Source organism: Oncorhynchus nerka, linkage group LG21, assembly GCF_034236695.1.
Source record: "Oncorhynchus nerka isolate Pitt River linkage group LG21, Oner_Uvic_2.0, whole genome shotgun sequence".
Taxonomy (NCBI): Eukaryota; Metazoa; Chordata; class Actinopteri; order Salmoniformes; family Salmonidae; genus Oncorhynchus; species Oncorhynchus nerka.
Genome location: NC_088416.1, coordinates 29,462,648 through 29,601,547, shown reverse-complemented (window position 1 = coordinate 29,601,547; position 138,900 = coordinate 29,462,648). Strand labels below are relative to the sequence as shown.

General features: G+C 43.7%; 8 protein-coding genes across 14 annotated transcripts; 1 reads left to right on the top strand and 7 right to left on the bottom strand.

Moving 5' to 3' along the window:
- Positions 1-1,231: 1,231 nt before the first annotated feature.
- On the bottom strand, positions 1,232-3,848 carry LOC115110432 (DNA-directed RNA polymerases I, II, and III subunit RPABC2). Its single transcript, XM_029636086.2, has 5 exons — positions 3,694-3,848; positions 3,279-3,348; positions 2,860-2,990; positions 2,022-2,093; positions 1,232-1,908 (listed from the first exon to the last, which is right to left on the bottom strand). The coding sequence occupies exons 1-5, from the start codon at positions 3,711-3,713 to the stop codon at positions 1,818-1,820; spliced, it is 384 nt and encodes a 127-aa protein (XP_029491946.1). The 5' UTR covers positions 3,714-3,848; the 3' UTR covers positions 1,232-1,817.
- Positions 3,849-3,930: 82 nt separating this feature from the next.
- Positions 3,931-10,750, bottom strand: LOC115110430 (MICAL-like protein 1). 2 transcript variants are annotated; one of them, XM_029636083.2, is made up of 15 exons: positions 10,145-10,750; positions 9,300-9,348; positions 9,020-9,161; positions 8,849-8,907; positions 8,561-8,685; positions 7,906-8,453; positions 7,681-7,723; positions 6,443-7,589; positions 6,027-6,128; positions 5,806-5,932; positions 5,576-5,666; positions 5,380-5,453; positions 5,128-5,242; positions 4,976-5,019; positions 3,931-4,842 (listed from the first exon to the last, which is right to left on the bottom strand). In XM_029636083.2, the coding sequence occupies exons 1-15, from the start codon at positions 10,285-10,287 to the stop codon at positions 4,721-4,723; spliced, it is 2,931 nt and encodes a 976-aa protein (XP_029491943.1). In that variant the 5' UTR covers positions 10,288-10,750; the 3' UTR covers positions 3,931-4,720. The 2 variants fall into 2 exon arrangements, with proteins under 2 accessions (XP_029491943.1, XP_029491944.1); XM_029636084.2 differs by having other exon boundaries at positions 6,027-6,125; positions 10,145-10,749.
- A 105-nt stretch (positions 10,751-10,855) lies between these two features.
- Positions 10,856-17,834, top strand: LOC115110434 (ADP-ribosylation factor-binding protein GGA1-like). Of its 3 annotated transcripts, XM_065006545.1 has the most exons (18): positions 10,856-11,098; positions 11,683-11,767; positions 12,366-12,441; positions 12,580-12,678; positions 12,770-12,893; positions 13,008-13,108; positions 13,257-13,337; positions 14,620-14,757; positions 14,877-14,958; positions 15,067-15,180; positions 15,320-15,463; positions 15,558-15,631; positions 15,807-15,997; positions 16,283-16,488; positions 16,578-16,747; positions 16,832-16,942; positions 17,068-17,162; positions 17,220-17,834. In XM_065006545.1, the coding sequence occupies exons 1-18, from the start codon at positions 10,942-10,944 to the stop codon at positions 17,224-17,226; spliced, it is 2,055 nt and encodes a 684-aa protein (XP_064862617.1). In that variant the 5' UTR covers positions 10,856-10,941; the 3' UTR covers positions 17,227-17,834. The 3 variants fall into 3 exon arrangements, with proteins under 3 accessions (XP_064862617.1, XP_064862616.1, XP_064862618.1); XM_065006544.1 differs by having other exon boundaries at positions 17,068-17,834; XM_065006546.1 differs by having other exon boundaries at positions 11,024-11,088; positions 17,068-17,834.
- A 272-nt stretch (positions 17,835-18,106) lies between these two features.
- Positions 18,107-35,287, bottom strand: LOC115110431 (probable ATP-dependent RNA helicase DDX17). Its single transcript, XM_029636085.2, has 13 exons — positions 34,814-35,287; positions 32,222-32,378; positions 31,842-31,938; positions 31,524-31,657; positions 30,883-30,948; positions 30,609-30,750; positions 30,312-30,472; positions 23,832-24,004; positions 23,583-23,693; positions 23,375-23,436; positions 23,189-23,248; positions 19,857-20,084; positions 18,107-19,661 (listed from the first exon to the last, which is right to left on the bottom strand). Exons 1-13 carry the CDS (start codon positions 34,867-34,869, stop codon positions 19,192-19,194), a joined length of 1,917 nt encoding a protein of 638 aa, XP_029491945.1. The 5' UTR covers positions 34,870-35,287; the 3' UTR covers positions 18,107-19,191.
- Positions 35,288-43,962: 8,675 nt separating this feature from the next.
- LOC115110429 (transmembrane protein 184B) lies at positions 43,963-65,806 on the bottom strand. 2 transcript variants are annotated; one of them, XM_029636082.2, is made up of 9 exons: positions 65,364-65,806; positions 58,460-58,696; positions 55,945-56,110; positions 50,985-51,075; positions 50,699-50,774; positions 50,512-50,603; positions 49,976-50,145; positions 49,620-49,814; positions 43,963-48,281 (listed from the first exon to the last, which is right to left on the bottom strand). In XM_029636082.2, exons 2-9 carry the CDS (start codon positions 58,694-58,696, stop codon positions 48,055-48,057), a joined length of 1,254 nt encoding a protein of 417 aa, XP_029491942.1. In that variant the 5' UTR covers positions 65,364-65,806; the 3' UTR covers positions 43,963-48,054. The 2 variants fall into 2 exon arrangements, with proteins under 2 accessions (XP_029491942.1, XP_064862615.1); XM_065006543.1 differs by lacking the exons at positions 58,460-58,696; positions 65,364-65,806 and adding an exon at positions 58,120-58,196.
- Positions 65,807-68,208: 2,402 nt separating this feature from the next.
- Positions 68,209-76,886, bottom strand: LOC115110428 (casein kinase I). Its single transcript, XM_029636077.2, is given in 12 exon segments — positions 68,209-70,412; positions 70,538-70,604; positions 70,909-71,048; positions 71,470-71,659; positions 72,022-72,170; positions 72,337-72,507; positions 72,721-72,949; positions 73,343-73,479; positions 73,482-73,490; positions 73,795-73,905; positions 74,139-74,229; positions 76,676-76,886. Coding segments are annotated over 10 exon segments (1,245 nt in total). The 5' UTR covers positions 74,215-74,229; positions 76,676-76,886; the 3' UTR covers positions 68,209-70,412; positions 70,538-70,571.
- A 1,569-nt stretch (positions 76,887-78,455) lies between these two features.
- LOC115110427 (trinucleotide repeat-containing gene 6B protein-like) lies at positions 78,456-100,682 on the bottom strand. The gene is given in 23 exon segments (XM_029636076.2): positions 78,456-79,829; positions 79,832-80,199; positions 80,534-80,673; positions 80,978-81,048; positions 81,223-81,438; positions 81,572-81,664; positions 85,555-85,698; positions 85,821-85,988; positions 86,119-86,271; positions 86,589-86,784; positions 86,985-87,086; positions 87,290-87,439; positions 87,680-87,814; positions 88,065-88,220; positions 92,395-92,457; positions 92,585-92,769; positions 92,865-93,020; positions 93,107-94,306; positions 94,309-95,769; positions 95,913-96,272; positions 97,890-97,911; positions 98,188-98,275; positions 100,550-100,682. Coding segments are annotated over 22 exon segments (5,772 nt in total). The 5' UTR covers positions 98,245-98,275; positions 100,550-100,682; the 3' UTR covers positions 78,456-79,653.
- Positions 100,683-103,848: 3,166 nt separating this feature from the next.
- Positions 103,849-117,250, bottom strand: LOC115110882 (caspase recruitment domain-containing protein 10-like). 3 transcript variants are annotated; one of them, XM_065006541.1, is made up of 24 exons: positions 117,086-117,248; positions 114,405-114,647; positions 113,744-113,881; positions 113,472-113,658; positions 113,014-113,152; positions 112,637-112,822; positions 111,411-111,530; positions 111,098-111,223; positions 110,627-110,797; positions 110,336-110,434; positions 109,738-109,774; positions 109,041-109,078; positions 108,678-108,766; positions 108,433-108,479; positions 108,195-108,315; positions 107,869-108,046; positions 107,646-107,769; positions 107,223-107,463; positions 106,932-106,998; positions 106,744-106,846; positions 106,480-106,638; positions 106,192-106,304; positions 104,443-104,558; positions 103,849-104,297 (listed from the first exon to the last, which is right to left on the bottom strand). In XM_065006541.1, the coding sequence occupies exons 1-24, from the start codon at positions 117,090-117,092 to the stop codon at positions 104,090-104,092; spliced, it is 3,057 nt and encodes a 1,018-aa protein (XP_064862613.1). In that variant the 5' UTR covers positions 117,093-117,248; the 3' UTR covers positions 103,849-104,089. The 3 variants fall into 3 exon arrangements, 2 of the variants coding, with proteins under 2 accessions (XP_064862613.1, XP_064862614.1); XR_010460408.1 differs by lacking the exon at positions 103,849-104,297 and having other exon boundaries at positions 104,471-104,558; positions 106,192-106,348; positions 117,086-117,250; XM_065006542.1 differs by lacking the exons at positions 103,849-104,297; positions 104,443-104,558 and having other exon boundaries at positions 106,192-106,317; positions 117,086-117,250.
- Between the last annotated feature and the right edge of the window lie 21,650 nt (positions 117,251-138,900).

Sequence of the window (138,900 nt, the reverse complement as noted above, 5' to 3'; positions counted from 1 at the left end):
GACAGACATTATGCACGTACGCCATTATCAGAGTGGATCTACCCTAGCGATGCCCCCTTTTCTGTGGTTGAAGAAATGGTCATGTGAAGATCTTGGGTCCCATATGAAAGGAATGTCATGCCATCCTCAGGCAGGGAGTCTTCCAAATTCGTTGCGATCCAAAAAAACAAGCAAAAAGTTACCGCGAATGCCATTCCCCATTGTGGACCTGTTAAATCACACAAAATATAGCTAAGAAATACATGTGCTTTCCTATAAAAAGTGTGACAGGCCAGAAACTGCACGGCACTGGTTGACTAAGGCAGAGAAGATCTATTTTCTTCCTGCTTGACCTGGGCATATCCCTCATTCTCTTTCCAACAGCTTTCTTTCTTTCTACTCCTTCAGCCTGTAGGAGAATGTCAGCCCACTAAGGACTAGAGTAAAACTAGACTGGGGTGTCATGGCCCCTTACACCAAATCTGCTAATTGGGCAAGGGTCCCTCTTCAGCCCCCTCTCCCAACCTTGGCTAGTGCTCGTTGCCTCAGTAACAACCCATTTCCACTAAAACAATGAACTGACTGTGCTTGTCTGTTTGAGTGTATGTAGATAGCTCTCACCCTGTCACTTGTTTTATGTCAGTTTCAGTATCTGTCCATCATTGGGAGGTATGGGTACAACTTTCACAATAATATAAAAAAAAGAGCTGTTTGACTGTGGAACTCAAACGGGAGAAAATAAAACACGGACTCTGTTGTGAAAACATATCCATGTGATTTGGGGTGTTGGGTTGTATAGGTGTTTTATCTGTACTAAGTGTACAATTCAGAGGAACTAGGTGCAAGAGTTTTGTACGGTAGAGTAAAGGACACACAACTGATACAGTCAAATCCAGCGCAACACACATTCCTTCAGTCTATAATTATGCTTGGGTCATGTCAGTGTGACTCAGTACTTCAGCCAGCCTCCAAGAAAAACAAATGTTGAAATCTAAGAAATATGACACAGAGCTCTTAGAAATCTTAGTTCTTGGGAGGATTATTTAAAGACATTTTGCTCAGAGCATAGGTGAAACTGTTTCAGCAAGTTATTCACTCAAATTAATTTGTGAGTTGCACCATTTGTATACAGATGTTTTGCAATTAACTCTGCATGAAAAAAAAAAGCTCATATTTTTTGGCTCTAAACCTTATAAAAGTCACATGCATGCAAAAAGCCAATTGTGTTGGTAAAAAAAAAATTATACAAAAGTACTTTCTTACAAAACAATTTAATCACAACAATAAAACAAAGAGCTCTTCCACAGCAACTGCTCTTCCACCGTCATAAAACTATTCATAAACACAATTAAATTTTTACCTAACACATTGTAAATGTAGACATGAGTTACAGTTCTCCCTTGTGAAAGACAGCTGTAATAAAAGTACATAGCTTTTAGAAGCCCTACTTTCACTTCATAGATTGTATATGCTTCAATGCTTTCAAAATAAATGGCGATACAGTGGGAGGGGTCACATGTGGTACAGTGGGAGGGGCCTAAAATGTAAAAAGTCTTATTAATTGATGACTTCACTCTGCAGGTTGCCCGTAGAGCTGGTTGGCCCAGTGCAGGGGTAGGTAATGTTATAGCAAAGGACCAGTATGTATGCAGGCTTTTGTTCCAGCCACGCAGTACCACACAAGATTTGACTAATCAATTATACATAGTCTTAAATAGACCCTGATTAGTTGAATAAGGTGTGTTAATGCTTTGCTGGAACAAAAGTTTGCACTCACACCAGCCTAGTGGGTTGCGAGGTGGTCTGGCCCTGCCTCTGCCAGTCCGGTTTGGTCTGGCTCAGTCTGTGATGATGAGCTCGTCACAGCCCCAATCTTCATAACTGCCATCAGGAAGGTACCGCCGAATGATGATGGGGATCTTCCTGCACCTGTAACAGTCACAGAAAAAAAACACTCAATCATATACTGAGGAGTAACATGCACTCTCCAAGTATCACACTTCCACCATAAACTAGAAAAAAACAGATTAAGCATAGCTTACTTTAGCTCTTTCATGGCAATTTGCAGAGGGTCTGTCTCTCCCTCCAGCTCCACCATGACTGGGGCACACATGCTATATCACAGAGAAAGTTATGAATAGTGACAGAGACAACATGACAGATATCAGACTATTCATTCCTCCACATACTCAGCAGATTACCGGTCACCAACTAAACCAACAGTTGACACCTGAGGTAGAGAATTTGGCAAGAGCACAAAGTGAGTGGTACCTGTAGTAGTGGCAAAAATAAACATCTGTTGTAATATGCTGGGAACGCAGCATTCCCCTGGGAGAAAATGTATGTTCTGTGTCCACTGCTGCCATTTCTTCCCTTTGTTGTACATCTTGTCAGACATGCTGTAGGCACCAAGCTCCTTCAAACATTACGGTGTAATGTGATTCACGTTGGCTTTGGAATGTTTTGTTGTAATTCTTTACCAAAACAGCTAGCTTTATCTTCATATTTGATCGTTTAGAATGCAGTCAGTTGTCATGTGTATTATGGTTGTCTTTTTAGCTAGTTGAGTCCTAGTTTCTCTTTTTCTATGTTGATATTCACCTTTAGACAAATTATTGTCTTGAGTAAAGGCAAGACATGGGTGGACTCATACACATGCATTACAGCCATGTAGGCGATAAAGCGCATCTCTGTATCGTATTATAATTAACTTCCGAAAATCTCATTTGAGAAACCCATAGATGGTTACTAGCTCTCAGCTAAGAGGCTTGACATGGGCTCTTTTTAATAGACCATATTCACAGGGACTCAAGGGCAGAAAGACATTTCTGAAAAGATGTCTTTCCCTAGCGTATTGCAACACTGCTGAGGTGTACTCACGCTATCTGCAGGGCGCGTGTCCCCAGCACCCTGGCCCTTTCATATTTGGTCATGTATTGGGTTGTGATCCTCTTCTGGTTGGCCTGTGACCCCTCCCCTGCAGGCAGGATCTTCACATTCTCTTGGTCCTCCTAGTAACAGGTCAGGAAAACAAGAAACAGACAGAGAGAGCAGAGGAAGCAGGTGGGAGAATTTCTATAAATTGAGTTTGAATTGGTGATGAAATTGTTGAACATTGAATAGGTAATAGACAGTAATGGATTGATTGTAGTGAAATAAAAAGCATCAGACAAATATGACAGATCACAAGAGATTATTAAAACACTATAAATCTGTCCAGATACAATGAGGCTTACTATAGATAACGTTAAGAGTTAATACCTTGCTAACAAGTAAGAACAAATAGGTGGAAAACTCACATCTTCAACGTTTTCCAGGTCATCCAATCCCTCATCCTCTTCAGCGTCATCAAAGTCTCCATCATCAAAACTGCAGAGGTAACAAGAGGAGTAAAGTGTAAAGAATAATACACTAAAAGGTGAACAGTGGAGTGTGGAGGCAACGTGAGCTAACTTAGCCAGTTTTGTTGTTCTTAACCAATCTGTGTGTCGTATGTCTTTATAGTCTCTAAACGTGGGAACCTTTCATGTTCTCCAAGTGATTTCATGTTCTCACAGGAATTTCAATTTCTCCCAGTGAGAACATGAAAGGTCACAACGTTGAGCTAAAAATCACTGGGGGAACATGGAAGGTCCCTACCTCGAGTCTAAAAAGACATGCGACACACATGGTTGTACTTCATTTTTTTTAGGTAACAATATCCTATATACTTACTCTCCTTCGTTGTCGGACATGTTCCCTTACTTTAGTTTGGTAAAAAAAAACGAGTGTTTTCAAAAACAAAGATAGCGAACTTCAAAACGCTGTTAACAGCTAGATATAATCCGTTTAACCGACTTCCGGTTGCGTGGTGCGTCGATTTGATTGATAGACTAACAACTGCACCATAATATCTGGTTCCGCAAAGCGACTCAACACATGAACGAGATGCTTAAAAAAAATATATATATATATAGATAAAAAAATATAGTTAGGTTTATTTTTCCAAATGTATTATACTAACTAAACATGTATTTTTAGATCGTATAATGTAGTTTTGAGCATGATAAAATACCTATCATCAAGAAGTGGTTAATTCCCACATTGGTGAGACATAAATAACAAAGATCTGAATACAGTGTGAAAGACCTTGCCCAATAAATCAGAATGTACAGGCAATGGAAAGCATCGCCACAATCTGGAGTAGCAAATACCCTGATTAGCCTGTACAATTTAAAAAATATATACATTAGGCATGTGTATGAGGTACATTTAAAAAAAAAAAAAAACAGATTCATGACATTTAAAATCGAAACATTATCAAAAGATTATGATCATACAAATGCATTCTGTTCATACAAAGTACAATGTTTTATTAAATATAATTTAACAAAGTTGAACTGCAAAAATAAAAGTTTAAAGGAGTTATTTTTCATCCCATTAGTGAATGATTCTTTGCAACAATTCATTTTAGGCTGACTAAGGCTTTAAGGAATACAGGAGCAATCACATCTTGTACAAAAAGTGCAGTGTAATGGGGATAGTTTTTTTCACTTGGGAAGAAAATTCATATACTCTGCATCAGAGGCTTCTCTTAATTCTTATCCACTCTCATCCACAGTCCAAGAGTCTCCATCTCTTACCCGTAATCTTCATTCATTTCTTTGTACAATTATGAGACATTACATTGTGGCTCAATGTGTATTTGTTAACAAATATAGACCTATTTGTTCCTTCCTTACAGGGTGAGCCCGAGTCCAACTCAGTTCTTCTTTAGAGAGCCTTTGCTCTTAGAATCTTTATGACTCAGCATCTTCAGCATCTTCATGGGCTTGAACTTTGCTCTTAACGTCTTCAGGTCTTTCCCAGACTCTTTTCTTAAATCTGAGGAGGGAGAAATAGTGATACCATGATCAAATTCTGAGAAATGAAGGAGTCTGAGGTGTAGTATTGAGGGAATAGGAATGAACGAGAGTGTGAACAGACACGAGAAAACAGGAAAATTCTTTCCCCTCACCTTTCTTCTTGATCATGGAAAACAGAGCATCTTCTTCTTCTTCCCTGAAAAAGACAAACCATTGGTAGGTATGAGCAAGAGCATCATATCTGCTTTATGAAATTTGTCTGAATCAATGGCCCTTGGTATTCATCTATGAGTTTTTAATGCACCTTTGCCTGTCCTGATCCAAGCTGTTGATGATGTGGTTCCTCTGTTCAATGATGGTGACAAGCTCCTCCATCAACTGCTGGTCCCTATAACGGTCATCCTTACTCCACTTACACTCTGGGTGGATGATGATTGAGGAGGAGATGAGAGACAAACAATTAGATTAGTCAAATAACAACACGTAATAGCAGTCTGATAATTGCTGAGGAGTAGTAGATACTGGAGGGAGGGTCGTGTGAAGACTGGCCACTCACCTGGTTTGTTGAGGAGACATCTCAGTTCATATTCCACGTCTGCCTGTCTCTCCTCTAAATTCTGTTGCTTGGCCCTTGGAGTACACATACAAATACATCAGGTCCATATGTTGGGAATGATAAAATAAGCAGAGATAATAAAGGTGTTATGGAGGCGCTGTCTTGCTTTGATATCATTTCAGGTCAGTGCACTTACATGTATACCAGCTCTGCGTCTCTGCGCACAAGCATGTGTTTCTCATGTATTAGAGTGAACCAGTCCACCAACATGTCCTCCTCTTCCTGGTCTGAAACAAACAGGTGGACGACACTAGTCTGATCAATAACAATTAATCTCTCACAACAACAATTTATATGATAACTGGAATAATTATTTGGATGTTAATAATAAGCACACCACAGACACGTACAACTACAGACACTCACCATTCTGGCAGTCTCTCAAGCTTCTCTCCATCTCCACCCCTCTCAGCTCCAGCCTGTCCATTCGTTTCTCCAGCTCCCCCAGCTCCCCCTGCAGCTCCTCCACTGGGGCATAGTTGTCTGTCTGCACCTGAGGAGACATGCATGTGTACTAGGGGACTGTTCTGATTTGGAGAAAACACTGGATAATGGGTTAATTCCATTACACTGAGATATCCTCTCACCTTCCTCTTGATGAGGGGGAAGCCATGTCCAGGGGCAGGCTTGGATTTGGGGAACTCAGAGGGGGAGACTTTACGATTGAAAGGGTTCTCCTTGCACACCTGCTAAATTGGAGATTGAAGACATTTCTGTGAAATCCATAATTGTAATATTCAAGCACACACAGTCCAAGCAGCTATCTGGAGTAGGCTATAACCTACAGTATAGGGACGATGTTGTTATGCAGGAATCTTAGAAAAAGATGTTGTCTTTTATGTTAACATGTTGGAAAATAGTTTCAGTCTGAAACTCACTTAACCTGATATCTTTGTATAATACTTATGTGTTGTGTAATACAAGCCCATATGTTCTGTATTTTGGGCAGGTTGAGCTGTGACATAGATATCAGTGGAGACTAAAGAGCAGCATTATACTGTACCTTACTGTGAGAGGGGGTGGGCACCTGGCCAGAGTCCCTCACTTCAGACACACTAGGGAGCGATGGGGGTCTGAGCAGGGAGGGACTGGCTGCTGCTCCATTGGTTGACAAGGTTGGTGGGGTGTGACTTTGAGTACAGGTTAAACTAGTGGAGATTGCGGGCACAGACACACTTTTGGGCAAAGAGAGGCTCTGGGCTACATCTGATTTGCCAAGAGCACTTGGTGCTCCAGTCACACTGCATATGCTATCAGCTCCAGCTAAATTAGACACACTAAGTGAACCGCCAGAAGCTTCAGAAACACCATATGAACTAGCTCCTTCAGTTAAATTAGATATGTTAGGTGCACTAACTGCTCCAACTAAACCTCCGAACCCACTAGCTCCAGCTAGACCAGATACACCGTGTGAGCTGGCTACTTCAGCTAGATTAGATACATCAAGGGAACTAGCAGCCTCAGCCAAGTAAGATGAACTTGTGGTTTTAGCTTCAGTCAAATTAGACAAACCAAGTGAACTAGCTGCTTTGGACAAGTTGGTTGATTCTCCAACTCCAACATCTGTTAAATTACATACATCAAGTGCGCCAGCTGTTTCAGCCATGTTAGCTATCCCACCAACATCAGCTGACTCAGATATACCAATTGAACAAGGTTCTTCAGCTAAATTAGATACAGGAAGTGAGCATCCTGCTTCAGCTAAACTTTCTTTCTCTGGTGCATTAGCAATTTCAGGTAAATTTACTGCGTCATCCGCTCCAGCAATACTAGACTTGTCAACTTCTCTGGACGTGTCCTCTAAATGAGCTTGGCAATGTGAGCTGGCTGCTTCAGCTAACTGACTGGTACCACACCATGTCTGGCTGGTTACCATTGAGGGCTGTGCTTGGCCTTCAGCACCACTCATTGTGTTCTCTTCCCCAGTGTAATCATCATCAGCCTCCTCATCCTCAAACTCCCCAAAGGGGTTGGGAGGGGGTTCTCTCGCTCTGTACCAACTGCCTCTGAGGGAGGGTATAGAGCCTGAGCGTGGGGGCTTGGGCATACTAGGGGGTGGGGCAGGGGGAAGCTTTGGCCAGGGCCCTGGCTGGACAAGCTCCAGCCATGGTGGGTCTTTGGGTTTAGGGGGCCCACTGGGTTGGCCAAACCTGATGTCAAAAGTGAAATAAATAAATAGGCATTAATTGGACAATTCTACTCAAAGTTACATCATGTGTTATGTCTGATGAACAAACTTACCTGCGAGAAGGATTGGGTAAGGTTTTATTATCAACTGGGTAACCTGCAGAGAGAGGGAGATGGATAGTGAAACATGTAATGGATATGTTTGAAATGAGGAGAAGATGGGATGTCTACACAGAATTGAGTGCACTGAAATATTCTGATAACAAGGACATACTCTTCATACAGTCGTAAAGTGAGGTCAGAATCGAGAAGCTGGAGTCGGTAGTTAGTCTTACTCACCAGAAACAAGGGGGCTGTCCATGGTTTTAGGTGGACGGGTTCTAGGTGCAGGACGAGGAGGGGTGGAGTCTAACACCCGCCTGGGTGCAGGAACTGGCCGTTCAGGGCTTGCAGAAGCCGAATCGCTGTCTGGTGTTACAATGAGTGTTTTGGTTGTTTGAATGGGCCGTGTCCCTGCTTCTTCAAGCTTTCCCTCTTCTACAGTGGGCTTTGGAGGACGGGGTGGCATTGGCTTCTTGAGTGTGTCGTGCCTTGTCTTTCTCTCACCTCCCTCCGTCTCTGTCCCTCCTCTTCCAAAAATAACTGTCTCATCTGAGTCTGTTTTTCCAATAAAATCAGAGAGATCGGGGTTGTCTGTTAATCCACCCTGAGATAGTGTCACCTCCTGCTCATCAAATTTGGGCAGATTCTCTATTGATCCAGTTTGTTTACTGTAGTCAGGGTGGGCATTTTGACTGGCTGTCAAGTGGTGGGTGCAGACCAAGGAGCCAACTTCACTCCCCTCTTTGTAAGACCCTGGTAAGAGAGTGCTGCTGCACACACTGCATCTGAAAGAGAAACACAGGATGACATGAGAGGGACACAAATCCCAGATTATATTTCACTGTCTGCAGATAAGGATAAACTAGCGTTGCCTTCTGAGCAGTAGTGTTACCTGAAGCAGCTGCGGTGGTAGAGTTTCCCCTCAGTGAGATGTCTCTGCACCAGGTGGACGTGCTTCATGCAGGAGGCACAAGCGCTGCATGGCCTGCCACTGTTGGATGGCTCCTCTGTCCTTGACTGTTGAGCAGGGGAGGTCAGCCAATGGCAACAGTAAAGAGGAAGAAATGTGAGAATTTGGGAAGAAAGAGGAGATTGAGATAAATAACTTTGTGGACAGAGTTGAGATTAAGTAATAAAAAATTCAAATAAAAATGGCTTCATAACAACTTTATTACATTACCTTGGCAGGCTGCAAACCTCCAAGAGAGTCAGGTTGTGTCTGGGAGTGACTGGAGCACTCTGCGACATAGTAAAAATGAACACTTTGAATACACACACATTTGATAAACACAGGTGGAACCAACCATGTGCTGTTTTCCCAATTTGACTATGACACAATTTAGCCACACACCATGAGACTTCTTGTTGAAGCAGTGGTGGTAATGGGAGAGGTAAGTGATGACACTTAGCCGGTCTGGCACCTCTGTGGACACCATGTCCTTAGCATCCAGCAATGCAGGGATTCCCAGCTTTGACTGTGCAACCTCAAATGCCTGGTAGGAGAGGGGATCAATAATGAAATGCCAGACAGATAGGACAATATAAACAGATGTAGCGCAATGTATGAACATAAACATGCATTGAGACAGTTAGGCATGCTTGCAGGAAAAACATAATTATGTAAAACTCACCAGATGGTTGTTTTCATAAACGTTATCTTTGGAGAGGGAGTTGAAGTCTCTGGAGCAAAAGCAGAATAGTACTATGTGATACAAATGATGGGAATCAATATGTTTTGACCATGACCGTTTACAATCCAAGGAAACACCAAGTAATTGAGTCCCCTCAACTTGCTCAACAACCACATTATTCATTATCAGATTCAGCTGAGGTCTAGAATTTATGGAGTGATTGGTACCAGATAAAATGCTCTTAGTTTTAGAGATGTTCAGGACTAGTTTATTACTGGTCAACCATTCTAAAACTGACTGCAAATCTCTGTTCAGCGTTCCAGCGATTTCACTATCTGCGGTTGCTGACGCATGAAGGGTTCAATCATCCCCATACATAGACACACAGACTTTGTTTAATGCCAGTGACAGGTCATTAGTAAAAATAGAAAAAAGTAGAGGGCCAAGAGAGCTGCCCTGCGGCACACCACACTTTACATGTTTAACATTAGAGACGTTTCCATTAAAGAATGGAGTGGGGAGAGGAAAGGATAGAGGAAGATTAAGGAGAGTTAACTTGGAGCTTAGGCCATGCTGTGGTTCCGTGTATCAGGGCAGACAAATCCACTGTGACAGGATTCAGGTCCCTGCTACAGCCACAGATTAGTTTGCCAGCTGCTCTGGATCAGCCTAAGGACAGGCAGGAACTGAGTCCTATAGGCCTACTGTCAACAATGTACTCACATACAACACACTGACTGGGGCTGTGGGAGACTGGGTGCCAGTGTTGGCCCACAGTACTAAAGAGGATGGGGAAGCTCACAGGGGAGTTCACATTCTTATTCTAATTTATTTTATATACTTACATCAAATCAGGTCGGTGTTTGTGGATAATGGCACAAAACGCCAATCCATCTCTGAATGAAGAAGACATGTTCCTTATCTCCACATTGGGGTAATTTTCGCATTTTATGCGACACCATTCTTGTAAAGCTTTCAATGACCCCATGATAGAATTTCATTCTCCCATGTTAAATTGAGAAAGTCAACAACCACTTCAACTTCAACCTGTCAGATCCTGGATATTCAACCCTGTTTAGCACACTCACTAGCTACGTTAGCTCGTTGGCTATATTTTGTCGACCAAGTCCAACATTGTTTTTACTGAGAAAACCTATGAGACTTCACTGTAACTTGCTTCCAATGTGTTGTTCCCCAAAAGTCTCTAATCTCAGCGAAGTTGATCCTTGAAGTAGAAAATAGCGAGCAACGTCCACTTTCGCGGGTTGATTTGCTGTAAAATGTTGACACAACAATAAATCTCTTCACTCAGGTATTTTTTTCGTTCGAATCACTTTTGGGTTACATTTTCATAAATGTGTTACGTTGTTTAGCGATCTTCGCTTTCCGAGATAATGTACTACCCCGAAGAGTTGATCACACAGAATAAACACCAAAACAAACCCGTTACTGTACCACAGGGTAACTGTACTGACTACACACATGTACAGCAGTACACCTTTGTGCCGCTAGAGGGTAGGGAAAACTGGTAGAAATCTGAAACTGCTTGCACTGTCTGCACAGGTTTGCAATAAACAACTACAGTATGATCGAGAAGGTTCATTAGAAAGTATGATAACCTTTTTTCTGTGTTTTATATTCTATGCGACAGTGCCAGTTGCCATCATCCACCCATCACTGTCGGAGAGGTGAGAAGGGGAGCTCTCAAAGTTGTCCCTCGCGAGACACGTTCATGGTAAAGAGAATTCCGGTAGTGATGGCGGCGTCGCCTGACACGGACAGTTTGGAGGCACGTATCAGTAAGTCTTTTAAAAAGTTATTTAGGTTGTATAGAGAGCTATTGGAGCATGCGTCCTTGGAAAAATAACCGTGTTGCAGTTGACCGAGATGACAGTTTAAGCAAAATCAAGGTGCAAACTGAGAGGGACTGTAACGTTAGACCTCTCATAAACAGCAAGCTAGCCAGCTGTAAAGCTAACTACCTAGCCAGATAGATTCCCAGAACCATCTAGACTAGAGATAATGCAATATAACTCTTGCTAGATACGGGAACCAGCAAGCCACCTATCGTGAATTCATATCCTGCCAGTGACTATACGCTTAGCTATGTGACAGTGTGCTGTCAAATGCAGGAAGCCTAGCTCACTCGGTCAGTGGGAGAACTGGAGTTGGAGTCTTTTGCAAAGTCGTGTCCAAAGTACTGCTGGAAAGCTAAAGTACTTGCTATTATCTGTTTTTAAAACAGTTCTGCAACAGAGTTGATTGATGTTCATCTCCACGTTTGACAGTTCCCTGAAATAAACATGGATATGTGTCACTATCGAAAAATATTCTGATTAACCTTAATTTCCCCTTCCCCCAATTTCCTTAATTCTCCCATTAGACAAGGCCACAAACCCACTGAACAGAGACACAGATTGGGACAGCATCCAGGCCTTCTGTGACCAGCTCAACAATGATTTGGAGGGGTATGTCAGTGTCTCATAACATGTACACGTCTTAGCACTATGTTTTCACCTCTCAGGAGTAGCTGTACTGAGTACATGTTTGTTACTTAAAGCTGCAATATGGAACTTTTTGGGCTATCTCCAAATGCACATAGGAATGTGAGTTATAGGTCTGTCATTCTCATTGAAAGCAAGTCTAAGAAGTGGTAGATTTGTTCTGTGTGTGCTATTTCTATGCGTCCCATTCCTAAATTTCGTACTTTTGGTTTTGTACACCAGCTTCATACAATATACAATATTTGTAGTTCTTGAAAATATATTTCATAGATGTTTAGATGGTATAATGATTCTCTACACTATACATCGATTGTTTTGCCACTTAAACTGAAGTTAGGTTAACTTAGAATTTTTGCAACCAGGAAATGGCAGAGCGATTTCTTCATATTCCACCTTTAAGATTTCTGACACTGACCCTGTGCTGACATCTGTGTCAATCCCCCCCAAAATATGTGTTGTCTAGAGTAGAGGGAGAGGTAAAATTGCATGTCATACAATAGTCAATGGTAGATTGATGTGGCTGAAGTTGGCAGCAGATCTAACTCTTTATTTTCCATTTCAGACCCCAGCTGGCCACCAGGCTACTGGCTCACAAGATCCAATCACCTCAGGAGTGGGAGGCCATGCAGACACTCGTGGTGAGTTGAGTGATGGCAGTGTGTTGTAACAGGAATCTGAGCCAATCCAATTGACAGCCTTCTGTGTAGTGTGTGTGTGTCTACATTCATATTGAAGAAACTAATTGTGTGACTCACTTGTGATGTGTGTGCAACCAGCTGCTGGAGACGTGCATGAAGAGCTGTGGGGAAAGGTTCCACAGTGAGGTGGGCAAGTTTCGCTTCCTCAATGAGCTCATCAAAGTGGTCTCTCCAAAGGTAATGATTGTCTCTGTCTGTGCCTTTCACTGAGCAAGTCTGTTACAATTGGATAAGCTCTCACTCAGCATGCTCCTGCTCGCTCCCTCAGTACCTCGGCACCCGGGCTCCAGAGCCAGTGAAGAAGAAGGTGTTGGAGCTCATCTATAGTTGGACACTGGGGCTGCCTGACGAGGCAAAGATCGCTGATGCCTACCAGATGCTTAAAAAACAGGGTGAGCTGTATACTCACTCTATACTTAGTGACTGCAGTGTAGCTATGATGGTGATGGACGAACAGTTGTTGTTAATGTTGTGTTTACCTTGGTTTGTGTTGTTTTTTTAACCAGGCATTGTCAAACAGGACCCAGTTCTTCCAGCTGACAAACTCCTCCTGCTTCCACCTCCCAGACCAAAAAATGCCATATTTGAGGATGAGGAGAAGTCAAAGGTAAGGTTTTGTTAAACAAAAGAAATATATAACTTGTTTTTTTTCTCCAAATTCTGCATTACAAATGTGATTCACCATGCATTCTCCACTCCATTTACTACCCCTCCCCTTAACTTTAAATTCTTCCTCCTCCCTGGTGTCTTGGTAGACACTGACTCGCCTGTTGAACAGCACTCACCCTGAGGACCTGAAAGCAGCCAACAAACTGATCCAGGAAATGGTGCAGGAGGTACAGTCTCTTTTCTCAAGATCGCCTAAATGTATGAATAATGTAGACCTATAGGCTGTTTCCTTACAGTAATACGGAGATGTACATCACATCGCACAGTGTGAACTGTATTATCTGGTCTGTGTGTGTGTTAGTATGGAAGAGAAAGTGAATGCCCAAGTGCTTTAGTACTCTTCTAGTCATGTAAGGGGACTGAGTGAGAATGTGAATGCCCAAGTGCTTTAGTACTCTTCTAGTCATGTAAGGGGACTGAGTGAGAATGTGAATGCCCAAGTGCTTTAGTACTCTTCTAGTCATGTAAGGGGACTGAGTGAGAATGTGAATGCCCAAGTGCTTTAGTACTCTTCTAGTCATGTAAGGGGACTGAGTGAGAATGTGAATGCCCAAGTGCTTTAGTACTCTTCTAGTCATGTAAGGGGACTGAGTGAGAATGTGAATGCCCAAGTGCTTTAGTACTCTTCTAGTCATGTAAGGGGACTGAGTGAGAAAGTGAATGCCCAAGTGCTTTAGTACTCTTCTAGTCATGTAAGGGGACTGAGTGAGAATGTGAATGCCCAAGTGCTTTAGTACTCTTCTAGTCATGTAAGGGGACTGAGTGAGAAAGTGAATGCCCAAGTGCTTTAGTACTCTTCTAGTCATGTAAGGGGACTGAGTGAGAATGTGAATGCTTTAGTACTCTTCTAGTCATGTAAGGGGACTGAGTGAGAAAGTGAATGCCCAAGTGCTTTAGTACTCTTCTAGTCATGTAAGGGGACTGAGTGAGAATGTGAATGCCCAAGTGCTTTAGTACTCTTCTAGTCATGTAAGGGGACTGAGTGAGAAAGTGAATGCCCAAGTGCTTTAGTACTCTTCTAGTCATGTAAGGGGACTGAGTGAGAAGAATGTGAATGCCTAGTCATGTAAGGGGACTGAGTGAGAATGTGAATGCCCAAGTGCTTTAGTTCTAGTCATGTAAGGGGACTGAGTGAGTGAATGCCCAAGTGCTTTAGTACTCTTCTAGTCATGTAAGGGGACTGAGTGAGAAAGTGAATGCCCAAGTGCTTTAGTACTCTTCTAGTCATGTAAGGGGACTGAGTGAGAAAGTGAATGCCCAAGTGCTTTAGTACTCTTCTAGTCATGTAAGGGGACTGAGTGAGAATGTGGGAGCTCTGCCCTGAGGGGTGGTCTCCTTGTCAGAATCATTCAGTGCTTTCACGACTCCTTTAATTTAGGGACAAAGGATACTTTTTTTCCCCCTCCTCCCTCCCTGGTTTCTTCTTCCTGACCTGTGTGTGTGTCTCAGGACCAGAAGCGGGCAGAGAAGTTGTCCAAGCGTGTGAACGCCATCCAGGACGTGAATGAGAGTGTCAGCCTACTGACTCAGCTGCTGGAGGACTATGACCGGACCACCAACCCACAGAGCAATGCAGAGCTCATCCAGGTCTGTGGCACCTTTACACAAGCCAGAGACACCTCCCACAGTGCCATAACAGCATCACCTATATATGATGTATACAAAGCACTACATGCAGATACAGACATTTGATAGTGTGTGTTTAGGACTTGTACCAGCGCTGTGAGAAGATGAGACCCACATTGTTCAGACTGGCCAGTGATACAGAGGACAATGATGAGGCTCTGGGTGAGGTTTCAGACACTCCTCAATGTGTTTAAGTGTATGGTACACAGAGAGAGAAGAATATGTGGGTGACGATATACAGTATATTACAAGTGTGTGTGTGTTTGGCAGCGGAGATCCTCCAGGCCAACGACAGCCTGACTCAGGTCATCAACCTGTACAGGCAGCAGGTGAAGGGAGAGGTGGTGAACGGGAACAACTCAGCTAATACGCGAAGGCTCACAGGTGAGCAACAATGGGTCAATGACACATGCATCCATAGGGACGATAGCGTCACTTGACACAACCTTGGTAGGAAGGGGACTAGAGTATATGATTACATGCATGGGTTAAAAGATTTCCTCTGTACACTTATCTCTTCCAGGAAGTAGTGTGGCGCTACTTGATCTATCGGAATTGGACACGTCACCTCCTTCCTTCCCAGAATTCCCCACTCCAACAGACAGCCTAAATGCTCCCTCTCAGGAGATGGGCATCAGTCTTCTTGATGATGAGCTAATGTCACTGGGTAAGGGCAGACAGCATATTACATCAAGTCTTCCAGGACCTCTGCTACTTCCATGTTGTGTGTGTTAATTGTGGGTGACTGCTAATTTTCCCAGGTTTGAGTGAGGGGACCCACACCTCCAACCCGGCCTCTCAGCCTGAGGACTCTACCGCCTGGGACTCTTTCCAGGTGAGAACTGAGGACTTCACACAGTGAGACATGATGCATAATATTCCGTTAACACCAAATCCATTGAGTCACTTTTAGCTTGATAGATTACCATTACTTAGGCAGGTTCATGATTATACCTCAACAAGTGTATCGTCTCTGTGTCTTACACGTGGTGTCGCTTTCTTTGCAACAGTCTTCTGACAGTGTGGATATTACTGATATCCCAGCAGCGCCTAGTGTACTACTGAGTCCAGATCGGCTCCCCTACACCCAGCCTCTTTCTACTGGAGCCACGTCTGGAAGCTCAGCCTTAGATGAGTTGGATCTGCTGGGGAAGACACTGCTACAGCAGTCCCTACCTCCAGAGGGCCTGCAGGTCAAATGGTAACTAACCCTTCACTATGGGAGGGTTTTACACCGCAGGAGATGTTTGTGTCAAGTATCCGTGTTAGTCTGCCAGTTATGTTGCTTAGTACAGTATTGATGGACCACTGTGTTCGTTATGATTTGAAGTCACTTCAAGTGCTGTAGAAGCAAAACAATATATGAAGAAGTGAAACCATATATGAAGGATCATGAGGTGATGACCATGTCAACTTGTTATAACAACATGACAGACACTCCGCAACCTTGTTCAACCTTTTATGTAGTACCTTTATCTATTTTCAGGGACAAGCCTCCGTTCAAACCTACTCTACGAGATCTCCAGAACAAATCTGGAAGTAATCCAAGTCCTATCCCGGCCTTCTCCCCTGAGCACCCGGTGGCTCTCCAAGGTGATAGGTTGTTGGACACCTCTCCGGTTCACACAGTCATTCCCCCTATAGAAATGACCCTGACAGATGTTTTTGTGCCACTTGAGTCCATTAAGCCCAGTAAGTATCTATAATATTTGTATTATGTACTTGCTATGCTAATAGTGCATCACATTTGAACAGTGTTTTAAACTCTTTGTTGTAACCAGGCAGCCTGTTGCCTGTGACGGTGTTTGATAGCCACAGTTTGCGGGTGCTCTTCCACTTTGCACGTGACACTCCGCCCTCTCTTGCTGATGTGCTGGTGGTGATCATCTCCATGCTCTCCTCCGCCCCGGTTCCAGTCAGCAACATCCTCTTTCAGCTCTCTGTCCCTGACGTAAGACCTCTTCTCTCTTAATCTGCCTTTTTCACCTTCAGTTCCATTGTCAGTGTAGGGTTGACATCATGACCTCTGTTGTAGACAATGAGAGTGAAGCTACAGCCCCCATCAGGAACAGAGCTTCCAGCCTTCAACCCAATCCTCCCACCTGCTGCCATCACACAGGTCCTGCTGCTGGCCAACCCTCACAAGGTACTAGACTGTGTAGGCACTCATTGAAGGCCTGTTATATACCTCTGTGGCATCCCCTACATGAACATTTTCTTGTAATTATAAACTAATAGATTTCTGCAACCCTCAATTCTCTTCTTTTCCAGGAGAAGGTGCAGTTGCAATACAAGCTAACCTTCATGCTAGGAGAGGAAGACCATGATGAAAGAGGAGTTGTAGCCCAGTTTCCACCTTCAGACACATGGGGCAATCTGTAACATTCAACAGATTGACAAGATGTGGCATCTCACTCAGACACTGCATAAACCTTGTTTTTTAAAAATGCTTCTATTGATTGGCTAAGCAAGGTAATCTCAACTGGGTGTTCGCTTTATGATTTAATGTCCTCTGTGCAGCTTTACAGAACTTTATTTGTCTGCTTTCAAACGTACCTAGAACTATTGCACAGCAGACCGTGTGTCACAGCCATGTCTTGTTTTTAACAAATAGGACAAATTCTATGAATGAAGGACAACCTATTTGTTTACTTTCATGCTCCGGGAGACATGCAACGGACCCTTTGGGGAAGGCTCATTTTTTATCTTTCTCTCGTTCTTTTTATACAGCTGTAGACTATCCTGCTGAGGTTGTGTTTACCCCACCATGCTCCCAGGGTTTCTTACTGTGATAATGATAATGCATGGAGAATGGTTTGCCTGATATCCTTGTCATGTAGAATTAGACATTCTAAGTCCTATTTAAATCTGCCATTTGTGCCTATTTAAGGTTTGTTTTCACTATCATGTCCATTTGGATGGTTTGTCAGTTTTACCTGTTACTCTTTTGATCCATTGCATATGTCTACTCCTTGCTGCTTCATAGATGACCTGTTCCGGGAAGAAATCTGTTTTAAAGAAAGATGAATGTCTGTCAAGTTGTCTTGCTAAATCACTCTTTCCTCAAAGGCTTGAGTCTCCCAAGCACATTCCACCAGGCATCTCCAACACAACTCTGTAAATATTGGAACTTCTTATGTACATTTGCAAAGATAACATTATTGAAAATGTAAGTTATTTTTCTTGGTTTAAACTGTTGTCATTAAGATGTAGGAGTCTGACAAAACAAGCTCATTCACACAATGGTAGTTTTAGGAGCACCATCAATACCTCACCTAGTGGAGGACAGAAACAAAATGTTAAGACACACTTTAAACATTCAAAAGCTTTATTGAAACCTGAAACAAAACCAGACAGTAATGTGATTTTACAGGTTGGTCTTGTCTACATACTAGAATGATTCAACTACAGGTGGAAAGGACAGATAGGCACTAACCTATACATCTCTACACTAGGAAGAAACAAGCATGTGTAACAGGTTTAGAGTTCAATAGAGAAACAATATCCCAAGACCATGAAACTATTTTATTATATGCTCCATCTACCGAGGGGTTGAACGATCCCACAAAATAAACAATTAAAATGACTTAACCTACATAAGTGTATATAAAGGTTTGAATGAACAAACTAAAGTCGAATAACGACCTCATGACAGGAAATGTCTATCCATATTTCAAAACACTGTCCTGGAACTGATTTACTAATCACCTTTTTCAGAGAAATTCTAAATGGGAAAATATTCACTTATGAACAAAAAGCACATCTGAATGAGCTGAGAAAAGTTGTTGAGAAACGGTAGCACCTGCCTCGTACACTGAAAGGCAAAATAACACATTCATACACTGAAACGACTCATTCGAAGCTCGCTATACTAAGAAAGCCGGTTTGTACAATAATGAAATAACCTTTACGTTGGAGGACAATATGCTGAAAAGGTTAACTGTTGACAGCACTGGATATGTATTTTGTCGGAAAAGCAACATGAAACAAATTAGACGGCACTTCAATGAAAATGCTTTCATCACCTACAAATGTATAACTATTACATTTCAGCATATTCCACTTCAATTGTGGTCTAACTACTCAAATGACAATCTGCATTTGTACAGCTATTTTAATGCTTAAACAAATTCTTTCAAAGCACTGATGTCAAACTGCTTGTTAGTCAGGCAAGTTCATTATTGGAATGTTGAATGTCCACAACAAATTGTCTTGACTTTTTATTTTTAACGCTCACCAATCTAACAAAACACTTCTGGATTTATGTCAGCTAAGGCCAAGATTTCAAGCACAGTACTCCAGAATCTCAACCTGACAAGCTAAATCCTAACACAACTGACTTTTCTGGTTGATGTTGGGGATTGTATGCATGTGTGGTGAGGGCTAGCCCCAGCTTTACTTCCTTTGTGAGGTTGGAGGGGGTGGCGAAGCAAACTGGAAGGGCGAGTGCCCCATTAATCCCATCATGGGCTTGGCTGGGGTAAACTTCTGGGCCATGAGGGGCTGCGGCCCTGAGGGGGGTAGAGGGGGCTTACTGGACCTGCTGACTGAACCAAACTGCCCCGCTGACTGATCTTGCCCCCCATTGCTGCTCCCGGACTTGTACTGGCTGTAGGAGGAGCTGGAGCCATAGCTGCGGCTGTCCCTCCTGTCCCTGTAGGAAGAGGACGACCTGTCCCCGGCGCGGCTGCTCCCTCCATCTCGGCTGTCGCGGCTGAAGCTGCTGCTGCTCCCCGTGCCGCTGCTGCTCCCCCGGCTGTCCTTGCTGCCTACGGTGGGGCGCATGCGCCGGTTGCACTCATCCTGATACATCAGGTTGGGGTTGCTGGGGTTGGAGCCGTTGCCACGGAAACGTGACCTGCCTCCTGCATTCCAAAGAGAGAAGATGAAGTCAGTTATAAAATGCTGCAAATACCTGGACACACTGACACTTACTGTAAAAAACTAGCTTGTTCAACGTACAATGAAGAAACCTCAAGTCAACAGCCCACTGTCAATCACTTCAACAAAAATCTAGAGGGGCAACTCTTTCCCCCGAAGGCTCTCCCTCATTCTCTCACCTCCTCCACGGCCAGTGTTGACCAGTTGCAGCAGCTTGGGGTTTATGGCCTGCCGGGCCTCCTCTAGAACACGGATGAGCTCACGGGCCTGACGAAGGTTGCCCGGAGTGAAGAATGTGTAGGCTGTACCCTTGTTGGTGCTACGGGCCGTACGGCCGATACGGTGGATGTAGTCCTCAGAGGAGTTTGGGTAGTCATAATTGATGACAAATTTGACATCCTCCACATCTTGGGTTAGGAGTTGGGTAGGGAGGGTTAGTCAATGGGGAGGGAGAAGAGACAAGGACAAGTTAGGAAAAGCAGCATTGATTGATAGAAACATTTCACAACAATATGCCACCTGTGGAAAGGTCAGGGAGAGGAATGGAGAGGTCATTTATTCCTATTTTAAGATGTTTGCTTTGTGCACCAAGCAAAACTATACATGTACTTGGTACAGACAATACCCATAGACACAGATCTAACTCTGAAACCTCACTTACCTGTCTAGTGAACAATGTAATCGGTACATAATACAGAAACACTTAAATCCTACTTACCCCAACATAACTACAATACTGTCAATATTATTTGTTAACCAATACACTATGTTCCTCGAAAAATACAATGGGGTCCTCAGTATTCCAGTCACTATATATTTCAAATGCTTTTGGTCAAGCACTGAATATACCGCTTCTTCGTGACCAAAACGTTACAATAACAGCCAACCAATACCAGATAGACTAAATCATTACAAATAGGGTTTGAACATCCTCATTTTGAGTGGGGCTGAAACTCCAAATAAATAAATGGGGTACATCTGTATCCATTGACAAAACTGGCAAAGGGTAAGATTTCTTTAAAGGGTGGAATTTAACTCTTTTTTTAAAGTCTGTTTCTCATTACAGTTGACATAGGGCTCTGAAAACACTGCTGTGGGTTAAAAATGTCTCTTTCTTACGGACCGATGAGGTGGATGGGAACAGGGAAGGTGGGGTGAGGTACTTACCCTGTATTAGAGATGACTTACAAGGTTAGTGCCCTCTGTCCCCCCCGACCAGTCCTGGGAGGTCTGTAGGGGTAGGAGAGTGAGGAGGACAACATGGGTCCTCCCCCCTCCCATCACTCCTCCACACATCCCTCCTAACTGGAGTGGCAGAGCCAGAACCCAGGCTGGACTGGGTCTGACACCACACCCTTGCTCTGCCTCTTCATGTCATCAGGGGCATGAATAGGGGAAATTGGGCTACTGTTTCTGTACTGTTGGGTACTTCAATGTGACTTCAGGGGTCTAAATATGGACTTCCTGTAACTACCTGTATGGTAAGCATCCTCTCCTGTTTCTAGCGAATACCTGATATTTAAATCTAGTTTGGAGGATATTTTCTGGGGTTGTTGTTGAGATTATCCAAGGTCTTTGGTAGAAATCTGTTCAGAGGAGACAAATGGAAGAGACCCAGGGAAGTCCCCCGAGTCCTTCCCAGACTGACAGCGTGTCCAGGAGCCCAGGGGTTCAAGTGCAGTAACAAGAAACAGACACTGGGGTGGCGATGTGGAGGTTTTGGGGAGCTAAAATACTCAATATTAAGGGGCTTAGCCAGGGAAAATGAGCATTTGTAGAGGGGCGAATATAGAGATGTTGTCAGGACATGATTCTGACTGGGGTTTGCTGAGTGCAGGTAGAACGTTTCCATTTTTCTGAATCATTACTACAGGTCTGGGTTGTCTTTGCATGATGCACACAAAGAGTCATTTGATATTTGAAGTAAAGCGATGAAAGCATGAAAGATTTGGGAAGAAGGCCAAGGGATCACATGACCAAGGTCAGAATAAGCATAGGTTGAGGTAGAAAGAGAATGCATCTCTAAACAGTGGACTATGAACAGGTAAATGGACAGTGTAAAGTGTGATAGATTAAGGGGTGGGCAGAGAGAAGGCGGAATAGAGAGAGACAGTGGGGGGGGGGGGGGGGGGGGTATATAGAGAGGCTCCTTCAGGCCAGGACTCCTGCCAGCCAGGACCAGACATGACGCCTGCAGAGGGAGAGGCCGGCACAGCCAGTGGTGGGGGTGTCAGGCTGCATAGGGGGCTGCAGGGGCAGTTTAGAGGGGAGCCTCCAGCAAAGCAACCTTATGCTCGGCCTGCCATCTTTTACTGTCTTCTTGTAACGCACCACTGTATCTATTAACCTCTGGGGAAAGGATTTGTCTACATTTAAGACTAGCTATACTTGTATGCTAGAATTACTCGAAGAATGTTTCTGGCAAACTACTTGTCAATCAATTGATCTCCAATGATGCCAAGCCTCATTTAGTATCTTCAAAGATGTCTAACTAGGGCTTTTTGAAAACGCTCCATATTAGCAAAGGAAATGGAGAAATCCTCTGAAAACATTAAAGCTGTTTAGTGAAACAAACCTGCTTAGCATTGTGTATCTATATTAGTGTCATTTATGAAAGGAACTACATATGGCGCGTTACTGTTGCAGGCTGGTGGCATAGCTTGTGGGAGGCCGCCCCCCTCTTGGCCCTCTGAGCTGACCGCCCCGCCCCAGTTTAAAATTTGGAATCCCAGCAGAACCCTTCCTCCCCCCCCTCTGTCGTCCAGGCAGTCAGTTTGCTGGAAGGGGGAGAGTTTTTTTGAGGGCTCTGTTCTGGGTTTTCGGAGAGATGTCTGTGTCTGTGATTGATAAATCAGGCCTCCTCTCCCCTGTGTTTCTCTCCGCAACCCAGGCTCGATTAGTCATGCCTAGGTCCGGCTGCAGGCTCCAGTGGGCCTGTGCGCTTCTAGTGCCGGAAGAGAGACTTGGAAACAAAACAAAAACAAAATGAAAGAAAATAAATGAACACAGAAACAAAACAAAATTTGGTTATAAAAATTGATTGCATAAGGGGGTGCATCACTCTCCATACCCGTTATTTTAAGTTCATACTTCACACACACTGACAAAAGGTATCTCAAATTACTATATGTTTTTAGATCTACTGAATGGTTGGATTTTTCTAGCCCTGTTATTCAAGGGACCTGGCATTCCACAAAGAAAAATTAGTTCCAGAAATAAGGCATACTTCTTAAATACATACTCTGTATCTAAGAAGTACTACTGACAAGAAAGTCACACTTCATATTAAACAAAGTGGCAACAGTACTCACAGAAATCTGCTTCAATGTGTTTTGTGGAGGCCATTTCATGAATTCAATAAATCTATACATTTCTTGGGTTTCTTACATGCAATGAGGCTAGTATACTGTACATCTAAGCACAATTAGGTGTCCTACTCATTGAGGGAATATGTCTGTGTTTGTATTCATGCCGAGGGACTGTGCTTTTATTCTGAGCACACAGTACATACCCAAACCACGTGAGGCCACATCAGTAGCAATAAGAATAGGAGCCTTGCCACTACGGAACTCTATAGAAGGAGAGAGGAAATGCCAAGAGATCAGCTGAGGGACACAAAGGAAGGCGTCACGACAACAACCAATACCAATTAGCCCTATACTAGCCCATATAATGCACCTAATAAACCACGTCTTACCTGTCAGCACCCAGTCTCTCTCTGGCTGAGTCTTGTCACCATGGATACACATCGCTGGCCACCTGAGGAGTAAACCAACCTGTCAGCTTGATGATCAGAGAACTGGGAATTGTTATGAAGTAGTACAACCCCATGACCAGAAGTATTTTATATTCAATGGAATCAATTAATTACTCCCCGAGTGTGTGTGTTCCTTTCCCTCGCTCACCCATCACGTCTCATTCTGCGGGTCAGATCATCGCAGCGTTTCTTGGTCTCCACAAAGATGATGGTCTTGTTCTCCTTCTCAGCCATGATCTCCTCCATCAGCTGGAGCAGCCTGGGGAGAAGGAGCGCGAACATGTTAGCCAATGGAGAGTTAGTTACATCGGTCTACGACCAAGCCTCATCTACATCAACACAGTCCCATTCACTAACGCTAATGTTTCAGTGGAGTAGAGTGAAGTATTAGCCTCACTTGTTGTCCTTCTCACTCTCCGTGCACACGTCCACAATCTGCAGGATGTTGTGGTTGGCGCTCAGCTCCAGGGCTCCCACGTTGATCTGGACATAGTCCTTCAGGAAGTCCTCTGCTAGCTGCCGCACGTCCTTGGGCCAAGTGGCACTCCACATCAGGGTCTGTCTGTCAGGCTGGGATGAGAGCAGCATTAGAAACTCTTGATAAAAAACATAAGCACATTTTGCAGTAGCTAGCAGCAGTATCAGATGTTTTATTACAATATAGCAGCAGTTTGGGGATATAGACTAGGAACCACTAGCCAATTGGAATAAAGAATTTGTAGTAGTCCATCTACAGACATATACACGCAAAACATTAGGAACACCATCCTAATAATGAGTGGCAACCCCTTTTGCCCGCAGAACAGCCATAATTCATCAGGGCATGGACTACAAGGTGTCGAGACCGCTCCACAGGGACTCTACTGTGTTAAGTTGGTTGGATGTCCTTTGGGTGGTGGATCATTCTTGATAGACACGGGAAACAGTTGAGTGTGAAAAACTTAGTAGCGTTACAGTTCTTGACACACTCAAACCGGTGTGCCTGGCACCTACTACCATACCCCATTTAAAGGCACTTAAATATTTTGTCTTGCCCCTTGAACCTCTGAATGGTACACATACACAATCCATGTCACAATTGTCACAAGGCTTAAAAGTCCTTCTTAAACCTGTCGCCTCCCCTTCATCTACACTGATTATAGCGAATGACATCAATAAGGGGTCATAGACTGACCAGGTGAAAACTATGTAATGGAAAGAGCACAGTCCATCACTGTAAGATGTGATACTGAAATTGTACATGGTTATACTATGTAAAAGATAATGGTGCAACACTAATAAATCTAATATTATATTATAACAAATGCGCTTTCTCCCGCATTGGATACAGTCGATGTCCGCGGTTCTGAAACAATCTTCAGTGTGCTGTAGAATTGGCACCTTTCCTTATGTTGCTATGTGCATAATAGCAAGTTAACCAGCATATTGGGATTGAGAACAATGCGGCAGAGGCAGCAGCAGCAACGAGGAAACAGCCTTAAACTGATTGTCTAAGAAAATGGAGGAAACCCCAACTTAATTAGTTCTATAATCAATATCCTAACTGTTAAATGTGCCTGGCTTTATAAATCATCCGTACATAACTACAGAAATAAGACCGATCTTGCTTCTGTTGCCTGTTGGAATGTTTGTTTCATAGCCTAATGATTCCATGAGCACCAAGCCTCATGCAATGGCAACATGTCGGATAAAGCAATTTCCGATTAGTCTAAACAATAAATAAAACGCAATTTACGAATGCATGAAACTGTTTTTAGTCTGCTGTAATAAAGGCTTTATATATTTTTCCCCCGTTAGATCAGTTTCTGTTTACGCAGTTCCAAATGGTCAGAAAAGGTAATAATATTGTAATCTAACAGCAACTGTTATAATCAATTTATTGATGTGATTATGATAGGCTATAGGTCAGGCCCTATTGGTCACATGCATGCGATGCTTACATGTTTCACATAAACTTCTTAGGGGTCGGCGCCCCATCAACAGGACAGTTGTAAATCATGCAGCGCCTTGTGTCGCCATTGCAGATTTTAGAGAAAAACAACAAATGTCGGTACATATAAGTGTCTTATATCGGCTGAAAGCTTAAATTCTTGTTAATATAGTACAGTAGCTATTGTTTGAGGAGAGCTCCTAACAACAAAACACTTTTTTCACCGCGATAGGTTTGATAAATTCACCTCTGAAGGTGAAATGTGTACTTCCATTCTGAAATCTTGCTCTGGTTTATCATCCAAAGGGTCCCAGAGATAACATGAAGTGTAATTTTGTTAGATAAAATCCTTTTTCATATCCTAAAAAGGTCCATATAGCATGTATGATTGATTTTGTATTTCCACTAGTTTAATTTGCAAAGAAAAGGATCTGTGAAAATCTCATCCTAAACGTTGTTTCAACCAGTCAAATCACGTTAATATGTATTCCTCAGAGATCCTACAACATAACAAGACTTCACTATATTATTAGGGATGTAGTATATCCTATAGGACACCATATTTAGTCAGAGAGCGACACCTTCATGGCACGCCGATGACACGGGCGATCTTCACTTGAACGACTCTAACTTTGTCAAATAAGCACCAATCGGAGTCAAACAAAGCTAGCTAGATAGCCAATGAGCTGGGCTTTATGGGAGTACCATGTATCTGTCGTAAAATGTAGCTACAAACCTTGTACGACAGCATGCCTTCTCATTTTGGACAAAAATTATAAGAATATTCAGAGTTATGAAGTTATGAAAACTGGTTGTTTTGCAAATGTTGAACTTATAATATGGCTACTAATACTGGAAAAGCTATATCAAAGTCCAAGTATACAGATTTTACGATATTCTTGCAGAAAAATGTCATATGAAAGCAAATGTCTCCTTCACGATTGGCCCAAATGTACCTGGGTCACTTCACACTAAATGTCATGTAGTTTGCTCATACTTCAAGTTATCCTTCTGAAACTTTGCACATACACTGCTGTCATCTTGTGGACACCATCGGAATTACAACCAGAGTGATGGCTGGAAGTGCGACCTTTCTGTTGCATTTCAAAATGGTGGTAGATTTTTTCTTTGTATTTTCTTTTACCAGATCTATTGTGCTATATTCTCTTACATTCAATTCACATTTCTACAAACTTCAAGGTGTTTCCTTTCAAATGGTACCAAGAAAATGCATATCCTTGCTTCAGGGCCTGAGCTACAGACAGTTAGATTTGGGTATGTCATTTAGGCAAAAAAAAAAAAGAAAAAAAAAGGGGGCTATCCCTAAAAGAGGGTTGAGGGAATATTTTTCCTAAACAAATTAGGGATTTCGGTAACAGAACTTTCAGTCAGAAACTAAATTGCTGAAATTACATTACAGCATGGACAGCGCAATTAACACTTGCTGTGCTGTGGTGCCTTTTTGTTACATTAGGGAGGAGAGCGAGACAATGTGCGCCAGTCATGTGTCTTAATTATTTAATCAAACAGTTTACTTAAAGCATCAGCCAAGCTCAGTGCATACAGTGCCTTGCAAAAGTATTCATCCCCCTTGGCGTTTTTCCTATTTTGTTGCATTACAACCTGTAATTTAAATGGATTTTTATTTGGATTTCATGTAATGGACATACACAAAATAGTCCAAATTGGTGAAGTGAATTTAAAAAAATTACTTATTTCAAAAAATTCAAAAGAACACAAAACAGAAAAGTGGTTTGTGCATATGCATTCACCCCCTTTGCTATGAAGCCCCTAAATAAGATCTGGTGCAACCAATTACTTTCAGAAGTCACATAATTAGTTAAATAAAGCACACCTGTGGGCAATCTAAGTGTCACATGATCTCAGTATATATACACACCTGTTCTGAAAGTCTCCAGAGCCTACAACACCACTAAGCAAGCGGCGCCATGAAGACAAAGGAGCTCTCTAAACAGGTCAGGGACAAAGTTGTGGAGAAGTACAGATCAGGGTTGGGTTATAAAAAAATATCAGAAACTTTGAACATCCCACGGAGCACCATTAGATCCGTTATTTAAAAAATTTAAAGAATATGGCACCACAAGAGGGCCGCCCACCAAAACACACAGACCAGGCAAGGAGGGCATTAATCAGAGACAACAAAGAGACCAAAGATAACCCTGAAGGAGCTGCAAAGCTCCACAGCTGAGATTGGAGTATCTGTCCATAGGACAAGTTTAAGCAGTACACTCCACAGAGCTGGGCTTTACGGAAGAGTGGCTAGAAAAAAAAAATCTTAAAGAAAAAATAAGCAAACACGTTTGGAGTTCGCCAAAAGGCATGTGGGAGACTCCCCAAACATACGGAAGAAGGTACTCTGGTCAGTTGAGACTAAAATGTAGCTTTTTGGCCATCAAGGAAAACGCTATGTCTGGCGCAAATCTCATCACCACGAGAACACCATCCACACAGTGAAGCATGGTGGTGGCAGCATCATGCTGTGGGGAAGTTTTTCATCTGCAGGGACTGGGAAACTGGTCAGAATTGAAGGAATGACGGATGGCACTACATTTAGGGAAATTCTTGAGGGAAACCTGTTTCAGTCTTCCAGAGCTTTGAGACTGGGACGGAGGTTTACCTTCCAGCAGGACAATGACCCTAAGCATACTGCTAAAGCAACACTCAAGTGGTTTAAGGGGAAAATTTTAAATGTCTTGGAATGGCCTAGTCAAATGCCAGACCTCAATCCAATTGAGAATCTGTGGTATGACTTAAAGATAGCTATACACCAGTGGAACCCATCCAACTTGAAGGAGCTAGAGCAGTTTAGCCTTGAATGGGCAAAAATCCCAGTGGCTAGATGGCCAAATCCCAGTGGCCAAGCTTATAGAGACATAAGAGACTTGCAGCTGTAATTTCTGCAAAAGGTGGTTCTACACAAATTGACTCGGAATAGTTATGCACGCTCAAGTTCTGTTTTTTGGGGTCTTATTTCTTGTTTGTTTAACAATAAAACATATTTTGCATCTCCAAAGTGGTAGGCATGTTGTGTAAATCAAATTATACAAACCCCCCAAAAATCAATTTTAATTCCAGGTTGTAAGGCAACAAAATAGGAAAAATGCCAAGGGTGTGAATACTGTCGCAAGCCACTGTATGTAGTTGAGTTTATTCAAACACAGTGTGTGTATCTACACTGCTCAAAAAAATAAAGGGAACACTTAAACAACACAATGTAACTCCAAGTCAATCACACTTCTGTGAAATCAAACCGTCCACTTAGGAAGCAACACTGATTGACAATACATTTCACATGCTGTTGTGCAAATGGAATAGACAACAGGTGGAAATTATAGGCAATTAGCAAGACACCCCCAATAAAGGAGTGGTTCTGCAGGTGGGGACCACAGACCACTTCTCAGTTCCTATGCTTCCTGGCTGATGTTTTGGTCACTTTTGAATACTGGCGGTGCTTTCACTCTAGTGGTAGCATGAGACGGAGTCTATAACCCACACAAGTGGCTCAGGTAGTGCAGCTCATCCAGGATGGCACATCAATGCGAGCTGTGGCAAGAAGGTTTGCTGTGTCTGTCAGCGTAGTGTCCAGAGCATGGAGGTGCTACCAGGAGACAGGCCAGTACACCAGGAGACGTGGAGGAGGCCATAGGAAGGCAACAACCCAGCAGCAGGACCGCTACCTCCGCCTTTGTGCAAGGAGGAGCACTGCTAGAGCCCTGCAAAATGACCTCCAGCAGGCCACAAATGTGCATGTTTCTGCTCAAACGGTCAGAAACAGACTCCATGAGGGTGGTATGAGGGCCTGATGTCTACAGGTGGGGGTTGTGCTTACAGCCCAACACCGTGCAGGACGTTTTTCATTTGCCAGAGAACACCAAGATTGGCAAATTCGCCACTGGCGCCCTGTGCTCTTCACAGATGAAAGCAGGTTCACACTGAGCACATATGACAGACGTGACAGTCTGGAGACGCCGTGAAGAACGTTCTGCTGCCTGCAACATCCTCCAGCATGACCGGTTTGGCGGTGGGTCAGTCATGGTGTGGGGTGGCATTTCTTTGGGGGGCCGCACAGCGCTCCATGTGCTCGCCAGAGGTAGCCCGACTGCCATTATGTACCGAGATGAGATCCTCAGACCTCTTGTGAGACCAATGCTAGACCTCATGTGGCTGGAGTGTGTCAGCAGTTCCTGCAAGAGGAAGGCATTGATGCTATGGACCGCCCGTTCCCCAGACCTGAATCCAATTGAGCACATCTGGGACATCATGTCTCGTTCCATCCACCAACGCCACGTTGCACCACAGACTGTCCAGGAGTTGGCGGATGCTTTAGTCCAGGTCTGGGAGGAGATCCCTCAGGAGACCATCCGCCACCTCATCAGGAGCATTCCCAGGCGTTGTAGGGAGGTCATACAGGCACCTGGTGGCCACACACACTACTGAGCCTCATTTTGACTTGTTTTAAGGACATTACATCAAAGTCGGATCAGCCTGTAGTGTGGTTTTCCACTTTAATTTTGAGTGTGACTCCAAATCCAGACCTCCATGGGTTGATAAATTTGATTTCCATTGATAATTTGTGTGATTTTGTTGTCAGCACATTCAACTATGTAAAGAAAAAGTATTTAATAAGAATATTTCATTCATTCAGATCTAGGATGTGTTATTTTAGTGTTCCCTTTATTTTTTTGAGCAGTGTATATATGGAAAATTAAGTTAAAACATTTCGACCAATCGATTGGTCGAAGGAACATGACGACTCTCGGTCAATCAATATTTTTTTTGTAGTGAGGGACAGCCCTACTCGGTGTATATGGTCGTAGGCAGGCCTGAAATGCGTCAATGTGTAGCTAATGCATTGGAAAGAGGTGAGGTAATAACAGCTGTAAAATGAGGGTCACTTTGCTTGAGTGACTAGAGAACCCTGCTCACCCTAATCTGGTCAACAATCTTGCGGATCTGAGGCTCAAAGCCCATGTCCAGCATCCTGTCAGCCTCGTCCAGCACCAAGTAGGTGCAGCGCCGTAGGTTGGTCTTCCCTGCCTCCAGGAAGTCAATGAGACGACCCGGGGTGGCGATGCAGATCTCAACACCTGGGAGGGAGAAATAGAGCAGGGTAGATTTCTCTGGTTTAGACAGACATGCGCAATGGAAAAGAGTATGGATTTTCTTCAGCATATAGGTTATAGTGACTAGTGTGTAGGCCTTTTTCCAGAGGAGCCTCGTTACCTCTCTCCAGGTCACGGATCTGGGGTCCCTTGGGAGCTCCCCCGTAGACACAGGTGCTCTTGATGCGTGATGACTTGCCGTATTCATGCGCCACTTGCTGAACCTGCTGGGCCAGCTCTCGAGTTGGTGCCAGAACCAAACACTGCACAGAGACAGGACAGGGATAGAAAAAAACACTCCCTGAATATAATACATTTTGGAAGTGGCTGATATCCATACATCTGAACAATTATAGGAAACATGCTGTAAGATTCATCCAAAATGGATTACTTACGATTGGTCCGTCTCCTCTTTCTAGGTAGGGCTGGTGGTTAATGTGCACAATGGCAGGCAGGAGATACTGAGGAGATACAACACCAAGGGGATAAACGCCCCACATCAAGCAGGAGAGATTAATAATAGAAGGAAGTAGAGCCCGATCAATTCCACCATAACCAATATTCAATGAATAGGATGAAAAAAGGGACACTTGTGGACATTCTCATGATGTGCCATTACTGTCACAATGTAAGAAATCAACATTTGCAGCATATTTCTTAGACAATTACTCTTTTGGATGGCCATTTCTAAAAAGTCAGTATGGAAAATGTTCACATTAATTTGTCCACTGTAAAACAGTATATCTGCAGGTATATCATATTGGTACGTTTTGCCCCCTCAAAAAATCTTAATCGGTATCGGACCCCCAAAAACACATATCGGTCAGGCTCTAGAATGCAGACAAGATAACTGAGGATATTGTATGGCAGTCAACACAGGGGTATGTGTAAAAACGGGCAGAAAGAAATTTATAAAAATGTCTACCGATATGAACAGTGTGCATGCTGCTATTGTTCCTAAGTGTTGCTGTAACTTTTTGTTCATCCTGTTCTGTTAATGTGAATGTATGATGACGGAGCTACAGCTGCATCTCACCGATAAGGTTTTCCCAGAACCTGTCTGTGCGATGCCCACCATGTCCCTGCCACTCAGGGCCAGTGGGAAGCCTTGTGCCTGGATAGCTGTGGGCTCCTTAAAGTTCTGCTGCATCAGCACATCCATCACATACTCTGGGTGAAGTGGATAAGAACATCTTATAAGCATAACTAAATAACTATAAATTGCATTGGTTAACAAAACTAAGGTTCAGTTGTCCACATCACCAGCCAGAATAGATTTTTCCCCAGAGGTGAAAACGATATGCATACTCACAATGACGCCAGTTCAGTTGTACTGAAAAGATGTTGTACTTACGGGGAAAATGGGCCTGGGAGAAGCTACTGACAGGCTTCGGGCAGCCTGACCCCCTGATAGTGATCTCCTTCTTCCTGCGAAACTCCTCCAAGTCATACTGAAAGACAGAAAACAATATCTGTCCACCAATAGTGTCAAGGGTGGCACATCTGGCAACAACTGCAGAATAAGTCAATAAGAGTGTAGGGCAGTGCTGTTCAATCTTAGTGGAGACCAAGAGTGTGCAGACTGCCCAGCACAAATAAAACAGATTCACTAAAAATCAAACCCTTGATTAGTTGAATCAGATGTCATAGTTGGCCTTCTGGAATGTGCTGTAAGAAATGCACACACACACTTGTGGTTCTCCATGACTGAAGCACACTGGTGTGGGGAAATACCTGGCTCATGCGCTGAACATCTGGATGTTCATTGTAAAAGTTCTTCTCAAACTTTGGAAGCTCGTTTAGGTCCCATTTCTTCTTGCGCAAACGCTCCCCTGGGTTCCCAAACTTCTTGTTGGGAGGGGGACCTCTGCTAGACCCAAAACGAGGACTCCTAACAAGATGACAAGCACATAGATTAGTATTTGAATACCTCAAGCTAGACTCACTGTACACAACATTTGCCAAGGACTACATAGCAAGCTAGCTAAGTAGCTGGTCTTTATAGATTCTTTGTAGCTATCCATCTTTGGTTAGATATTCTTGTTAGCTAAAGTGAATAGAGATATAGCTATCTTGACTGGAAACACGATGTTGAATTGTAATTGAATTCTATGTCGGCCAAATATGTGTGTTTGGATCAGGAACGTTTCCACTCACAACCTCTACAAACCAGCATGTTGAATAGAATGACATTGAAACATAATCTACCGGTTACCACTGTTGGTCCATTTTACAGTGGGAATGCAAGACAATGGAAAGTATTCAGACCCCTTGATTTTGTTAAGTTACAGCCTTATTCTAAAATCAATCTACACACAATACCCCATAATGACAAAGAGAAAACTGTTTTTGAGAAATGTTTGCTAATTTAGACAACATAAAAAACAGAAATACCTTATTGATATAAGTATTTAGACCCTTTGCTATGAGACTCGAAACTGAGCTCAGGTCAAATCAAATCAAATGTTATTTGTAACATGCACCGAATACAACAGTTATTACAGACCTTACAGTTATTATTATAGACCTTACAGTGAAATTCTTACTTACAAGCCCTTAACCAACAATGCAGTTAAGAATACACCTAAACAAATTAAGAGATAGGAATAACCAATAATTAAAGAGCAGCAGTAAATAAAAATAGAGGACATATATACGGGGGTACTGGTACAGAGTCAACGCGCGGGGGCACCGGTGTCGAGGTAATTGAGGTAATAAGTACATTAGATTCCTGTGTGAATCTAAGTGTGCGTTCTCTAATTCTCTCTTTCTTTCTCTCTCTCGGAGGACCTGAGCCCTAGGACCATGCCCCAGGACTACCTGACATGATGACTCCTTGCTGTCCCCAGTCCACCTGGCCGTGCTGCTGCTCCAGTTTCAACTGTTCTGCCTTATTATTATTCGACCACCATGCTGGTCATTTATGAACACTTGAACATCTTGGCCATGTTCTGTTATAATCTCCACCCGGCACAGCCAGAAGAGGACTGGCCACCCCACATAGCCTGGTTCCTCTCTAGGTTTCTTCCTAGGTTTTGGCCTTTCTAGGGAGTTTTTACTAGCCACCGTGCTTCTACACCTGCATTGCTTGCTGTTTGGGGTTTTAGGCTGGGTTTCTGTACAGCACTTTGAGATATCAGCTGATGTACGAAGGGGTATATAAATCTATTTGATTTGATTTTGATTTGACAATGCATAGATAATAACAGAGTAGCAGCAGCGTAGAAGGGGGGGCAATGCAAATAGACTGGGTAGCCATTTGCATCCTGTTTCCATTGATCATCCTTGAGATGTTTCTACAACTTGATTGGAGTCCACCTGTGGTAAATTCAATTGATTGGACATGATCTCTAAAGGCACACACCTGTCTATATAAGGTCCCACAGTGCATGTCAGAGTAAAAAACAAAACAATCCATGAGGTTGAAGGAAATGTCCGTAGAGCGCTGAGACAGGATTGTGTCGAGGCACAGATCTGGGGAAGGGTACCAAAACATTCCTGCAGCATTGAAGGTCCCCAAGAACACAGTGGCCTCCATCATTCTTAAATGGAATAAGTTTGGAACCACCAAGACTGTTCCTAGAGCTGGGCGCCCAGGCCAGACTGAGCAATCGGGGAGAAGGGCCTTGGTCAGGAGGTGACCAAGAACTCAATGGTCATTGACAGAGCTCCAGAGTTCCTCTGTGGAGATGGGAGAACCTTCCAGAATGACAACCATCTCTGCAGCACTCCACCAATCAGGCCTTTATGGTAGAGTGGCTGGACAGAAGCCACTCTTCAGTAAAAGGCACATGACAGCCCGCTTAGTTTGCCAAAAGGCACCTAAAGGATGCAGACCATGAGAAACAGGATTCTCTGGTCTGATGAATCCAACATTGAACTCTTTGGCCTGAAGTCAAGCGTCGGGTCTGGATGAAACCCGGCACCATCCCTTCGGTGAAGCATGGTGGTGGCAGCATCCTTCTGCGGGAATGTTTTTCAGTGGCAGGGACTGGGACACTAGTCAGGATCAAGAGAAAGATGAACGGAGCAAAGTACAGAGAGATCCTTGATTTAAACCTGCTTAGGTGATAGAAATCTGAACGCACTGCCAACGCTTTGAAAAGTTAGCGTATGCTTTCTTGTGGATATTTTGTCGACTCTCACATTCCTACCTGCAAAAGAACCAACCGGTAAAGTAAGCTAAAATATAATTTCATTCAACATTCTGGCTTGCAGAGGTCGTATGAGGAAACTTTCCTGATTCAAAAGCTAATTTATGCCGACGTAGAAATCAATGCAATTTATCTTCGGGTTTCCAGGTAAATGGCGAACTGCCTGACTTACCCCCTGTCGCGACCACGGTCCCTGTCTCGATCTCCATACGATGAACCGCCCCTCATTTTAGAAACCACTTGACTTCTACCTAGCTAGTTAGTTGGCTAAATATATATATATATAATATATTTCTCCGCTGGAACAGGGGCAAGTTTTTGCAGGCAAGCCTTAAATTCTCGCGTTCAAAATGTCAAGCGATCAACGTTACTGTAACTCTAGCTAGTTAAGGCCCTTATTGTGTTAACATTAGCTGGCTAGCTATACAAAAATGTGAAACTGAGACATTTGTTTAAATATTATTGAACGAACGTGTATAAAGTGTTATTTTTGACAAATGAACAAGTATCTAGTTTTTGTTTTTACTACAAACCAACGCAAACAGGCGATAGCTAAACGTCTCGGAAACTGCAACCAAATATTTATATACGCTGCAGCGAGTGTTGTTGTTATTAGCTTGAGCTAGCTAGAGTTCTTCTTCTATGGTATTACGGCGGTCCACAAACAACGTTGGAGGTGCATGCCTGCACCTACTGGATGGGGGGAAAACTGATAAGCTTTAACGCAAAAATAATATGGAGAAGGGAAGGGTGAAAAAATATACTTATAATATTCAAATGTAAATAAAGCAAACTGTACTCCTTCAGTCTGATTCGAATGTATATTCAGATCCCTACAAAGGTTCAGTATATTCATTCAGTATTCCCTGTAACATTTAGGCTGTAAAGTCCTGGAGATCCAGAAATATGTTTGCCGAGGTCTAGTTTCTTCAAATTGTTTAAAACATTTTTTATTAGTTTGTCCAGTGCAATTTTTCACTTGCGCAATAAATGCAACAAAGTCCACCTTCTTCACTGTTAGTGTTTCGGGATCCTTCTCCTAAACTGCATTCACTGCAGGCTGTGGGGCATCCACTGCCATCTTATCTCCCCTCTCTCTTTCAGCTATTTTCACTGCCTCCACATAGGAGACCTCCTGGATAGCCCTGATCCTAGCTACTGCGACCTCCTTCATCCTTACAGGGCACTCCAGGAACTTGGGAACGTGATTCCCATCACAAATACAGCAATGTGCTTCATCTGACTCTTCAACTACAACATATTTATTCCTTCGACAAACACTTGTCATGTGTCCTTTTTTTCTGTAGATACAGTCTTGCCACATGTTTCACATACCCAAGTTTTACATGAGTCGGGAGAAACGCTTGATCAAAAGACAATAACAATAGGCTTTCCTTTCTTTCAATCTATCATTTGGGTCAGACGACGTGCATCTACCACTTCAGATGTCCTACTCGGAAAATCATAGCTTTCCACATCATACGTTGATAGTTTGTAGAGCCACATCGCTTCCTCCCTTTGTTGTTGTGACACACACAAAATCAACAACATACCACTTCTGGTCACGCTGACCGACTACACTTTTTCCAATACGTCCTTTACCATCTTTGAGACCACAAGCGGGTTACCCAAAAAACATCCTTGCTGGTGAAACGCACTCCGACAATAAATGTATCTTCATTTCCAACTAGCCCTTTTAGCTCCATTCTTCTTTCTCACCATTGTCCACCTATCATTCTCACCAACTCCACTCGCTTCAACAATATCAAACATTGCATCTGCTTCTGGCATTACACAACCTGCCACGACTAGGATAGATTGTAATTCATCCACCTTCGGTATTCCTCCACTCCACTCCGGGAGCCTTTGTCCTTCTCGTCCTCTCATTATAGGTAGCTAACATCGCCATTCCCTCAAGCCCTTGTCCTTGTTCTTCCAGCTCGCCATCCAGATCCATTGGAAACAAATTACCCCTCATTGACTCTGCTTCCCCTGTGCTAGCTAGAGTTCTTCTTTAAATTTGTATTGTATTGGTGGATCGCAACCAACTGAAAGGTAAATGCACCGCCATCTACAGTACTGGACTGTGAGGCCGGTCACGGTCTCCCTATTCATCCATTTCTCTTATCTAGTCCTGTGTTTCCGCCTACTGTTCTGGAATGTGAGTTCATTACACTTTGTGACACGAAAAGGGAAGAGAAATTTCCCTATTAACTAACCCTACTCCCATTTAAAACTTCTCCACTACTTGGCCCTATCTGATCCTACACTAGGCCGGCAGCCTGTGTGGACGGGACACTTCTGCAGTAAAATCTCGTACACTGAAGTACTTCTCTGCAGCTGCCACCACAACATCTATTTTCTGTGATTAACGCTAAGAAACCAACCGTACTGAAGCACGGTATTCCTATCACTATGTATTTCCCTCGGCCTACTCGCAGTGACTCTCTTAGGATCACTTGCCCTGATCCCTTTCTCTCCCCGGACACTTCTGATCTCCAGCACCATGTGTACCCTTACAGGTAACACACAGCTTTTTCCACCAATACACATTCCTTTGTTTCATGCCCTCCTGCACACTTTTCACATCTAGGAATCTCCATCCTACACACTGCTGCAATATGACCATTAGTTTTGCACCTAAAACACCATAATGGGTTTGGGAGAAAAGCTCTCACGGGATAACTGACATATCCTAACTTGACTTTGTCAGGTAAAGACACTGCTTTAAAACTCAGCAAGACAGACAATGTCTTCTCTGTTTCACCATGCTCTCCACTGGGGCTGCGTTGCACAAAACGGTGGCCATCGCAGACACCAGGAATCTTCCATTTCAGTTGATCCTCCTCAACACTTAAGGCCACCCCAGTTATCACTCTTTTCAACAGTGCCTTGCTCCGGAGGCAAAGCAAGTCGCCGTTCTTATCCCGAGGAGCGTGGTGCGGAACGCCCCATCCCTCTGGGCGGAAGACACACAATCATCACGAGTCCACTTCGAGTTACTCACCGATTTCAAGTCCCCAACCTCTTCTCCACCCAACTAGACACCACATATGGATCAGCCGGAAGGCAAGGATACATTCTCTCAAGATCTCACTTCCACTAGGCCAGAATACCCTTTACCATCATCGGACAAGGCTAGAACATGCCGGTCTTCACTGCACCTGCCACCGCAGGTAATTCATCCTCATTCTAGTCAGGTTCAATGTCTTAGCTACCAGAGTGTTTTTAGTTTTTATACTTGACGCCAATCTTCCTCACCACCCCGCTTCCCTCTCCACTTCCACATCTCCACACTCTTTCCTCTCCTTCATCTGCTGTAGTAGCAAACTGTTCAAATTATTCTTGTATCTTACACTCCATCCTGGGGTTTTTCTGAAGAGGACTATAGACTACAACATTTTGGGGTTTCATACGGGGGGTTTTCAACAACCTTCCTTGCTGGTGATCATACTAGACCAGCTCCATCTCTGCTTGATCTGCTGGGCACCTCCTTGGCCAGGGAGGTGACCAAGAACCCAATGACCATTCTGACATAACTAGTTCCTTCGCTAAGATAGGAGAACCTGTCAGACGGACAACTGTCTCTCCAGCACTTCACCAATCTGGACTTTATGGGAGAGTGGCCAGATGGAAGCCACTCCTGAGAAAATGGCAAATGACAGCATACCTAGAGTTTGCAAAAAGGTACGTGAAAGACTGACAGCATATGGAAAAAGATTCTGTGGTCTGATGAGACAAAACATTTACTTTTTGGTCTGAATGCAAAGCGGGGAGCCCAGCCAACAAAGAATTGCAGTAGTCTAGATGGGAGATTACATGATTCCTGGATTAGGACCTGCGCCGCTTCCTGTCTGAAGATAGGTCGTAGTCCACGGATGTTGTAGAGCATGAACCTGCAGGAGCGAGTCAATGTTTGCAGAGAATGACAGGGTGTTGTCCAGGGTCACGCCAATGTTCTTTGCACTCTGGGAGAGGGACATCGGGGAGTTGTCAACGTGATGGAGAGGTCTTGGAGTGGGCAGGCCTTCCCTGGGAGAAAGAGAAGCTCAGTTTTGTCGAGGTTGAAATCAACTGTAAAGTTAATTTACTTATTTTAAAAGATTGGCTTGCATGTTCTTGTTTGCTTGTACAAATAGTCAAATGCAGTGTTACAAGATGTTCTATTCTCAACCACAAGGGCATTGGACTGTACAAAATGCAATAGCCCTCTGCTATCTCTGCCATTCCTCATGCCCTGCCTTATTCCCCTCTTCATAATTTTCCCTTTAACCCTCATGACTCCAATCACAGCAGATTTAGCAAAATATGTACGCTCTTTTGCATCTCTACCCAACTCAACTGCTGTGTTTCCCATTAGTTTGGATATTGCATCTTTTGTCCTTCATCATATCCCTCCTGTTCCCCTTCCCATAGCCTACCTGATCATCCCTCTTAATAAATCTAGTTTCCCTTCCTTCTCTCCTTTCTGATACTCTTCTTATATCCCTCCATTTTACCCTCCTCTCCCTTCATAAACTCTTCCTTCTCCCCCATCTTAATTCCATGCCCTGCCTCGTTCCATCCTTTCCTCCATTCTTATACACCTCCCCCATCTCTTCTCTAGCTTTTGCATCTCTTTCTCCAGTGGAGCACAATTATTTTTTTGCTTTCTTTCATGCTGCTCTCTCTCTCCATATTCAGGTCTTTTTATTTAATTTTTCATGCATTTATTTTACAGGCAAACTTTTCTATTTCTCCTCTCTTTGTTTTCCTCATCAAACATCTGTTCTTTGAGCTCCTCTTCGAACTTTATTTTCTTCTCCTTCTCAGCATCTCTTAGCTTCAGTATCTCCTGTTCCCTCTTTTTGAATTCCGCCCCCCTTTTCTCTCTCTCTCTCTCTCTGATTTCTCTCACTTTACCTGCTTCTGAATGGTTTCTTTCAACTTAGCAATTTCTGCCTCCTTGTTTTTGTCTCAACTCCTTCTCTCTTTTTATATTTTCCTTCATCTCCTTCAGTATTCTCACTTGCTCCCTTAGGGCTGTTTGTACTTTATGGAACATCTTAATGGTATAGCAACTCCCTCCATTCACTTTCACCATGATGTTTATCTTACCCAGAAGCTCTGTGACCTGGGCGTGATGTCTATCATTGTTGTTAAGTAAATGGTACACTACATGACCAAAAGTATGTAGACACCTGCTTGTCGAAAATCTCATTCCAAAATCATGGGCATTAATATGGAGTTGGTCCCCCCTTTGCTGCTATAACATCCTCCACTCTTCTGGGAAGGCTTTCCACTAGATGTTGGAACATTGCTGGGCTTCCATTCAGCCACAAGAGCATTAGTGAGGTCGGGCACTGATGTTGGGCGATTAGGCCTGGCTCGCAGTCGGCATTCTAATTCATCCCAAAAGTGTTCGATGGAGTTGAGGTGAGGGCTCTGGAGCAGGCCAGTCAAATTCTTCCACACCGAACTCGACAAAGCATTTTTGTATGGATCTTGCTTTGTGTATGGGGGCATTGAAACTCCAGTTTCAACTGTTCTGCCTTACTATTATTCAACCATGCTGGTCATTTATGAACATTTGAACATCTTGGCCACGTTCTGTTATAATCTCCACCCGGCACAGCCAGAAGAGGACTGGCCACCCCACATATGCTCTCTCTAATTCTCTCTCTCTTTCTTTCTCTCTCTCTCGGAGGACCTGAGCCCTAGGACCGTGCCCCAGGACTACCTGACATGATGACTCCTTGCTGTCCCCAGTCCACCTGACTGTGCTGCTGCTCCAGTTTCAACTGTTCTGCCTTATTATTATTCGACCATGCTGGTCATTTATGAACATTTGAACATCTTGGTCATGTTCTGTTATAATCTCTACCCGGCACAGCCAGAAGAGGACTGGCCACCCCACATAGCCTGGTTCCTCTCTAGGTTTCTTCCTAGGTTTTGGCCTTTCTAGGGAGTTTTTCCTAGCCACCGTGCTTTTACACCTGCATTGTTTGCTGTTTGGGGTTTTAGGCTGGGTTTCTGTACAGCACTTTGAGATATCAGCTGATGTACGAAGGGCTATATAAATAAATTTGATTTGATTTGATTGTCATGCTGAAACAGGAAAGGGCCTTCCCCAAACTGTTGCCACAAAGTTGGAAGCACAGAATCGTCTAGAATGACAGTGTAGGCTGTAGCGTTAAGATGTCCCTTCACTTGAACTAAGGGGCCTAGCCCGAATATTCAAAACAGCCCCAGACCATTATTCCTCCTCCACCAAATTGTACAGTTGGCACTATGCATTCGGGCAGTTAGCGTTCTTCTGGCATCCGCCAAACCCAGATTGGTCTGTCGGACTGCCAGATGGTGAAGCGTGATTCATCACTCCAGAGAACGCGTTTCCACTGCTCCAGAGTCCAATGGCGGTGAACTTTAAACCCCTCCAGCTGACGTTTGGCATTGTGCATGGTGATGTTAGGAAATGTGATAAGATACAATGTTTACTACACATGCAGTTCATACTAGCTGAAGATTATGAGATAGCTGTGGCAGAAATATTGGTCATGTTATGTCTCTTTATGGAGCAAATTGTCAACTGAATTATAATAAGATGAGCCATGCAAGCTTATGACAAATCTTACAGTCCATTTGAACCACATCATAATGATACAATATGTTTAATGAAACGTTTGCCTCTTATACAGAATATACACAGCACTGTACTTTTTGACAAACTAAGTTGATAATGATAGCCTTCCTTCATAGACCCCAGATGCGCGCGACTTTTGACTGCAGTAAGAAATCCATCGCTATCTGTGCCCATTCAACATAAAAAAATTGTATTGCTCCTGAATAAAATACATTTTTTGGGGGTAGCAAAAGCTAGCCAAAAATACATTTTACTGTTTGAAGTTGACGTGTTTTTCAAGTATAATGCAGTTGATTTGCGATGAGGACGCACACAATATATTAAGCAGGACATTCATACGAGCCTTAAAATCCAATTATAATCCAAAAGTAGTGTGAAATGCACTCATAAGCAACTTGTAAATAGAGGCGTTTTTTTCTGCCGTTCTACAAGAACTTCGCCTTCTTTTGACACCAACTTGCACGCATCGCCCTCGTGCGGCAATGTTTGCAAACACATAAAGGGGTCTTTTGTTTGTGTGATCAAAATGTATCAGTGCTTGAAGCCCCGTATTTTGTGCTTGCCATTCCATATAGACATTTAAAATACTTACGAAAATATATAATGGATTAAAATGAATGTATTTCTTGACATCTATTTACCTGAGGTTTTGAGCGTCTCCTCCAGAGATCTGATGGTTCATCCTCATGTTCTCCATCTCTGTGTTACAGTAAAGTGATAGATGTTTTGGGATTTTTGGATTGTCTCCTGACTGCTCTCTTCAACATATTTTCTCTTGGCTCTCTGTTTGGTTTTGTGCTTCAACACAACCATAAAGTCATTGACCTTTGAACTCAGTATATTCTGGATAGTCTCTTTCTTTCTTTCGTCTTCATCAGTGAGTTGAGGCACTCCATACAGAGCAGGCAGCTCCACCAGAGTGACTATCTACCTTACCCTGTCTCTTCATACACACTGAGCAGGAGGTTCACTCTGGGCTGGACTTTGTCTGACCCAGTTGGCTGTGTAGAAGTCTTCCAAGCTCCTCTTTTCCCACACAGCACCAAGTTCACTATTGGAGACATTGGCAAGAGAAGATAATCAGATCATATTTCTAATTTACACGCTTCATTTGGATTACTTTACATGCTACTGAAACATAACTAAGGGTACCGAATAAATATTGCTCAGACAGTCTTAGAGATTGTAGGCCCTTTTTAATAAATTGTTGGTAACCCCTATTGAAGTAAATTTCCAGTGAGCGAATCTGCTGGGTTTGAATGGTAAACTTCTTCAGTTAGTTGCTCTCTAGAATGCAGATCTGGTTATGATAATACCAAAGACTTGTGCTGCAGTAAATGAGGTAATCTACATTGTGTTAAAGGCTTCTGAATGTACTGTATAAATACTTTAAAATGCATCTGTATAGCCTACTTACTGCTTGGAGGATCCAATTCCGTGCTTTTGGATTGCTTACGTCTTTTCAAAGTTCCCTCTGTTAACAAAAGGCATCAGTTAAATAAATCATTGTGTTAAAAAAAATACAATATGAACAATCAAGACACCATTGCTATCTGTGGAGGACAGCTCATAATAATGGCTAGAATGGAACAAATGGAATGTCATCAAACACATGGAAACCACGTATTTGATACTATTCTGCTCCAGCCGTTACCACGAGCCTGCCCTCCCCAATTAAGGTGCCACCAACCTCCTGGGATTGCTATGGCTGACTCATGCCTGATGTCCACTGCATATGAATGCATAATGTACAACTTCATCTATAAATAGCACTGCTCAGTCCTTTGGCCCAAAAGTCAGTAAATATTCCACTATCTAATTTTCTAAGTATTTTTCCAAGATTTGAATCAACACAGCAGGGGGGGGAGCACACGCAGGTCCACACACACGCAGTCGTGAAGAAGGATCGACAGCACCTCTTTCCCCTCAGGAGGTTAAAGTTTAGCATGGGCCCTCAAATCCTCAAAACGTTCTACAGCTGCTCCATTGAGAGCATCTTGACTGGCTGCATCACTGCTTGGTATGGCAAGCAGTGAACCGCTTCTATCCCCCAAGCCATAAGACTGCTAAATACCTAACAAAATGGCTGGTCAGACACAGATCTGAATTGACCATTGTATTTATTCAACATTTTGCACTGTCTCTATGCACACTCACGCGCCAACACACAGAACATGCACGCACTTTTATACTAACTCTCTTCATTTACGCTGCTGCTACTCTGTTTATCATACATACTGATGCCTAGTCACGGTATCCCTGTGCATACAATATCTACCTCTATCACTACAGTATCCCTGTATATTGTAAATATGGTATTGGCACTGACCCTGTATATAGTTTCTTACTTTCTCGTGTTCTTATTTCTATTTCTCATGTTTTTGTTCTACCCTGTTATATTTAGTACTACATTGATACTGATTACTGCATTGTTGGGTTTAGATCTGGCAAGAAAGGCATTTCACTGTACTTGTGCACATGACAACTTGGCGTCTAAACAGAACAACTATATTGCCTGGTAGCATCATACATCTCTGAACCAGAAGACTGTAACTTCTCTGTATAAGGAAGTGACCAGCTCCAAAAAGTGGTACTTTAAGCTTTTTATGCAGCCAACCTAAAAATGAACAAATGCAATATCAATCAATCCCACTGACTCTCCTCTCACTCAACACACACTAAATTACCAAATTAAAATATTCAATTTGATCTGTCTTTTTATTCTGCAGTTGTTTAAATGCCACAAAGACAAAACATTGCATCAGAATCTTTAAAGCAGAATAATACCAATATACAAATGAACACAAAAGTATGAAACAAAATATAAGGAATATGGAGCAAAGACGATACAGAAGTAAGCATTCTGTGCTTTATCATTAATTATACCCACCAATAAACATATTCCATTATCTAGTTCAACTTTATATACAATATCCTGTCTTTTCAGGAATAATATATTCATTTTAATCAAAAGACACAGCATAGGGCACATCATTAAAACAATCACTTAAGTGTATGTAGCCTATACTTAACATTCAAACCTATGAAATATACAGTACCAGTCAAGTTTGAACACACCTACTCATTCCAGGGTTTATCATTACTTTTTACTATTTTCTACATTGTGTAATAATAGCGTAGACATCAAAACTAATGAAATAACACATACGGAATCATGTAGTAACCAAAAAACTGTTAAACAAATCAAAATATAGCCACCCTTTGCCTTGACAGCTTTGCACACTCTTGGCATTCTCTCAACCAGCTTCATGAGGTAGTCACCTGGAATGCATTTCAATTAACAGGTGTGCCTTGTTAATTTGTAATTTTATTTCCTTCTTTAATGAGTTTGATCCAATCAGTTGTGTTGTGACAAGGTATGGGTGGTATACAGAATATGTTTGGTAAAATACCAAGTCCATATTATGGCAAGAATAGCTTGAATAAGCAAAGAGAAACGACAGTCCATCATTACTTTAAGACATGAAGGTCAGTCAATCCGGAAAATTTCAAGAACTTTGAAAGTTTCTTCAAGTGCAGTCGCAAAAACCTCTCATGAGAACTGCCACAGGAAAGGAAAACCAAGAGTTAACTCTGCTGTAGAAGATAAGTTCATTGGAGTTACCAGCCCAAATAAATGTTACAGACACATGAAAATCAACTGTTCAGAGGAGACTGTGTGAATTAGGACTTCATGGTCGATTTGTTGCAAAGAAACCACTACTAAAGGACACAAATAATAAGACTTGCTTGGGCCAAGAAACACGACATTAGACTGGTGGAAATCTGTACTTTGGCTCTGACTCCAAATTGGAGATTTTTTGGTTCCAACCGACGTGTCCTCGGATGGGGCCACAGTGTCTCCTGACCCCTCCTGCCTCAGCCTCCAGTATTTATGCTGCAGTAGTTTGTGTCGGGGGGCTAGGGTCAGTTTGTTATATCTGGAGTACTTCTCCTGTCCTATTCGGTGTCCTGTGTGAATTTAAGTGTGCTCTCTCTAATTCTCTCTCTCGGAGGACCATGCCTCAGGACTACCTGACATGATGACTCCTTGCTGTCCCCAGTCCACCTGGCCGTGCTGCTGCTCCAGTTTCAACTGTTCTGCCTTGTTATTATTTGACCATGCTGGTCATTTATGAACATTTGAACATCTTGGCCATGTTCTGTTATAATCTCCACCCGGCACAGCCAGAAGAGGACTGGCCACCCCACATAGCCTGGTTCCTCTCTAGGTTTCTTCCTAGGTTTTGGCCTTTCTAGGGAGTTTTTCCTAGCCACCGTGCTTCTACACCTGCATTGCTTGCTGTTTGGGGTTTTAGGCTGGGTTTCTGTACAGCACTTTGAGATATCAGCTGATGTACGAAGGGCTATAAAAATAAATTTGATTTTCATTTGTGAGACGCAGAGCAGGTGAATGGATTGATCTCCGTATGTGTGGTTCCAACCGTGACGCATGGAGAAGGTGTGGGGGTGCTTTGCTGGTGACACTGTCAGTGATTTATTTAGAATTCAAGGCACACTTAACCAGCATGGCTACCACAGCGATACGCCATCCCATCTGGTTTGCACTTAGTGGGACTATCACCCGACCTCAAACCAATTGAGATAGTTTGGGATGAGTTGGACCGCAAACTGAAGGAAAAGCAGCCAAGTGCTCAGCATATGTGGGAAATTCTTCAAGCATTCCAGGTGAAGCTGGTTGAGAGAATGCCAAGAGTGTGCAAAGCTGTCATCGAGGCAAAAGGTGGCTACTTTGAGAAATATAAAATATAAATGATGCATTCCAGGTGACTATCTCATGAAGCTGGTTGAGAGAATGCCAAGTGTGCAAAGCTGTCATGGCAAAGGGTGGCTATATTTTGATTTGTTAAACTTTTTTTTGGTAACTACATGATTCCATATGTGTTATTTCATAGTTTTGATGTCTTCACTATTATTCTACAATGTAGAAAATAGTACAAATAAAGAAAAACCCTGGAATGAGTAGGTGTCCAAACTTTTGACTGGTACTGTATTTATTGGACCCTGTAGACCAGGGTTTTTTATCACGAAGTGGACCCTGGGCATGTGAGAGGTGGGTCGCGAGTTATGAGAATACATCTACAATAACACACCATTTCTTCTTAATTTGGGTCGTTAGAGGAAGATTTGAGTCACAAGAGGACGGTAAAATGTCTAATTTGGGTTTCAAGATAAACGTTTAAGAACCCCCGCTGTAGAAAAACACTTCACTCAGGTATTCAAATATGGGTAGTGTTCCTATTTACATTTTTTGTAAAACTGCAGTTTTGGAGAAAAAAAAAAGTTTTTTGGGGGGGGTTTATGAGTAAAATGTTTCAAAATTATCTGTTTGTGTGTTGTCTTCAGCAAAAAAAACTCAAAGGAAGAAAATCAATGAGGAGGCTAGTGACACAGAGCAGCAACATAGCAACCCTAACAAGACAAGAAAACAGCCATGATGAAGAAAGCAGGTATATTCAGGCATAACTGATGTATATTAATGCTGAAGATAGCCAAGCCATGCCTATGTATTCAAAGAAACTATTTCTGCTCAACAGGCTCCTCCCAGAGGCTGGGCTGGAAATCTCTCTGCCTCTTGCCACCAGGGGGAAAAATGGCATGGTCCCCATATCCTTGACAACTTCACCGAGTTTCTAAATCCAGAGGTGCAACATTGAAGTCTTCCAGGAACACCTGCGAAACAGACCAGGCTGAGGTTTGAGATGAGAACAGTGAAATTAGTTGTTTATTTTCTCAATCTAAAGATACAACCCTAGATTTGAGCCAATGTCTTAAGTAGTTGAACATGTTATTTATTACTCCAACCTCGTGAAAGTGACAAACTGACAAGTTTTCATTTTTGTCCAAAAAACTATCAAAAGACATCCTTTAATTAGACGTTCTGCACATGCGCAGTTTGGCGCGATATGACCATTAGACCAACGTAATGGTAAAACATGCCTGATCTGTGCCACACATAATGCCCCAATTACAGGATTCTAATCCTGTCTGCTGCGGCCGGGTCCAGCTCTGCTAAGAAGCCCGTTCCTCTTTAATCTGAAATCCGCACCAAACCTGTCAACAGCTGTTCCCTCAATACGTTGTCAACAACAACCATAACATTCCGGGAGACACCCCAAATGACCCCCAATTATATTATCCTCACTGTACCTTCCTGTTCATGCCAACACACACACATCATATAATAATAACCTCCCTTCATAATAGATTTGTTTAAATGAGAAGAATACCATCAAGGTCAATAAACATCAAAATATACAGTGATTTCGGGATCCCTTAGTGTCTTATCCAAGTCACTCTGAAATCTAAATTAGAGAGGGTCCTGCTGACCAAGCGGGATCTCCCTCTATTTGGCAACATTTCAGCAAGAGGCAGAGCTGGCAGGAGGGTGAGGGGGATGCTGTATAATTGACAATATTTCAATGGTACTCATGTCAATGGCATGCAGGTTGGTGAGTGTTTTTCTGTGTGGTAGGCCTTTTGTAGTGTTAAAACACAGCCTGAAGACACCTGGGAATGGTCTATGCACGAGTGTGTGTATCTGTATTGATCCATATTGGCAGGGGTATGTGGCAATGGACCCCTATGTAGTAGGTTGCTTGTATTGTCAATATAGACTGAGGAATATGAGTACTATGTTCATGTACGCAATGAAGTGGATCAGCCAAAGGACTCAAGCCTGTCGATTTCATACGGCACTATAGTAGAGTCCATAAAGCCCCTCCCGTCTCCACCTCCCAGTAGTACCACCGGTCGGTGTGTAGGGGGGCTCAGAACTCATCGTCGGAGCTGAGCAGCAGGGTCTTCTCATTGTCGCGGGTGCTGAGGTTGCTGTGGCTGCGGGACACCGGCGCCCCTCCGCGCTGCTCAAGGGTGGACTGCTGTGTGTACTGCTGGTAGGCCGGGGAGAAGTTGTGGATGGCGTCTTGCACCATGTCTCCGGGGTTCATGGTCTCCTTCAGACTGCTGGAGATGCTCTTCATTGGGGCGCAGCGACCTGCCGGGAGAGGATGGAAATAAAAGGAGGATGAGGGATAATGGAAGGAACAGTGGAACCCTACAGTGAGCAACCTGAATGCCATGAGTAAACAAAGAGGGATAATGGAAGGAACAGTGGAACCCTACAGTGAACAAACCTGAATGCCATGAGTAAACAAAGAGGGATAATGGAAGGAAGAGTGGAACCCTACAGTGAACAAACCTGAATGCCATGAGTAAACAAAGAGGGATAATGGAAGGAAGAGTGGAACCCTACAGTGAACAAACCTGAATGCCATGAGTAAACAAAGAGGGATAATGGAAGGAAGAGTGGAACCCTACAGTGAACAACCTGAATGCCATGAGTAAACAAAGAGGGATAATGGAAGGAAGAGTGGAACCCTACAGTGAACAAACCTGAATGCCATGAGTAAACAAAGAGGGATAATGGAAGGAAGAGTGGAACCCTACAGTGAACAACCTGAATGCCATGAGTAAACAAAGAGGGATAATGGAAGGAAGAGTGGAACCCTACAGTGAACAACCTGAATGCCATGAGTAAACAAAGTGGAGGATCACATAATACTACTGAACCAAACAGACAGAAACAGCCAGTGGAGCTCCTACTGCATTGCAAGGGGAGAACTCATACACACCACAAAATAATACATTGATAAAAGCAGCACATACTGTACAATAATGGCAATACAGATGTATGACAGCACGGAGGAGGCTCAAAATAAATTGTTTGTACAAAATTAAGCTCTATATCTCAGAAACAGTTAAAAAAATAATAGAATAACAATATGAGCACATCACAGAAATGGAGTCAACCAGAAAGTACTGTGGCAGTGAGAAGCCAAACACAGCTGAGCTAGTGGTAGACCTACCGTACTGTCCAAAAATAGGAAAGGACCCTTATAGTGCAGCACAGAGAGAGACAGGTAAAGAGAGAGAGGGACATAAGAAAATATAAAAGGATGAATATTGAACAATAAAAAAAGAGAAGGGCGAGATAACAGAACAGGAGAATAATGAAGAGAGGGAAGATAAATGTGAGGAGAAAAAGGGATTCAACAAAATAAAAATTGAGTAAAAAACCAAGGGAGAGGAGAGAGAGGGAGAATAAAAGAGAGGATGAAACATTTAGAGACAGACAGAGCAAGTCAGTGGAACAAAGTAACTGAAATAGACTTGAAAAGCAACCATGGAGAACCAGTGTTCTGAATCCTCACTGAACACAGTTCCAGAAACATAAGCAATGGGACACACTAATATGCTAGTGATGACTTGATTTCTTTTTACTTAAACAGTTCTCTCTAAACTGCATGGATAGTTCCTCCCTCTGTATCCTTACCGTAGGAGTCCAGCCTCTTGTCCATGTAGACCTTGTAGGTGAAGGCGTGGCGCAGGGCCACAGCGGCAAAGAACATCTCAATGCAGATGATAAAGTTCTGGTAGCCGGCGGCGACCGTGCCCTCCCCAACTGACACTTCGGGAGAGTTGATTTTAGGGATGGCTCCACACTTCTCCAGGATGGCCAGCAGCATACCTTATCCCCCAGAGAGAAAGGGAGAGAGAAATCGAGGAAGGAGGATCAGAGTACTGTCAAATCACATTGTGTGTATTATCTGGAAGAGAGGGTCAGCACACTTGGATGCAGCATTATCTATGATACATTGCGTGTGTGTGTCGATCGAGACGTTTCCTTACCCTGCCAGAAAGAGAGGAAGATGACAGACTTGACCATGAGGAACTTGAGCATGGGGCTGTAGGGGACCAGCAGGTTGCGGGTGGCGAAGTAGAAGAGGAAGAGGGCGTAGAGAGACAGGCTGACAGAGAAGTTATAGATGATGGTCACATACAGGTACCCACTGGCCACACTGGAGAGAGAGAGAGAGGCACAGCCAGCCATCAGAACAGTGTCAACACATAGGAATGTCTTAGCACAGTCTTGTCTTAGAGATTAAGTAATATAATTCCTACTCTGAGATGCTTGACAACTACAACCCTGACATTTCGATGAAAACAGATTTACAGCCAGAATAGTGCAAATGTTAAAAACATCTGTGAGAACGAACAAATAACATTTAAACTGTTCATGCAGAAAAGTACAGACAAGTAAAGATATTATAGACAAACATGAATCCTCTGTGGCTTTTGAAACAATTAACTTTGAGGTCAACACAGGTTAAGCAAATACTCTGATATAGTATAGAGTAGAATGAATGTCCCATAGCCCTACGTACTTGAAGTCTCCATCTCTGTACTTCCCAAAGGCCTGCAGGATGACTGTGATCATGGCCATCAGAGGCTTCACCACACAGAACTGTAGAGTGGCCTGAGAGAGAGAGAATATGTAATGCTGTAACAACTCTGTGTTCATATGTAAGGGTTTCTCACAAATAATGTGTGAGAAGAAGGCTTTCACTATACCTGTTTGCAGAATCGGAGGAACCCAATGGAGTAAGTCCTTCCCCAGAGACAGCAGGTGCCGTACACACAGCTGGACCTGTAGACAGCCAAGACACAAGCATTTGGTAGTCTGTGATCTCAAGATCCAAATGGCATGAAGAGGTTCAAACCATACAATAAAGTATTGATACACATTACTATTCTGCAGTTGTGGGATGTTTGAATGACATTATTGGATTGTACATGAATTGTCTTTTAATTTTTTTTTATAAGAGAGGACAAAGAGTGATAATAGAGAGAGACTCACTCAATGGGCTTTCCTCTGATCTCAGCCATGATGGCGCTCTCCCCTCCAAGGTACTCATAACACAGGCTGAGGAAGTTGTAGATCACAAACGCTACAGAGGAAACACACAAAAACACATGTAAGCAGTGTCAGAGAGTTGAGAAAATATGGGGGTAGTTGCCTCTATGTAACTACAGCAGTCTTTCGGTTAAGCTTTCATATTCAAAAATCAATCTGTCTGTCTGTGTGTATTTGGTCTGTTTGGACTCTGGGCCTCCCCTTGAGAACCCAGAAACATTTACGAGAAAGAACACTAACACACACCGAAGTAAACATGTTCTATCTAGAGGCATTGGCCATGTTCCTCTCTACAGTATTAAGGCCTTGGTCCCTATTTCCCACGAGCAGAATGCTGATGTGCTGTGTCAGTGCATGGGCCAGTGCAGAAAGCAAAACAAGATGAGACAGTCATTGTCCCCAATGGCCTCTGGCTAAACCGCCCTCCATTCTAGCTTGGATCAACATCGCTCTGTCCCCCTGTGTGCACACAAAGCTACCCTCCCTCACTGTGTGTATGTGTGTGTGTGAGACAACGTGTTTTCCAGAGATGACCAAATATTGATATCCATCCAGCTGAATGTTTTAGTCCAAAACTATTCCGTTACCATCCGATTTAACAACACATGTACAGTACTGGTATAATCTAATACGCGCCTGTTTATTTGAATCCATTCATTAGCATAAATGATTTAGCTAAGAGATTTGAATGGTTCATAGAGATTTCAATTGATTTGGAAATTAAATAAATTGTTTCAAATTAACAGAGCAGTTATGGGTCCCGACTCCTTGGGACAGACGGGAGAGTTGAGAGAAAATCCTCTCATCAGTCTGAATCACTTCCAGTTCATCGGGGCAGAAGAGGCACTAGGACTTCTCTCTGTCTCTCCTTTGACTATGAACACTGTTATTGGTGTCATTGACTGGGAATGTGGTTTCAGCTGCTGTCCCAGGTGTTCAGGCCATGCTAATTTGAGGGTGTTGAAGCAACTACAGGACGAATCAATCCTGAAGCTTTGCTGCTCTTTCTCCTGTTCTGTCTCTTTTCTGGCATGGGAAACTCCAGCCATAAAGGACCCCTGCCTATTCCATTTGCTTTCCTTGTATATTGTATTTTCACACATAGCTGCATAGAGGTCTGAGCAGACAATAATAGGAATCCCAGTGGCATCCTTACAGTATTGACTCCTGCTATTTGAATGTTTGCAAGCATGCATGTATAAATACACAACATCTGTGTGTGTGTGTGTGTGTGTGTGTGTGAGAGTAACTTTGACAGCACTGGGGCCCTCTATATTAAGCAGTGTGGAGCCCTGGGGCCACAGCTGCTGTCCGTGCGGTGTGCTGGCAGGGAGAGTCCACTGTGTGCAGCCTGGCTGAGCTGTCCGCTCCCCTGCCGTCAATCCATGCGCTCCAAGCACTCACACACATCGTACAGTACACACACACACAGCATTCTCTCACACATCGTAGACTCAGAACTCTCTTTGACACAAGGTAGACAAAATGTGCAGCGCAAAGCACTCGTTCATGCATTGAGCACACCTTCGCACTGAGGTCCCCTTTTCCCCACAGACATAGGGTTGTACATTGTACGTACAATAGAGTTTGTCAGGAATAATTTGATGGCAGAGTCCGGTAAGCAAGTGGCACACCCGTCTGTATTATGTAACCACTGTAACAAAATGCTAATGACAATTTCTGTTGATGTTACTTCTGTTGAGATAAAGCCGGCTGATACAGAACAGCCAGACAATTTATCTGTTCATAAGTGAGTGGTTTCTAAAACTCTTCAAGGCTTCAGTCGTTTGCATACTGTTGCTAGGGAACAGGCTTCCCCTCCCCAGCAATCCCAGCAGGCCTTGGAAACAACAAGAGAACAAAGATGGCCACTCTTGTAAAGGCAGAGAGATCGCAAAGGCCATCTGTCACTAGGGACAGAACAGATTCCCACACACTCGATACTACGGACCAGGGGCTGGAACCGGTTCAGAGAACAGAACTAAAAACCGTAAAATAACTACATTATTCTAGGAACAAAATCAGAACCAGGAACGAAAGTGATCTATTCTTCTCCGGAACAGAACCATTACTTTAAAAGCATGGGGACCGGTTAATAACATTCCGGGCATTTCATTTTTAATATATTTTTTTTAATAAGTCCCACAAAACAAAGCGCCTATGCAAAGCCCTCCCTCTGTCAATCAGAAACTTCTTCCAGTGTCGTCCTGCTAGAGGTGTGCCGAGTAGTCGGACAAAACGAGTATAGTAACAGATATGGGCAATTTTTTTGGAAACGACTTGATCAGAGTATTTTTTGTAATTATCTTTCTCATGTCAGTCAAGTCAGATGCTACATGGTCTAAATAACTTAACTGGTCAGTTTGCCTGTGTGTAAAGAAAAGGATGGGCTGTACATTGATCCTGCTACTCTGATTGGATAGAGTGAAGCTGTATTTCTCTGTGCACTTGCTTCATAATTTCACCCGATCACTTTCACTTCTCTGTTTCGGTCTGATCATTCAGACTGCTGCTGCCTCCTGTTAGCCTGCTACTATGATAAATCAAATGGCAAATGCGTTTGGTATCAAGCTATCAATGTGCATAATATCTAACAAGCGGGGCGAGGGTAGGGAAAAAGATTAAACGGAGTCTTATATCTCCCTCTCTAACTTTAAGCATCAGCTGTCAGAGCAGCTTACCGATCACTGTACCTGTACACAACCAATCTGTAAATAGCACACCCAACTACCTCATCCCCATTTTGTTATTTATCTTGCTCTTTTGCAACCCAGTATCTCTATTTGCACATCATCATCTGCACATCTATCACTCCAGTGTTAATGCTAAATTGTAATTATTTCACCTATGGCCTATTTATTGCCTTACCTCCCTAATCTTCTGCATTTGCACACACTGTATATAGATTTTTCTATTGTGTTATTGACTGTACTTTTGTGTAACTTTGTTGTTTTTGTCGCACTGCTTTGCTTTATCTTGGCCAGGTCGCAGTTGTAAATGAGAACATGTTCTCAACTGGCTAACCTGGTTAAATAAATGTAAAATAAAAAATGCTGACGTGCATTCCGATTGATAGCAAACTTGTCTGCCCGCTACAAATTGAAGACACACAGGCACACCGCTCCTAATCTGAAACTTATTTGGTCTATAAACGTGCAGGGAGATAAGTAGATGTTGGCAAAATACCTAAGCATATTAAAACCTCTACGTTTTTCCCGATCACTAGTATCATCCGATCCGACTATCAACTGTCAATTTATGGATACAAATATGAGTATGGCCATGTCGGCACACACATACTGCCTGCCAGCTGAAGATGTTTGCCAGTGTGCATGTAGACAACTTGCCCCTCCCCTCCAAAGCATCGCTGTAGTCTACTGACGTTACAAGTGTGATTCAGAATTTTGGGAGAAAGATTTTTTAATTAGAGAAGAATGGATCAACTTTTTTTTTTAAACTTTAGTTAGGGATACTATAGTTATAAAATTTCACGTTGGATTTATTAACTACAAAAAGGTAAGACGTGTTTTTAATTCTGGTGCCGCTCAGTAGACACAAGCGTGTTAGCTAGCTCTAAGCCAACTCTGAAGTTCAAAGAAAAAAAAGTTCCTCCAGCCGCTCCTCCGTTGTTATAATTCTGTGGGTCTAATTCAGATAATGCATGTCATCACAAGATGCTCAGCGCTTCTAGCCAAGTCTCTACCCACCCACAGTTGCACCTCGTGTCCTACACTTGTCTTTTCCATCACGCATGTAAACAACTCACTGAGCTATAGCTTGCCAGTTCCATAGAAAGCTGCTCTATCCATACTGCATACTTGGTGAAGTAATTTAATGTAAAAAAAAAAAAATAATCTAAAAAGTTAGATGTAAAAAATATATATATATTATTCAGAGGTTTAAAAAGGAACAGAAAGGAACGATATAAACCTGTCATCTTTTGGGGTCAAACCGGTTAAGAACTTTATTTTGCAGGTCGAAAAAGTGGAACGGAACGGAAAAAAAACAATGGTTCTATTCAGAACAAAAGGATTGTGAAATTATTTTGTTTCCAACTCCTGCTACGGGACACAAAACAAGTGCACATGCAAAAACACAATCATTGAAAAAAATGTGTTGAGTACTTGTGCATCTCCGATGGAGTAGAACGTACGTGTGTGATATTGCTTTAAAAAACACAGAACATGTAGTAGCACAGCAGAAAGGTTTCGGCCTTACCAGTGTACTGAAAACAATGGAATGCACCTGTGCTTGGCGCAAATACATTCTTCCATTGCAACATCAAACCATAGACCAGCAGGATGAGCAACAGACCACAAACCATGTCGATCACAGCTCTATTTGAATGTATAAAGAACAAAAATATAAACACAACATGCAACAATTTCAAAGATTTTACTGAGTTACAGTTCATTTAAGGAAATCAGTCAACTGAACTAAATTAGGCCCTAATCTATGACTGTTGGTTACAGATACCTTTAAAACAATGGGCCTCAGGATCTCGTCACGGTGTCTCTGTACATTCAAATTGCCATCGATAAAATGCAATTGGGTTCGTTGTCCATAGCTTATGCCTGCCCATACCATAACACCCCCTCTGCCATGGAGCACTCTGTTTACATCAGCAAACCGCTCGCCCACACACATGTGGTCTGCGGTTGTGAGGCCGGTTGGACGTACTGCTAAATTCCCTAAAACAACGTGGGAGACGGCTTATGGTAGAGAAATGAACATTAAACTCTCTGGCAACGGCTGTCGTGGAAATTCCTCCAGTCACCATGCCAATTGCAAGCACAGTATCTCTTCTCTCTAAAACAAATGTACTTGTATGTATTTTATGTTTCTCAAGGCATTCTATTCAGGTAAGAGTCATACACCATTGACAGGGTGGGAAGGTTCTCACCTTCGTAGCAGTCGCGGACCGTGTCAAAGTAGACGTAGTACTCTTCGTTAGTGAAGAAGAGGAGGCTGAGCCACGAGTCAAAGGCGTAGATGGGAACGATGAAGAGGATGCGAACTATGTGCCTCTGCTCATTGGGAGAGCTGTAGTAGCGCAGGTGCATGTAAATCTGTCAAAGGGAGAAAGATTGGGAAAGATACATAGACAAGAAAGAGAAGTACAGAGTGAAGAGGGCATCATTTAATCTCAGCTCCTAAAGGACATGGCTAGATTATAATGTACTTCATTGTAGGAGAACAATTTAAAAACTATAAACGTGACAGTTAAATAGACAATGGATTGAAAGGAGGGTAATTGTGTTTGAATATTCAACAACTTCCTTCTCCCTGAGAGGGACCACAGCTCTGTCAACGTGAGCTAGCTAAAAATGGGCTAGCTGAAACAAGTGTCTCATGGAATCAATGTGTTTTCACTAGGGCTCAGTGACTGTGACTTTATGGTCCTGCCCACATCCTGGGGAGAGCAGTCGACATTGTGCGTGTGTGTGATGAGTGGAGCTGTGTTGTGTTTCCATTTGGATGAGCAGGCTCTGTCATCAGTACCTTTTGTCTAATTCATCCTGTCCTAGGTTCCCACTTACACAAAGCTACACCTATCACCTTTCCTGGCCTGGCCACACACACCTTTGGTAAAATAACAAACAGTAGGGCGCTCGCACACAGAGAGCACTGTACCCAGCTTTGTTGCTAGGCAACAGCCCCCGCTCTCTGATGTCACTGCAGAGCTAGGTACACCTGTTGTCAGAGCGACAGCTCATCTTTAACCCTTTGTGTGAGCAGCAACACACAATGGAGAGGAATCATTAACCTGGGCCTTTCAGTAGCTCCGAACCTAAAGGAGGTTAGTGGTCTGCAGGCAACATGACTACATATTTGAAGACATGCCACAGCTACTTTATCATGGCTGAACAGCCTGAGGTGTTCCAGAGTGCATAATCAACCTGGACTTGGCAGGCGTGAGGAATCTGAAGGGATGCCTTGATATGCATCTGCAGTTTCTATCTGCAATTTGATTTGTTCATACTGAGATTACTACTGTAGGCACTAGGCATCCATCTTATGCAGCAGTGAGACCACACTAACATATGATTTGAGAACACAGTTGAAGCATATGTTAGATGCAGCATGCAGGAGCGTGTGTGTGTTTGTGTATGTATTGGAGGTCGACCGATTATGATTTTTCAACGCCGATACCGATACTGATTATTGGAGGACCAAAAAAGCCGATACCGTTTAATCATCAGATTTAAAAATAAATGTATTTGTAATAATGACAATTACAACAATACTGAATGAACACTTATTTTAACTTAATATAATACATCAATAAAATCAATTTAGCCTCAAGTAGATAATGAAACATGTTCAATTTGGTTTAAATAATGCAAAAACAAAGTGTTGGAGAAGAACGTAAAAGTGCAATATGCGCTATGTAAGAAAGCTAACGTTTCAGTTCCTTGCTCAGAACATGAGAACATATGAAAGCTGGTGGAGTCTTCAATATTCCCAGGTAAGAAGTTTAAGGTTCTAGTTATTATAGGACTATTTCCCTCTATACCATTTGTATTTCATTAACCTTTGACTATTGGATGTTCTTATAGGCACTTTAGTATTGCCAGTGTAACAGTATAGCTTCCGTCCCTCTCCTCTCCCTGGGCTCGAACCAGCAACACAACGACAACAGCCACCACATCGAAGCAGAGTTACCCATGCAGAGCAAGGGAAACAACCACCCCAGGGCTCAGAGCGAGTGAAGTTTGAAACGCTATTAGCGCGCGCTAACTAGCCAGCCATTTCACTTCGGTCACACCAGCCTCATCTCGGGAGTTGATAGGTTTGAAGTCATATACAGCGCAATGCTTGAAGCACAACGAAGAGCTGCTGGCAAAACGCACGAAAGTGCTGTTTGAATGAATGTTTACGCGCCTGCTTCTGCCTACCACTGCTCAGTCAGATACTTAGATACTGGTATGCTCAGTCAGATTATATGCAACACAGGACACGCTAGATAATAGTAGTAATATCATCAACCATGTGTAGTTAACTAGTGATTATGATTGATTGTTTTATGATTGTTTTTTTATTATGAAGATACGTTTAATGCTAGCTATCAACTTACCTTGGCTTACTGCATTTGCGTAACAGGCAATCTCCTTGTGGAGTGCAACGAGAGAGAGGCAGGTCGTTATTGCGTTGGACTAGTTAACTGTAAGGTTGCAAGATTGGATCCCCGAGCTGACAAGGTGAAAATATGTTGTTCTGCCCCTGAACGAGGCAGTTAACCCACCGTTCCTAGGCCATCATTGAAAATAAGAATGTGTTCTTAACTGACTTGCCAAGTTAAATAAAGATGAAATAAAAGGTGTAAAAAAAAAATGCCGCCCAAAAATACCGGCCATTCCGATTAATCGGTCGACCTCTAGTATGTATGTGTGAGAAAGAGTTCACTAGCCCCTTACCTGGTGGCAGGTTATTAGCAGGGCTGTCCAGACAAAGAACCCTGACACGGTCTGGGCAGTGGAGGTCATGAGGAAGTATGGTTCCTCAGGGGTCACCAGGGGGGTGTCTGGCACCCAGGAGGCATTGGAGCCCGACGGGGCCGCTGTGGTCGTGGACCCTGGGGCCATATCGGCTGGGGGGTCATTTTCCATTCGATCTGACAGGGGCATGCCACGTCTCCACAGCTCCTCCATCATCTGGAGGGAGACAACAGGGGGAAATGGTGGGTTTTTGGGTCTTCCGGATATTCACAATCACACATTAACAGAAGTAGCTAAATATGTAGAAAAGGTAGAGCTCCATTAAGGAACAGTGTGCCTCCTAAGGGAACAAAACCTTAGTTTCTTTCAAGGTTATCGAACACATCACACATTGATGGTTATCTCGGGCATACCAATAAAAACCTACTACTTTATTCAATTGAACAATTGAAGCTGAAACTAACATCCTAGTGGACAGAGAAAATCTAAATGAGATATGGAGAGGAGAGAGAAAGAGGGGAACCAGATGGAGCTGAGTGAGGAAGAGAAAGGGGAACCAGAAGGAGCTGAGTGAGGGAGAGAGAGAGAGAGAGAGGGGAACCAGAAGGAGCTGAGTGAGGGAGAGAGAGAGAGGGGGGAACCAGAAGAAGCTGAGTGAGGGAGAGAGAGAGGGGGGAACCAGAAGAAGCTGAGTGAGGGAGAGAGAGAGGGGGAACCAGAAGAAGCTGAGTGAGGGAGAGAGAGAGGGGGAACCAGAAGAAGCTGAGTGAGGGAGAGAGAGAGGGGGAACCAGAAGAAGCTGAGTGAGGGAGAGAGGGGGAACCAGAAGAAGCTGAGTGAGGGGAACCAGAAGAAGAGGGGGAACCAGAAGAAGCTGAGTGAGGGAGAGAGGGGGAACCAGAAGAAACTGAGTGAGGGAGAGAGGGGGAACCGGAAGAAGCTGAGTGAGGGAGAGAGGGGGGAACCATAAGGAGCTGAGTGAGGGAGGGAGGGGGGAACCAGAAGGAGCTGAGTGAGGGAGAGAGAGGGGAACCAGAAGGAGCTGAGTGAGTGAGAGAAAGGGGAACCAGAAGCAGCTGAGCGAGGGGAACCAGAAGGAGCTGAGTGAGGGAGAGAGGGGGGAACCAGAAGGAGCTGAGGGAGGGAAAGGGGAACCAGGAGGAGCTGGGCATACCAATAAAAACCTACTACTTTATTAAATTGAACAATTGAAGCTGAAACTAACATCCTAGTGGACAGAGAAAATCTAAATAAGATATGGAGAGGAGAGAAAGAGGGGGACCAGAAGGAGCTGAGTGAGGGAGAGAAAGGGGAACCAGAAGCAGCTGAGTGAGGGAGAGAGGGGGGAACCAGAAGGAGCTGAGTGAGGGAGAGAGGGGGGAACCAGAAGGAGCTGAGTGAGGAAGAGAGAGAGAGGGGAACCAGAAGGAGCCGAGTGAGGGAGAGAGCGAGAGGGGAACCAGAAGGAGCCGAGTGAGGGAGAGAGCGAGAGGGGAACCAGAAGGAGCCGAGTGAGGGAGAGAGAGAGAGGGGAACCAGAAGGAGCCGAGTGAGGGAGAAGAGAGAGAGGGGAACCAGAAGGAGCCGAGTGAGGGAGAGAGAGAGAGGGGAACCAGAAGGACCCGGGTGAGGGAGAGAGAGAGAGGGGAACCAGAAGGACCCGGGTGAGGGAGAGAGAGAGAGGGGAACCAGAAGGACCCGAGTGAGGGAGAGAGAGAGGGGAACCAGGAGGACCCGAGTGAGAGAGAGAGAGAGAGGGGAACCAGAAGGAGCCGAGTGAGGGAGAGAGAGAGGGGAACCAGAAGGAGCCGAGTGAGGGAGAGAGAGGGGAACCAGAAGGAGCCGAGTGAGGGAGAGAGAGAGGGGAACCAGAAGGAGCCGAGTGAGGGAGAGAGAGAGGGGAACCAGAAGGAGCTGAGTGAGGGAGAGAGAGAGAGGGGAACCAGAAGGAGCTGAATGAGGGAGAGAGAGAGAGGGGAACCAGAAGGAGCTGAATGAGGGAGAGAGAGAGAGGGAAACCAGAAGGAGCTGAGTGAGGGAGAGAGAGGGGAACCAGAAGGAGCTGAGTGAGGGAGAGAGGGGGGAACCAGAAGGAGCTGAGCGAGGGAGAGAGGGGGGAACCAGAAGGAGCTGAGCGAGGGAGAGGGAGTTGGAAGTTGAGAGAGAGAACACGGGGATAGAGTGAATCAGTCAGACAGAGCGAATTGGTGTGACATGGGCCGAGGGCCCACTGACCCAAATTCTCCTTCTCCTCCTGGTTTGAGAGCAGGGGCGAGCATTGGAGAGCCACAAATACACCAAATAAATCTATATGGAGCACACTGAAGGACAGACTGGGTATATCAGTGCCAGTGGGACATATAGCTAATGAGAGGAATTTATTGAATGACAGAAGAATCGTGAACATTTATGATGTTGGTTTGAGTCTTTTAGCCGTCAGCAGCACATGATCAATTCTCAAAGTCAGCAAGGTAACAGACCCCTATTGCTCATTAGGTCTGTATTGCAGAGTAGCCAGATATCAGTTTTCTAATGGGAAACTGTAGGCTAAGTGACCATTAGAAAGATGGACAGTAGATACTCCACATCCTTGTACTCAATCCTGGCATTAGTGATGCTCACTAGGTAATGTGATTGCTAGACACATCAGTCTAGAGTCCAATGATGGCAATAACCTAATCATTCAGAATAAAACTACTAATTTAAAAATGGGGATTCAATTAATATGCATGGCTAAATATAGACAGGCCGTGGCCATGGGTGACTCACGCTGCTGGACGAAGCCTGCTTTATGCTTTAATTTTGAGGGGACAGTTACATTTGAATGTCACACTCAATTCCCTTAAGTTGGGTTTCTCAAGTAACTATTGGTTTGTGATAAGCATAGACTATTGACTGATGACTATTGAGGTTGAATATCAGCAATATGAAGGCCTATTCTGTATAGGCCTAGAGAATGAATGCCTATTAGGCTTATAATGCGATTTTCCCATGACACAAATGCTTAATTATTCAAGAAAAAGGGAAAGGGTTGAGACAGTAGTAAAGAATGAAAGTATTGGTCAATATTGATGGCTTCTAAAAACAGAAAACATGTTATATTGCAGCGACCCAAGAAAACGACTCCGAAAAAGAGGGAAACGTAGCGGTCTTCTGGTCAGACTCCGGACAAGGGCACATCGCGCACCACTCCCCAGCATTCTTCTTGCCAATGTCCAGTCTCTTGACAACAAGGTTGATGAAATCCGAGCAAGGGTAGCATTCCAGAGGGACATCAGAGACTGCAATGTTCTCTGCTTCACGGAAACATGGCTTACTGGGAAGACGCTATCCGATGCGGTGCAGCCAACGGGTTTCTCCACGCATCGCGCCGACAGAAACAAACATCTTTCTGGTAAGAAGAGCGGCGGGGGCGTATGCCTCATGACTAACGAGACATGGTGTGATGAAGGAAACATACAGGAACTCAAATCCTTCTGTTCACCTGATTTAGAATTCCTCACAATCAAATGTAGACCGCATTATCTTCCAAGAGAATTCTCTTCGATTATAATCACAGCCGTATATATCCCCCCAAGCAGACACATCGATGGCTCTGAACGAACTTTATTTAACTCTTTGCAAACTGGAAACCATTTATCCGGAGGCTGCATTCATTGTAGCTGGGGATTTTAACAAAGCTAATCTGAAAACAAGACTCCCTAAATTTTATCAGCATATCGATTGCGCAACCAGGGGTGGTAAAACCTTGGATCATTGTTACTCTAACTTCCGCGACGCATATAAGGCCCTGCCCCGCCCCCCTTTCGGAAAAGCTGACCACGACTCCATTTTGCTGATCCCTGCCTACAGGCAGAAACTAAAACAAGAGGCTCCCACGCTGAGATCTGTCCAACGCTGGTCAGACCAAGCTGACTCCACACTCCAAGACTGCTTCCATCACGTGGACTGGGACATGTTTCGTATTGCGTCAGATAAAAATATTGACGAATACGCTGATTCGGTGTGCGAGTTCATTAGAACGTGCGTTGAAGATGTCGTTCCCATAGCAACGATAAAAACATTCCCTAACCAGAAACCGTGGATTGATAGCAGCATTCGCGTGAAACTGAAAGCGCGAACCACTGCTTTTAATCAGGGCAAGGTGTCTGGCAACATGACCGAATACAAACAGTGCAGCTATTCCCTCCGCAAGGCTATTAAACAAGCTAAGCGTCAGTACAGAGACAAAGTAGAATCTCAATTCAACGGCTCAGACACAAGAGGCATGTGGCAGGGTCTACAGTCAATCACGGACTACAAGAAGAAACCCAGCCCAGTCACGGACCAGGATGTCTTGCTCCCAGGCAGACTAAATAACTTTTTGCCCGCTTTGAGGACAATACAGTGCCACTGACACGGCCTGCAACGAAAACATGCGGTCTCTCCTTCACTGCAGCCGAGGTGAGTAAGACATTTAAACGTGTTAACCCTCGCAAGGCTGCAGGCCCAGACGGCATCCCCAGCCGCGCCCTCAGAGCATGCGCAGACCAGCTGGCCGGTGTGTTTACGGACATATTCAATCAATCCCTATACCAGTCTGCTGTTCCCACATGCTTCAAGAGGGCCACCATTGTTCCTGTTCCCAAGAAAGCTAAGGTAACTGAGCTAAACGACTACCGCCCGTAGCACTCACTTCCGTCATCATGAAGTGCTTTGAGAGACTAGTCAAGGACCATATCACCTCCACCCTACCTGACACCCTAGACCCACTCCAATTTGCTTACCGCCCAAATAGGTCCACAGACGATGCAATCTCAACCACACTGCACACTGCCCTAACCCACCTGGACAAGAGGAATACCTATGTGAGAATGCTGTTCATCGACTACAGCTCGGCATTCAACACCATAGTACCCTCCAAGCTCGTCATCAAGCTCGAGACCCTGGGTCTCGACCCCGCCCTGTGCAACTGGGTACTGGACTTCCTGACGGGCCGCCCCCAGGTGGTGAGGGTAGGCAACAACATCTCCTCCCCGCTGATCCTCAACACGGGGCCCCACAAGGGTGCGTTCTGAGCCCTCTCCTGTACTCCCTGTTCACCCACGACTGCGTGGCCACGCACGCTTCCAACTCAATCATCAAGTTTGCGGACGACACAACAGTGGTAGGCTTGATTACCAACAACGACGAGACGGCCTACAGGGAGGAGGTGAGGGCCCTCGGAGTGTGGTGTCAGGAAAATAACCTCACACTCAACGTCAACAAAACTAAGGAGATGATTGTGGACTTCAGGAAACAGCAGAGGGAACACCCCTATCCACATCGATGGAACAGTAGTGGAGAGGGTAGCAAGTTTTAAGTTCCTCGGCATACACATCACAGACAAACTGAATTGGTCCACTCACACTGACAGCGTCGTGAAGAAGGCGCAGCAGCGCCTCTTCAACCTCAGGAGGCTGAAGAAATTCGGCTTGTCACCAAAAGCACTCACAAACTTCTACAGATGCACAATCGAGAGCATCCTGGCGGGCTGTATCACCGCCTGGTACGGCAACTGCTCCGCCCTCAACCGTAAGGCTCTCCAGAGGGTAGTGAGGTCTGCACAACGCATCACCGGGGCAAACTACCTGCCCTCCAGGACACCTACACCACCCGATGTTACAGGAAGGCCATAAAGATCATCAAGGACATCAACCACCCGAACCACTGCCTGTTCACCCCGCTATCATCCAGAAGGCGAGGTCAGTACAGGTGCATCAAAGCTGGGACTGAGAGACTGAAAAACAGCTTCTATCTCAAGGCTATCAGACTGTTAAACAGCCACCATTGAGTGGCTGCTGCCAACACACTGTCATTGACACTGACCCAACTCCAGCCACTTTAATAATGGGAATTGATGGGAAATGATGTAAATATATCACTAGCCACTTTAAACAATGCTACCTTATATAATGTTACTTACCCTACATTATTCATCTCATATGCATACGTATATACTGTACTCTACATCATCGACTGCATCCTTATGTAATACATGTATCACTAGCCACTTTAACTATGCCACTTTGTTTACTTTGTCTACATACTCATCTCATATGTATATACTGTACTCGATACCATCTACTGTATGCTGCTCTGTACCATCACTCACTCATATATCCTTATGTACATATTCTTTATCCCCTTACACTGTGTATAAGACAGTAGTTTTAGAATTGTTAGTTAGATTACTTGTTGGTTATCACTGCATTGTCGGAACTAGAAGCACAAGCATTTCGCTACACTCGCATTAACATCTGCTAACCATGTGTATGTGACAAATAAAATTTGATTTGAAGGTATACTGCTGTTCAGTTGTAATTGAGAGCCATGTCTGGTGCATTTCGTTTGGTTCAAAGACCACATAATTCATATAGACACGACAGGGGAGACTCCATCAATCCCTGCTGACTGAGCCGGAGGGTGTATTTCATACCATCTATTGTACTTTGACCTAAATCCTATCAGTCATGCAACATAGGCTTTTTGACATTGATGCCAAAATAAAACGAGATACATTTCTGCAGTTTTCCTCTCCAGATATACTAAAGGCATAACATACTAAGGAGAATATAGAGCGTTGTACTGAAAATAAATGAACAACAACATAATTTCCATGCAAAGACTTCAATAAAAAACATTAAAACAATAGCAGCTGCCCATTTCCATATGAGAAAGAAAGGCAACCAAAACCTCTTTATGGATGGTTTCATTTTGAAAATTGTCATTGTACAACAAAGTGAAAACAGGAGCTGAAATTACAGCTGTGTCATCAAAGCGAAAGCTACATTCGTCGTTCGTTTGGAAACAGTTTCTTTCCATCCATTCTGAACACAAAAACACACCAGGAGCGGTGGCTTACCTGCCTCTGCTGCAGTTGTTTGATTTGTGTACACACTGCGGCTGTTTGAATCCAAGCATAAATGTATCCTAAATACGGTATTGGCTACGACAGACACACATTCATAACATAATTCATACTCTAAAATTACTGCAATATAACGTCAAGTGAGCAACCAATTTAAACCATGTTTACAGTTGTATCTAGCTCGCTAGCTAACGTTAGCATAGCTAGTTAGGTAGCTGCTCGCAAACTCTTCAAAGCCTAGGCAAATAAACTTTTGTCTGTACTAATTGTCCATCTCATGTAAAAAAAACTTTATTCAGTCACTATCATTTTAAAATAGCATTATCGGGGAACGCTCGTCAATTCGGCTCCGTTCTTCCCCTGTATCTCTCCTAGCGATTCACTACCCAAAGATTTTACAGTAGCAAAACAGTGAAACTCCTCCACCGTTCCTGCTTTCACGCAGGCGCAGTAGCTTCATCGCCACTTTCCCATGATGGAACTCGTATATGCAAGCTGGTCGGTCTTGCATTGTTGTCCAAACCCAAATTTCTAATATTTGTGTATGAAGAATTTACCAGGTAGTATGAAGTTTATTCATTCAGTAGCTTTGTTTTCATTCGAATAATATTACATATTTTGATTGTAAATACATAGTTGCACCCCTTCTGAAAAAACCTACACTCGATCCCTCCGATGTCAACAACTACAGACCAGTATCCCTTCTTTCTTTTCTCTCCAAAACTCTTGAACGTGCCGTCCTTGGCCAGCTCTCCCGCTATCTCTCTCAGAATGACCTTCTTGATCCAAATCAGTCAGGTTTCAAGACTAGTCATTCATTTACATTACATTACATTTAAGTCATTTAGCAGACGCTCTTATCCAGAGCGACTTACAAATTGGTGCGTTCACCTTAAGACATCCAGAGCAGCGAACAGTTTTGACTGAGAATTCAACTGAGACTGCTCTTCTCTGTATCACGGAGGCTCTCCGCACTGCTAAAGCTAACTCTCTCTCCTCTGCTCTCATCCTTCTAGACCTATCGGCTGCCTTCGATACTGTGAACCATCAGATCCTCCTCTCCACCCTCTCCGAGTTGGGCATCTCCGGCGCGGCCCACGCTTGGATTGCGTCCTACCTGACAGGTCGCTCCTACCAGGTGGCGTGGCGAGAATCCGTCTCCACACCACGTGCTCTCACCACTGGTGTCCCCCAGGGCTCTGTTCTAGGCCCTCTCCTATTCTCGCTATACACCAAGTCACTTGGCTCTGTCATAACCTCACATGGTCTCTCCTATCATTGCTATGCAGACGACACACAATTAATCTTCTCCTTTCCCCCTTCTGATGATCAGGTGGCGAATCGCATCTCTGCATGTCTGGCAGACATATCAGTGTGGATGACGGATCACCACCTCAAGCTGAACCTCGGCAAGACGGAGCTGCTCTTCCTCCCGGGGAAGGACTGCCCGTTCCATGATCTCGCCATCACGGTTGACAACTCCATTGTGTCCTCCTCCCAGAGCGCTAAGAACACCTTGGCGTGATCCTGGACAACACCCTGTCGTTCTCAACTAACATCAAGGCGGTGGCCCGTTCCTGTAGGTTCATGCTCTACAACATCCGCAGAGTACGACCCTGCCTCACACAGGAAGCGGCGCAGGTCCTAATCCAGGCACTCGTCATCTCCCGGCTGGATTACTGCAACTCGCTGTTGGCTGGGCTCCCTGCCTGTGCCATTAAACCCCTACAACTCATCCAGAACGCCGCAGCCCGTCTGGTGTTCAACCTTCCCAAGTTCTCTCACGTCACCCCGCTCCTCCGCTCTCTCCACTGGCTTCCAGTTGAAGCTCGCATCCGCTACAAGACCATGGTGCTTGCCTACGGAGCTGTGAGGGGAACGGCACCTCAGTACCTCCAGGCTCTGATCAGGCCCTACACCCAAACAAGGGCACTGCGTTCATCCACCTCTGGCCTGCTCGCCTCCCTACCACTGAGGAAGTACAGTTCCCGCTCAGCCCAGTCAAAACTGTTCGCTGCTCTGGCCCCCCAATGGTGGAACAAACTCCCTCACGACGCCAGGACAGCGGAGTCAATCACCACCTTCCGGAGACACCTGAAACCCCACCTCTTTAAGGAATACCTAGGATAGGATAAAGTAATCCCTCTCACCCCCCCTCTTAAAAGATTTAGATGCACTACTGTTCCACTGGATGTCATAAGGTGAATGCACCAATTTGTAAGTCGCTCTGGATAAGAGCGTCTGCTAAATGACTTAAATGTAAATGTATACGTCTTAATGAAATAAACGCAATTACTTAGCTCGCTCCAAAATAACTTGTCACAAAACATTTGGATAATAGTTTCGCCATTTTAAAGTTAATTTCTTTCACTTTGATTTACAAATCAAGGGGCAACCAAGCTTTTTTCCATTCTATTTCAGTAATATATCCATTCCAGAATAATTTAACTTATTTATTACAATCTATAAAATTAGGCAATGACAAGAACAATATTTTCTTACATAATTTCACAAATGTTAACCCTGATCCTTTTAAAATTTGTATCTGGAAATGAAATGTACAATGTTGATTATTCCTCACATCTTCATGTATTCAAGTGTAGTTACTTGATTGTATGTTTAGATTGAAAAATATGTACTGAGATGTTTCTCATTACTGTATTGAGAATTTAATTTGAATTTTGAAAAAAACATTTCAGACCCAGTCACTCCTCCATAGTCCCCTGAAATGGTCCTCTTTTAGATACAATAACATGACATTTCCCAAATGCAGTGTACAGCTACAGTACACAGAACTGAAGTAGAAAAGAGCTATTTCAACAAATTACTAAAAAGTGTGGAAGTTTTATTTTTTATTAGGTCATAAAATATACACAAATACTGTTTGTAAATAAAGTTAAAGTGTGTTAAAGAACTGTACAAGATATCAGTACATAATACATAAAGTGTATACTCCCCATAACCTGACCAGCGCTATCCCTCCCCTTAGTTACATTGCCACTGGGTCACACTGGCTTGCAAAAGGGACATGTCGCAAACACAGGTCATTACCAGAATCTGTGACATCACTGTGACTGCATCCGAGTCCCAGTTATCATCAATGACATCAAGGGTGCTGGTAAATGACATCCAGGGCCCTCTTATTTTGCAATAGAAGACGCTGATGACGTCAACCCCTGTCAGCATCCCCCTTTTCAAGAGTGCTTTTTTTGTTTTAAAGGAAAAGTAGACAGCCCTATATCAGGTCCTTGGTGGAGAACATGGACAGCCTCCAGGAAAGGCTTTGAGTGGAGTGATGGGGAGAGTAGTGACAAATTCTCAACAGGCTATGAACAAACTGCTGGGAATAAAATAAAACGGGACAAAAAGAAGAAAAACAAAGTGCAATACTTCAAGAGTTTCCTCATACACAAGAGAAACAAAATGGAGTTTCAAAAAAATAACAGTGAGATGGACAATCTCAAATAATGAGGCATGAGAAATGTATAGCCTGCAGTTTGTCCCTAGCAGCTCTGTGGTCTTAACAGGGGACCTATGGAATTCTGAGAGCCCATGCACCAGACCTACACTTCTGACGACACACACACGCGAACCAGTTGGCGATGTAAAAGTTTCTAAAATTCCTCCCAATTTAGTACTTAATATTTTCAAAAATTCTGATCCCCAGCCGCAATTTATGCATTTAGTATGTATTTTTCTACATTACACCTTAAAAACAACCAATCACATTTTGGCTTTACACAGAAATTAAAAAAATATTTACAATGAAGTAAAAAAAAAAATATTAAAAAGCCATTCCACTTCATGCACCCTCCCCCTCCCCCCCTTCAATCAAGTACAGAGTGCATCCATTCCCATCAGACCAACAAAAAGAAAAGCATTAAAATAAAATGTAAAAGTTGACGTTAAGAACAATCATGAAAATCATAGCCATCATCATTTGTCAACTTGTTCATCGCAGTCTCTGGTCAAATACAATAGGCTTGTTATTCTCCCATGTCTTAAGAGTGTTGCAGTCTTAAAATAAGCGTGGTTGCTTTGACCTTACCAACCTTCCAAATATTATGACCAAAGAACACAAATCAAAAAGGAGACCTAAGTGGGTAAAAAGGGAGGATTTTTAAAAAACAAGTGTGGATGAGATGGTGAATACATGAGAGCGGGAGAAGGGTAGAAAATGCATGTTCACCTCAATCATTGTGTGAGGTGTTGGCTTTTGGGCAAAATCAGTTCCAAAGAGGGCTAAAGTAGAGAATTAGCAATTCAGTAAGAGGTAAAGTAGGGGAAAAGAACCCAACACTATTTCTACACCATTACAGCTAATAATCACATGCTCTTTCTTTCTCATTGCTTCATCTACCACCCACCCATCTCTCTCACCATTCCTTCTCTTCAGCTGTACCTTTCCTTTTCGAATTAAAACATCAAATAAGAAACTAAAATTGCCCAAGCCTCAACAGGACCCCCACCAAATTAATATGATCTATTCACAAAATATTCACAGTAAATGATACTAATGGAGTACAGCCCCTTACTATTCTATAAATGAACTGGTTAAAACATACATGGGTACATTTGTGTGTGGTCTTTGCAGTGTAAACAGAAATGGCTAAATCCACACAAGCCCAAATTTCGAGTTGACCTTTCCTTGGAACGCATTTGTGCCCGCAACTATATTTGGCAAAGGAGCACCTGCTTGGCTTTTTCAACCCCCAAATCAGTCTTCTACCTCTGCCAGCCGCCCAGAGAATAGTGGGGGAGGGACAAAGGTGTGTGGCAGGGGGTGCATGATCCAAGCTACCATGGGGTAAATGAGTCAGTGGAGAGGAGGGTGTTATTCACTATCTTATCCTCGTACTATTACAGGCCAGGTTTATCCCATCAAAGTTAGGGTGGAGGGGAGAAATTCCTGCAGTCCTTGAACAACTGCCATCCTTTCATCAGTTTATGATTCTCTGTCCTTTCCTCCAAGATCCACTTATTTGTCCAATTAGCAAAAATTCACAAAATAAACAAAATTGGGACAAAGGATCTCTTGAAGCCCTGCAATGGAAGATTGCGTATTTAGTCAGATGTGTAGATAGTGTTTTTTTGTCATTTATCACCTGTCTGACAAACTAGGTATATTTAAGTCCTGTGTGTCAACTTAGGGAAAGAGACATCCTCACCTGTCAGGATCCAGTGAATGTGGCGCTGAAGGTTTCACTTCCCCAGGTGCTCAAATGGCATGCTGACCTGGAGAGAGAGAAGAGTGGAGAGAACAAATTGGAGTGCAAATGAGAGGGCGAACGAGTGCTTCAAGTCTGGCACAATATAAAAATAATAAATCAACCCACTGCATGCTACATAATATAGAAGCTAAACACTAATAGGAAGTTCTCTGAAACTTTGACAAGAAATGTAATCTTGTTCTGGAAGGGTGGACATTTTTCTAGTTGATATTCCCCCTCAAAAAGTTGGTCATAGGAGTTGGGCTCAGGTGCATGACACCTGGGCTTTAGGGTTTGTGATGACGTATGATGGGGTAGCGTTAGCGTACCTGCGATGTGGAAATTCGGGATTGATCAAGACGGGCTGTGAGGTCAGAGGACGACACGTTTGCGGGGGCTCCTCGGTGGAGCCGCATGCTCACCTTCCGCTCACGCTCAGCGCGAGAGATAGCCCGCGGCGACGTGTTCCCTGAAAGAGGAAGAATAAAAGGGAGAAGGCCATTTAGAAATAGAACTGTTGACTTTGCAAACCGTCATTCCTGTCAATGCGTTTACAAAAGTATTTATCTATATCAAAAGCTATTTCATTGTCCCCAGCGATGAAATCAGGGAGTGGTCTGCGGCTTGGTCTCCGTTCATTCGTAAATTAGTCACATGCAATCTCCGACAGCACTGGGACGATTTTGACGAAACTTGGATGAATGTCTTGTCATAGGGATCCGGCATTTACAAAATTACACTGATTGGCAGAAGGAGGGAGCTATAGTAATGAACTGAAATGTGTTAGACACACACACACTCTCTCTCTCTGCCCTTTTTGGATAATTTCCTACATGTTTCTATTCCATTCAACTATAGCTCTAGTTAAAAGAGCACAGGTGTGTGCTCACCAGACTGCTGCACCCGTGATGCAGGGTTAGAGATGGCCTGCTCAGGTCCATTCCTAACTCTGTTGGCGGCTGATGGGGTTGGCCCTGGCGGGAGACCCCGTGCAGCAGATCCCCGAGGGCCTCCTACGATACGCTCGTCCCTTTCGTCAGCTCCCCTCCTCTCACCGTCTTCTGCTGTCCTACTGGCACCCTGAGAGGAGACCACACAGGTTTCAGCAAACCCATACCTCTACATAGAACTACATCCAAATCTTTCAGAATCATTCTGGTTATGTGGAAACACTGGATAGTGTATACATACCACTGCTTTTACAACCCTGTTTTTGGAGAGCTACCCTCCTGTAGGTTTTCGCTACAACCCGTTGTAACTAACCGGATTCAGCTTATCAACTAGCTAATTATTAGAAATCAGGTGTGCAAGATTAGGGTTGGAGTGAAAACCTACAGGACAGTAGCTCTCCAGGAACAGGGTTGGAGAGCCCTGGTGTAGACAGACAGAATGTAGCACTTAGTTCCTTGTAAAGAATAAGAGCTTTGGTGTGGCAAACTCACAAATTTGAGCATGTTCCAGTCGAATACGTAGTCATAGGAGAAGCCTTGTCTGTGGAACAGATTCCTGAAGAGCTGACGAAGGTATGAGTAGTCTGGCTTGTCGTCAAAGCGCAATGAGCGGCAGAAATTCAGGTAGGTGGAGAACTCGGCTGCAGACAAGCAATGGCAATAAAAGGGAAGGGTGAGCAAAAACCCAGGATTGAGAGACTGTGGTATATGCAAACGTTTGTTACAACACAATGGGGAAGGAAAATAGTTGTCCACACACATTGATACAAAATGTCACAGCCCAGACCGATACTAGCAGTCACTTACAGGGGTATCCTTTGCAGAGCACCTCGATGGGGGTGGACATCTTTTTCTCGCTGATGCGTTCGTACTTCTGCCTCTTTGTGGCGGCTTTGAGGCCTTGCCAGGGCAGAGAGCCCAGGTTGAAGTACATGAGGACATATCCCAGAGACTCCAGGTCGTCACGCCGAGACTGCTCTGAAGAACGGTAGACAGGTTTGAATGATTTGCTATTTAGGACATTTAGACAGGATTGAGTGGTATCAAAATATGTAAGCTAAGAACAAGGGGACAATAGTCACTACATCTCAACACTAGGCATGAGCATTGGAGGGTAAAATGAAATCACATTCATGAAGACATTTAGATACTTCAGCCAAACAGGAGGAGGTGATTTAAAAAGTCCCTTACCGATGCCCAGGTGGGTGTTGATGGACGCGTAGCGTGCAGTGCCCGTCAGGTTCTTGTTCTCCCTGTAGGGGATGTGCTGGTGTGTGCGGGCGTCTCTGTACTTCTTGGCCAGGCCAAAGTCGATGATGTACACCAGGTTGCCCTTCTTCCCCAGCCCCATGAGGAAGTTGTCGGGCTTGACGTCCCGATGGATGAAGTTTTTGGAGTGAATGTACTCGATGCGACTGATCTGGGGAGGACAGAGGGGGATTCAGAAGAAAAGGAGAAGCGAGACAACAAAGCTCTGCTGGCATAGTCTGTAAAAACCTTGAAACCTTACTGTAAGCTAACCGTAATTTAAACCCTCCAACACCCAATGCCTTTCGGGGGCACAACATTGGTAAAAAACAGCAACAATAAGTAACAGAACAAATCTGAGCAAAGGAAGAACAATGAGGAGGACAGGATGTAGAGAAAGGACAGCCAAAGACCATAGAAGAGTAATACACAGCAAAGTTAAGAGAAAAGGGTGACACAGCAGCAGAAGCAAAGTTAGGACAGCAGACAGAGAGGTGAAGGGTATAGAGGACAAACAGTACAATGAAAGTTGAGGGGAAAAGATGACACCATAAGAGTTCTGTACCATCTGGTCTGCCAGCAGTAGCACCGTTTTGAGGCTGAACTTGCGGGAACAGAAGTTGAAGAGGTCTTCCAGACTGGGGCCCAGGAGCTCCATCACCATGACGTTGTAGTCCCCCTCTGCCCCGCACCACTTTATCGAGGAATCCCCACTGTTAGGCAGGCACAAATAATGAGCTTTTAGTGTACATCTAACCATAGTTACATGCGCATACATCCTTTATGACTAATGTCATACAACAACTTCAGCAAAAGAGTGTTTCAGTGCTCAACACATTGTTTTTGGTGAACATGATACTTCTGAAATAAAATAAATGCAATAAATGGGTACATTTGACCATTTGTGATACAGTCACTACTTACTGATCCCAATACACTCAGACGTGTCAATATGGCATTTGCTAGGAATTTACTAATGTTCCTTCTCAGTCACCCCCCCCCCCCCATTCTCCTCACCTCCTCCCTGCATCATCTTGTAGAACTTGCTCTCGATGTGCAGCTGTGGGTGTTTGGTCTTCACACATTCCAGCTTAATGGCCACCTCCTCACCCGTGGCAATGTTGGCACCTGAGGAAGTGCGTGCACACACACACACACACATTAGGGCTAGACTCAGGAACAACTTGTGAACCATGAACATGGAAAGAAACTCCGGTTGAACACTCAGGGGATGGAAAGTCTAAGGCTAAGGGGAGGAAAAAAGCCAATATGGGGACTAGGCCAGTAGACAGAGGCAAATGGAGAAAAGGACAAGGAAGAAGAGAAATGCCAACAGAGGGAGATGGAGCACTTCCACTTACCAAGGTAAATGTCTCCAAAGGACCCACTCCCTATTTTCCGTCCCAGTCGGTACTTGTTCCCCACTCTCAGATCCATGGTGTTGACAGTTCACTATAGACACAGACCAAACAGACGAGAAGAGGCCAAGGTGTTACGAGGCAATCCTGACCGTACAGTCTTATATTTTACACTTGGCATAGGCTAATTTAAAACAAATGATACAAACACAACATAATCCACTAGACCTCGAATCGAAGGCAAACTTTGACTAATGGAACATTTCTTCCCCAATCAGCGGTAGGCAATCTTACAATCACTTTGCACATTCCAACACAGGATGACCATTAACTGCAAACACCTAAATGAATTGAGTGAGTGTGTAGCTTGAGCGGGTTGATTAGCAGACAGCGGTCTGGATTCCAGCGATAGGCTACATGATTACATTTGTAGGGCTGCTGAGGAGGTACAGAGAAAGTGGGAAATATAGAGGGACATTTGGAAGATGAGGCCTGAAAGAGAGACAAGAGAAAGAGCAACAACATATCTCCCTGGAAGGGCCCGGGAGAGCTCCCCAGAGTCAGCTGGGGCCTGGATAGTAGAAATTGTCAGACACGAGGGAGGGAAGGAAGCGAGTCTTCTGAGCCAAACTGCACGTGACACTGGAGCAGGATCATCATTTATTTAGCACCCTCAACCACGCCATATTCTGCAGCCACTGCAAAGGCGCTGCTGCGTGGACTGTATGTGTGTCAAAGCCCAGAAACGACTTGGAGCTGGAGAAGGATATATGAGGCATAATTTATAGAGCGCCACACCAATTTAGGTGGCCTAAGAAAAGCTTCTTCTATCTCTCAGTTGACACTGTAGTACATACAGATGGGAAGCATTATTCTGTCAGTTCTCATTACTAAACTACTATAGATCTTTTCATTGTGTGTATGACCTTGTCATGTTTTTCCTATGATTAGGCCTAGGCCATCCTACAACACTGACCACATTATACCTCACCACGATTACAGGTCTACTTCCTCTCAACATAATACTTTGGAAATGGAAGTAGCTCACGCCAGAGCAGAACGAGGAAGAACGAAAAGAAGCATTCTCAGTCAACCTCAGTTTTGTGGGCAATGGACATACCAATTCGGGAATGGAAAAAAAGTCATCAATTGCGCAGGACTAGTTGTGCATATTTAAACTACCAAGGGGAACCAAATATCTTTCTGGAAATTATTCCCAAAAAATGGGCATGAGGTTCTCTCCATTGCCTGTGGTGTTGTCAGAAGAGGCATCAGCTGACAGAAATACAGATGTGATGGTAGTAGATGGATTAGGGTTCATAAAGGGTTAGGTTTCTTTACAACATGAGGGTTTTAACTGTAGAGACCCAGCTCAGGCCTAACATTAATCAGGGCCTATGTATTAAACACCATAGATTAAATGTATTTGTCAGGAGTAGTGACATTGCTTTATATCACACATTGCTCCCCCGGGCATGACATTCAGCTATGGAATACTGTCAACTATAGTTTGTCACAGTGCAGAAAATCACAATGGTCTACCGCTGGTTATTCAGTTTGTAACATGGGACTTGTGATAATTATTTAGCAGTTGATTAATTCTAATGGGTCATGTGAGAGGTTTTATCAACAGATCACAGTTCAGAGCCAGGCTTTATATTTTGGTAGGAAACGAGCAGGACCTGGTAACTACAGTGTAAACCATACACTCACACCATGTATTGCAATATTCAACCATTACTCCCATGAAACACTACAGAGTATTTACTGACTTGAATCATTTCATCAGTGTGGGCCTGTAACCTACATAGAATTACAATGCGTTCTCTTTAAGAGACATTCTGTCTTATCAAAAAACTAGGACGATTTCACAACCACATGGAAAGAGGCTGTCTTTTTTCAGAAACAATACAACTAGGCCTACATAATGCCAGTCTATTTCACCTAGTGTTAATGTATTAGCTAGGTACGGCAACGTGAAATGTAACATTTGCATGGACAAAATCCTTTTACGGATTTGAGTATCATCAACCCAACTAAACATCTTCTTACGTCACCTTTTAGAAAGCTGTCGCTGCGTTGGTAACAATCAAAAGGGAAGCATCTCAACTAGGTTGAATAGTTGTGACACGATCACTCAAGTCGAACTGGTTACAATAATAATAATAATAACAACATCTACCGTACACTTCAAACAAAAGGTTGCTACTGTGACAATACCAACTGACCGTATACAGCAGTGGTTGTGCCTAGCTAGTAAGTAGCCTGAGAATACGCTTGCGCATCAACCATGTACCAGTCATTCACACCATTTTAAATGCCTTCAAGCTTCACAAATAGTTGACAGTGTATACGATCATGTAACATTTTGACTTTATTCTAGCCGCACCCTTACACCGGGGTACCTACCCTATGTTCTCCAGTGATAGCCATCTATTCGCCCCTCCCCCTCTGCGACGCTCTGAATACAAGACTCCGGTTCGGTCGAATCAAGTTCCCTTTCCCCCCTGGTATCGTCGGTTCCCCAGTACCTTACTCACACGATATTAGGTTTATTCGAGAGGTGGTTCAGTGGCGGTGCTGATCCGAAAGATGTCAGTCAGACTGGGCCCCGGGCAGCGAAGGATGGGAACGGATTCTGGTGGCTCTCATACCCCAATTTTCATTTTTCATCGGTTGTACTCCCTGTTGATAGTCCCCGTGAAGCTTCAATACGAATGGCCGTCTCTATCAGAGTTCTGTCTCCCCCTCTCGTTATTTGCAACGCACCATTGACAACATCTATGATGTCAGAAGCACCCGGATTGCCTTAAAGAAATAGAACAGCTACAACTGTAGACATTCTTAAATGTTACACATTTGAGGAATAGGCAGCCTCAGAAAATAAATGCAACTGAATTAGTGAAAATAGGCTGCATTTACACAGACAGCCCAATTCTGATATTTTTTCTCTCACTTATTGGTCTTTTGACCAATCAGATCAGCACTGAAAAGAGCTGATATGGAAAGATTAGTGTAAAGAAGATCAGAATTGGGCTGCTTGTGTAAACACGACCATAGAGAGTTGGCTTTTGTTCAGTTATTCAGAGAATAGGTATTTGCAGGATGATTAGATTCTTATGAACATTGTTCTGAAGGATAATAGAGTGAAGACAAGAGCCATCAAAACAAATAGCAATGGTTCTGGTTTAGAGATAGTGAAGATTCCATCCAGACATTAGTCCTCATGCACATTACCAAAGGGTTCTGCACCCTGGAGTTTGGACACAAGCAGCAGAAGTGAAAGAACAGCAGAGGTCCCCATAAAGTACCTCTGGACCCTGATGGTTTTGCACAGTGATGGGAAACTGGCGGGCCTCCCTTTTTGTGGAACCCAGTTGGGGTCTCAACTTGATGTTGAAAGTCAGAATAGGAGAACACACAAGGTGCAATTTCCAAATTTGTTTGTGCATCAAGTTCTTTTCTTGTTATGGGGTGGCAGGGTAGCCTAGTGGTTAGAGCGTTGGACTAGTAACCGGAAGGTTGCAAGTTCAAACCCCAGAGCTGACAAGTTACAAATCTGTCGTTCTACCCCTGAACAGGCAGTTAACCCACTGTTCCTAGGCCAACATTGAAAATAAGAATTTGTTCTTAACTGACTTCCTATTTATTTTTAAATCACTCGTCACTCAATTAGGCCAATTAATCAGCTAAATTGTTTTGGATTGGTAAATTAGTCTAGCCAGCCAACTAAACTTCTAGTAATCATGGTCAAATTACCAACCAGGGGTTCCCCATTGATTTGTTAATCGCACTTACTCAAAACTACAAACATTTCTCTCCACCCTATGGCAAAATTAGTAGAATTGCAGAAAATGTTATAAAATTCCTAAATCTTCTCCCCACCCCATTGCAAAATGTTTTGTTCGCAAGGTGGGGTGCCCAACAAATTCCCCAATTGGGTAGGGCTGGCTCCGACTGCACATGTAGTTATAGTATTCAGACCCGCAAGCCACTGCAGCCACGCATTCAGATTTTTTGTGGCCCCCACACCCATCAAAGTGGCCCATCTCTGGTTTCTCACATAAAGCCTTTAATACTCAATACTGTCATACTAATTGCACCGCAAATGATATATCACTGGAGAAGCACATGCTTCTTACAGGCTGTGGCTTGTACAGTAAATAGGATTGGTTAAGATGGCATAGCAGATGGACAGCGGCTTATTGGAGTGCATGTGACGTGGAGTAGACACAGGAACCCGTGTTAACAGTTTTGGGACACCCGAGGGTTAGAGGCCATTCTGTATAGATGGACAATTCTCAATGACCACAAGACAAGTAGAAGCCAATACTTTAATCTTTATTATTAATCTTGTTCTCTTTTTAAATAAATTTCTTTGTAAAATCTCAAAACGAAACACTGAACAGGAGTGTTAAAGCCTGTCTTAATTTAAAACGATACACAAAACATATAAACACACGGGAACTCTTTTCTGTGTCTTGTAAACAACCCCCCACCACTCCACAGTTTGATAAGATTTGGCATGTCCTTTTTTCAATACATATGCCTTCAGCTCTTTGTCATTAAAATTAAATGTTTATTATTGCAGTTCGGACAATAAAAAAAAGACAGTCTGCAAAAATAATATTAAAATGAGAAAATAAAACTAAGCATTAGTGCCAATGTTCTTGAACACACAGTCAGCAGTATACCAATGCACTCAAAACAGATTTATAGACCTTCTGTAAGCAGCCTCACACACTAATCATGACAGGCAGTAACATGCACACCACATTATCCTCACATTCACACACAGGGGTTTATCACTTGGTCTCATTCATACACACTGAGTATTCCACACACAGTATCCCACTCTCTGAGAAATGCAATGTTGCCTCATACTGCCAGAGTTTCAACAATTATCATAGTAACAGTAACAAACGTGATTGAGAGAAAACAGTAGGAGGTCAGCATTTGAAAGGAACAATTACATTTCAGTATTCCACTGTTCAAAATAAAAACAACCATACAAAACAGACACTAACATATACAATAAGACACAGTTCTGTCAATCAATCAGAGCAGTGTGTTTGCACGTGTTTTGATTCAGTCTCCATAAGGGACATGAATGGAAACTGCAGGTTGTCCTGCATCACATAGTTTTCCTATATGACGCGAATAATGCTGTTACAGTGCCCATCTGTCCGAAGGCTAGTTTGTATTTGGTGTGTGCATGTGTATGTAAGTCTGTCATCAAATCACCTACTAAGCACAATGCAATCCAGCCAGTCTCTCAGACCGACAGACTTTAATTTCAGGTTCAAGTCTAGCAGTTGAAGTCTTCATCTATGGAAAAAGGCCTTAAACATCTAACAGTCCCTGCATATGTTTATAGAATAGCTTAAGTCTGGCCATGAGAATGTGTGTAAGCATGTCTCACATTTCTGCATTTGTGTTTACATTTAGTCATTTATATATGTATTTGTGTTTCCCAGTGTATGTCGTGTGTCTAAATATATTCTTATGTGAAGGTGTGTCAGATGGAGTCAGCCCCTCCTCCCAGCAGGTCACCAGGCAACAGGGCAGCTGGGCTGCCCATTTGGTGCCTGTCCTCCATTTGGGGTGCACCCCACAAGCTGCTGCTGGAGTAACCTGGTGTCACACCACCCCAGAGCCCAGACCTCCCTCCCTCTACCCGTCCCACCCCACCCCTACCCCTTTCCCAGCCCCGTTGGCACTCCACTGAGCAAAAATACCAAGCCCAGGACCTTGGGCTAAGGTGGCCTCTGGAGAGCTGCCTGTTCCATCCAAACTCTGCCAGCCGGAAGGCCCCACACTACCCAGAACCACTCCTCCCCCGCTGTTCCCACCCAAATTGTTTCCTGCTCCTATTGCTGCTCGTTCACTCCCCGGGGAGCCCCCTCTGTTGCCCACCGCTGTGCGTGTTCCTGACGAGCCCTGGGCTGCCCCTGCCGCTGGGCTGGCCCCCTCCGCACCTCCAACCTGGGAATGTGCAAAATAGCGAGCCACTTCCTCCTCACTCACAAATTCCGCTAGGATTGTGGTGTTTCCCAGAACACACCTGGAGAAAACAAAATAGGGCAGTGTCCTTTAGTAAAACATGTGAAGTAGTAGAATATTTACTAACTGAATGGTCATCAGGCTCTGATTCAGCATTATAATCTGAAGCCTTGTTTTTAAAAAGAAAGCTCTTTGTGTGTGTAAATGGGGGGGGGCTCAAGATTGCAAAAAAATACAATCATTGCAATGACATAAATCGAGCAATAACTGATTTTTAAAACATGCTGCAGGGAGCTAACATTAGGGCAAATTTGTAAATCTTTCATTACAGGCATTTAGCATTACACTAGTCAGCAGCCCGGTGTTTGTTGGTGTGTATAGGGGTAGTAGCCTACATGTGCAGTGCACCCTGAGCCTTGGCTGCTTCCTGACGTGTGCTGTAGCGAATCAGGGCGCTGCCCTGGGTCAGGCCGAGGTGAAAGGTCAGCAGGGGGCCGTGCTGCATACAGATAGTCCGTAGTGTGGAACCATCGATCTGTAGGGGAACAGAAAACTTAGTGGGATACCAGTGTGTCTGTGGTGGGCAAGTGTGAGACTGTTTAATTCTACTGCCTGCCCCTTTTCATTCTCCCATTCTGTTTTTCCCTTAGCAGCCCTTTCATGCCAATGCCATTCATGCAATCCTTAATTGATTAAATGGATCAGCCAACTTCACAATCCAATTACACTTTGGTCACGCATGACACTGGCTCATTTGCATAGAATATGCAAATCCCTGCTTATTGGTGCTCCCTGCTCATTGGTGCTAGTGCTAACATCTTTATCAATTATGTCTGTACCTGAGGGGTGAGGTTGCTGAGCAGTAGCCAGCAGCTGCCTCTGGAGGCCACACCATCACTCCACGCTGAGCCTACGGAAGAGAGAAAGAGGGTAGTCTTCCAATCTTTTTTCTGTTGTAAAGCCGGTATCTAATAAATATCTTACTACAATGAGTTCTGAAAACCCAACAGCTATAAATTATTTCGTATCAAGTTGGCCAGGAAAGAGTTAAAATCGCTACAGGGTTGAGCCAGATATATATTACCTGTCCCAAATCTTGACTCCTGACTGCCCCCGCCCTCTCCCCAGCCCCTGGCCAAACGCGGGGCTCCGCTGCTCCATGGGGATGTCGAGGCCGGTTTCTGACTGGTCAGTCCAGGAGGGGGGCGTGGCAGCTGGGAAATGATGTGACTGGTCTTCCACGGCTTATTGTGTCCGATGGGCTCTGGGGGCCAGCTGGGTTTGTACTCTGAGTACTTTGCTGAAGAAACAAGCATGACCAAGGGAAACATAGCTAATTTCAATATATCATCAATTTACAGAGCTTTGGTTAACAGCTCATACTCTCAAATATGAGACTTTAAAGTTGTTCATATATTAGAGAATGTCACTACCTGTGCTGTGTGCATTGCCATGGGGGCTGTCTGAGGCACTGTTGGGCCAGGCACCTGGTGAAGGCAGCAAGGTGTTGAGGGAGTGGTTTGGCCCTGTAACAGAGAGATAGGATGTGTCAAGAAATCCTGCAATACAACATATGTTGTGCCGAGGGCTGTGGCAGTCATGAAACTGTCAGTTGGTGACTTACAATCAAGTAACTGTCGGTCTCACAGTAATTGACCGTAAATTAACAAACACATTCGGTATCTCCTGGCTTCCACACAGCCTACAAGCCACCGCTGTGCACATTTCTGATGAGGCCTGGGCCGCCCCTGGGTTGGCCCCATCCGCACCGCTAACCTGGGAATGTGCAAAATAGCAAGCCACTTCCTCCTCACTCACCACCAGGATTGTGGTGTTCCCCAGAACACAAGGGAAACATAGCTAATTTCAATAAATTATCAATTTACACAGCTTTAGTTAACAGCTCAGTCTCAACTATTGGACTGGATCTTAAAATGTTTCATATTAGAGAATGCCCCTACCTGTGCTGTTGCATCCCCAGTTGTGGGATGCATTAGATCCCAAATTAATACGACCACCAGTATAAACTTTTTTTTACGCAATGTGGCTGACGCAACAAACAGATCAGAACATTTAGGCTATTTCTTCACATTATAAGCAGAGCAATGAGCACAGCTATAAGCGCAAATGTTCCATTAGTGGAAAACACCATTATCAAAAGTAAGTGAATGCAATTATGCATGTAATGTTTTTATTATAAAAAAGGTGAATTTTCAGGGTGAAAATTTTCTTCCCCAAAATTGAAACGCACTCACTGCTCATGTATGCTATTAAGGCTCTACACCCCTTTAAAACTGATTGTGCTTAAATTTTAAGAAGTTATTTGGCCACTTTAGTTGTGATACAAACCTTACTAAAACATTTTCACAAGTGATCATTTATCATTCACAAGTGATAGGCTAATATTGCCACAAAGGTTGCACATTTTTGAGAATATATGCAAATGAATATTAATAGCATTTAAATGTGTTTCTTTGCATTGGATATATTTACCATATGGTGACAAACTTTTTACCTTATAAGTAGACAATTGCAAATTATTAAATCCTTCCAATAGAACAAATATTTGTTACGAGTTGAAGTTTAATTCAATGAATTGGGATGTTCTCACCGAAAAAAAAAAAAAAAAAAAGGGAATATCGAATGATAAATCTCATCTCCCAAAAACATATTCAACATACATCTGTAAAATGATAGTCTAGAAACTAAAGCATTGGTTGTCTTCCTCTCAGGCTTCCATGTCTTCTCCCTGAACATCCTCAATGTCCACCTCTTGAACATCAGACTTTGAGGCCTCATCTTCACTGTTAGTTAGGCTCAAAAAGCCTCAAATTTGCCTGGATATAACCACCAAATCTTCAACCCTTGTATTGGTCAGTCTGTTGCGTGCTTTGGTGTGTGTTCCCAAACAAGGACCAGTTGCGCTCTGAGAAGGCTGATGTTGGTGGGATTTGGAGGATAATGGAGGCAACATGGGAAAGCGCCTCAGATCCACAAAGCCCCTTCCACCAGGTGGCTGATGAGATATGTTGGCACGACTGCAATATTGCATCTCCATCCCAAAGCCCTTGCTTGGAAGTGTACTTTGCCAGACTGCCAAGAATCCTGCCCTCATCCAGGCCAAGGTGCCGAGACACAGTGATGACACCATAGGCCTTGTTGATCTCTGCACCAGACAGGATGCTCTTGCCAGCATACTTGGGGTCCAACATGTACGCTGCAGCATGTATGGGCTTCTGGCAGAAGTCTTTACACTTTTTGATGCATTTCAGAACTGCAGTTTCCTCTGCTTGGAGAAACAGTGAAGTGGGCAGGGCATTACCCATTTCTTCTCATACATCTGCAAGCAGAGTTTCAACATCAGACAGGATGCCATCGTCTCCCTCAATCTGTGCAATGGCTACAGGTTTCAGGAGTTTCAGGCTGCTTACCACTCTCTCCCAAAATACATCATCCAGGAGGATCCTCTTGATGGGGCTGTCCGTATCGGCAGACTGTGATATGGCCATTTCTTGGAGACTCCTTCCCCTCCAGGAGACTATCAAACATGATGACAACACCACCCCAATGTGTATTGCTGGGCAGCTTCAATGTGGTGCTCTTATTCTTCTCACTTCGCTTGGTGAGGTAGATTGCTGCTATAACTTGATAACCCTTCACATACCTAACCATTTCCTTGGCTTTCTTGTAGAGTGTATCATTGTTTTCAGTGCCATGATGTCCTTGAGGATCAGATTCAATGCATGTGCAGCACAGCCAGTGGGTGTGCTGTGAGGGTAGGACTCCTCCACTTTAGAACAAGCAGCCTTCATGTTCGCAGCATTGTCTGTCACCAGTGCAAAGACCTTCTGTTGTCTAAGGTCATTGATGACTGCCTTCAGCTCATCTGCAATGTAGAGAACAGTGTGTCTGCGCTCTTGTAGAATACTGGTTGAGAGGTGGAGATGTAGTTAATTATTCCTTGCCCACGAACATTCAACCACCCATCAGAGATGATTACAATACAGTCTGCTTTCTCTGTGATTTGCTTGACCTTCACTTGAACTCTGCATCCAGCAAATTAGTAGATTAAGCATGTCTGGTTGGAGGGGTGTATGCTGGGCGAAGAACATTCAGAAATCTCTTCCAATACACATTTCCTGTGAGCATCAGAGGTGAACCAGTTGCATACACAGCTCAAGCAAGACATTCATCAGCATTTCTCTGACTACGTTCCTTGATTGAGTAAAAAAAAAGTCTGATTCCAGGAGGACCATGAGCCGTTGCCATCGATAAGGTGTCTGATTCATCATTTTCACCTCGAATAGAAGTAGAGGGACTTTTGTCAGAGGTTGCTTGTTGTGAGCGCTGAGGGAACTTTACGCACATGGCCAGATGATTCTGCATCTTTGTTGTATTCTTCACATATGATTTGGCACAGTACTTGCAAATGTACACAGCTTTTCCTTCTACATTAGCTGCAGTGAAATGTCTCCACACATCAGATAGTGCCTGTGGCATTTTCCTGTAAAGATTAGGGGAAAAAATGTTTGTTTAAAAAAAAAAAAAAAAAATCCATGTACAGATAAATAGTTAAGCAGTTAGATTAAACTCCTTCCTAAGATAAATGTTTTAAAATGAAATATGTATGGAAACAGGTGAATTAACACTCCTCAGTTAGCAGGCTCATGCAAACTAAAACCCACATGGTAGCAAAAAACTAACTAGCAGAAATGTTTAACAAGTTAGAAATTATTTAAACATTTTGCTGTAGGCTCCTAATTACTAGTTAACAAAAAAAATCATGTCATACAATATATTCACCCCACCCAGTGTTGTAATCAAAACTTACCAGAAAGCATGTAGTCCTTGGCTCAGACAATGTAGTAATGTGGGCTCAACAGAATCTCATTAGTGTGCAAGATCTTGAGAATCAGCTGTACATGTGATGGAAGAATGTGCATGCAGAGGATTGCAAGTCCAATGAATTGGGGATAGTTTAACCAAATATGGCACAAGACCTAGAATTGCCTTATATGTATGCTACAAAAAAAAAGTTCAGTTTAAGCAAAATGCCCCAAATTCCAGGGCTCAACTTCCCATGGAAAATGTCCAGACATTTACCAACCCTAATTGTCACCCATCAGACTATCCTTGATTTAATATAGTCTTTACATATACTAAATATGTGAAATTTGTTTAGATTTAATATGGACCATTGTCATGCACCTGTACCAAAACAGGGGCAGTGGGATTTAAAAAAAATGTCATCTTTGCACTTAAATAGCGAATGGAGGATGCTTTTCCCACCAGGCAGTTGACTGCCTTCGTGACCACCAGTGTGGTAGTAATACGGTCCCTGCAACAGCCCAAGGTGTGCCAATAGGTTTAACCTCATCCAATACTTACACAGAAGCAGTGATTAAACAGTGAGTACCTGTGTTGTCTCGCAGTAACTGGTGGTCAGAGTCACTGAGGCTGGAGGGTCCATGGGAGCCCAGAACACTGCCAGGGGTCATGTAAGGGTCAGACTCCGGGTCAGCACTCTGGATGCCTTTCCAGGGCACTCCAGGCTGGAACTCTGTCACCACAGAAACCACAGGGAAGACTACTGAGCTTGGCAATATTGACATTTATTGGAATTGCAATTGTTTCATACGTCCATTTCAAAATTGTGCATTAGGGGTACTGAAAGCAACTTACCTGGGGGCCAGCTGGATGTCCCAGCCATGGTGCCCATCTTGCTTCCAGGGGTACGGTGCCAGTTGTCAGAAGGGCCCTGAGGGGGCATTCCCAAATCATCAACCCCGAGCAACTCATACTGTGAATATGGGGAGCCCTCTCGAACTTTCATGGCCATGGGTAAAGGACCTGCAATAGCACACAAGACAAAAACAGAAATACAAATAATTTGTCAGTTTGACATGGCATTTCCTCTTATGGCTTTATATTGGTATGATTATTCGTGTCATTTGCTAGACATTGGATTTTAATGACTCACCATTCTTGTGATGGGCTGTATCTGGGGGAGAAGGGGCCGGAGAGTGACCTTCCATCATCCATTTGAAGCGGGACTGCTGCCCTCCTCCATCCTTCATCCCCCCCACCATGGAGCCCAACTCCAGCCCAGACAGGTTGCCTCCGGGAGCAAGCCCTGAGATACCGGGGGGGGAAAAATGGTCATATGATTCATTCAATGCAGTCATGAGCAAAGATGATGGCTGTGTTGATAAAACTTGGGCCAGTGTAATCCCCCCGAAATCAAACATCATGGAATAGCTGCTAGGGGATTTAAATGAAAGACTTGTCACGGCAACAGTGATATAGGAGCTACGGTTTACACAAATTAGTTGGATATGATTCAGTAATGGTTTGCCTTTGAAATCATACTGACTAGACTGCTCTAAACTGACAGATTGGACTGAGATGTGTTAGAGCGATAATAACAAAGACCAAACCTAAGCAACTTACCAGAGTACATCCCCTGTGTTTTGGCATGAAGATCTGACAAGGGGCCACCCATACCAGGGTGAGGCATCGAGTCTGTCATCGGCTGTTTTGGTGCCCCTCCAAGAGATGGGGACAGTTTGGAGCTCCCACTGCCTCCGCCCACCACTCCCTGTTGTTGCTGTCTCTGTTGTTGCAGAATAGCCATGATTCTAGCCAGCTATGAAGACATGGGGTAAGAGAAAAGTTTGAAAACTATGTACATAAACAAAACATTGCATCAAGAGACTAAAGACAAGCTGGCTAGAAACCTACTACATACTGAAAGTGTAGCACAACTATTGCATCTAATATTTAAATTAGTCCGAACTGCTATATGTATAGTGATAAGGCACTACACTACTATGGGACGTTCAGTACCTGCTGTGGATCAGGCTGCTGGCGTATAGGCTGGGGCAACTTCCTCTGGTTCTGCAAGAGCTGCTGCTGCTGTTGCTGCTGCTGCAGAAGAAGTTGACAAGCCTGGGGGGGTATGGAGTTGACAGGCACAAAGTAGTTTTACTATTCTATTCCACTGAGAGAGCCAGTGTAGTAGCAGTTTTACAGTGGCAATTACTTGATATCCAATCAGTACAAGATTATTTGAATTACTGAGCAAATTTGAAAATTGTGATAAATGGTTCAGATGGCCTGAACCACAACATCGAGGCGGAGACAATATTTACCAGGTGGAACTGCTGCACATGGGGGTAAATGTTACTAAGCATGGCAAGTTGCTGTGGGGAGAGCTGAGGTGGGAACACCCCTCCTCCGACACCTACTCCTCCAACACTGCTGCCAGGAGAGGGTATCTGCTTTAGCATCGGGCCCGGCACCTGTGAGGTGAAATAAAATAAAAATGAAGCATCACCATGTGTATTAGCAGTGTGGACGCTGGAGAAAGAAAAATGCTCTTGGATAAAGAACGTAAAGCTTTGTTAGATAACCTGGCCAATATTCCAAAATGGTAATCTAAAGACAAGATAGAAAATATATTGTTATTGAATGTTAGAGCACCTGCTCATACCCCACGTGGAGCAACTTTCTAAATAAAAACATTACAACAGGCAATGTACCTGCGCAGACAAGAATTGATGAGGGACTTGTCCGCGTAACCCTTGGGAGGGGTTCATGGGATGCATCCCAGGCTGGTGCATTCCCCGAGATGGAGGCATCCCACCGCTGCCACCAAATAAACCATGACTACCCATCTGGAACAATGGATATACAGAAGAGTAGTTAAATATGAAATGATAAAAAGTTAAAGTTAGAGCTGCTAAAAGGAAAATATCTATAAAGTAAGTTGACAAAAAAAAGCTAGTTGATGTTAGCTGGCTAGCCAATGATAGGGTCAACATATCTAGCCTTCTCCACCTAGGCCAATCGACGGATCACGCAAACTTTGCTAAGCACAGTTTCAAGGACACCTTGAACCCTTTGACAGGAGTATGACTCACTTACCTTTTCACTGTAAGGCCCCATGTCTCCAGGCCCCATGTCTTTGGAACTGGGCATACGGTAGCCTCCACCTCTTCCTCCTCTCCGCATTTCACCGCTGTAGTCATTCATCCCTCTCTTATCTCCTTCCAACTTTTTATCAAGACTCAAGTCCTCGCCCTATAAAAAAAAAAAGACACTTGAGTTTTTAGTCAAAGTAACAGTGTGATCAAAGACTTAGTAACTTAGTTGTCACAATCTGGTTAACCATCACTATAAACACTTATTTTTCAGCATTTTTTAAACATTTACTAACTTAAATATATCTTCAGAACTACCCATTTCTCAACATCTTGAGAATTGATGCTACTTAGCTAGTTCCAGTTGACTAACGTTAGCTACTAGCCATGCTAGCATGTAATTACATTCCAATTCATAGTGAGATACTATGTGCATCCACAAATAATAAACCATATAAATTCATGCAAAAAACTGCAACGCCTCTACTCCTGTGTGTTTGGTGGAGTATGGGAACCGTGCGCACATCTACTGTATGCAGTGCTCATTTCACCCCGGAGGACTTCAATGGTTTAGTATAACCAGTGGAAGGCAGGATTCATAATGAAACCAGGTGTTATGCCGAGCGTTATTTGTGAAGACTGCAAGCTCTATTTCAGGGTTTCCCAACTGGTGGCCTTATTTGGGTCAAGATGTGTGTGCAAAAACAATTATAATAATCTATATATATAAAAAAAAAATATGGTATGGTTCATTGGACATAAGACTGTAAAAACAGCAATAAATCAGTTCCAAGTGAGTTTTATTTTGGAAATCTGTTCCAACTATTCCCAAGCATAATAAAGAGAATCGTATAAAAATGTAAGGAAGGTTTTAAATTATGTTGTAGTCAAATATATCTGTTTGGGCTTGTCGTGGATCATTTGCAGACTACAAATGATTTGCAATTATTTTCCGGTCCCCCAGACCGTCCACTCAAAAAAAAATATGTAATTAGTCCTGCTAAATCCAGTTGACGATCCCTGCTCGATTTCCAACTGGTACATCGAGTGTTAGCAGTGATGAGAAACCGTGTAAATTCAATGTGGATTTACTAAATGCATGCTCTTCAACAGATCGCTGCCTGCACCTGCCCACCCGTCCAGCATCACTAGTCTTGGATGGTTCTGACCTAGAATATGTGGACAACTACAAATGCCCAGGTGTCTTGGTTAGACTGTAAACTCTCCTTCCAGACCCACATTAAGCATATCCAATCCAAAATTAAATCTAGAATCAGCTTGCTACTTCGCAATAAAGCATCCTTCACTCATGCTGCCAAACATACCCTCGTAAAACTGACCATCCTACGATCCTCGACTTCAGCGATGTCATTTACAAAATAGCCTCCAACACTAAAATTGGATGCAGTCTATCACAGTGCCATCCGTTTTGTCACCAAAGCCCCATATACTACCTGTTAACTTGAAATGACAAGGTTCCAGTTTAACAAAGTTTACTATACCATATGAACACACTACAAGGTAGCCATTCCACTCAAGGCTAGGTCCATCAACAACCAAACTTCCCGAGCAGGCGCACTCTTGACAGAGTGATAGCCCAGTAATAACAGAAATATAGGGATACTTAAAACACTACCCTCCACTGCGACCTGTACACTCTCGTTGGCTGCCCTCGCTTCATATTCGACGACAAACCCACTAGCTCCAGGTCATCTACATGTCTTTGCTAGGTAAAACACAGCCTTATCTCAGTTCACTGGTTACTATAGTAGCACCCACCCGCAGCACACGCTTCAGCAGGTATATTTCACTGGTCACCCAAAGCCAATTCCTCCTTCGGCCACCTTTCCTTCCAGTTCTCTGCTACCAATGACTGAAACGAACAGCAAAAATCTCCCTCACTAACTTTAAGCACCAGCTATCAGAGCAGCTCACAGATCACTGCACCTGTAAATAGCCCACCCAACTAAATCATCCCCATACTGTATTTATTAATTTAGCTCCTTCACACCCCAGTATCTCTACTTGCACATTCATCTTCTGCACATCGATCACTCCGGTGTTTACTTGCTATATCGTAATTACCTCGCCACTATGGCCTATTTTATTGCCTTAACTCCCTTATCTTACCTCATTTGCACACACTGTATAAATACTTTTTCCCCCTACAGTTTATTGACTGCATGTTTGTTTATTCCATGTGTAACAGTTGTTGTATGTGTCGAACTGCTTCACTTTATCTTGGCCAGGTCGCAGTTGTAAATGAGAACTTTGTTAAATACATGGTTTAAATGTTTATTTTTTAATTAAATTCACCTTTAACTCACTATTGGATTAGCATGCAGACTATCCCTCTGAAGTCCTCTCCTTGGCTCTGACTTTGGTAGCTAACTCAGCCGTCAATTGTTAAGTCTCCCCTCTCTTCACTTTATATCTGCTGTCTTTTTTGTTGTGTTCTCTGGCTTACTACTTAGCCATGTCGGCAGTGGTGATTTGATAGCTAGACTAGTTAGCTGGCAGGCAAAAATAAAAAAATTAGCTGGCTTGCTAAGATAACTGGTAACATTATTTGATAACTGGACATTATGTATTTCTAAAACTTTAGTTTACTTTAATGTAGCTGTAAGATAGGTGTTGACAGCAACTGGCTGACTCAAGCAGTGCTAACCAAATGTTCCCTCTAAGCTGCACGCATGCCGCACAGCTCCCTGGGACTGCCGCGCAGAAATATCAGCCCACAGGGATGCACAAGATATAACTTCACTGCTCTAGAAAGTTGAGTGGTCACCAACTGGTCAATCATGATCGACCGGTTGATCGTGTTGGCATTGCTAGTCGATCGCCAAATAAAAACCTAATGATAAAGCATTGTTACTATTTTTACCGCTGTCGCCAGTAAGCGAACCAGATTCAGCTGCCCTGTGCACCAGGTAGGAGAATTGTTGCCATTTTGAACTATTTTATGTGTCTTAAGGCACAATCTCTGCCTTCCCAGTGGGCCCAGAGAGCAAATCAAGGGCACTATAGGTCTACCGTTGGCCAATCGGATGGCTCAGATGACAGTGTCTGCAGTAACGTAGCAGGCATAAGAGGAAACTACAGCAAAGTTGATACTGAGTTTTCAAAACCACGACGAGACCCAACGAATACAGCAAAGATATTTTTTTATGAGTGGGTTCAAGTTTAAGTTAGCGCTGTCAACACTTTGTATTCAATACTTTTAAAAGCCATAAAATGAGCGTTCTTTCCATTTCCACTCAGTGCTACAACAGGCACTGCACCAGTAATGAATGACCACTGTCCTAGAGTTTTCCTTGTTAACACTATCAATGTTTCCCTTTACTGTGGTAATTGTGATCGAATCAATGAAATATTAGCCACGTTCAATGCAACATACCGAAACAAGATTTTTATGTAGGCAGAACGCATCGGAGTATAATACTATTGCATTGACACTCACTAGTCAGCCCGTACGCTACACAGCCCGGGGCGGCATAAACAAATCAGAGCTGCAGTAGCTCTATTTGCAAATAGACCATAGCCATATATGGATCTGTGCCATTTACTTTGAACTGGACTGTGTTTACGGCATGAGCGGTCATGAGTAGATGGAGTTGTTTTGAGATCAAAGCGAGAGTTGCATGTAGCCAGGTGCACATTTTGTTCATATTTGTTTCATCCTTTATTTAACTAGGCAAGTCATTTAAGAACAAATGCTTAATTACAATGATGGCCTACTCCGGCCAAACCCCCCTATGGGACTCCCAATCACGGCCGGATGTGATACAGCCTGGATTCAAACCAGGGACTGTAGTGAAGCCTCTTGCACTGAGATTAAGTGCCTTAGACCACTCGGGAGCTCCTTCGCTAGTTAGTAAATTATCAGCCCAGTTATAGATAATTTATAGGTCGGTAATAGGGGAGTGATTGCTTCCTACAAGAGAACAACATGTACATTTCTAGACACCTTTGAAAGACCAGTCAGGTACAGAGCTTTTTTGTCTTAAAGGGGTAGTGTTGTATTTTGAGACAGGCTTGAATAAGCTAAGTAGCCAATAGGCAGAGGGCTTGCATTATAGGGAATAGACTGGCTTGCTGGGTCCTCCATATTATGTCACACCCCGCAAATGTTTTTCCAACACGACTTCTGCATTCTGATCAGTTCTATGTAATAACTCGAGAAATTGAAAAGTGAGGTAGGTGTAACTTTGTATTTGGACTTTTGATGAGTATTCTAATGCAAATCCATATGTCCTTTATTTATGCTACCTATCCTTCAACAGAAAATGCATCGTCACCATCTTTTCTTCCGAGACATAATTAATAGGGCTTACCATGAGTCCCATATTTTGGAATTGTCGTGTCATTGGGTTCATCCAATTGTCTCCACCTCCACCCTTTAGGGAACAAACACACAAACATGCAATGTAGCTAAACATAATCCCTCAGAGAGATGTCTTTCATAGTTTCACAGATTAGGATATAAAAACTAAATTTAGCAAGCAGACCCTAATCACAACATACCTTGCTGTTGCCTCTCTTTCCCCCAGGGCCTTGCCCCCAGCCACCAGAGTTGTAGTTGCTGCTGATCTGTGAGCCTGTGCTGTTCCAAACTCCACCAACGTCCTCCTCCTCATCCCAACTGGAGTGTCGAGAGGCTGGAACTGGGCCCTCTCCTTTGCCCCAGCTCTCTTGCACTGACTTTGAGCCTATGGGACATGCACAAAGGGGTCATGCAATGTCCTAAGGAGTAACCACCAACAACACATTTGCCTTACAATGAAAACTCCTTGAAGTGTCTTACAAGATTTAGATGAGGGGTTTCCCCAACCAGCAGCTTTGCTTGAGTTATCTGAGTCTCCCCAGCCAGATGGTGCAGCAGAAGTTTGCCCCCAGGAAGCGGTGCCATTATCCACAGATTGTCCAACGAGGTTGCCACCCCCTCCCCACATACCTGGGCCTGGTAATACAGAGAAGAACATATTAAAGAATCTGCCAGAAATGCAAGTGGTTGGTCTTTGAAGGAATAAGTCAGGCATAGCTTACCCATTCCAGGTGCATTGCCAGGGTTTGAGTCCCGGTTAGCTGGGATCGCAGGCTGTCTCCTTGGTGGTGGCTGTTGTACAGATGTAGGTGGACCCTGTTGAGTTTGGCCTTGAAGTGTCGGTGGAGGACCAGAGGGGGCACTATTTTTGTCCCACAGGTTCACATTCTTGCTGTTGTAACAGGTGGGATCTCCCCAGGCTGAAGTGCCATCGTCAATCTCCATCTTGCGGCTGATGGACTGAGGGGAGGGCTCCTCCCACCCGCTTGGTTCAGGGGCCTCAGCAGGCCCAACAGGGTTCTGAGGGATGGGGTCAGCAGTCCAGCCTGAGCTTTGGTTCTGATTCTGGGTGGGAGGACCTCCTGACCTGCCCAAACCTCCTGGTGGCTGTTGGGTCTGCGATTGGTGTTGCTGTTTATTTGGGTCTTTCAGTGTTGCCGCTTGGCTGTTTGGTATCTGTGCTGAATGCGGCTTCATGCACCAGTCCTGGTGCGGTTTGCCACCCATGTCACCTCCACTTCCCCAACTCCTCTGTGGGCCTCCCTCATCTATGTTACCCCAAAATCCCTTGTCTGTGTTGCCTCCACTTCTGCCCCTACCTTCCCCCCAGCCTCCACTGACTGTCTTGGGTTCACGCTGCGCCCAGTTGCCGCCCCCTCTTTGTTCCCATCCACCTCCCTCCCTACCCATCTCTTTCCAACCCCCTGCAGTCCCCTTGTCCTCCTGACCACTTCCCCAGCCACTCCCTCTTCCACCACCCCGTTCTCCAAAATCTCTCCAGTTACTTCCTCCGCCCCCTCTGCGGTCTCTCCCCTCCCGCTCCTCACTGCCCCAGCCTTTGCCATGGCTCTCTGAAGTACCAACGTCGCCCCAGGCTCCACTTGTCTTTCCCTGGCTGCCATTAATATCTTCCACTGGCATCCTGGAGGAATCAGAATTCCGCATGTTGGATGGTGGAGCACAATTTGACTCGTCATCCCAGCCGCCCTTTGAAGGTACAGGGCCAGGACCAATGTTCATAGTAGGCATGTGGGCCCCAGCAGATGGATCAGTAGTCATTGTGCTGTTGCTTGCAGGGTAAGTAGAAGATCGACCAGTAGAATTAACGGCTTGAGATGGAAATGCAGGGGAACTGCTTCCCTCATTTTGACTGGCTGATCCTGTATCCAGGTCCCAGGCCACATTCTGCTGTACCTGGATCTGCCCCATCCGGTGTTGGACAACACCCTAGGATCCAGATCCGACCGGCTGAGCATGCTCTGTAAGGCCACTTCAGGGTTGGGGGGTGGGTTGCTGGAGCGGTGGCGGGAATGCTCCTGGTGCCGATTGTGACTCCCAGCCCTGGACCCCCCTCCACTAGAGCATGAGGGGCCTCCACTTCCTCTGCCACCTTGACCTGCCCATTCCCCCACAGCACCAACCCCTTTCTGATTGTCCCAAGCCGTTGTCATAGTAGCAAATGTTGGTGAGGCAGAATCCTGGGATATGCCGCCATCACCACCACTGCTGCTGCTGCTCTCGCCTCCACCGCTACTTCCTATTGCTGGGTTGCTGGAACCCCTGACACCTGTCGACCTCTGTGTACCGCCCCAACCCTCCTCTGTAGCCCCATCCCATGCTCCCTGAGATACCACTGGGGTATTTGAGCTAACATCACTTCCCCTGACCCATGCCTCATCTCCTGCCAACCCAGCTTTCTCAGCTTGGCTGCCGAAGCCCCACACGTTTGCCTCCTCCCCCTGAGCTGCATCTCCACTTAATCTGTCCCACCCATCAGTCTTAGAGGCACCTGTATTGAGGTTAGAGGGGGGAGGCAAGGCTCGCCATGAAGAGGAAGAGGTTGTGGAGGAGGATGACGAAGCAGAGAGATTCCCGCTCTCTCCAACAACCCCACTGTCCACAAGTTCTCTGCCTCCTTGATTTGGTCCTTCTCCAAGCTCTGGCCCCAAGCCCCCCCAGTCCCCATGGAGATGTGCTCCATCCCTGGCAGGCATTTCATGGAGTTGGTGCTGATGGCTAGCTTGATTCACAAAGGAGAGTGGATGAGTATGGGTGGTACTGGCAGAGAAGGATGTTGTGATGGATGAGGGCACAGCTTCAGTGGTAGCTGCACCAACCCCTGTCGTTCCATCCTGCACAAGGGCAGGCCAGGCTGAAGGGTTGGCATTAGGGTTGAAGTTGGCACCAGGAATTCCACTGAGAGGGCTCTCCTGAGCCCCAGGAAGAAAGGAGACTTTGGAATTGTTGAGCACTAGCCCCTCTGTTGCTGCAGCTGCCACTCCAATTCCAGGCTGACTGGAAGAGCCCCACACGACACCAGACAGGACACATTCAGTGAGTGACGAGGGGGAAGAGTGGGATGGGGAGGGACTATCTGAACTCCCAGCTCCTGCCCTCAGATGCTGTTGGGTGCATTTGTCAGTCCGTGAGGCACTGCTGTTGTTGGGGCCATCCAGCTCTGCTCCCTCGGTACCCACTCTATCCTCACCCACGATGCTGGGCCACTCTTCAAGGTCACTCCCATCCACTATCACCTTCTCCCAGCCCTGAAAAGGGGGCTGGCTGCCAGAGCCCACCCCCCATGTGGAATTTGCATAAGTTGAAGAAGCAGCGACTGAAGATGAGGGTGAGGAGTGGGGGGGTGAAGGAGAACCCAGATTGGGATCTGTAGATAATCAGCAAACATACTTTGTTAACTTGAGGACCGTGTTAAGGTTAAAACAGCATGTTAATTACACTTGGACGAATATTCGTTTTGCTGCTAACTTCAGATCCAAACCACATCCTTTCATTTCAATGTTGACCCACCTGTGGATCCAGATGTGGTTGCACTGGGGGCATCTCCCTGTGAAAGAGGGGGTGTGTCTCCCCTACAGCTGCCTCCCCCCAGCAGCATGCAGGACAGTGGTGGCTGGCCCCTCTTCAGAAGCACTTTGTGGTCCTGCTGACAGCGGAATCGTGGGGGCACCTCTCTGGGCATATAGCGCTGAGTTCCGGTGGGGGGCTGTCCGTTGGCCACAGCCGCCCGGTTTGCATTGTTCCCGCCCGTAGGAACAGCGAACCCAGTTGCAGGGCAGGGGGACGATGGTGGAGTGGGGCCAGGGCTGGGAGACACAGAGCCAGGAGTGGCTAGTGACTGCGTGGAGGTGGCCTTGGTTAATTCGGGCACTTAAAGAAAATGAAATGAATGAAGCACGTCAATAAAGTCAAAGCTGGAATGCATCCTAATGCTATGTAACATAACATAAACTTGACTATTTCCTCCCTCATCCTTATCTTGTTTGAATGGAAGGGGTGTTACAATGTACAGTACCAGTCAAAAGTTTAGACACCTACTCATTCCAGGGTTTTTCTAGATTCTTACATTGCAGAATAACAGTGAAGATATACATACATAATACTGAAGATACACATACATTTTATATTTTTACATTTCAGATTCTTCAAAGAAGCCACCCTTTGCGCAAAGCTATCATGGCATTCTCTCAACCAGCTTCATGAGGTAGTGACCTGGAATCAATTAAAAGTTAATTTGTGGAATTTCTTTCCTTCTTAATACATTTGAGCCAATCAGTTGTGTTGTGACACAGAAGATAGCCCTATTTGGTAAAAGACCAAGACCTATTTGGTAAAAGACCAAGATCAGTTCAAATAGGCAAACAGAAATGAAAGTCCACTGTTACTTTTAGACATGGTCAGTCAATACAGAACACAAAGAATATTTAAGTGCAGTCAAAAACCATCAAGATCTATGATGAAACTGGCTCTCATGAGGACCACCAGAGTTACCTCTGCTGCAGAGAATAAGTTCATTAGAGTTAACTGCACCGCAGATTGCAGCCCAAATAGGAGACTGCGTGAAACAGGCCTTCATGTTCGATTTCCTGCAAAGAAACAGGCACACAATTGGCCCAGCGTTGCCCGGGTTAGGCAGTCATTGTAAATAAGAATTTGTTCAAAACTGACTTGCCCAGTTAAATAACTAAAATAAAATATATAAAAACACTACTGAATGACACCAATAGGAAGAAAGTTGCTTGGGCCAAGAAACACGAGCAATAGACATTAGACAGGTGGAAATCTGTCCTTTGGTCTGGAGTCCAAATTTGAGATATTTGGTTCCAACCGCCGTGACTTCATGAGACACAGAGTAGGTGAATGGATGATCTCCACATGCGTGGTTCCCACCATGCAGCATGGAGGTGGTGGTGCTTTGCTGGTGACACAGATTTATTTAGAATTCAAGGCACACTTAACCAGCATGGCTAACCAGCATGGCTACCACAGCAATACGCCATCCCATCTGGTTTGCGCTTAGAGGGAGAGGACAATGACCCAAAACACACCTCCAGGCTGTGTAAGGGCTATTTGACCAAGAAGGGGGGTGATGGAGTGCTGCATCAGCTCACCTGGCCTCAAACCAATTGTGATGGTTTGGGATGAGTTAGGCCGCAGAGTGAAGGAAAAGCAGCCAACAAGTGCTCAGCATGTGGGAACTCCTTCAAGACTGTTGGAAAAGTATTTCAAGTGAAGCTTGTTGAGAGAATGTCAAGTGTGCAAAGCTCTGAGGCAAAGGGTGACTACTTTGAAGAATCTAAAATATAAATGATATATTTAGATTTGTTTAACACTTTGATTGCAACATGATTCCATGAGTTTTCAGAGTTGACATCTTCACTATTATTCTACAATTTAGAAAAATAAATCAAAACCCTTGAATGAGTAGGCCTATCCAAACTTTTGACTGGTACTGTATACACAGGACTACTACAACAAAAAACATACCTTTGACTTTTTGTTCAGTCACCTGAAAGTATAGAAGACCGTCAGTGCCATGAAACAGCCCACATATGATTGTAATGAATGTCAAGCGCTAATACCACAAGCAACTTTGGAGCGCAGGCCAAGTAACTCATTATTGCCGTCACGACTACAACTAAAACACAGCCGGAACAGTGTGGCTCTGACATTCAATGGGCCATGAAACTGGATCAAACACCAGACAATTCTGTTTTGAGGAACATACCAGAGCATTCTGAATTATGTAGGCCTAATTTCCTGATGAAAAGTGGATATTATATACCTTCTGGGAAGATTCCCTTTTCTTTTTATCCTCTTTCTTCTTTTTCTTGTCTTCCATGAACTGCTGTTCCCTTTCCTGATTCTCTTATCTGGACACATTTAAATGGATGTGGGCATTGATATTGGGCGACAGGCATCAACATCAAGTTACACACATTTGCTGCAACTTGCCTAAAAACGTTTTGGCAACAGTTGATCAAAATTAACTCTTACACAATTAGTTAAGGTTGTCAGAACTATAGTAGTAAGCAGACACAACCTTGGCAATAGTCTGTGGTAGCCACCCTGAATTATTCATTTTCAAGCAAACAATTACAACTCCAAACATGCAACACATGTACACCAACAGAGAGGAAATGTAAGACTGGGCAGTACCTGACTGGTAGATAAGAGAACCCGTTTGCTGGTAGAAATATTTAATTGTCACGTAGGTCAAGGCCTAGCGAGCTAGTAGAGATGGCGAGAAGGTGAGTGTGTGCAGGATAGAGCGAGCTAGTTGGCTAGATGGGTCAGGTATCACGGGGTGGCATTTAGTTTTAGTCCCCCTGTTTGACTCAGCTTTACAAAAGCGCTCCAATGAAAACGCTAGTAAGCTGAAAATGTGGTCTTTTGAGTGCATGTATGGGAAACAAAAACAATGCAAGTTTGCGCTATGGGAGGCATTTTGGCAATTTGGACAAGAGCTTGTCCAAATTGTGTAGTGGTAGTCTGTAAATACAATTTAAGGACAGCAGTCAAGTTAAGCCGCTCACATTTGTCAGAGGTAAAGAACTAGCTAGCAAGCAATCTAATGTTGGAGTACAAAAAAAAACTATTTATACTGTGTTATGTGGATCTATACGCGGCATTAAATAAAAAACAATTCCGTTAATAGCTAACGTTACATTATGCTAGTAAGTGCCACTTAATACAAATCAGCTAGCAGAAGCTTGCCTGGTGGTATCGCGCTGACGTTTGCCAAGGCCTATTCCAGCCTCGAGCTAGAGTACAGAGTAGCCCCAAGCTGGACACCCGGTGGCGTTGGACTTGGAAAAAAACGGACGAAACAGACTCCGCCAGAACAAAGTCACGCAACGACACAAACGTGTGTTACCCTAGCTAGCTAAATTGTTAAAATAGTATGGACACTAACTAGCTGTAAGATAGCCCTTTCGTGCGAGCGACTGACGTCGTTAACTGCCGCTCAAAAGGTAAAGCCTAGTAGGGAACACGACGTACAGCTGCCGGCTTGCTAACCAGCTCCCAAAGCTAAGCTCCATACATAGTTTAAAAATAAATAAATACAAAATGTAAAAAACATCCATACATATCGGCTACACAGATATACTGTTGATTAGCTGAGTATTCCGTGCCTATCAAAATAGTTAATAGCAATGTTAATTGAATTGTGTGTTTCTCAATTATTCACACACACACACACACACACACACACACACACACACACACACACACACACACACACACACACAGCATGACTTGTCTGTACAATCAACTGTCGTTTTTGGACTGAAGTGACTGACAAGGCCAAAGAAGCTACGATAAAACTTCAGTGACGTTCTCTGTAGCTAACTTAGCTGACTGACGTTAACTAGCTATCGCTTATAACTTAACATGGATAGAAAAAAATAGCACACACATTTTACAACATTGTAATGAACAACCTAACGTTACATCGTGTGAAATAATGTTTGTTACTCACCTCAGGAATCAAACATAAAGTACTTTGTGAAATTCTTGCAGACCTATTTAGCTAAAGCTAGTTTAGCAATCTAACGGTAGTTCAAGGCTAAACCAAATAAGAAATAACATCACCAAAAGGCGAAATGTTAACAATCGAGAAATTCAGTTAACGTATATCCTTTCGTACGAATGTAGTTTTCGCTGTAAACTACACATGTATAACCTCTTGGTGGTTGCAAAGCGCTGTGAGGTCGGTTAGTTTACTATCGGCCATTTTGCTTCTCTGTGCAGCTTGTGTTGTTGACCAGAGGGAGGGGGGCTGGATGGATATCTGCACTCTGCAACAAGGGGGCGTATTCTCGCCTAAGCGTGACGTCATTTACATCCAATTAGCCAGAGTGTTATCAGAGATGACACTTCTCGAGTTTGGTAGAAAAAGTTGTAAAGCCAAAGCAACAGTCCAGGACCATAACTAGACAGTGGAAACTGAACAACCTCTGACATAACTCAGTCAACTTAGATATTGCAAAACAAAAACTCATCAATGATTTAGTCATTTCTCATCTTTGGTTTACAGTCAGCTCCCGAATGAGATAATAATAAGTATAATCAATGCATCCACTCTCTTCTCTTCATCATACCTTTTCCAGAACACAAAGTATTATCTGTATCATAAGACTGACCTCAAAATACCAGTCTCATTTGACTGCTTATTTATACCCTCTTGTTTATGTGACGTTTCCTCATGTTGTTGCTTTTCTCTTTTGTTGCCTAGTGGCGTCCGCATGCTTCCCAGACGGAACAGTTAGTGCATATATTATGATGACATTTTGTGACGTTTTTGTTTGTTCTGGACCTCGGCATGTTTTTTTTCCGCAGTTCAGGCACACCATTATTTTCTCTCGAGGCAAGCGGAAGTCGGTCGATGAAGTCTTACGCCCCCTCATCGGCGATTGGTCAACAGTAGGGATACTTCAATGATGTACCTAACGTCTCAAAGAGAAACAATTCGTCCTCATGCATATTTATTCCCTTTTTAGTTTTTTTATTTAACCTTTATTTAACTTGGAAAGTCACTTGAGAAATAATGCACCAAATATCCTAGTCAAATGCAAAATTGTCAACATGAATGCGGTGTTCAAAACTGGTAACTCGGAAATCTCCTACTTCCGACTTCAGTCCGTTGGAAACAACTGGGAACTCGAAAAAAACGAGCCAAACGGGAAAAATATATTTGAGCGGTCATCCAACTCGGAATTCCATCTCGTGAACGAGGGGGACTTTCTAGATCTCCGACTTTCCAACCTTAGGATCACTGACGTCATGATTTGACCTCGTATTTTTCCGAGTTCCCAGTTGTTTTGACCTCGGCATTATTAATTCAATTCAAGGGGCTTTATTGGCATGGAAAACACGTGTTAACATTGCCAAAGCAAGTGAGGTAGATAATATACAAAAATGAAATAAACAATAAATATTAACAGTAAACATTTCATTTCACATACAGAAGTTTCAAAACAATAAAGACATTACAAATGTCATATTATATATATATATATATATATATATATATATATATATATATACAGTGTTTTAACAATGTACAAATGGTTAAAGGACAAAATGTAAAAATAAATAAGCATATATATGGGTTGTATTTACAATGGTGTTTGTTCTTCACTGGTTGCCCTTTTCTCGTGGCAACAGGTCACAAATCTTGCTGCTGTGATGGCACACTGTGGAATTTCACCCAGTAGATATGGGAGTTTATCAAAATTGGATTTGTTTTCGAATTATTTGTGGATCTGTGTAATCTGAGGGAAATATGTCTCTCTAATATGGTCATACATTGGGCAGGAGGTTAGGAAGTGCAGCTCAGTTTCCACCTCATTTTGTGGGCAGTGAGCACATAGCCTGTCTTCTCTTGAGAGCCATGTCTGCCTACGGCGGCCTTTCTCAATAGCAAGGCTATGCTCACTGAGTCTGTACATAGTCAAAGCTTTCCTTAAGTTTGGGTCAATCACAGTGGTCAGGTATTCTGCCGCTGTGTACTCTCTGTTTAGGGCCAAATAGCATTCTAGTTTGCTCTAGTTTTTTTGTTTTTTTGTTAATTCTTTCCATTGTGTCAAGTAATTATCTTTTTGTTTTCTCATGATTTGGTTGGGTCTAATTGTGCTGCTGTCCTGGGGTTTGTGAACAGAGCCCCAGGACCAGTTTGCTTAGGGGACTCTTCTCCAGGTTCATCTCTCTGTAGGTGATGGCTTTGTTATGGAAGGTTTGGGAATCGCTTCCTTTTAGGTGGTTGTAGAATTTAACGGCTCTTTTCTGGATTTTGATCATTAGTGGGTATCGGCCTAATTCTGCTCTGCATGCATTATTTGGTGTTTTACGTTGTACACAGAGGATATTTTTGCAGAATTCGGCATGCAGAGTCTCAATTTGGTGTTTGTCCCATTTTGTGAAGTCTTGGTTGGTGAGCGGATCCCAGACCTCACAACCATAAAGGGCAATGGGCTCTATGACTGATTCAAGTATTTTTAGCCAGATCCTAATTGGTATGTTGAAATTTATGTTCCTTTTAATGGCATAGAATGCCTTCCTTGCCGTGTCTCTCAGATCGTTCACAGCTTTGTGGAAGTTACCTGTGGAGCTGATGTTTAGGCCAAGGTATGTATAGTTTTTTGTGTGCTCTAGGGCAACAGTGTTTAGATGGAATTTGTATTTGTGGTCCTGGTGACTGGACCTTTTTTGGAACACCATTATTTTGGTCTTACTGAGATTTACTGTCAGGGCCCAGGTCTGACAGAATCTGTGCAGAATATCTAGGTGCTGCTGTAGGCCTTCCTTGGTTGGTGACAGAAGCACCAGATCATCAGCAAACAGTAGACATTTGACTTCGGATTCTAGTAGGGTGAGGCCGGGTGCTGCAGACTTTTCTAGTGCCCGCGCCAATTTGTTGATATAAATGTTGAAGAGGGTGGGGCTTAAGCTGCATCCCTGTCTCACCCCACTACCCCGTGTGAAGAAATTGGTGTTTTTTGCCAATTTTAACCGCACACTTGTTTGTGTACATGGATTTTATAATGTCGTTTGTTTTACCCCCAACACCACTTTCCATCAATTTGTATAGCAGACCCTCATGCCAAATTGAGTCGAAGGCTTTTTTGAAATCAACAAAGCATGAGAAGACTTTGCCTTTGTTTTGGTTTGTTTGGTTGTCAATTAGGGTGTGCAGGGTGAATACATGGTCTGCTGTACGGTAATTTGGTAAAAAGCCAATTTGACATTTGCTCAGTACATTGTTTTCATTGAGGAAATGTACGAGTCTGCTGTTAATGATAATGCAGAGGATTTTCCCAAGGTTACTGTTGACGCATATTCCACGGTAGTTATTGGGGTGATCAGTCCTTGGTTCCAAATATTGGGGATTATTATATTATTATACCTCTGCGGTATCATCATGCTTGATCCTAAATGTGGTCTCAGGTACCGTATGGATGGTGTGACGCAATTTCAGAGTCTCCAGAGGCATGCAGAGGTCAAAGTGAGTGGAGGGTTGATTAGTTGACAGTAGATGGGGGAGTTCCTAGATATACACAAACGCACTTTCTTGACAACTTCCTTCATAACAGCTCTGGGCTGCTCTGCAAATCGCCAAAAATTTGCGGATACCGCATTGCAGTAAATACTGTATGGTCAATGCAGACGACGTATTGACATGCAGCGCCTTTAAGCTCTCGTTTTTTCGGAGTTTCCAGTTGTATTGAAAGCAACATTCTAAAGGCCAAAGTTTTTCCTAACCATAAAGCAGTTTATGCACTTTAATTTTAGAAGAACTTTCAAAAGCTATTGTATTGTGACTAGCGACCAAAGGCAAATGTAGGCAAACCCTAACTACTAATATTACTGTCTTTGGGTGTTAGAAAAGCGCTATACAAATTCCATGTATTATTATAAATTATTCAAGAATTTAAAAAAGATGCTCTGTTAACTAATGAAGGTTGTTTAATGCTGATGTTTAGCATAGGTGGACAAGAAATACAACATTAAAACATAAAGACACGTTACTACTGAGCTTGTAAGGTTAAATTCATCATATGAACATTAAACTTCACATTTACAGTGGTAGAACTAGGTATCTATATGGGTGTGTGTGAAATGTATCTTTAATTGTATAAAATTTAGCTAAGTACAACAATAAAACTGGGCGATAACATTGGGATCTATTGGAGCCTTTCCAACTCAACCCACAGCAGTGCCTTCTGCTGGCTGTGGATGACATTGCGTATGGCGAGAAGCAGATCCTCGGTGCAGCTCCAGGTGCTGGATTCCAAAGTGTGGTAGAGCAGGGGCAGGGTCTCCAGCTGCTGCTCGTCCGCCTGACACACCTCCTGCATCACGCCATCCTCCCCTCGCCCGGTCAGCAACTTCCTGTCAATGGGGCAAAATAGATAGACTTTGTAACTACTGTTTATAAATTGGATTAGAGAACATACAGCTACAAAAATAGAATAACTTATGATCTAAAAGTGTCTTGTAAACACACACAAATACAGATAGTCAGTCAGGCACCTACTTTAGCTTCTTGTGTTTTTTGTTCTTGGGTCGGATATTAATGACGATAGGGTAGATCCCCTGCCTCAGAAGGCCCTCCACACTACTCAGGCCCAGCTCCAACAGACAGTGCTTGTCCTGAGAGACAAGACACAGAAACCGATATGGGGAGGTAACCCACTGGGCACAGACATCAGTTCAACATCTAGTTTTGATTTACATTAGGTGTAGTTGTCAACTAACATGAATTCAATGTGAAATCAACAAAAAATGTCACCATGTCATTGGATTTAGATAAAATCTTTTCCACGTCAATTAAACATCATTACATAACGCAAAAAAGAGACGCAAACTCGGTCTCAACCTTTAAGTCTTTACTGAAAACTCATCTCTTCAGTGGGTCATATGATTGAGTGTAGTCTGGCCCAGGAGTGTGAAGGTGAACGAAAAGGTTCTGGAGCAACGAACCGCCCTTGCTGTCTCTGCCTGGCCGGTTCCCCTCTTTCCACTGGGATTCTCTGCCTCTAACCCTATTACACGGGCTGAGTCACTGGCTTTTACTGGTGCTCTTTCATGCCGTCCCTAGGAGGGGTGCGTCACTTGAGTGGGTTAAGTCACTGATGTGATCTTCCTGTCTGGGTTGGCGCCCTCCCTTAGGTTGTGACGTGGCAGAGATCTTTGTGGACTAGACTCGGCCTTGTCTCAGGATGGTAAGTTGGTGGTTGAAGATATCCCTTTAGTGGTGTGGGGGCTGTACTTTGGCAAAGTGGGTGGGGTTATATCCTTCCTGTTTGGCCCTGTCCGGGGTATCATCGGATGGGGCCACAGTGTCTCCTGACCCCTCCTGTCTCAGCCTCCAGTATTTATGCTGCAGTAGTTTGTGTCTAGGGTCAGTTTGTTATATCTGGAGTACTTCTCCTGTCTTATCCGGTGTCCTGTGTGAATTTAAGTATGCTCTCTAATTCTCTTTTTCTCTCTCTCGGAGGGCCTGAGCCCTAGGACCATGCCTCAGGACTACCTGGCATGATGACTCCTTGCTGTCCCCAGTCCACCTGGCCGTGCTGATGCTCCAGTTTCAACTGTTCTGCCTGTGATTATTATTATTTGACCATGCTGGTCATTTATGAACATTTGAACAACTTGGCCATGTTCTGTTATAATCTCCACCCGGCACAGCCAGAAGAGGACTGGCCACCCCTCATAGCCTGGTTCCTCTCTAGGTTTCTTCCTAGGGAGTTTTTCCTAGCCACCTTGCTTCTATACCTGCAGTGCTTGCTGTTTGGGGTTTTAGGCTGGGTTTCTGTACAGCACTTTGAGATATCAGCTGATGTACGAAGGGCTATATAAATACATTTGATTTGATAACATTTTTTGATTGAAATATCGTGGAAGCAACATTGTGGGTCTCCCAAGTGCCACAGCGGACTAAGGCACTGCATCTCAGTGCTAGAGGCGTCACTACAGACCCTGGTTACAGGCTGTATAACAACCGGCTGTGATCGGGAGTCCCATAGGGTGGTGCACAATTGGCCCAGCGTCGTCCGGGTTAGAGGAGGGTTTGGCCGGGGTAGGCCGTCATTGTAAATAGGAATTTATTCTTGACTGACTTGCCTAGTTAAATAAAAAATACAAATTGACACAACCAGTTTTTGCCCCATGGGAAGTGTTTGTTTGTTTGTGTGTGAAAGAGAGAGAGAGAGAGAGAGAGAGAGAGAGAGAGAGAGAGAGAGAGAGAGAGAGAGAGAGAATGAATGAATGAAAGAGTGTATACCTGGCTTATTACATCCTGAATAGACTGCAGACTGATTCCAAGAGCCTGCTCTGGGGTGGAAGCATCTAGCAGGAAAACACTCTTATCATTTCTCTCTGTGGCCTGGATTGGCTCTGAAATACATCACTCCATGAGAAGTGGTAGAGAGACAACATATCTACAAGTAATTACTTTTAAACACAGCCGACCATGCAAGAAGGACAACAAGCATAGTGCTTCTGAAATTTGAGTGTGTAGTGACAGTGTGTAAATAACCATGTGCGTGTCTGCATGTGTGTGTGTGTGTACCTGGTTGGCAGGTGTTGAAGTCCAGTCCAGACTTTGCTGGCTGAAGCAGTCTCTCTATGAGGCCACGAGAGAGTAGGGAGGGGGAGAAGATGACAGGCCGTTTGGTCTTGACCTGTATTGGCTGGACCATACTGTAAGGAATCAGGTGCTCCTCGTGACCTGAGCAAAGACACACACACACACATAAGTTCATGCATTTTTATCTTACCATAGTCTTCAAATTACAAACAAAAATATCAATAAAGTCATATGGGAGGAGCTTACGGTTGCTGAGTGTGTAAAGGACCTGTGGGGTGGAACCAATCCCACGACAGCTGGGGGACACAGCCTTGACCAATCGCACACGCTCAGAGCCCTTCTTGGATACCTACAGTGAGGAATGGAGGAATCAGTAGTCTGGTTACCCTTGGTTACCAGAGATTCACACACAGTAGGGACAAGAGGAGACTTACTTTCTTCTTGAAATCCTTCTGCTCCAGGGCTATGGTACGTAACCTCACCAATAACAGCTGCTGGGCTCTGAGATAGAGAAAGATTTAGGGGATACACATTTATCATTACGTGTCCCATGCAGTCTATGAGTGCAGTCTAACAAAGCTAAACATTTGCACAACTGTCTGTTATAGATTAATGGAACGTTTAATCTTCTTCTCATGCTTATTAAAATGTCTTACATTATATAACCCATTAATTCGAACTCTGTCACAAAGGTATTATTACAGTACATGGCACCTCTCCCTTACCTGTTGTAATTGGGCATGACCCCCGCCTGCAAGGGCTTGGCTGTGCCAGGGTTCACCAGGGTGCAGCGCCACTGGTACTTCCCATTGTAACGGGTGTCAGTGACGTGTATTATGTCATCACAGCGCACCCCCAGACAGGGCAGGTCGCTATGAGGGTCCAGGTCCAGGTTGACGCGGACGTAGAAGGAGTCAGCACCGTGGAAGGTAGGAGAAGGGAGCTGGGCACATAACTTGGAGTAGGCTGAGAAGAGGAAAAGGGGTGGGCAGTTAGTTACACACACTCGATTGTTTTATCTTTTTTGGTTCTATAAACAGTCTGATGCCTGGATAAAGGCCAAGATCATACACTATAAAGGTGTACTGTACTGAAAAAGCACATCAGTCAAGGAAAACAACTGTAAAAGCAGTCTCAGAGAACTTTACCCTCTGTGTTGGTCTGGTGTTTGAGAGAAGAGGGCTCTGTCCACCACTGCAGAGAGAAGTGTGCCACCTCTCCAGTGCACTGGCCCATCAGTACACTGCCCCCACCAAACAGAACCTTCTCCAGCTGGGCAGGGAGGAGAGAGACAGTTATACCCAGTCCTGTGTGGCTGATTTTCTACTATCTGTTTGCCTGTCCATCTGTCTGTATGCCTCGGTTTCTCACCTCCAGTAACTCACTGCCCTCCTTCAGACCACACTGCTCAGCAGGAGAACCAGCTCTGACGCTGCTAACAAAGATGCCTGTGCGGTTGCCCCCAATGATGGTGATGTCATCTGCCAGGCTGCCTCTTCCTCTTTTGGGCGTAGTGGGGGGACTAGGGACGGGGGACAGGGGCACGAAACTGAAAGAGAAATTGGAAAGAGAGATTGTAATTACACTTATCAGTATACAGTTAAGATTATATCTCACACCATGAATGGTTAGCATGTGTACCTACACTACGTTGGATTAGCTGCCCTGATGTAGGCAGCACAGAGATGGAGACCTACCCGAGACTGCTGTAGTTGGGTTTGTGAGGTGGGACAGGGGGCAGGTTGATGAGGTCAGGGGGGAAGAAGTGGGAATGCAGGGAGCTACAGGAGTTCGACAGGGAGACCTCACTCTGGACTCCTGAAACACAATATAATGAGACATCACTACACACATCTATACTTAGCCGGAGTTACAGGTATTACAGGTAGCTCCAGACTTAGACAGACAGGAGGGATGTACTGAGCTGAACCAAACCTGTGAGGTTCTCATTCTCATCACTGCCCCAGGAGTCCAGGTCAAACCTGTAAAGGGATAAGAAAACAGAGGAGTTTATCATCATTTATTTAGTTTTAAATGCATGTACAGCATAACATGGGATTTAAGAGAGTGATATATCCATATCAGAGAACAATGTAAAAGTTGATCTGCTATGGTATGACCATAGATATCCTATTAAATTAATAATACTTCTATTTCCTAATTCTATGGGTATGACATACTCTATGTTGACCCTGCGGTTGATGGAGTTCATGCAGGGAGGGAAGGGGAAGATGGAGAGCCTGTTAACATCCCTTTCACTGTCCACTGTCTGTAAAACACACAGGACACAAACAAGAAGGGAAATAGAGAATGACTAAAGCATCGATGCAGGCCCACAATTTAAACCTATTCATTGTCTCCTTGACAACTTGAAAAAGTGAATTAATTATTCAACAATCCACATATACTGCGTGTATTCACAGCTACACTAATCAGTGAGAAAAATACACTTGTTAATATAATACAGATGAATGCTAGATGAGACATGATGCTTTGATATGTTGGCATGTCACAAAGTGTTGTGGAGTAATGTAACCACTCACTGCTGTCAAGAGATTCTCCTCTGAGTTTGAGCGGGAACCTGCAGACAAAAGAAAGTATTTAGAAGTCTAAGCCTATCCTCTCTCATCAAAGTTGTAAAAAAATTTTTTTTTTAAATATAAAAAAAAATGTTTTGGCCATGCCTATTTCTACCATGTCTTATTCAAACAGTAGTTCAAATACACGGGTAATCCTTTGTCAGCTACAGTGGTGTAAAAATGTAGAATAAATAAAGCAAACATGAAAAAAAGAGGGATCAACTCAGGAATGCTCTTTTCTTCAATGCTATCCTTGCAAAACCCCAATCCCCTAATCCAGTTGTTCCCAACCTTTTTCCGTTACTGTACCACCAAGTATATTTTGCTCTGCCCAGAGTACCCTTAAAGTACCCCTCGTCTGCATTTACCAGTAAGCCTATGGTCTTATGAGTCTTCTCAAGTAACCCCTTTGGATAGGCCAAGTACCCCTGGTTGGGAACCACTGCATTCATCTCAACTCTACCCCCTGTATTTAGCCTCACTATTGTTATTTTACTGCTGCTCTTTTATTATTTATTACTTTTATTTCTTATTTTTGTTGGTATTTTTCTTAAAACTGCATTGTTAGTTAAGGGCTTGTAAGTAAGAATTTTACTGCAGGTCTGTTGTATTAGGTGTATGTGACAAATAACATTTGATTTGAATTGAAATATAGGCTTACCTTCGGAGTGGTCATGGGTTTGGTCTGTAGAGGGAGACTGTGACACAGAAATGAAAACAGAGACATCATCAACATCTGTTCACTGAAAGGTATCCTACAGGTACCAACATGCTGACAGTTACACAGATTCCTCTCTGGCAACATCAATTCAGTTCAAGGGGCTTTATTGGCATGGGAAACATATGTTAACATTGCCAAAGAAGTGAAGTAGGTAAAAAAAACAAAAGTGAAATAAACAATACATGAAACATCATATCTCTAACTCCATGCAAAACAACAATGTGACCTAATTAGCACACATGAGTTGCTTCACCCTGATCTAAAAACTATTATTCTCTGTAAGTAGACCATGAATAACCATGCCAAGTAAAATGATCATTATTATTATGGGGATCAGCTCAATGGTACCTACTTAACTCTGTGAATGAGTCAAATGAAAAGACAGGTTGGACAGCAACACTGCCACACTCCTCAAGGACTATCTATCACATGATTATGAAGAGATAAATGTTGTGGCTGCTGTTGATGGTAACACTACAACGTTGCTAATATTCTAGCTGCTGCCAATGAAGATGATAAGATGGCGATGAACTCTGACCTTGCAGAGCAGCTGGTGAGTGCCGTTGGGCAGAGGGCTGAGGTCTAGGGAGCAGCAGGGCCCGTAGCACTGGTCTTCGCTGCACAGAGACAGGTGAGACTAGGAGAGGGACAGAGAGACAATCACGTTAGAAGAGTACAGGAGAAGGCTAACAGGTCCACACTGTAATTTGATTATCATATTTTTGTGAGTGTGTGAAACTGACAGAATAGGGAAAACACACTTGTGTTGTGCAAGTATATTCAAAAGTGTGTACACAGTATGTGTGTACATACAGTAGCTGAGACTCACACAGTGCATACAGGGAGAACTCTGCTCCCTGCTCCTGTCCTTCTCTTTCTCCAGCTCTCTCTGCTGCTGCTCTAGATTGGCCTGAAGCTCTGCGATGCGTTTACGCAGGCGGTTCTTGTCCAATAGGCAGTCAGTATACTCCAACTGCAGGCTGTCTCGACTGCGCAGAGCCTGAAGGATTTACAGTATCAGAGGGAGGAGGAGAGAAGGTGCCAGAGAGATGAGTTATGAGGAGACAGACAGACACTGAGTGGGGGAGACACTGAGTAGTGGAAACACCTGCGCGACTAGACAAAAATGATGTATTACGGTGAGTAATGGTGCAAAAAGGCCTCAAACACTCCGACCTCAACATTCCTCTGTGCATATGCATTCAGTGTCCAAACAGCCATGAACTATTTAAACCAACAGAAACCTTACCGTACATTGATTCGTTGATTCTAACCCGTATCCTTACTCAGACCTACTGACCTGGTCCCTCTCCTTCTCCAGCTCCATAATCTGGTTGAAGTAGGAAATGCTCCTTTTCTGTTCCGTCTCCCAGTCCAGCTGCAGAGTCCTCACCTTCAGTTGCAGCTGCTCACACTGAGACTCCAGCTTCACAACACAACACACCATACCATCAAAGACAGAATAATACAATTGTGTTGATATACAAGAGGCATGTTTTAACACTTTATGAAACCTTAACAAAGACAACTTGAAAAACGGTCACCAGCTCAGTGACTTCTGAGAGTGAATAATGGGACAGAATGGCGTGAATAGGCTCTTTCTCTGCTCTCACCTTGTCCCTGAAATCCTCAGAGCTCTCCAGCTCTCCCTGTAATCTGGCGATGTTGCCACACAGCTCGTGTCTCTGCTCTGCTGCCTCCCTGCGGTCCTGCTTCAGGATGTCCAACAGAGCCTGAGGTCAAAACGGAACAATACAAGAGTTAGAGCAGCACCGTCGGAGCGGGAAAACATCACAAACTCAGAGGGTGAATCAGATTCACTCTGAGTGGTGGCTCTACCTGTGTTTCAATGTGACCTGAATCAGATTCACTCTGAGTGATGGCTCTACCTGTGTTTCAATGTGACCTGAATCAGATTCACTCTGAGTGGTGGCTCTACCTGTGTTTCAATGTGACCTGAATCAGATTCACTCTGAGTGGTGGCTCTACCTGTGTTTCAATGTGACCTGAATCAGATTCACTCTGAGTGGTGGCTCTACCTGTGTTTCAATGTGACCTGAATCAGATTCACTCTGAGTGATGGCTCTACCTGTGTTTCAATGTGACCTGAATCAGATTCACTCTGAGTGGTGGCTCTACCTGTGTTTCAATGTGACCTGAATCAGATTCACTCTGAGTGATGGCTCTACCTGTGTTTCAATGTGACCTGAATCAGATTCACTCTGAGTGATGGCTCTACCTGTGTTTCAATGTGACCTGAATCAGATTCACTCTGAGTGGTGGCTCTACCTGTGTTTCAATGTGACCTGAATCAGATTCACTCTGAGTGGTGGCTCTACCTGTGTTTCAATGTGACCTGAATCAGATTCACTCTGAGTGGTGGCTCTACCTGTGTTTCAATGTGACCTGAATCAGATTCACTCTGAGTGGTGGCTCTACCTGTGTTTCAATGTGACCTGAATCAGATTCACTCTGAGTGATGGCTCTACCTGTGTTTCAATGTGACCTGAATCAGATTCACTCTGAGTGATGGCTCTACCTGTGTTTCAATGTGACCTGAATCAGATTCACTCTGAGTGATGGCTCTACCTGTGTTTCAATGTGACCTGAATCAGATTCACTCTGAGTGATGGCTCTACCTGTGTTTCAATGTGACCTGAATCAGATTCACTCTGAGTGGTGGCTCTACCTGTGTTTCAATGTGACCTGAATCAGATTCACTCTGAGTGATGGCTCTACCTGTGTTTCAATGTGACCTGAATCAGATTCACTCTGAGTGATGGCTCTACCTGTGTTTCAATGTGACCTGAATCAGATTCACTCTGAGTGGTGGCTCTACCTGTGTTTCAATGTGACCTGACTTCTGAATGTCAATGTGCTGCAGTGGCTTCTCCCTCTTCTCGGGAACAGCGGGGGCGTCGTTCGTCCGATGGGCGACACTCCTGTTCCTTCTGACTGGAGCAATAGAGACAGGACTACTGTCAGTCTCTTTCTCTGCCATCAGTCTGGTCTTCAGCTGCTCCATCTGTAGAAAAGGTTGAGTAAGAGTATTACAAGGGAATCCTACCAGGGAAAGGCTTCCTATAAAGGCATGTCCCAACAGCTCTTTCAAAAAAACATCCTTTTATCTTTCACCAGCTGCTTTCTTCTGTCCCAGTCACCCTCCCTCTCCTTCAACAACCCATCAGACCCCTTGTCCCCCTCTCCTCTCTATACCTGTTCCAGTAGCTCTCTCTCACGTGCGGAGGCCTTGGCCTGATCCTCCAGGGCACGAGAGTATTTCACAGCCTGTTCCAGGTGTCTGTCCTTCAGCCGGCCCAGCTCCCTGCTGCCTGCCTCCCAGTCCTGACGCAGCCTGTGGGAGACACATTCAGCCAGCTCTCAGTACACTGGACATAGAAACTGTACATCCCTATTAAAGAAATGTATGACAGCCATGGACCATGGCTCATCATGAATGTAGTTTATGTATATCATTCTCGATGTTTCAAATTCCGGTCTAAATACGGTCATTCACCTTGGGTGTAGTGCACATTGTTGGGCCCTGTGGATAACAACCAGATGTTTGTGTGGTTTTACCTGTGAAGTTCAATGAATCAAACTTTAATGCTTCTCATACTGTCATTTGTCTCACAGTGCTTTAAGCCCTGTATATGTGGTTCCGTGTGGTGTACCTCTCCATCTGCAGCCGGTCATGTCGTAGGTCCAGTGTCTTGCGTTCAGCCCTGCTGCGCTCCTCCTCGGCCACACGGCAACGCTGGGACAGGCGGCGCTCACACACTTGGCTCCCCCGCAGCTGCTCCCTCAGCTTACGCACCTCAAGCAGCAGGAACTGAGTCAGGCCCTCTGGACCCTCCTCATCTGGTGGGGAAACAGCAGTGGATGTAAATGGGGGAACACAGGTCATACAGGAGTGGAAGGGGGATATTTGGGGACAAATCCTCACCCAAGATGATGGAGCAGCGCTGGGTGGGCTGTTGTCCAGTGAGCTGAGTGTATTGCTCGGGGTGGTAGAACTCCAAAGACTCCATGAAGGCCTGGAGGCCACGCTGGCCCCGCCCATGCAGGATGTCAATCAAACGTCCTGATTAACAGTGATGACATCATTAAAGTTTATAAGATGAAGACGACAATACATCCTGAAGATGGAGACACTGTAAGTACTGTACTGACACAAGTGTGAAAGCTACTCACGTTCCAGGTAATCCCTTTGTCATTTTTTGTCACCTCTCTAACCTCATCTCTCTGTTTCTTCTTCTCTTCCCGTCTTTTTCACTCCCCATCTGTCTACCTCCTCCTTTATCTCCCCCGCTCCTTTACCTAGCTAGTGGCCACCCCTTCATTCCTTTCATCTTGATCTCCTGCCTCGTTACTCATACCCGTCTCCCCTCCCTCTGTCTCTCACTCCCCTCTTGCTATCCTTATAAAAACACATTTTTCTCACACGGCACAAACCCCTACTTACCTCATTCTGGCCGACCTACCCCCCCTCTCCCTGCCTCCTCTCACTTACCTTTTACACTCTTCTCATTCCCTTCCATAATTTCTCTCTCATTCGCCCTCTCTTTTTCGCTCCCACCAATTCCCTCTACCTCCCCCTCTCTCACCAGCCTTGCTGATACGTAGTGGGTACTGGGTGGAGTTGAGGACCTCATCCTCATCCTGCTCGTCGATGACCTTGCACTGCCTCAGGTAGGGGGTGAGCTTGGCTGGGTTTAGGATGCGGGTCAGCTTGTGCCTCACCCCCTCCACCCGGTCCCACAGCTCCTCACAGCACTCCTCAGAGAACGGGGACACCGGCCGCCCCTCTTCTTGTCCCGTGTCATAATCCTTCACCAATACTGTGATGCCTGGTACAGAGGAAGCAAGTTAATACAGGACTGGTTTGAAAGAGGAGCCAAAGTTATTCTGTGTTTTAAAGAGAACAGGCTCAAACTATTTTGATAATACAGTTTTTGGCCATTGTCTGCTGCATTGTGAGAAGGAGCAGAAGGATTTACTTTTCTGGCTGTGCTCCAATGAAAGCTGGATGGGATTATTTTGCATTTAACATACATTACAGAACATTCAGAAAGTATTCAGACCCCTTGACTTTTCCCACATTTTATTACGTTACAGCCTTATTCTAAAATTAATTAATTAGTTTTCCTCAGCAATCTACACACAATACCCCACAATGTGAAAACAGGTTTTGGAAATGTTTGCTAAAAAACAGAAATACCTTATTTATGTAAGTATTCAGACCCTTTGCTATGATACTCAAAATTGAGCTCAGGTGCATCCTGAGATGTTTCTAAAACTTAATTGTAGTCCACCTGTGGTAAATTCAATTGACTGGACATGATTTGGAAAGAAACACCTGTCTAGATAAGGTCCCACAGTTGACAGTGCATGTCAGAGCAAAAACCAAGCCATGACGTCGAAGGAATTGTCCGTAGAGTTCCGAGATATTATTGTGTTGAGGCATAGATCTGGGGAAGGATACCAAAATAATTCTGTAGCATTGAAGGTCCCCAAGAACACAGTGGCCTCCATCATTCTTAAATGGAAAAAAGTTTGGAGCCACCAAGTATCTTCCTAGAGCTGGCCGCACGGCCAAATTGAGCAATCGGGGGAGAAGGGCCTTGGTCAGGTGGGTGACCAAGAACCCAGTGGTCACTCTGACAGAGCTCCAGAGGTCCTCTGTGGAGATGGGAGAACCTTCCAGAAGGAAAATCATCTCTGCAGCACTCCACCAATCAGGCATTTATGGTAGAGTGGCCAGATGGAAGCCACTCCTCAGTAAAAGGCATATGACAGCCCACTTTGAGTATGCCAAACGGCACCTAAAGGACTCTGACCATGAGAAACTAGGTTCTCTTGTTTAATGAAACCAAGATTGAACTCTTTGGCATGAATGCCAAGTGTCACGTCAGGAGGAAACCTGGCACTATCCCTACTGTGAAGCACGGTGGTGGCAGCATCATACTGTGGGGATGTTTTTCAGCAGCAGGGAATGGAAGAATAGTCAGGATCGAGAGAAAGATGAACAGAGCATAGTACAGAGAGATCCTCAATGAAAACCTGCTCCAGAGAACTCAGGACCTCAGATTGGGTTGAAAGTTAATTTTCCAACAGGACAACGACCCCAAGCACACAGCCAAGACAACGCAGGAGTGGCTTCGGGACAAGTCTCTGAATGTCCTACATGTGCAAAAAATTCTAAGAACCTGTTTTTGCTTTGTCATTATGGGGTATTGTGTAGATGGATGAGGGGAAAAAAATATTTAATCAATTTTAGAATAAGGCTATAATGTAACAAAATGTCAAGGGGTCTGAATACTTTCCGAATGCACTGTATACCAGGCTGTAGGATTAACTTCCAGTACTGTGAACACAATTGATGGTGCATTATCTGCACCAATGATTGACTCAAGTTTCTCCTGGTGTTGCACAAGGTTGGTTGGTGGGTCGTAAACAATGATAGGGACGACATTAAATCTCAGAGCTCAAGAATGCAAACACTGGTGTGATTCATATCGCACACTTACAAACCTACTGCGATAGCAGACAAAGACCTCCTCAACTACTGAGGAGCAGTTGTGCCAACTCCCTGGACTAAGAAAAAACACGTTCAATTGAGACTCTCCACACGTTTAGTAGTACAGATCAGGGACCCATGATCTAATTCCGTTACCGTAATTCCATTACCGGGTGTAAATCCCCTTCACTTACTGTAGTTCAATAACCAAAATAGCTTTTTGTTCCAATTTAAGGTGCTGTGTCCTTTTTCTGCAGAACTATGAAGCCACGTTATATATGTTTTAAAGTTAACTATTTACCGACAATGAGGGGTAAGTAAGTGCTCCATAACCACGCCCCCCTCGCGAACAGACAGACAGGTCGAGACACATCTGTGTCCTGTGGAATCTTTTCCTGTCATCTCTTGTTTGCACATGCAGACTACTCATGTAGTCCATAGAAAACAGATATCATGAGATGCTTTTTATCAAGAACAACTTTTTCCAAGAGCAGTGTCAACATCTCAAAATAAAAATAAATACCCCTCAGACTACTTGGCAATATGAATATTTACTACATTATTTAAACGGAGACTACAATACCAAAAATAACTGTGACTGACAAGACAATAAGGAGGGCGAAGTGTCATTCAGTGCCGCAACTTTTCACCCCGGATTGACTCATCTGACTTTATCTGAAAAAGTCAGGTAAGAAATTATGTAATGTCACCTGTAAAATAAATTTTAAAAATAAACATGACAAGAAGAAATCTTAATTTCCCACTTACCACTCATTGTCAAGGATTGATCGTGTTGTAAGCAAACTCCTCAGACAGATATTCCACTTTTGATTTTGATCAAATCATGACTACATAGAAACGTATAAACTACTATTCCAGTATGGTTATGCTATTGCGTTGAGAAGCTGGTTGTGTTGTACCTGGGACGCAGTATCACACTCCTCCCCAATTTTGCAGTCCCGCCTCCTCACAATTGCCTGCACATACCATATTCCACCAATCAGCAATTGTTCGCAACTGTCCTGATCATTCCAGATGACCAAACCAGGATAAGTTTCCAAAAACCGGATGTATCCAGTTTTCAGGGAAACAACTAATTCAACATAGGCTTCATTTTCTGCTGAAAACCGGATGTGGTACTCCTCTCAGGCGTTTTCTTTTAAGCCTGCTACTTTAGGTTAAAGCCAGGTCAACCCAAATACTGTATCTCTGGTTAACCCAAGGGAAACATTTTCTGTTTGAAAATTGAGAATGCGGAGGAGTTGGACCATTTTCATGCCCAAAGTTGACTGTTAAAGCTAATTTCCTGCAATAAAGTGTTCTTGGTCTTTGGAAATCGATATTGCTGTGCATACAGTGTATGGTTAACTTTAAACAAATGTTGTTAAAAAGGAAAGCCTACCATAGTTCAAATGTAACCAGCCATCATTAGGCTAGAGGACAACTTCCATTTCAACAGGCCATACAGATCTAAGATCATGAAGATCAGTCATTTTCACTGTGGAACTTTTAGAGTTTACTCCCTTAAACGCAATTAGGTGTTAAAGCTGCTTTTGAAGAGGGGCTTGAGAAGGGCTTTTCCACAAGGTGGAGCAATCCACCCACTGCTTTACAAAGTTGCTCAGTTTAATTTGTCTTTCTTTCGTCAATATCTTTGGAAGTTCCATTGCTCACACTAATAATACGAGTTGTTTTTATTACATATTTGATTAATTCTGTTGAATATATAGGACAGATTTGTCCTATGTTATATTTTTTTAGATTGCCATATCCTGGGGCTCTTGCCCAGCATGTGACTCACCCTGGCCTGGTCCACTGACTCATTCATGGTCTCTCTTTTACTACAAAATCTTGAATCAGTTTCCCTAAACTACTGTAGCAGTCTACAATAGAGGGAACATGCCTTAGATACACAATGACACATAATTTAATTTCAATATTATGTAATTGCTTTTGAAAGGCTGCTGCTACCTTAGCAATGAGATTTAGTTATGCCGACTTATTGCATACAGTTAAGACATAGATTAATGTGAGACAGGAAATATGGGGTGCCTGACAAACGAATGTGTCTTTCTCTTGACACACTGAAAGGAAATGTCAAGCTACCCTCGGCCCCTGGGCCTCCCCTGAATAAACAAGCAGACCAGTGTCTCAGAGCTGCTGGACTGAAGAAGGGCCTACAGCACAGAAGCCAAAGCCATGGGGCCTACAAACAAAAAAACATAAATGAGGCGCCTTAATGTTCAGAAATAGATGTTTGAAACCACTTTAGCACGTCCTCTCCCCCCTCCCCATCTCTCTTTCGTTCTCATATTTTCTCAAAGCCCTCCCCTGCTTCTCACATTCAGAAGCACTGCGACCACAGGCCAGGCCCAGAGGGGACATCATTCTTGTCATTTCTGAGGTGACAGAAACAGAGAGGGCATTGAGAGAGCCCCAGAGCCCAGTGCTGCAGTGGTGGAATAAGTTGTCCCAGTCCAGCACAACCACACTGGCCTTCACCCAGTAGACCCACGGCCCCATCTCTGACTCGGGCCTCACTGTCGACTCTGCTGCAGCAGAATCAACCCTTTGTCCCCACAAAGAATGTGTCTTTCCTCACTTTTGGGGGGAAAACAAAGAACAAAAGAGTAAATTCTAATCTTGCTCTGCAATTTATTCTCCTCTAATTGTCCCCATATGATGTGGAAGAGATTATGTATTTTCCTGTTTTAGATTCAGATCAACACAAAAGATGCAACAACACCAAGGAGGCTCCAGACTGTCAGTGTTAGGATTTTTTTTATATAAACAAAAAGAAGTCAGAGGAAAAACAAAGAAGAGAGAAAAATAGGATGCATCTATACAGAGAGAAAATTTCTCAACCCATCAGAGGAGGCTCTCGTTGGGCATTATGTACTGTTTTCAAAAGTTGGAGGGCTCTCTTTCAATGGATTCACCCAGAGTGATTTGTGATTCAAATAAGTCAGCTGGGTAGTGACATCTTTCAAAAGCCATTAACTCTCAGATAGAGGCTGAGGATGAGGGCAGGGCCCACTGTGACGGTCAGGTGTCTCAGCAGCTGCTCACTCCAGTCCAGATAACACAATAGCTTCTAGCATTCTGGCTGTCACCAAGCTCAGTCAGTCAGAAAAATAATGATATCCTGGAGACACAGTGGCTGCTCCTCAAAAAAAGCCAATGCACTTCACTAAGGCATGTGTTCCTAACAGTGGAAGCACTAAGAGTAAACAGGAAAGGAGCAGGAGTTTCCCAAGATCCTGTGTTGCCCCCCCCCCCCCCCCCCTGCATTTCTAGATGTCTATAAAAGTTGGAGTGAGAGAACACAGCACTGTGAAATAGCTTAGCACTCTCAATTAACCCACATTATTTCCTATGTCCTATAATTAGTAACAATTATAGTCTGTATAGTTTTTTTAAATGATTGGGCAGGTCTCACAAGCTCAGAGGAAACAGGATGTTGGCTGAGGGGTGAGCTTCTTTGTTTTGCTTTGTCAACGGCTGCTCAGCCAACAATTACAAAACACAGATATACTTCACACAAATAAGTTCAGTCCACTTTCTTGGCAACAAGTTCAAACCCTGTGGCGAATAATAAATAATAAAAATATAGGGTTACACACTTAGAAAATAGGTTTCCTCAAGGATTATTTGTTAAGGGTTTGTGCCCTTTAATGGTTATTTGCAGTTCAGAAAAGGGTTTGTTCATCTTTTTGTGATAATTAAAATGTAGGGGTTTCAGTTCATTTGAATATTTTGGGGTGTGGTTTTACCATGAGTGAGAGAATCATTCAAGTTGATCTAACCTGTTGTGTTATGTTTTTACATGTTAATTATGACTATGGCCAGTGACGGTGTCTTGTGAAAGACACACTCACGTATGGCCTTGTGTCAATTGAGAACTGTTGACTAAATCAGTTGTTCTCAATTCTCCCCTCAGTGACCCCTAGGCGTTCCAGAGCTGGCATGCCTGATCCAACTTGTCAAATAACACAATAATATCACCTATGAAATATTAGTTGTATGACATGCCTAACCAGAATTTGAAAAACTTGCATGGTTATCCAAAAGGTTTTTTGTAGAACCTCTGAGATTGAGAAAGGTTCTTTATATAACTATTCTCCATAAAGGTTCTATAAAGAACCATTAAAAATGGTTATATCTAGCACCAAAAAGGGTTATAACCATAGCTACTCTTTTTGGTGCTGTATGTATATGAGTATGGTTCTTTATAGAACCTTAAAAAAAGGTTCTAAATAGCAACAAAAAGGGATCCGCTATGGTTAAAAGCCAAAGAACCCTTATTTTGCACTATATATATATATTTTTGTGTGTGTAGGTCATAGAACTTCCATTAGAACAGTGGCTCCCTTAAAACAGTGTTTGAATGAACTGGTCATTCACCAAAGCACTATTAAGAAGCTGACAGCTGCCAATTGAAATATAAAGGCCACGGATCAGAGACTTTGAGCCAGCCAATGTTAAATTGTTTAAAAACCAAAAATGGATGAAAAGATACAATTAAATATAAAACATTTCAGTGAAGACCAAAAGTAATCTGAACAATGTTGTATAATGTATATGTCCAACTACTGGCAACAAAGACAGCTGTGCGCTATGTGCAGAAACCCACCTCAAGGTGAAATGTCTTGCTGCTGTGTGTGCGCGTGTGTCTATGTATGTCTGAGTGTGTGTGTGTTACCTAAACAGTGTCTGTTCCTCAATGCTCCAGACATCAGAGGTCATACTCCAACTCCACTGTCTACATGTGTCGTGGATGGCCAGTTTTAGGATTGACGATTATCATCACAAACGTTAATCAGTGTTAATGAGATGAACTGGTCAATATGGGTATACAGTATGAGACTTACCATTAAAGAGTGAAAGAATAAATTGTGATCTGGGAACATACTGCACTTCAAATTGACAAAGGGAGAATATCAACTTCTCTCACTTTCCTTCCATGTTTCTCCTCACTATAAACTAAATGTTCAATCATAAAAACCATCCAACACTATTAAACTCAGCCCATTGTGTTTTGTAGATCTAGTAACCATTCCAGGACATTCCCTCTCTGCTAACCACAGAACACTATACTGGGATCTGGGCACAGAGCTATGGGTAGCAGAGCAGCCACATCCACAGACCGCCTGTGTTTTCCATCAGGCCCTGTGTAGCACAGGACGCAGACTGTAACATAAAGCCCAGTTAAAAATGGAGCATATTAGCATTAGTGGTTCAGTTTGTATAGTTAGATAATTTGCGGAGGGGTCACTGGTTGAAATCCGATACCTTATTTGTCTTAATAACTCCCTCACTCACACTTAGAAACACACCTACAAGAAAACAACCCTCTACCCAAAATGTACACCCCTTGCGCATGCACGCAAATGCACCACTCAACATCACCTTATTCAATATTACCCTCATTCCAGCCATATCTTTATCACTTTCTTTCCAGAAACATGTGGTTGTAATTAACCTTTAAATTATAGGATGTATGTAGCATGCATGGTTATCTAAAAGTAAGCACTGCCACACATATGAACTGCATTTATAGACAGCTTTGTTGAACACTGTCACGTCCTGACCATAGAAAACCTTTATTTTCTATGGTGGAGTGGGTCAGGGCGTGACTGGGGGGTGTTCTAGTTGATTATTTCTGTGTGTAGTCTAGTTTTTGTATTTCTATGTTGGCCTGGTATGGTTCCCAATCAGAGGCAGCTGTCTATTGTTGTCTCTGATTGGGGATCATATTTAGGCAGCCTTTTCCCACCTGTTGTTTGTAGGATCTTGTTTTTGTATTGTTGCTTTTGATCCCTACAAGGCTGTACGTTTGTTTGTTACTCTTTATTGTTTTGTTGCTGGTTCACATTTAAATACATTTTGATGAACCCAAACCACGCTGCGCCTTGGTCCACTCCTTATAACGATCATTACAAACACTCAGACTATATGAAACATTTCGATTTTAGAATGTGCCTTTTCTAACCACATGTTTAGTGTTGTGTTAAATGGGTTTAGGCACATTTGAGAAAAAGCACACAAACAGAAATGGAAAGCTGTAGCAAGGCCTTTCCTATCTTTCCTATTAGAGAGACCCCCAGTAATGTTGAAAATGGAACAGCAATACTTGTCTGACCAGTTACAGTTGCAGCTGAAATTATTGGCACATTTGATTAAGATGAGCAGCAAAAAAAGACTAAATAATAAATAACACAAATACTGAGCTATATTGTATGCTCCAAAAAAAATGGGGAAATAATTTTATTTGGTACTTATAAAATTCAGAAACATATTTTATTTAAAGGCTCAGTACAGTCAAAAACACAATTTCCCAGGTTTTATATATATTTCCACACTGAGGTTGGCATGAGACTGCGAAATTGTGAGAATGGACTTTTGGAATGGACTTTTGGTGACATCATTAATAGACCATTAAGGAAGAGTTCCAAACCTTCGCCAATAACAGCTAGTTTTCAGTTTTCCCGTACCCACTCAGACCACTCCCAGGCAATCCTAGCAAAATTCTTGCTTGAGATTTTGCTCTTTGCAAGAAGATATATTTGTTTATGTTTTACCATTTTAATTTAAAACAATCACAGTAAGGTACTTAATTGTTACCCAGAAATGATTTGATATTGAGATTTTAAAAAACAGCCTCATTGGTCCTTTAACAAGTAATTTAGAAAAATCTCAAAAAGAGTAGTGTCAAAATTATTAGCACCCCTGTTTTCAATACTTTGTGCCCCCTCCCCTTGCGAGGACAACGGCACTTAGCCTTTTTCAAAAAAATTGCATGAGGTTGAAGAACACATTGGGAAGAATGTTAGGCCATTCCTCCATACAGAATCTTTCCAGATCTTTGATATTTTACATTTAAATCATTTAGCAGACGCTCTTATCCAGAGCGACTCACAAATTGGTGCGTTCACCTTAAGACATCCAGTGGAACAGCCACTTTACAATAGTGCATCTAAATCTTTTAAGGGGGTGAGAAGGATTACTTTATCCTATCCTAGGTATTCCTGAAAGAGGTGGGGTTTCAGGTGTCTCCGGAAGGTGGTGATTGACTCCGCTGTCCTGGCATCGTGAGGGAGTTTGTTCCACCATTGGGGGGCCAGAGCAGCGAACAGTTTTGACTGGGCTGCGCGGGAACTGTACTTCCTCAGTGGTAGGGAGGCGAGCAGGCCAGAGGTGGATGAACGCAGTGCCCTTGTTTGGGTGTAGGGCCTGATCAGAGCCTGGAGGTACTGAGGTGCCGTTCCCCTCACAGCTCCGTAGGCAAGCACCATGGTCTTGTAGCGGATGCGAGCTTCAACTGGAAGCCAGTGGAGAGAGCGGAGGAGCGGGGTGACGTGAGAGAACTTGGGAAGGTTGAACACCAGACGGGCTGCGGCGTTCTGGATGAGTTGTAGGGGTTTAATGGCACAGGCAGGGAGCCCAGCCAACAGCGAGTTGCAGTAATCCAGACGGGAGATGACAAGTGCCTGGATTAGGACCTGCGCCGCTTCCTGTGTGAGGCAGGGTCATACTCTGCGGATGTTGTAGAGCATGAACCTACAAGAACGGGCCACCGCCTTGATGTTAGTTGAGAACGACAGGGTGTTGTCCAGGATCACGCCAAGGTTCTTAGCGCTCTGGGAGGAGGACACAATGGAGTTGTCAACCGTGATGGCGAGATCATGGAACGGGCAGTCCTTCCCCGGGAGGAAGAGCAGCTCCGTCTTGCCGAGGTTCAGCTTGAGGTGGTGATCCGTCATCCACACTGATATGTCTGCCAGACATGCAGAGATGCGATTTGCCACCTGGTCATCAGAAGGGGGAAAGGAGAAGATTAATTGTGTGTCGTCTGCATAGCAATGATAGGAGAGACCATGTGAGGTTATGACAGAGCCAAGTGACTTGGTGTATAGCGAGAATAGGAGAGGGCCTAGAACAGAGCCCTGGGGGACGCCAGTGGTGAGAGCGCGTGGTGAGGAGACAGATTCTCGCCACGCCACCTGGTAGGAGCGACCTGTCAGGTAGGACGCAATCCAAGCGTGGGCCGCGCCGGAGATGCCCAACTCGGAGAGGGTGGAGAGGAGGATCTGATGGTTCACAGTATCGAAGGCAGCCGATAGGTCTAGAAGGATGAGAGCAGAGGAGAGAGAGTTAGCTTTAGCAGTGCGGAGGGCCTCCGTGATACAGAGAAGAGCAGTCTCAGTTGAATGACTAGTCTTGAAACCTGACTGATTTGGATCAAGAAGGTCATTCTGAGAGAGATAGCGGGAGAGCTGGCCAAGGACGGCACGTTCAAGAGTTTTGGAGAGAAAAGAAAGAAGGGATACTGGTCTGTAGTTGTTGACATCGGAGGGATCGAGTGTAGGTTTTTTCAGAAGGGGTGCAACTCTCGCTCTCTTGAAGACAGAAGGGACGTAGCCAGCGGTCAGGGATGAGTTGATGAGCGAGGTGAGGTAAGGGAGAAGGTCTCCGGAAATGGTCTGGAGAAGAGAGGAGGGAATAGGGTCAAGCGGGCAGGTTGTTGGGCGGCCAGCCGTCACAAGACGCAAGATTTCATCTGGAGAGAGAGGGAGAAAGAGGTCAGAGCACAGGGTAGGGCAGTGTGAGCAGAACCAGCGGTGTCGTTTGACTTAGCAAACGAGGATCGGATGTCGTCGACCTTCTTTTCAAAATGGTTGACGAAGTCATCTGCAGAGAGGGAGGAGGGGGAGGGGGGAGGAGGATTCAGGAGGGAGGAGAAGGTGGCAAAGAGCTTCCTAGGGTTAGAGGCAGATGCTTGGACTTTAGAGTGGTAGAAAGTGGCTTTAGCAGCAGAGACAGAAGAGGAAAATGTAGAGAGGAGGGAGTGAAAGGATGCCAGGTCCGCAGGGAGGCGAGTTTTCCTCCATTTCCGCTCGGCTGCCCGGAGCCCTGTTCTGTGAGCTCGCAATGAGTCGTCGAGCCACGGAGCAGGAGGGAAGGACCGAGCCGGCCTGGAGGATAGGGGACATAGAGAATCAAGGGATGCAGAAAGGGAGGAGAGGAGGGTTGAGGAGGCAGAATCAGGAGATAGGTTGGAGAAGGTTTGAGCAGAGGGAAGAGATGATAGGATGGAAGAGGAGAGAGTAGCGGGGAGAGAGAGCGAAGATTGGGACGGCGCGATACCATCCGAGTAGGGGCAGTGTGGGAAGTGTTGGATGAGAGCAAGAGGGAAAAGGATACAAGGTAGTGGTCGGAGACTTGGAGGGGAGTTGCAGTGAGGTTAGTGGAAGAACAGCATCTAGTAAAGATGAGGTCGAGCGTATTGCCTGCCTTGTGAGTAGAGGGGGAAGGTGAGAGGGTGAGGTCAAAAGAGGAGAGGAGTGGAAAGAAGGAGGCAGAGAGGAATGAGTCAAAGGTAGACGTGGGGAGGTTAAAGTCGCCCAGAACTGTGAGAGGTGAGCCGTCCTCAGGAAAGGAGCTTATCAAGGCATCAAGCTCATTGATGAACTCTCCGAGGGAACCTGGAGGGCGATAAATGATAAGGATGTTAAGCTTGAAAGGGCTGGTAACTGTGACAGCATGGAATTCAAAGGAGGCGATAGACAGATGGGTAAGGGGAGAAAGAGAGAATGACCACTTGGGAGAGATGAGGATCCCGGTGCCACCACCCCGCTGACCAGAAGCTCTCGGGGTGTGCAAGAACACGTGGGCGGACGAAGAGAGAGCAGTAGGAGTAGCAGTGTTATCTGTGGTGATCCATGTTTCCGTCAGTGCCAAGAAGTCGAGGGACTGGAGGGAGGCATAGGCTGAGATGAACTCTGCCTTGTTGGCCGCAGATCGGCAGTTCCAGAGGCTACCGGAGACCTGGAACTCCACGTGGGTCGTGCGCGCTGGGACCACCAGATTAGAGTGGCCGCGGCCACGCGGTGTGGAGCGTTTGTATGGTCTGTGCAGAGAGGAGAGAACAGGGATAGACAGACACATAGTTGACAGGCTACAGAAGAGGCTACGCTAATGCAAAGGAGATTGGAATGACAAGTGGACTACACGTCTCGAATGTTCAGAAAGTTAAGCTTACATAGCAGGAATCTTATTGACTAAAATAATTCAAATGATACAGTACTGCTGAAGTAGGCTAGCTGGCAGTGGCTGCGTTGTTGTTGTTCTATCTCTCTATAGTGCTGTTTCTTGTATTATGGTCTCTTGTTTCTTTAGAGGTTTCACTTTGTTGTCCTTTTTCTTTTCCTTTTTCTTCTGTCCTTATTTTGTCTTCCTTTCTTCTGTTAACTAGATATTTTTTGTTGTTATTCTTTGTAAGCTAGCTAGCTTCTTCCAGGAGAGTCCCTAGCAACTGCTTAGCAACAAGTAAACAATTCAGCTAGCAATTCAGCTAGCTAAGATAACTGTACAATTTTATGAAAAATAGTTACTTCTTCAAAAGCCTGTCTTTTTTGATATCCAACCGTTTGCACTTATGGACTGCCCTCTTCAATTCAAACAACAGGGTTGGTGTTCAAGACCAAGATGGCCATTGCAAAATGTGGATTTTGTGGTCAATTAATAATTTCTTTGTGGATTTTGATATGTACTTGGGATCATTGTCTTGCTGGAAGATCCACTTGTGGCCAAGTTTCGCCTCGTGGCAGAAGCAACCAGGTTCTTTGGCTAAAATGTCTGGGTACTTGGTATAGTTTATGATGCCATTGACCTTAAAAAACTTCCCCAGGTCTATCGGAAACAAAACAGCCCCATAACATCAAACATCTACAACCATATTTTACAGTAGGTATTCTTTCCTGCATATGCATCCTTCTTTGCCGTAGCCAAAGAGCTTTGTTTTCATCTCATCTGGCCATAGCACCCAGTTCCAATACAAGTACCAAAGCTGTTTAGAAAACTACAGTTGTTCACATTTGTGTGCGTGTGTGTGTGTGTGCGTGTGTGTGTCAATAAAGGCTTTTTATGGCAACCCTTCCAAATAGCCTATTGGCATGCGACCAAGTTCTGTAATTCTCCAACTGTGGCTCTCGGACATTTCTTTTCTTCCTGAACCAGCTTCCTCACTGTGCATGGGGACAATATACACTTGGGTCCCAATACCAGGCAAGTTCACCACTGTTCCAGTAGTTTTAAACATAATTGTTGCCCTAATTGTGGTAAGTGGTATACAGTGGCTTCAGAAAGTATTCATACCCCTTGACTTATTCCACATTTTGTTGTATTACAGTCTGAATTCAAAATGGATTAAATGGATTTTTACGCACAATACCCCATAATGACAAAGTTAACATATTTTTGGGCATTTTAGCAAATGTATTTAAAAGATTAAATAGAGAAATATCTATTTTGCATAAGTATTCACACCCCTGAGTCAATACATGTTAGAATCATATTTGGCAGCCATTACAGCTGTTAGTCTTTCTGGCTAAGTCTCTAAGACCTTTGCACACCTGAATTGCACAATATTTGCACATTATTCTTCTAAAAATTCTTCAAGCTCTGTCAAGTTGGTTGTTGATCATTGCTAGACAGTCATTTTCAAGTCTTGCCACAGATTTTCAACTAGGCCACTCAGGAACATTCAATGTCGTCTTGGTAAGCAACTCCAGTGTATATTTCGCCTTGTGTTTTAGGTTATTATCCTGCTGAACTGTGAATTTGTCACACAGTGTCTGTTGGAAAGAAGACTCAACCAGGTTTTCCTCTAGGATTTTGCCTGTGCTTAGCTCTATTCTGTTTTGTTTAATTAAAAAACTCCCTAGTCCTTGCCGATGACTAGCATACCCATAACATGATGCAGCCAGAGTAGTACTCAGTGATGTGTTGTGTTGGATTTGCCCCAAACCTAACACTTTGCATTCAGGACATGAAGTTAACATCTTTGCCACATTTTCTTGCAGTTTTACTGTAGAGCCTTATTGCAAACATGATGCATGTTTTGGAATATTTTTTTATTCTGTACAGGCTTCCTTCTTTTCACTCAGTCATTTAGGTTAGTATTGTGGAGTAACTACAATGATGTTGATCCATCCACATTTTTCTCCTATCACAGCCATTAAACTCTGTAACTGTTTTAAAGTCACCATTGGCCTCATGGTAAAAGCCTTGAGCAGTTTAATTCCTCTCCGACAACTGAGTTAGGAAGGACACCTGTATCTTTGTAGTGACTAAGTGTATTGTTACACCATCCAAAGTTTAATTCCTCAAAGGGATATTCAATATACATGTTTCTACTCATCTACCAATAGGTGCCCTTCTTTGCAAGGCATTGGAAAACCTCCCTGGTCTTTGTGGTTGAATCTGTGCTTGACATTCATTGCTTCATTGAGGGATCTTACAGATAATTGTATGTGTGAGATGAAGAGACGAGGTAGTCATTCAAAAATCATGTTAAACACTATTATTGCACACAGAGTGAGTCCATTACAACTTATTACATGACTTGTTAAGCACATTTTTATTCCTGAACTTATTTAGGCTTAACATAACAACAGGGTTGAATACTTACTGACTCAAGACATTTCAGCTTTTAATTGTTTATTCATTTGTGAACATTTCTGAAAACATAATTCCACTTTGACATGATGAGGTATTGTGTATAGGCCAGTGACACACAATCTCAATTGAATCCATTTTAAATTCAGGCTGTAACATAACAAAATGTAGAAAAAGTAAAGGGGTGTTATTACTTTCTGAAGGCACTGTGTTTTTTTGTACCCATTGCCTGGTTTATGAAAGTCAACTACCATTAGTCTCTTTCCATTTGTGAGCTCTTTGCTTTTTCCAAATGGTGATGGATGACACATGTATTTTACAGGCATGTTACCTCATTTTTATACCCCAGTGAAAAAGGATGCCATGAAATGCCACTATACCGAGTGCTACTATACACTATACAGTTACTTAAACTGAGATTAATTTTAAAAAGTAGAATGTTAATGCAGATCAAATGTTCTTTTATTTACATTAACATAGGCAAGACCACAGTTCTTGCCTATGGAGCAGCAAGAGGAATTGCCCTGCCCTGCCCTACCTTAAGGCTATGCTCAAACCTTACATCCCAACCCGCCACCTCTCTCTTTGTCCTCCCACCTGAGCAATTGCATTAGTATAAAATGATATATGTATAGCTCAGGATTTGTATGATTTATTTTATATAGTTTTTTCTGCTCATCTTTATCGAGGGGGCCAATCTCTTTATCAGAGATAATATGCCAATGAGTGTGTGTCTGTTACTGTGTGTGAGCACGGGCATACACACATTTGCGCGTGCGTATTAGAGAAGCCAGACATAGAAATGTCTCAGAGTGGTCTAGACCCTCAGTCAAAGGTCAACAGTTAAAGGTCACACAGGGACATTTTTCATGACTATTGGTGGCAAACATCTCCCTCCTCACATTGCCTTGGCCCAAGAGATTCCCCCTAAATCTGGAATAAAGTCAAACAGGCACAGAACTGTCATCTCTCATGAGGATCATGACAATGGGAAGAGTGTGGTGGGGACGGGATGGGAGGTTGCAGGGTAACAGCAGGATATGCTGTTGTGTGCATTTGATCTGTTATAATTAGGTGAGTGACACTATTTAAGAATTGTGTTTGTACGTTAATGTTTTAGACAGACATATTTTCATACTTCAGTATACTGTGTCGGGAACATCTCACACAATGAACCACAGTGCACTAAAGCATCCAGCACAACGGTTGAAGGACTGTTTTGATGTGTGCGTGTCTGGACCATGAATGTGTGCATGTTGAGGCACACAATGGGCTGTTTCATACAATGGACTCTTGACCAGACATCCAAATATAGAGAAAGGGAGAGGGTATTAACCACTGTGTCTCTATGACTCACCCATGACTCAAACTGGAAGACTCCACTCCACTATTGTCCACTCTTTTCAACTGGGTTCTCTTTTCAACTGACCCCGTCCATTCAACCCCCCCCCCCCTTCTTCTTCCACCTTTGACTGGTGAAACCTGGTTCTCTAGGTTCTGTGGTGTGTCAGTAAAACATACACTACTGTTCAAAAGTTTGGGGTCACTTAGAAATGTCCTTGTTTTTGAAAGAAAAGCAAATTTTTTGTCCATTAAAATAACCTCAAATTGATCAGAAATACGGTGTAGACATTGTTAATGTTGTAAATGACTATTGTAGCTGGAAATTTCTGATATTTACAGTGTCACATTCTGACCTTAGTTCTTTGTGTTATGTCTTTGGTTTAGTATGGTCAGGGCGTGAGTTGGGTGGGTAGTCTATGTTCTTTTTTCTATGTTGTGGTTTTGTGTTTGGCCTGGTATGGTTCTCAATCAGAGGCAGGTGTCGTTCGTTGTCTCTGATTGAGAATCATACTTAGGTAGCCTTTTCCCACCTGTGTGGTGTGGGTGATTATTTTCTGTTCTGTGTTATTCTTCCCCTTACAGGACTGTTCATTTGTCGTTTTTCCAGTGTTCAGTTGTTTCATTAAAGAATATGAACACTTACCACGCTGCGCATTGGTCCTCCTCTTCTTCCACCCACGACGAGTGTTACACAGGCTTACAGAGGCCCATTATCAGCAATCATCACTCCTGTGTTCAAATGGCACGTTGTGATAGTTGTGTAATCCAAGTTTATAATTTTAAAAGATATTCCATAAAAATATCTGCTGTTTCCAGCTACAATAGTCATTTACAACATTAACAATGTCTACACTGTATTTCTGATCAATTTTATGTTATTTTAATGGACAGAAAACTTGCTTTTCTTTCAAAAACAAGGACATTTCTAAGTGACCCCAAACTTTTGAACGGTAGTGTATCTGTTGATTGGTGTGTTAAAGTGAGCATCTCATACTATAAGTGCATATGAGACTATTTACCTTTGATAGAGAATATGTATTTTGTTATTTCTTTTTTTTATTTCACCTTTTTTTAACCAGGTAGACTAGTTGAGAACAAGTTCTCATTTACAACTGCGACCTGCCTAAATTATGGCTGAATTTCCCTGGAAAAATTGTACGGAAGAAGATGTACAGGGAAGAAGGAAAAGTAGTGGAAAGGGAAGGATTGCAGGATACCTTGAGGGCTCGATACTGTGCCAGATCATCTGTCAAGTCATGTTCAGTGTATCATCTGACCCTGGAGACACACAGGGCTATATGTAGCCTGGCTTGTAAAAACACAGAGGGGAATTTCAGAGTCTCACAGCCTCTCAGTGTGTGTGTGTGAATTTTTCAATCTGTGTCTCTGCATGAGTGTGCATGTCTGAGTATATGTGTATTTGTGCACACTCAAGTCAGTCTTCCTGTTTTAGCCTGACATAAGCGGTGGCTGGACAGCACAATGATCCATTGTCTCTGAGCCAAGCATGGCTTCCTGACCGGGTCAGAATTCACGGAAATAGGGGTGCAGTCTAAACAAAAACAAAGGCCAGAGACTTTGACCCACAGTCCCTTAGTATGTACCCCCTAACCCAACCTTTCCATACATTATTATTTCAACCACAGACACGCACACACACATCTGTTTTACTATCCTTGTGGGGACCAAACAATGTATTCCCTTGCACAATTATATTTTCCCTAACCCCTAAACCTAACCCTAAACCTAACCCTAAACCGTACCCTTAACCCTAACCGTAACCCCTAACACTAAACCTAACCCTAACCCTAAACCTAACCCTAAACCTTAAGCCCTAAAACTAAACTTAACCCTAAACCTAAGCCTTTAACCTAACCCTAATTCTAATCTTAATTCTAACCTTAACCCTAACCCCTGAGCCTAAAATAGCCTTGTTCTTTGTGGGGACCCTGCAAAATGCCCTGACAATTTTCCTTGTTTTACTATCTTTGTGAGGACTTCTGGTCCCCACAAAGTTAGTAAAACCAAACACACACACACACACACACACATGTGCACACACTGTCTCTGTCTGGATGGGAGTCAAACTGAGGAGATCATCTTCCTTCTACACAAAGAGGACAAATAAATCTGATGGGGAAATGTATGTGACACAATGAATGGGTTCACTACGCTAGTACTAGGAACCTTCAGTGTACCAGAGACCAATTGAGTCTGTCATAGCTATGATCCCCCTCTTCCTATTTTACCACAGACTGTGCAATGCCACCCATCCACAGTGTGGTTATGGCAGAGCGGTAGCTGCATAATTATCAGACCCTGCAAGTAAACCCTTGACTCTGGGTCCGAAGAGAAGTTTCCCCAATGGCACCACCATGGTCTCCCTTTATCCCCCCTGTACATCCCTCCCCTCCCCTCCCTGGCTGTCCCCTACGTTCCAGAAGAACATCTGGATTTCATAAGGGATTGTGACTCCAGCACTGCTCTCCACAACTCTCCTAATGCACTTTAATAGCACACCTAGCAAGGCAGCCCTGGATGAGTGGCAGAGGAAAATACAGAAATTAACCATTTGTATTTGAAAAATATGTTGATGTATTTTTCCATATCCCACCAGTTTTGTACAGTATATTTGATTGACTGTTCTAGATATAGGTTAGTGGCTAGTTTTAGTAAGGGCTGAAGAGGCTTTGAACAGACCAGTAGGGGACTGGAAAGCAAGCATAGACCTACATTATGCCCCCTGCCCTTGACCATGCTGTACTTGGCCCATGCTGTACAACAGTATATTCTTGGTATTGTTTTGTTTGGTCGGCTAATGAGATGGACGATGCAACATAATTCAAAACTGTTTTCATGCTGGTGATCACACACAAATAATTTGTCTTAACTGAGAGATGAGGTCTGTGGAGTGGTGACTGATGCATACTGGTCTGCCACTTCGATTTATGTTCTGGGTGCAGTGGATAGATGATTGTATGAACATAGTCCAGCATCAGCACAACTACTCTACAATATGACTTTATTAAAGATAATCCACTAGACATAGACATCAGTTCAAAGTTATGTTTTGAATAACATTTCATTGAATTGTCATCTAATGTGAATTCAACGTGATATCAACAAAAAAAAATAATATGTCATTGGATTTAGGATAAAAGTTTAAAAACCTCTCTGGTACAAGTTAGGAAAAAAATGTAAAAGCTAGCGTCCCACCTCGACAACAGCCAGTGAAATTGCAGGGCGCCAAATTCAAAACAAAGAAATCCCATAATTAACATTCCTCAAACATACAAGTATTATATACCATTTTAAAGCTAAACGTCTTGTAAATCCAACCACAGTGTCCGATTTCAAAAAGGCTTTACGGAGATAGCACACCATGCGATTATGTTAGCGCCTAGTCACAGAAAACCATACAGCCATTTTCCAGCCAAGGAGAGGGCTCACAAAAGTTAGAAATAGCGATTAAATGAATCACTAACCTTTGATGATCTTCATCAGATGGCACTCACAGGACTTCATGTTACACAATAAATGTGTGTTTTGTTCGATAAAGTTCATCTTTATGTCCAAAAACCAAAAACCTTGAAATTATTTTAACAGTTTTGGAAACTTTAGAGTGTTTTTATCCAAATCTACGAATTATATGCATATCCTAGCTTGTGGGCCTGAGTAGAAGGCAGTTTAATTTGGGCATGCTTTTCATCCAAAATTCCAAATGCTGTCCCCTACCCTAGTGAAGTTAAGAAAAAAAGACAAACGTTCCCAACATGTCTTTGCGTTATTTACTTTTTGCAAATTCAATCAGTTTTATCTGTTTTCCTTGTTGATTGCAACGTCATTGCATTGCATTTTGTTTAAATTATATGGAAACAATGTTGATTCAACCAGTTTGTGCCTAGTGGGAAAGCACTTTTTAATGTCCACAAGTATTTTGATGTACTTGCAACAGTGAGCACTCAATTGGAATTATGTGTGTAGAAAAGAGCAATACAGCATCACACATTAAACAGTAACTTTAGTATGATAAGCCAAATTAAGTCAGAGCAGTCGTTCCTATTACAATCAACTAACAAAACCTTCATATCTTACAATTTTGTGTATTTCTATTGTAGTACAACCATATACAGTAAGCTACTAAAAGTGTTTCTTGGCAGCCTGTAAAAACTGTGTGAGGAGAAATCCCTTTTCTGTCTGAGAGACTTCTCATCCTGTTTTACTAGCCCTCCTTCCCCTCTACCTCCCTCACTTTCCTCCTCTCATGTATACCCAAGGCCTCCCATCCTCCCTGCTCTATCGTCCTTCATCTTTTGCTCTCCACGTCTCTATATCCGTCTATCCTCTTTTTATGCATGTCTCTTGGCTCTTCTTGTTTCTCTGTCGTCTTTTTCTCCCTCTCCCTCCCACGTTTCCCTCATTTTATTTAGCTCATGTGGCTCCCCTTAAAAGAAATGGAACACTGGTTGACAGAATTCCAAGCCTTTATTTTGGATGTGAAATTTCCCCTCAGCTCCAGCTCTCCCTCTCTCTTTCTGTCTGTGTGACTGGCATGGGTCCAGCTCTAAACCCCCTCTAGTTTCAATCTAAAATGGCTAAATCTCAACAGGAAAACAACAACAGTGTCAGCCTGAGGCCATCAAAGCAAATCACTCTTACAAACAGAGATACTCAACACTGTGTACATTCCCATGTGTGAGTGCTGTGTACGCAGTGGCGACTGTGGGTGTATATGACTACAATAGGATCCTATAATAATAAGCAGTTGTGACTGTTCCCAGGCCAGTGTGTGTGTGTGTGTGTGTGTGTGTGTGTGTGTGTGTGTGTGTGTGTGTGTGTGTGTGTGTGTGTGTGTGTGTGTGTGTGTGTGTGTGTGTGTGTGTGTGTGTGTATATGCTAGTGCATTTGTGCAAATGTGTGTATATTTTATCAACCTATGAAAGTGAAAAGCCCCCCAGTCTCTGAACTCGGCAGATTCCCATCTTAACCTCAGAGCTTCTGGTGTGAAGAGGGCCTGCTGTTCCCAGGCTGCATCTGTACTCTCTACATCAGGGTGTCAGATGACATCACATTGCTCATTTGGCACCAGCAATCCCCTTCAATCCCTTCGATTCTAGGGTCTATCACACTTCAGGTGGTTTGTTTAGGTGATGCATGTATATGTACACTCATCTCATTACTGTAAATCATGACAAGACAACTGGTATTGCATAGATACCTCATCAAAACATATTTTGCACAGTAAAACATATTGGCACAGAACTCATGTCCAATTGAAAGGAAACACATGCATCCATGCATACACACAAACAAGCACGCACACACATTCCCACACTCAAAAGCCGCCAGTGGAGCGTAAAAATATATGATCCCCTAAGTGGTCACAAAGGAGCCATCAGTCCTTTTGTGTAAACAGTGTGTGTGTGTGTGTGTCTGTGTGCGTGTGTGTGAGTGCGATTGTGAACTGTGGAGATCACACCCCATTAGTACCCAACCACTGTAGGCTACCCTGAGGCAGATCTAATGGGCCACAACATCACACAGAGTGTATGAAGAAAATCATAGATGTGTGGATAAATGACTACACAAGGAGTCCAAGAGAATAGCACTTCCTAAAACAGGAAAATGAAGGAATAGATAGAAATGCAAAATAAATGCATAGACATGCAGACCAAGACCCTTTATTCTGTATAATTTAACTGATCTATGTATCCATTTACCAAGTGTTACTACTGTATGTGTTATGCATTCTTAAACTTGATTTACCCTTGACTGACTTCAGTTGCTTCTGTAAGTGGTTGATTGGATTCTGGCCTGCTGATTGGTTTATGAGTGAAGTGGGTCAAGTGGGAGCACCGATATCATCATGTGGGATCAGGACCTGAAGACCATGGGGACAGAAACTTCACAGCCACCAAAAACTACACATAATCAGTCAGACCTCACTCTGTGACAGTCAAGTCTACACTCAAAACTTTAGAACAACAGTGCTGTATGTGCCAATGCCTCAACCAGCATACAGGGTGTCCCATAAAAATGGTCCAGTAAGTTTGCCAGAATTTGCCACTCTACAAAGATATCCTGGGCGATTCTGAACATCCCAACGATGTGGATATTGTTTGTTCTCATCCTCAGATCATCAGTTCATATTTTACTTCAACTTTGCACCAAGGCTTCTGGGGTTCGTGGATGTGCCTGTGGTTTCACTGACGCCCACTTCAGGAAGGCCTGGCAGCTGGAGAACTGAACAAATAGAGTCTAATGGCAGGAGAGGTTTTCATAGTTGCCTGGGAAATAAGTGATCAGTGGAGAAATCCATTTCCCATGATGTGGAATGTGCCGGAACCACAGAAGCCAATAGGGAGGGATGGAGAGAGGGAGGGAGAGGAGGAGTAGTGGGCGTAAACAATGGATTTGGGGGCTGATGAGGTCAGACAGACTTCTGTAAATGTATGAGGACTACCAGGTCCTGTTGACAACAGCTGCAGAACATCAGTATCTCCAATACTGAATGAGAGCATGAGAAAAGATGCTAAAAAGGTGAGGATTAGAGAGTTGATCGGGTACGAAAAGAGAGGAGAGCGATGGAAAATGGCAAATAGTGTGTGAGGAATTAATTATATGTATGAGAAACTTGCCTTCCTTTTGGGACCAATATCGGTCCATGGTCCAAAACTGTCATGCTCTTTTTTGTTGAAGAACCAGCATACTCAGCCCAAGACTGTTTTTCTTGGGATAGAGTGGAGTGGGCAATTGTGAGGGAGAACAAATAAGGAAAAGGGGGAGAGAGGGAGGGAGCTGACAGAGAGGGTTGTATGAGTAAGGGAAATCAAGGTTCCAAACTATGACTCATCGTTCTGGTCTGAAGTGTCTTCGGTGTCTGACGTCCTTACACCCCTCTTCTTTCTGCCTTCTAATTTCAGCCCAGTGGTATGTTGTTTTGTGTTTTGGGGACAGACATGAAATGCAGCACATTGACCCCCAGACACTCCAGAGCTGCCTGCCTTCCTGCTGATTGCCTGATGGTTTGAAAAACAGCCAACAGCCCAGGTCACCAGGGCTCAATGAGTTTTACAAGATTAGCCCAATCACTAACCACTTTGGAATTTGGAAACTATTTCCTGGCACATCAAGGCTTTGTCGATTCTTCGGCATTCCTGACGAGGCTGTATCCATTTGGAGTGTCTAGCAGTGCATCCCCCCACCCACCCCCCTAAATCTAACTTCCTGTTCCTAGCTCTTGCTGGCTGGGATGGATGTCAATGCTATGTAGACTTCAAGACCTACAATATTGAGAAAAAAAGGGTTCCAAAAGGATTCTTCGCTGTCCCCATAGGAGAACACTTTTGGTTCCAGGAAGGACCCTTTTTGGTTCCATGTAGAACCCTTTCAGATTACATGTAGAAACCTCTGTGGAAAGGGTTCTACATTGAACCCAAAAGTGTTCTACCTGGAACCAAAAGGGTTCTACCTGGAACCGAAAGGGTTCTTCAAAGGATTCTCGTATGCGGACAGTCAAATAACCATTTTAGGTTCTAGATACAGTGCCTTGCGAAAGTATTCGGCCCCCTTGAACTTTGCGACCTTTTGCCACATTTCAGGCTTCAAACATAAAGATATAAAATTTTATTTTTTTGTGAAGAATCAATCGAGAATCTGTGGAAAGAACTGAAAACTGCTGTTCACAAATGCTCTCCATCCAACCTCACTGAGCTCGAGCTGTTTTGCAAGGAGGAATGGGAAAAAAATTCAGTCTCTCGATGTGCAAAACTGATAGAGACATACCCCAAGCGACTTACAGCTGTAATCGCAGCAAAAGGTGGCGCTACAAAGTATTAATTTAAGGGGGCTGAATAATTTTGCACGCCCAATTTTTCAGTTTTTGATTTGTTAAAAAAGTTTGAAATATCCAATAAATGTCGTTCCACTTCATGATTGTGTCCCACTTGTTGTTGATTCTTCACAAAAAAATACAGTTTTATATCTTTATGTTTGAAGCCTGAAATGTGGCAAAAGGTTGCAATGTTCAAGGGGGCCGAATACTTTCGCAAGGCACTGTAGCACCCTTTTTCAAGAGTGTACAAATAATTAGTGGCATGTTTTTGTATTGGCCTAAAAAATATCCTAACTTCAGGAACTAAAATAAAGAGAACGTGTCAACGGAATTTAAAGCCAGAGTTGATTAACAACCACATTCTATTTGTCAATGAGAAAAGAAAATACAATTAATTGTAACGGCGTTCGTCTGTTGAAAGAAGAGAGTCGGACCGAAATGCAGCGTGTAGGTTACTCATGTGCTTTAATAAAGGAAATAGCGATACATGAAATAACTGGGAGAATACAAAACAACAAACGGAACGTGAAACTATACAGCCTATCTGGTGAATACACAAAGACAGGTACAATCACCCACGAAATACAACGCGAACTCAAGCTACCTAAATACGGTTCCCAATCAGAGACAAAGAGAAGCACCTGACTCTCATTGAGAACCGCCTCAGGCAGCCAAACCTATACCACACCCCTAATCAGCGGCAATCCCAAATAATACAAACCCCAATACGAAACACAACATATATACCCATGTCACACCCTGGCCTACCCAAACTATACCAAAAACACAAAATATAATGACCAAGGCGTGACATTAATTTATGCATCATAAAAGCGTTTGCTGCTGCAACAGTACAGTTGTGGCCAAAAGTTTTGAGAATGACACAAATATTAACTTCCACAAAGTTTGCTGCTTCAGTGTCTTTAGATTTTTTTGTCAGATGTTA

Excerpts from the sequence above, each read along its gene's own strand:
- LOC115110429 (XM_029636082.2), bottom strand. The coding sequence starts at position 58,696 with ATGATGGAGGAGCTGTGGAGACGTGGCATGCCCCTGTCAGATCGAATG. Across the intron at positions 56,111-58,459 it reads TGCTAATAACCTGCCACCAG|ATTTACATGCACCTGCGCTA; the intron begins GTAAGGGGCTAG and ends TCCCTTTGACAG. Across the intron at positions 50,775-50,984 it reads ATCAGAGGAAAGCCCATTGA|GTCCAGCTGTGTGTACGGCA; the intron begins GTGAGTCTCTCT and ends GGCTGTCTACAG.
- LOC115110882 (XM_065006541.1), bottom strand. Across the intron at positions 106,999-107,222 it reads GTCATGCCCAATTACAACAG|AGCCCAGCAGCTGTTATTGG; the intron begins GTAAGGGAGAGG and ends TCTCTATCTCAG. Across the intron at positions 106,305-106,479 it reads CTTCAACACCTGCCAACCAG|AGCCAATCCAGGCCACAGAG; the intron begins GTACACACACAC and ends GATGTATTTCAG.
- LOC115110431 (XM_029636085.2), bottom strand. The coding sequence starts at position 34,869 with ATGAGGGGCGGTTCATCGTATGGAGATCGAGACAGGGACCGTGGTCGC. Across the intron at positions 31,658-31,841 it reads CTCCCAGGCCCATTTTCCCC|AGTATGTGATGGATGTGCTG; the intron begins GTAAGTACAACA and ends CACTTCACCCAG. Across the intron at positions 23,249-23,374 it reads GAGAGACTGGGTGCTGACAG|AGTTCCGTAGTGGCAAGGCT; the intron begins GTAAGACGTGGT and ends CTCCTTCTATAG.
- LOC115110432 (XM_029636086.2), bottom strand. The coding sequence starts at position 3,713 with ATGTCCGACAACGAAGGAGA. Across the intron at positions 2,094-2,859 it reads ACACGCGCCCTGCAGATAGC|CATGTGTGCCCCAGTCATGG; the intron begins GTGAGTACACCT and ends TCTGTGATATAG. Across the intron at positions 1,909-2,021 it reads ATTGCCATGAAAGAGCTAAA|GTGCAGGAAGATCCCCATCA; the intron begins GTAAGCTATGCT and ends TGACTGTTACAG.
- LOC115110430 (XM_029636083.2), bottom strand. The coding sequence starts at position 10,287 with ATGGGGTCATTGAAAGCTTTACAAGAATGGTGTCGCATAAAATGCGAA. Across the intron at positions 5,454-5,575 it reads GACGCAGAGCTGGTATACAT|GGCCAAGCAACAGAATTTAG; the intron begins GTAAGTGCACTG and ends GTGTACTCCAAG. Across the intron at positions 4,843-4,975 it reads TTCCATGATCAAGAAGAAAG|ATTTAAGAAAAGAGTCTGGG; the intron begins GTGAGGGGAAAG and ends CTCCCTCCTCAG.
- LOC115110434 (XM_065006544.1), top strand. The coding sequence starts at position 10,942 with ATGCGACAGTGCCAGTTGCCATCATCCACCCATCACTGTCGGAGAGGT. Across the intron at positions 13,109-13,256 it reads AGGATGAGGAGAAGTCAAAG|ACACTGACTCGCCTGTTGAA; the intron begins GTAAGGTTTTGT and ends GTGTCTTGGTAG. Across the intron at positions 16,943-17,067 it reads TGCTGGCCAACCCTCACAAG|GAGAAGGTGCAGTTGCAATA; the intron begins GTACTAGACTGT and ends CTTCTTTTCCAG.